Here is a 117,892-nt window from a genome sequence, read left to right as displayed (position 1 = left end):
GTTGGGATCTGGGAAAACAGTGGAACAAGCAGTTAAACACATTGTTTGTCAGCACCTAATGAAGAACACCAAAGAAAATGAGTAACAGGCAATACTAATTTGGCAAGATCCAACCGTCCCAAGCTAAGATAATTTACTTCTGCAGTGATGTTATGAGCGCTGCACTCCAAGAAGAGGCAGTAAATACAGTTTTATGGCTTTTGACGCTGTTCCACATGGTACATGAGGAAGCTAAAGAAACACAGTTCAGATAAAATCACTCCAGAGTGGATCCAAGACTGAGACCAGCTCTGTGCAAAGGAGAATTTTTGGTGGTTTCCTTGCAAAGTGGAAGGATAGAAATAAAGCAAGTTTTTAAGAGCAGGTTAAAGAAATGGGTGGGGAATGATGTAACTGGTCCTTGACTGGGCAGGAGAATATTTCTCTCTTGCATCTACTGATGGAGGGAAGCTTCTGTAGATATTTTGGAAAATAATGTAATTTTAATTGCCATGAAACTAAAAAAAAAAAATATTTTTTTTTGCAAGCAGGAAATGAAAATATAACTTGAAACAAGAAGCCATCAGCAATTTTAACTAATTAAAGATAAAAATGTAATGCAAAGTAGCTACAGACAGAAAGATGCTTCTAAAAGTGTTAATTCATAAAGAAATAGCTCAAACTGAGCCTGAATGCCTGCTGCCCCAAACAGAGATTGAACCTGGATATTTATGCAAACAGATCTCCCCCGTATTGTCTGTTCCTGAAAAGTCCCTATTTCCTCAAATGCTGTGGTTCTCTTGGGACTTCGCTCTCTGGAATGTCAGTACACCCTTGCTGAGAGGGGTTTTTACCCTTGGCCAAAGTCACAAACAAGAGATTACATGATGTGATTTCCTGTGCGACAAAACTGGGTTTGACGACCCACTGAACCTCTCGGCCTTGAAGGCTGATGCTTGTTTTCTTGGGATTTAACTTGGAACCAGTTCAGCAAAGCCTTTTTGTCCTAACTTTTATCTAAACGCACAAAAAAAGGGGGAGAATAAAAATATCCAGTGTCTTCTAGAAAAAGAAAACAAACTCCATCACTCCCTAATTCTGACTCTTCCTCCATCAGCTTTCAGGAAACCAAGTGACAGAGGTGAAATTGTTTAATGTAAACTGTAATTTCCACCCAGCGAGAAGGCAGCTCCCTGCTCACTTCTCTCTCAAGTGGAGCTGAAGGTGGCCATTTCTCACCTGGGCATGTCTAATGGCCTAATCCTGTATGAGACATCTCACCAGGACGGCAGGTTTTCCCACGTGCTTTCAGCCGCTCACAACATCATCTCCTGGAAGCTTCGCTTCTGCTTCATCTGCTTGTTCTCATCCGGGATGTATCTCAGCCAACAACTGTCACCGTGGCATGGCAAAGACATGGTGCTGTGTATATCTGCCAGTATCACCCCACCAGCTCTTTTAGCAGCTTCAAATATATGTTGAATTAGACAAGAAGAAACATGTGGTACTGGTGGTGTTTATAGCATCATTGCAGTCCACATTTGGGGACGCTACTCGGTAGCACCATGGTGGACACTGGCTTTGTATCCACGGTCTACTGCTTTGCCAAAGCCTTTGCCAGGGTCATGTGCCACCCAGGTGGCCCACGAAGACTTTCTCTTCTTGTGTTTTTTTTTTCCTTTTTCAGTTCAAAGTACCTGAAGCACTGAGAAGGCTGTCAGAGCCTTCCCGAGTAGTTTATTTTTAGCACGGCATCAAGAGCATGGTCTGTGCCCTGAGGCATGCCGTTAGGTGATGCGAAGACACTTGAAAATATAACACTCCCTCCTTTCAACAGAAGTGAGCTCTTAAACCTGCCCAGACTTTCTAGTGGCTTAATTCAGTCCTTGTGATCATATTTCATTTGACGGGATTTTATTTGATGTTTCACTTTTGAGATGTTGCTCCCCGTGTAAGTATTTATCGAGTTCCTCAGCCCCCTCTCTCTAAAGCGCTGAAGACCTGAAATCTCTTGCCCTAAAGGCTTTGAACGACTCCCATGGCGCTCAGCGGCGACTTTGGCCCCGCAATCGCTGACTGTGTGAAACGAGAACCGCTGATTATTTTCACAGACGGCGTTCCTGAGAAGCAGTCTCGCAGCAGCTCGCAGCATCTCAGCCCCTCGTTTATGAAAATCTCCGCCTGTGCAGGCAGGAGGCGTTTCATCCGGAGCTGGAACACATCAGCCAAGCAGAATTTCCTTTGAGCTGCAGATAAGCAGATTCTGGTGATAGAGGGGCCCTGCTCAAACAGACACTGGGCTTCCAGCTTTCAGAACAGCCTCCAGGGCCAAAGGGGAAGGAAGTATTTAATATTGTGAACATAGGACATATAGACAAAAACAACACTTCAAGATGCATCACCCTCAAAGCCGTACGCCCTGAGCTGTTAACCCTCTGCTGCCGAGGCTGAGCATCCCCAAAGAGGCCTCGGCGTTTGGGACACGCGCGGAAAGGCTAAAGTTTTTCTAAGCCTGTGCAGTGTTTGGTAAGAATTCCTCAGGAATTGGCAACAAAGAGTTGACTCATTGTGCAGGAAACCTTGATCAGCCGCGGAGAAAGCTGATCGCGGACTTGTGTGTATTGAAAAATGAAGTCGTCTTTGTGAACAACCTGAATGGTCAGATTACAGAAAGTAAATCCCTGCAAAAAAACAATTCCAGCCTCTTCACTGAGCGCTGCAGAGCTCAGCTGGCTTGGTGTTGAGTTGTGAAACATGTCAGGGCACGCACAAGATCCCTTCTTAGAAATCGCAGCTCTTTTCAGCATCAGCAGAATTAAAAAAAAAATATAATCATCTCCTCTTTCAGAGAGCAAACAGAAGCAGCACTCTGCACTGTCCAAATACTGTAAAATAGATATAGTGGGATAACAAAGTTGCGGTCAAAACCAGCAGCAGATATAGGCAGACTCTTAGGCAGACTGGTTCTTGAAAGGAAATCTTAGAAAAATCAATAACAAATCAATCACAGTAAAAATAAAACCAAGTATTTCTGGAAAAGCGATGGAGAAGCATTTCCTAATTTCAGGTAGACGCACCTGCGCTCCGGTGACAAACGCTAATGAAGAGGAGAGAAACTCGGGCGAAAAGTTACAACATGCTCACAGATGATGCCCAGATTAGAGTCAGCAGAGGAAAAAAGTCTGATTCGAGGGACTCCCTCCTGGTTTCTAGGGCCGCAGGAGAGACTGGCTGTGAAAAAACTTCATCCGGGGGCCACCCGCCACGTTAGCCGATGGCATGGCAGAATATCCAGTAATGGAGACTTTGTCTACGGGTACCTGGCTGAAGAGAGGAAGAATAGGATAGTGACCTGCTATTCAAAGACCTTGAATCGCAAGGTCATGCTGTATCCTGGTATTTATTGGTGGGACAGGAGCTCTTCAGCCTGGCTGGATCCAGCTGTGGTCCCGAGGCTGCACAGCGGCTCCCCGGTGGGGTGTGCGTGTCACCCCAAACACTGCTCACAGACGGACACCCGCATCTTCATCCCTCCCAGCTGGGTGAAAGGCGTTGCAAGAGATGGTCTACCCACAGCTTCCAGAAACTGCCTCAAGATGGTGCTCCAGCCAATTCTCTGGGTTTTTAAAAGAATTTGTATGCATTACAGATGGTTTCTCTGTGCAGGTCTTTGCTTAATAGTCACAGATGAGGGTGGACCGGGCTCAGTCCTTGCAGGGAGCCTTCAGCTTCCTCTGCCAAGCCATTCCTCCCTTTGAAAGGCTCATCGCTTCCAGCTCATGGACTGGAAGCCCCCGAGCGGCTGCCGGGAATGAGTCACAAACAAGGTCCCCATAGGAAAGGAGAACTATGGATTCATAACCTTGACCATTCAGGGTAGGAAAAGTTTATTTGTCCAGCTCGCTTTATAAATAACCCAGAAAGCAGCAGCTTTGTTTTCATGATCTCGCACTGGATGTGCGGCGGAACCTCAGCAGAGCGCCGTGGCAGCCCTGGCCAGAGAGAGCGGTCCCTGGGCAGGCATTTTATTTAATGACTCACAGCATGCGAAATACCCCAACAGGATAAGACCAAGGAGCAGGCTCTGTGACTCTGCGACATGGGAGTGCTGTGGGCATGGCACTGAGGATCTTCCTGCTCCCTCTGGCCCCTGGATCTTGCCAAAATATATCCTCCATCCGTACGGTGTTTTGCAGTACTGTAGAGAGAAACATCAGCAGTGCCTTAATATTTCTGTGTTGCATCCTGAGTGAGAAAAAGGGTTAAAAAGAAACTGGTGCAATTTTGTGGAGAATGGAAAGAGCGGAGGTCAAAGAGCAAAATGTTAATGGAGGGACTGATGCAGGAGACCTGTGGAGTCACCACACAGGTAACTTCAAGGAGAAACTGAAACCCCGAGAGGAAAATTAACCCTATGCAGGCAAGGTTAACCCCATGCAGGCATGGTTAACCCTTGCTTTTTAAGTCTGTCGGCAGGGACAGTCTTCTAGCAATCGTTTGCTGCTGGGATGAGGAATCGGTGACATTAAATTGGGAAAGGTACTTCTTTTTTGCTTCCAGGTTGGAGAAATGCCTGACTTCCCATAGCAGCCAACAGTGCAGGGTGCCCTCTTGGAGCTGGGCAGAGATGCCATGGCTAAGGAGGAGCCAGACCTCGTCCTGACTGCTGTCCCACAGAAGGCGCCTTGCTGGTCCCATTCCCAGCACTGGAAACATGAGGATCCCCTGTGTCCTCCGCACGAGTGGTATGGGGACAGGGAACAGCATTAATGAAGAGCTGATCCTTCCATTAATCGTGGCTTTTTTTATCAATCCCTCCATCATATGATATTTTTCTCCCTTTTGCAGGGCGGGAGCAGCTCCAGGTGTTCTTTTTATTAGAGGATCTGAACAGGTGCTGGAAAGGGGCAAATACTCTTTTTACACCAAGTAATAAGGCTGAGAAATCCTGCGATCCTACAGGAATGGTACAGGCAGACATCACCCCGGCACCTGAGCCCAGCGTCGTTTGCCAGGAGACTTTACAGAGCGGTCAGCTAACGAGCATTGAAATCCTGTAAGCCTTAGTCATGGGATCAGCATTGGACACGGAGAACTTTGCAAAGTATGTGGAAAAAGAGAAAAAGTGGAGGGCGAATAGAAACCCTGTGCTCAGCACTTGGGGATGTTTGGCCTGGTTCTCCCATTGCAAGCAGTTCTTCCCCAGGCGGCTTCGCCTCCCCTAAGTCTGATTTGCAGAATACTGAGGACTCAAACAAATCTTTAAAACTAGATACTTCCCTTACCCAACCCACTCTTCCTTTAGCCCTTATCTGCCCTTACCTGTCTCCATTAGGTCGCTTTAAAAGTCCCAGACACTTCCTTCCTTTGTTTGTCTTGGCCAGAAAGGGAAATGTCTTGTGTGTCAAAGGTTTAGTGCAAATTCCTGTCCAAGCTCTTTAGTACCTCTGGCCTCAGTAAATCAAACTTCTTCTCCCGACTAGGGATATGCACGATCAATCAGACGCTCTCTCCCCGTTCTCCCTCTCCTGCCTGCACTCAGGATCGAGATGGAAGCAACAAGGGGTTAAATCCCTACTGGCTGGTGCAAACTTGGGAGTGGGGAAGAAGTTCTGGGTTTCAAATGCATTTGCAGAGAGCCAGAGTTTCTCAAGGTCTGTGCCACTGTCCCGGCTCTCCAAGGGCCTGGCTGAGATGGATGAAGAGCAGCTGACAGAAAACGAGCCCTGAAAAAGTGGTGTTTGGTAGGGAAAATATGAGCTATTAATGGTCAGATTTCAATCTGTGAATGATCAAAATCAGTGCCTCTCAGGGAGCATCGGGTCCACCAGGACCTCATGGAGACCTCTCCTGAGAGCCTTCCCTTTCTCTGCCCTTTCACTCCCCCCGTTGTGTCCACATTCCTGTTACCACACAGGTTTTGTCCTGTATTTTCTGCATCCTGCTAGTTGCCTGTGCCCATGTGGCAGCTCTCAGGACTCAGAGGAAGCTGGAAAAAACGTCCATTACTGCAGCAGGCAGAACAAGGAGAGAAGCTCCAATGCCCCCTGTGCAAAGAGTGCATGGTACAGGACTTGAGGTTTCAAAAGAGAAATGTCCCATTACCGAGCCATCCAATCACCCTACGGGCATGAAGTTTCCCCTGTGCGTGATGAAGTTGCTCAGAAGAGTTCCCATTCTCCTGGTTTCACAAGAGGAATTGGTCATTTTCGGAGCAGGAATTTATGACGGGATTGGCACGATGGTTTGGTGAGAGCAGAGGTGGCTGGTAGAGGGAAGCTTGAGGAGCATCGTTCTCCGGCATGTTGGGCTGAGCAGCTCTGATGGGATACAGCGCTTGTCTTAAAACTGGCACAATAAAGCCATGGGCAAAACCGAGTGTGAAGGGGGTAACTTTCAGGAATTCCTGGCAGCTCTCATGCCTGAATGAACTTCTCCGGGTTGTTTTCCAATGAAGTGCTCTCTGCTGTGTCTGAGCAGCATGTTAAGGGGGACGGAGTGAACAGATCGAAGAGCATGAAATATCCTTGCTGGGGGGACGGGACTTTTCCGAGTGTTCTGCTCCTCCCTTCCTCTTTAGAGGACTTTGAGTCTCAAAGCAGGACGCTGGGGTCCTAGCTAGACGTGTGGGCAGGAGGCACAGCCTTGATGAGCTCTACCTGGACTGCAGCACCCTTTCCCCAGGGCCCACGGTGGGGACACTGGCAGTTCCTGTCATCCTGGAAGAGTGAAAATCGTGTTCTTAAGAGAGATACTGGTCTCCCATTTCCATCCCAGACCTTTGCCTGTGTTTTGCTGAAGAGAAGAAGAAGAGACGTCTCCATGGGGTGAGCAGTTCAGCGGCAGCAGGTGCAGAAGGAGAGCGTCGGGTCGAGTTTGAAGCTCGGTGAGCCTCGACAGGGAGGGGTGAGCTAGCTAGCCACAAGCCTACCGCGCAGGCAGCACTTCGGTTGGAAGCTCCTTCCTTTGCAGATGAACACCTTGATCTCAGCTCTTCTCCTTCTCACCGAATCAGCCCTGTGCGGTCGCTCGAGAGCAGCACACCTGACTGCGGGGTGCCTGGTGCCAGCAGCTGCTGAAACCACAGCTTGAATGAAGCCAGCCTCCCTCTCCCTCGCTCAAGAGAAGGCTGTGCTGCATGAAAACAAAACTGAACTGGGCTGTTCTCACCCCAAACTCTCCTGGCAAACAGGAAGCTACAAGCAAGGGTGGAAGAGCAAGTTTAGGGGGTCTTGGGTAACACCAGGAACATACCCCAGACACCACCTGCAGAGAAGTGAAAGAAATGCTTTCCAGGTAAACATGCATCTGGGTTTACCTGGCCAGCTGAGACAGACATCTGTATCCAAAACAGGGGACGAGTTGAGCACTTGCATTCTCCTCCCTGAGCTTTGTCTTCAGACGAAACGTTAAACTGATGCACCATCTGCCTGAGCAGCAGTTCAGGTGCAAGCGGCTGTTGCCAGAGCTGCCGTTGTCACCAGGGAGAAAAACTGATGAAGAGCCAAGAGATTAGTGGGCAGCGCTGAGCCTCCTCCATGCCGGTACCACACTAGCTGGTACCCGGTCTTCAGAGTAAGTCATCCGCCCTTGGAGAGGGAAGGAAGGTCTTTCCTCCCCCACAATGCTCTTTCCACCTCTGAACTTCTCCAGGAACATGGAATAAGTCCATCTAGGAGGGATGGCCACCTTGTCATGCCCCCGGCTGAGGGGGGTTCAGGCTGAAGTCCGCAAGGCTCCCTCATGGCAATTTGTTGCCACGGGAGCCAGGGATGGTCTATCTGTACATTCATAGAATCGTAGAATGGTTTAGGTTGGAAGGGACCTTAGAGATCATAGAATGGTTTAGGTTGGAAGTGACCTTGAAGATCATCAAGTTCCAATCATCTGTGTTGATGGAGGGGACAGAAGTAAGCACAGGCCCAGGGAAATGTGACCGAGTCAGATAAAGGCTGTTTTGCAGTGAGACACACTTGGCTGTGGAGATGTCTGCCCAGGGAAAGTCTAGAGGGGAAAACGATCAGTTTAAATAGATTTATATTAAATAGTACAAATGCGTAAGGAAACACCACCCAGCAAAAGCCAGGTAGGTTATACTTCTGTAAAAATGCCGGCACTGATTTAAGAGCAGGATCGATCCAAACTAAATGCAGCTCCAGCTGGTTTCTGCTGCATGTGCACACTCAGAAGCAACTTACTTACGCCCGACACTAAAAGTTCAGAGCCCTGGATGCTATTATAAGCATTTCTTTTAAATCATTAGGTATTTTTCAGTCCGGTGCAGAAGCCAAAGGGAAGCTTTTGTGTGCAGACGGCTAATGCAGCATCATTTTGCCTGACGTCTGCCTCTTTGGGAGCTCCAAAATGAATCACAATAGGGAACAGCAGCATCTTCTGCTGATCGATGCCAAGAGGCCACTGGTTTGTGAGAGTGCAGGAAGAGGACAGGGGTCTCAGCAAGGCACCGCCACGTTTCTCCACCTCTGCTTTTCCATCCTGATCTTCTCCTTCACTCCCTTGGCACTTAGGTTGCATGTTAGGTACGTGTATGTTCAGAGGTTTTCACCGCTGCTGTTCTAAGCTTTTCATTACGAGACATGCAGAGAATCGATATTGGAGCTCCCTCGATTCAGCTCCTGCCTGTTCCTGACGTTTCGCCTATCTTCTGTAGGGATTAGGGTCTGTCACGACAGCACAGCCAGAGATTGATAGTGGCAATACGAGAGCAAACAGCCATTTCTGTCCCTCTTCCTGCTGAGTCCACCCTGGAGATGCTCCTACCTCTGGCACTCACAGCCTGCCACCAGAGCCGAGGGCCGCCATGGGACACGGGTGGGATGATGGATTAGAAAGGCGGCTGTGAAATTTCTCATACATTTCCTGCAAGTTTTGAAGTCAGGCCTCCCTGTATGACATCTCATCCCTCCTCTTCACAGCTGCTTCTCATTTCCCAGCCATAGCATTCCTGTTTTGCTGGATTTTATTTATTTTTTTTTTTTAATAATTTTTCTAAAAATTTTTTTTGGAAAGGTGGGGGTCTGTGCTTAACAGCTGCACACAATTCCCCCTGGCCAGGCCTGCTCCCATCACTATATATAGCCTCAGACAGGCTAAACAAATGGAGCAGGGCTGGGGTTAATAATCACAAAATGGAGTTCAGCTGTCTCTGAACTGTGATTTACTGGGACCGAGGCCAGGCAAGTTCCTCCTCACGCCCTTGCTGTGGAGTTGTCCGCAAGGGACCAACCTTTTCAAAAGGGGAAAGATTATTTGAAATGCCTTTTCGCTAGCTGAAACCTGAGAAGATGTGAAACGATTCAAGCAGGTCTGCTGTTGGATGAGGTCTCTGGGGAGGTGCTGGTGAGATGTGGAGGAGCACCATGCATGCTGATGTGCCACCTTCTCCATCCTTAAAAGCTTGGAGCCAGGAGAATGGTTAAGTTTAACCTGGCCTGTGTTCTTCACTGTGGCTTGTGGAGGCTGAGTGGTTGCTAATGGAAACACCCCATGAGGAATACCGTCGTTGGAGTTGCTCTTGGTCAACAAGCGCATCCCAGTGGGAAGGTCTGCTCTGGGGTTAGGGGTGTGAGGGACTGTCAATCTGTCCCCTACCCATTTCATGTCAGGTGTCCAAAATGTTCTTGGTGTTGGATATCTTGCCTGTGTGTCACACAGACAGAGACTGGGTACAGCTGTCCCCTTTCCCGAGGGGTTTTAGCCTCATTGGTGTCCCCTGTGTTGGGTGCTGCGCCCGGGGAACCGAGTGCCCTGGGGAGACCTGCCGGGAAGGCGTCTCATATCTCTGCTCCCTGCACAATCACAATATTGATGTGAAGAACCTGCAGAACGTAACTGGAGCTCAAATTACTTTGTGTACTAATTATTAACAAACGGGCTGAGCCAGGCTGCGGTGTTTGCTTCGGAGCCTAAAACAAGGGCCAAAGTATGTGGTGCAGGATTCAGAGAGCATCCAGTTTGTGGGTGTAGGATACCCCAACCCTGTCCCTTGGGTGTGCTGAACATCACCCCAGGGCCTCCCCTGCAGAGGCTGTAAGGAGGCCATAGTGCCACAGACGCAGCGTTGCCACCTTCCCTCCAGACACGGGGTGCCCAGTGCCCTGTGGTGTACTCTCCCAAGTGACCTCTCTTGAACACCCTGGTCCTCAACAGCTCGGAGTATTTTTAGCCGGCGTGACTTGCAGACATAACTCTTCTCCTCCTGGAGAAACAAACCTGCGTTTCCTGCCTTCTATGGAGAGATGCGGCTCCAGGCAGCTCTCCTCCCCCTGCCTCGCACATCCACTGCCTTGCGCCCGCGCTGCTGCTGCTCCTCCAGCTTTTACACCGCTGGCGGCCTGCTTAGTGTCTAAGGGCAATTCTGGCGGTTCCCTTCTCCGCTCACCTTTCAGGCAGGGAGGTGGACCTCGGGCGATGTGGGAGCAGGCTCGTGGCTGCTGGAAGCAAAGACCCAAGCTCTTGTAAGCACACCAGGGCAGGTGGGATGGATCTGACTTAGCTTAAGACTCTGTGACCCACCAGCACAGCTCAGGTCTTTGTGCTTTGACTGGAAGAGATGAGGTCCTGAAGGCATGTTCAACACACAGAGGTGCAGGCACCGGGCAGGATTTTCAGCAAAGTTCATACTGTTTGTTACCCAAAGGATTTTCAAGATTGACCTTCCCCTTTCTACTCCTAAACACCATCTCAGACCTGCTCCAACCTCATTAGTTACAGGAATAGCCTGTAGTTTTCCAGCGTGTGAAGGGAATGCTATTCATCCTTTGAGTAGTTTCTGGCCGACAGGGCTGCCAAAATACCTGGCTGTATCTATGCAATTTAATTTCCCTCCTCCCCATCGTGCCTCAGCTTTCCCAACCCTAAATGAACTGACTGTACACACTGGTGTGACCATGCCACACTTGAGAGGACACCAGGGGAGAAGCCAGTGCTGGCAGATGTCATGGTATCTGCCAACAAATCCTCCCCCTGGAGCTGCTCGGGTCTTCTGCCACACAACCCTAAAAGGCAACGCGGTACGGCCGTGCCACCATGCCTTTCTGCTGTGTCCCCAAATCTTCCACTGATGGGGCCACTGGGACTTCTTTAGGTTAGTCCGCGCTGAGCCACCGCGTCTGGTGGGCTCGAGAAGGGGACTGTCGATGTCAGGTATACTCTGAGAGGAGACATCCAAGGCTTAACTGGGACCATCATCTGCAGAAAAGAGGGACAGCACAGAACAAGGCCAAAGTAGTCCCTCCAGAGCTATTCCATTCCTGGTCCCAATGCAATCTGCTGTGCAGATCGCAAGTTTTGCAGGCTGCCTGTGTGTATGCACAGCACCTTCTGGGAGTGCCTCAGAACATCATTCCCACATGGTGTGAGCCTTCTCCATGTATGTCCTTACATTCCTCTATGCCAGCCTACAGTTCCCCTGAAATTCCCTGAAATTTTGGAATTCCTCCTCTCCGTGTACATCCTTAAATGCAGCAGGGTGTACCCACGAGTCAGCTGTATGAATGGCAAATAAGCGCTTGTGGACTACGTGAAGATTTCCCTTTGAGAGCGCTGTGTACATAGCTAGGGATTTCAGGAGCCCACTGGAATGTGTAGAGGTTTGTTTTTCTCATGATAAAGCCCTTGAAGAAGTGCTCTTGGAAAATGCCAGCACAGATTAGAGCACTGGGGCTTAGCATTTGCACAACTGCGGAAGTTCAAAGGAGCCGGGCATATGCTTTCCTTCAGAAGATGGGTCACGGCGTGGTTTCTGAAAGCCCTGCTCAGTGCTTGCTCCATGCCTGGGTCTCTGCATTCCCACCTCAATGTCCACTGGGTGCCACTTTCCAAATCCTCCTACAGCATGAACCTACCGGGGTGTCTATATGTGCTCACAGCCCCCATGCATGCACACATACCACAGCTAGTCTACCCCGAAGCACCCCAACATGGCCTATTTCCTCCTGCTCTCCTTAACTGCCCATGTTCTTCTTTTAGGGCTGAATCACAGAATGGTTTGGTTAGGAAGGGACAGACCTTAAAGACCACCTAGTTCCAACCCCCTGCCCTGGGCAGGGACACCTCCCACCAGCCCAGGTTGCTCCAAGCCCCGTCCAACCTGGCCTTGAGCACCTCCAGGGAACGTCAGTCTCCTTCCAGGAGACTCTAACCACTCTATGCCAAAGCAGCCATGTGCGCCTCAGGTCCTCATACAAAGGTCCTTCCAACCAGCAGCTATGGGAAATGCTCCCTCTGACTGCTGGGATGCAAGCGTGCACAAAATCCTTCTGTCTCTTACACTGCTGACTGTCTGTCTGTCCTGCAGGGTAGTGTTCCGAGTTTTCCTTTGGGTTCAGGTGCCTCTGACAGAGACAGAACTTCTTTGGGACAGAACTTATTTTGGGTGGCCATCCCAAACCCTCCTGGCACACCTCCCATCATGAACACCTTCAGGAACCTCCTTAGATCCATCATCATAACCACTTCCAGTGCTCAAGCTGCCACACAACATCTTCTGGGTTCTCCAGTTGGTAGAACATGAGCTTTCCTGGCTGGTCTCCTCTGCCTTTGAAACACAAAGATTTTAATCTTTCACCCTCTTTCTTCCTCCTGGGAGACTTTGGTCAGTCTTCTTAATTAGGCAGGATTGCCTCACTTCCTTAGATATGGAAATGTCTCTTTGTTAAACAAGGAGATATCCCTTATCTCTGCCTGGCCTTTAAACAACTCTGCCTTTGGCAATTCCTTCTGTGTCCTTACACCTAAGATGCAAATGATGCAAATATCCAACTAGGTAAAAGTTTGTAACTCAGTATAACAACTTGGCTCAGACCTGGAGCAGGAGTGACCCTGTTTGGGGGCATTCAGTTCTGTGTGGCTGATTGCCAAACTCTCTCCTAAGCACAACTTTACTGTGGCAATTTCCTCTCCCCTCAGATCTTTCCCCGTGATCTTTATTTTTATTTTTCCTTTTTTTTTTTCCGTTTTTATTTTTTCTTTTTTCCTCTTTCAGGTTATCAGGTTCTTTTATCTGAGAACAGAGTCAGAAAAATCTGAAGAACAGGTTTTTAACCTGTGGGACTTCTTCAGGATAGGACTGCCTGGGACACCCCGGGATGTGACTTCTCGTTTTGAGGAGAAAGCAGCCCTCAATCACAGCTTTCTGCAGTCTGTTGGATCCCTCACAGCCCCCCGCCAGAACGACCCTGCTGTTGCCACGAATGTGAATTTTGCTGCTGCCAATTGTGAGGACAAATAAGCAATTTTCTCCCTCATCTGTGTGAGAGCAAAGCTAAACATTTGCTTCTGAGAAGACTTCAGGTCTTTCTAGTCTCAGGAATTCACATCCACCTGGTAGAGCAGGACTGGCATCGCTCAGTTTTTAGAAGTGGGAGAAGGACCACCTCTTTTCTACTGACATTGCTCCAGTTGGCATTAAAGGACAATTTGTGCTGGAAATAGCTGGGACAGGTTGACTGTGATCCTCCAATCCAGGAGCGAGGCAAGGAGCCCAAACTCCACTCTCAGGAGAGTTCATGTGCTCTCTGCACAAAGAAGGACAACTTCAGCGGAAGAGGTGGAGTCCATCCCTTTGCAAGGCTCCTGGGAGGATTCTCCTGGCTGCTGGAGATTTTCCTTCCCTCAGACAGAGGCAAAACCTGAAGCCAGGCGTCCTACGTTCGGCCAGCTGCTATTATTGAAAGGGACACTTGGAGTGGCAATGGGTGAGGCAGGAAGAGCATTACTATCTTCCTCCTGGAGCTGAACCCTGAAGAAAAGGTTCTTCACAAAGGTGAAGGCTTCAAGCCTTGGAAATGGTTTGGGACTGGGAATCCCAAGTGGAAGGAGCCACCTCCTGGAAAGACTAAGGCTTGCAAGCACTGAAGAAGGACAGGCCCTCAGCTTGTGGAAGCTGTCCCTGCCCATGGCAAGGGGGGTGGAACTAGATGATCTTTAAGGTCCCTTCCAACCTTCTGTGATTCTCCCCCACTCTCCTGCTTCCCTTCTTGCACTCATCATCCTCATGAACTCTTCTTGGACTAGGCTGTACTCCCATCATAAACGTGAGATGCTCAAAAGCTCAGAGCTGCAAAACTACTGTGCTATGGCCCAAATTCCACTACAGATCTAGTGAAAGATGCCACATCTGTGTCCCTCACTGGAGGAACACCAGTGGTTTCTCCTTAAAGAAATGCAGAGTGAAGGGCAGGTAATGGTGTGGCCAAGATCCTCGAGGCCTGGAGGAACAGCAGTGGGAATGTGTGGCTCTGGAGCCCCCAACATAGGAAAGACATGGACCTGGTGGAGCGGGGCCAGAGGAGGCCCTGGAGATGCTCCAAAGGCTGGAGGACCTCTCCCATGACAACAGGCTGAGAGAGTTGGGGCTGTTCAGCCTGGAGAAGAGAAGGCTCTGGGGAGACCTTATTGTGGACTTCCAGTCCCTAAAGGGGCTACAGGAGAGCTGGGGAGGGACTTTTTACAAGGGCGTGTAGTGATAGGACGAGGGGCTATGGCTTCAGACTGGAAGAGGGGAGATTTAAATTAGATATTAGGAAGAAATTGTTGACTGTGAGTGCGGTGAGCCCCTGGCGCAGGTTGCCCCGAGAAGCTGTGGCTGCCCCATCCCTGGAGGTGTTCAAGGCCAGGTTGGACGGGGCTGGGAGCAAGCTGGGCTGGGGGGAGGTGTCCCTGCCCAGGGCAGGGGGGTTGGAACTGGATGATCTTTAAGGCCCCTTCCTACCCAAACCATTCTGTGATTCTATGAATGGAGCCAAGAATAGGCACAGAACGAAGTCTCACCCTGGACAGTTTCTCATGAGTGACCAGAGAGGAATCCTCCTGCGTCTTCCATAATTTTTCTTGAGAGGTGCCCAGAAGTTTAGTGAAAACTACATATAGGCATCTAAATGTGTTCTGTGCTTTTGGAACTTTTACTCAGCGTTACAACAGTGTTGAGCACCGTAGAGTGCAGCTGGCTTAACCTTTCTGAACAAATTCAAAATCAAATCCTCAGACTGGACCTTTTTTCCCCTGATTGCAGCTGACTTTGTGTTTGAAATCTGCGTGTTTTTCCCTAGACAGATCCTTGAACGGAAGGACGGCTTCAGGCAGGGCAGAGATCAGCTCATCCCGCAGGAGTGGGAACAGGAGAGAGCATGACCTGCAGGGAGCTACTGAAGGAACTTGTTCTGTTCAGTGCATCAAAACCCAATGGCCTCTCAGCCCGTTATTCCACCGTGTGTTTAGTGACACTGGAAAGGACTGGATTTGACTAGATTTGAAAGTGATAAAATGCATAACAGTAATCAATTTGCAGGAGTTAAAGCCAGGTGCGGTACAAGAACAAAGGCACCGGGTTTGGTGGTGACTTAGCATCATTTAAAAAAGCGTTCCTTGTTAGGCGGTTAAATTATCGGGGAAAAATTGAGAAATTTGGTGCCTGCAAATCCAGAGCAGACGCTTCTGGAAAACACTGTAGACGTTGGGCCCAGTAAATGGTTGTCTGGGATGAAAGTTCCTATCTTGGGATGAGCCTAAGGACTGTCGGATGAGGAAATAGTGCTTTTCTGACCCCAAAATCCCAAAGCTTGTGTCTGAGAAGTCGTGTTTCAGTAGCTGAGGTCTGTCCCTAGCTGTGCCGGAGGAGGTCTGCGCAATTTAATTTCTCTCTGGCCCTCTGTTTCCCACCTGCTCTGTCAGACTGACGGTTCCCGTTGGTCTCTCGCTCAACAGGACAATTTCCCTTTTCGCTTGGGAGAGGGAGCGCTGGGTTAATGCCACCCTCGGAGGGTGTCACCATTGCACAACCAGTTAACCCTCTCCGGCTAAGGCACAGATGGGAAAAACAAAAGGAAGAAGAAGCAGCGAATTCTCGGCCGGTGACACTTTCTCCCAGCCAACAAACAAAAGTTTTATTAGCTAAACCCTCTCAGATGCTGCATTCCAGCTTGGTAACATTTCGGTAACACATTGCAAACGTTTGACTCATAGAAACTTGGAAGGCTGGAGCCGGGGGAGGGGGAAGAGCGTCACATTCCCATTCCCGGGCAGGGTTTGGTTGTTGGATTTCTTTTTTTTTTTTTTCTTTTTTTTTTTAAAAAGAACTGAAACTTCTCTCTGTTTAATGAAAAAAAAAAAAAAAAAAGCGTTTCAGCCTGACGGCTTTCACCGGCTCGCATTGTGTTTGGGAGAGAGGGGCTGGGGGAGGAGGGCTTGCGCTGCCAAGGGAGGAACCCAGGGCAGCTGAACTCGCTTTTCTTCTGCAAGTTGGGTTCTTTTTTTTTTTTTTTTCTTCTCCCTCTGTGTTCCCAGGACAGGGTTGGCTTTCTAGGTTTGATAAAGCATTTCCTTCCATTGTCATTCTATACGGCCTCTGGGCCCTTCTCTCAGTCCCTCCCCTTTCGCCGTCCCCTCTCTTTCTCTCTCTCTCTTCCTGAACTTTAGTGAATCTTGAGATATAAAGAAAGCGGCTGCCTCCCTTAAGCACAACTTGAACAATGAGACCGCATCTCCAAGGGCTTTAATTCCTCTGGATGCAAGGACAAAGCCAGGGTGAGTAGCCTGCTAATGACTCTGCCGGTCACCGCATCTGCAAACGCGGCCGTTCCCGGTGGGTGCTGGTGTCCGTCCCCGCAGCGCCGGGGGTCCTCTCGCCACTCTCGGGCTGCGGAGGAGGTATCGTATAGCACAAGAGCAGATGCTGTAAGCGTTAAAACTCTTGAAACCCAACCAGCGCTGCCTGAGAAAGCGCTGACGCTGTCCCCATCGGACGCTGTCCCCGTCGGACGCGTGTGCTGGAGAAGGCTCTGCCACCCAGTTGTGTGTCTGCACTTGGGTCACCCGCCGGTTCCCCTCCTTGTGAGACTGGGCGAAACCTGGCTCTGGGCAAGGTGGGAGGAATCCTCATCTCAAAGGCAAAGAAAAACAAATATGATGCAATCGAGCGTGACTCTGAGCAGGGCTGCGGGAGGGAGACCGTCCCCGCGGCGTTGGGGCTGTGCAACCCAGGGGTGACACTGGAAGAGGAGCTCGGAAGGGCAGCTGGTGGGAGACACCTCCGCCATCCAGGGGCGCTTGGTTTCGGAGGCGAGGGCTGCGTCGTGCGGATGCCGCAGACCTTCCTGACAGTGTCCGTGGCATTTCTGCTCTCTTGCATTCAGCAGCCTCATAGGAATTTTCCAGTCTGTATTAAATGGCGAAGGGAGAGATGGAGTTGGAGCACAGGGGAACTTCTGCTTGGCGCGGGGGATCGGTGACTCGCAGCTGCGGTGTCCCGGGCAGAGTGCGGCCGGAGGGGTTTGCTGCGGTCCGTGCTGGGGACCGCAGAAAGAGGCAGCGGCGCAGCCTGTGTTGTCATTGTAAAGAGTGTTATCTGGAGTCTCGTCTTGCCTGAGTGATCTGTTTAGATTGTTTTGCGTACAAAAAGCAGGAGGCAAAATACAGGACATCTCGGTGGCAGCAGTGCGATGTATGTTAATTAAGGGAATTTGGGACAAGTGACAAAGCTGCTGCCTAATGTGCAGCTTCCAATATGAGGTCCCAGTCTTCCCCTCCCAGGAAACTGTAACCGATTCGCATGGGAGACCGTGACGGACAAGAAAACCTACCCCAGATAAATCTTTAAGATCTTCCCAAGGGATTGCACGCCGCAAAAAAGCACGTTGTAAACCTGCCAGCTCCTCCTCCAGAGCAGCTTCCCAGAACACTTGCTCCGTTCGGTGTGCATCAACACAGCTCTCGGTTCCTGGCGCTTCCCCGCACCTCTTTCTGGCACCCCTTTGCAAACAGCTAAAATGCGCTCATCTGGGGAAATCTTCCTTTCAAGGTGTTTGCGTCCCCCGAGCTCTCGCGTGCTCTGATGCGCTCCCTGGTGTAGCAGTCCCTCTCTTTGCCTCCACCGTTAATGCAAACTTATTTTGCTTGCAGTGCCCGGGTGAAAATTGGAACAAAGGAGCAGGGACCATGGCTCTGAAGGATGTCTGAGGTCAAAAAGTCCCCCCTCGCACTTGTGTCGGCTCCTCTATTTGCTGAATAACTTGTAGCGTGTTCCCTACCTTCGTGTTACTTCAGGGAACTGGGGGGAAAACTGATGGTGATGCGTGGTACAGGTGATGCGTGTGCGCTGCACGGTGGTGCAGGAACCTGCAGTACGACATGGGCTAAGGACTTTGGCAAATGGGAAACGCTGCGTGCTTAAGAGAAATGTCGCTGTGTAATGGCACGTTCCTTGAACTGGTAACCACTGGAGTTTGAAAAAGCAGAGGAGGGAAAACGGGCGAGATGCAGCAGTAGATGCTTTGGGGAAGAAAGGTGCTCCAGCAGTTCTGCTGCTTTTCCCACTCTCAGGTGCCCCTTCACTTCTGCCATTGAACTTGCGCGATTACAGTGTGGTGAAACTGGGCCCTAAGGGTTTATTTTTAACCTCAATTGCTGGATTGCTGACGCTCAGTGATCTGGTTAACAATACAACGCCACAAGCGATAGTAGTGCTGAGAGGGGCCCTGAACTGTGACGTGCTGGTGGGATCAAATGGCCTTGGTGGGAAGTCCTTAAGGCTTCACTGCCAAAGACACCGTGAAGCGGACTGGCTGAGTCGATTGCATGCAACTAAATACAGCCCAGATGCTGTTATCTAATGACCTCCATGCTCGGTACCCCACCTTTGAGTTTCTCCTCTTCACCTTCATCTGTCTCTACTATCTGCTGTCTGCGCTGAAATATGATTCATAGGAAACTATCTTAGTCTAGGAAACTCCCTAGGTTGCCCCGAGAAGCTGTGGCTGCCCCATCCCTGGAGGTGTTCAAGGCCAGGTTAGATGGGGCTTGGAGCAACCTGGTGGGAGGTGTCCCTGCCCAGGGCAGGGGGGTGGAGCGAGGTGATCTTCAAGGTCCCTTCCAACCCAAACCGTTCTATGATTCTAGGAAATGCTGCAGGGTATCTGAGGCCCTTGGGATGGGGCATGGAAAAGCTTGGTCCCTGAAAGTCCATAGCAAGTCTCCCTGCCATAATAACTGATCCTCAGATAAATTCGCCAAAAAGTTTTATTACAGGTGAGTTTCCTAAATTTCTCTCTTCTGCCCTAGAACAGGAAAGAAAATCTGGGAGCGCTGCAATTAGGAAGGTTTCCAATGGCTTTATTGGTCTCCTTCATGCCATGTGTGGGCTTGTCAGGTGGAATTCATCCAAGTTAAGGCAGACGAGCCCAGCTGAGCTGCTCAGCCTTGGCTCCCTTTGGAGGCAGAGGGAGGAGGAGGCTCTTCTGGGGACTGTTCATCTCAGCTAAAAGTAGATATTTGATGTGCACGTCTAACCTGGATAAGTTGAATCTTCCTGGTAGGGGCTTTGGGAGAAGCAGCCGATGACTCACACGTGGAAAAGACAGTATAAACAGACAGAGGAAAGGCTGATAAAGAGAAATTCAGATTAACAGGGCAAACCTGGGCACATGCAAATGATGTGATTTTGTGTTAGAAAACGCTGGAAAACAGCTGAGAACAGAGAAAGTAGGTCAGATGCCGACTGCTGGGTCTATTCTGGGAAACAGACTCTGGACAGGATTTGGCCACCACCAATTGGGAGGACATGCCCCGCTTCTCCCATAAGGCCCAATGTGATAGCAAAGCAGGTAAAATTAACAGCGGTGTCCTTACTATGTTTTAATCTGACTGGAGTTGATTTTCCTGGGAAATAGGAATGTTGATGCTGCTCAGTGTCGATGTGGGGCATATTTGCAATGGGGAGCTGTATTTTAGGAAGCAGTGCCTTGAAGAGGCTGTAGGAGGCTTTGAAAGAGGAAACCTACTGGTACTGTTTCTGGTATAATATGGCATTTGAAAAAACAAGCGTGATCTTGGGCCTTATAAACAGGGAACGATCAAAGAAGGTATAAAGAACACTTTTACTACTCATTAAAGCATTACTGAGACCCTCTGGGGTTCTGCGTCGGTTCAGGTACCTGTTGGAGCATGGCGTGGTCTTATGCTATAACCAACCTAAAAGTTGTCCTGTATTCTGCAACATATAAACTGTTCAAAACTTGACTGGAAGCTTTCTAGGAGACCTGCAGAACGTGTGGCTTGCGCAAAAACCATCTAGAGAGCCTGTGTTATTCCGTTATGTGGAAAGTCAGAGTAGGCTAGATCAACTTTTGAGCTTTTCTCTCCTTAAAATCCCATTTCTAGTCCAACACACCACCAGGTGTTTTCCCTTCATCCCAGCGCAGCTGTGTTTGTGCCATTTGCTCTTTGCCAGAGATCTCTACTAAATCCACCAACTTTGGGCAGTGCTCTGGTGTCTCTGAAAAGGGACCAGGAGTTGTAGGTGGTGGCTCAAGAGTGGACACCAGGCCAGATGGACACGAACGGGATACTCTGCTCCAGGGGGGCTCGGAGCCTATCAGCGTAAGGGAAGCAGCCCCGTTCACCTTAAATCCCATTGACTCGGTTGAAGGAGTTGGTTAAATTGGACTATAAAGCAGCGGAATGAGGGAGGTGAATTGAGCATCTCCAGACTTGATATTGAACAGATCTCAGGTCTGCGGCAGGAGGAAACCTCCAAAGCTGTTGTGCTACTGCCCGGGACCGGCGTTTTTCCAGCAGGAGCTGACATGTGTTAATATAAATGTAGATGAAACCTTCCGATTTAATGGAGCTTTTCGGAGGCGTAATTGTGTTCCCTTGATTTTCAGGAAGGGATGAGAACTTTACTGCCGCTTCTGCCACTGAAAGTCTTCCCCACCTCTGTGCCCACAGTCCCCTCCATAGCAGCCTCCAGGAGTTCAGCTGTGCTCTTGGCACTTACACAATGAGGAAGTTGGCCAGCGTTTCCATATTAGCAATCAACTTTCCAGGGATGTTGCATGTATTTTCCAGCAAGGGATGGAACGGCATCAGCAACCCTTTTATATGCCAGGCCAGGACTGCAGTTCTGCAGTAGGAAGGACCAGACGTTGTTTAAAAAGACTCAGGCGAGAGCTTTCAGAGTGCAAACGCCCGGAGAGGCCGTTCCTTCAGCACAAGAGCTCTGTATTCAGACCATGTCCTGGCGCTTGGCCCTCGTGTATTGTCCCTGCTGGGATGTTTTGGCGAGGCAAGGTGACTGCTGCCATCACCTCTGCCAGCCCCAGTGTCACACCAGCAGGCAAGTGGGCAGACTGGGCAAAGGCGGGAGGGACTGGTGGGATGGCAGTGCCGCTCTGTAGACACTTGTCCCACTTGATGTAGCTTCTTGGCATCTTGAGGGACTATCAGGGGCTTTGGAATTCATCACCCTGGCTTTATGGCCCCGTTCCCTTGGGAGTCGCTTAGTGGGGGCTGTCACACAGGGAAGGGAAACCGGGACAAAGCGCTTCGAAACGGTCCCCTGGAACCGCTGGTAAATTGGGATTGAGGTGATATGACGCGTTTGACCGCCCTCATGGTGCACAGGGGTAGGAAGCGACAGGTACCCAGCTGTGACCTTATTTCCAGTGACACTTGTCCTGTGGTATCTCTCCTGGACAGACGCAGCCATGCATTGTGTTTGCATCGTCAGGAAGATGCACTTTAAATATGTATTAATTGGGCTTGGTTAATTCACCAGGAAGTTTACTTTAAAAGCAAATAAAACCAGTGAGCAGCTATAATGCCAGGAAACAGGTAAACTTTTTTTCCCCTGAATGAACCAGACGGATGAGGCAAAACCCCAAAAAACTTGCCTGAGCTGCAAGCATTCAGCATGTTGCGATGGCTGCACCTGGTGGCTGTAATATCACCAAACAAACCGCTAAATAATGGGGGTTTGTGTGGTGGCCACACAGGAAGACCCTGGTGGCCACACGCACTCCCCCATCCTTGAAATTTGCTGTCCGAGACCGTTGCGGGGCTATCGGTGCCTCTGGAATAATTATTCCCTCAGCCCATAGTCAGATGTAGTTTGTTGTTGCTTTGGCGTCTTTCAAATGCAAAATGCACCGAAGGATAAAAAAAACCCCAAATCGTTGTGCTCTGGCAGACGCGCGCGGGTCTGTGAAACCCATCCTGAGCTGTGCCGCGCTGGCGCGAGCCTACGGCAGAATGAGTGCGCCGGGGCTGCAGGCGCTGCCGCGCGTACCCCTGGCGTGGAGGGTGGGACAGGGGGAGATGGAGCCGCGCTCTGATGTCACCAGTCCCTCCGGCGCTGCTACCAACCATGGGCTGCCAGCCCGTGGCTTCTGCTAGTCCCCAGCAGATTGGGGGACAGTGGGGGACAGGTGACGCCACGGTTCAGCCTGCTTTAAGCTTTTCTTTTTTTGGTTTTTTTTTTTTTTTTTTTTTTCCATGCCAGCCTGCTCCTCCCTGGTAACTGCTCGCCGCCGTCTTTTGTTCTTGAACCATATTTCTCACCACGTCGTCAGCGAGACGGAGAAAAGCGCTCCCTTTCAAACACAAAGTCCCAGGACAACCCTGGCCGCCTTTTTTGGTTGTTTTTTTTTTTTTTGGTTTCTTTTTTTCTGTGCTGGCTTTCACGCTGGGAGAACAGTTTTTCCAGCCAGCCCGGCTTTGGAAAAGCTCAGAGCCTTCGACATGTGCGGAATGAGCAATGTTAGAGCTTCGGGGCTCAGCTGGGAAGACCCTGGGCTGGATGGACGGATGGAGGGACACCAGGCTGGAGGACCTGTAAGGGGGCAGATAGTCTCACAGGGGAGGAACGGGCTCATTTTGGGGACAAAGCATGGCTTTGAAGGGAATATAGGTTTCCCAGAGGTAGACTTTGAGTGGGAGACATCCTGAGGCTTCGGGTTTGGAGCAGAACTATTTCCTCCATCTCTTGCTGCCTGTGCTTTAAATCTGGTAAACAGCACGTGTCCAGCGCTGGTCATTCCTGACCCAGACCCTGTAACTCACTCGATAAATACTACAGCAGATTCCGTGTCTGCCAGGCACAGAGGCTGACCCAAGCGCTGACCGTACACACCGGGGCCGGGGGACCTGGCTGTTGAATCCTGCTGATATTTCAGATCAGTCTCTTCGCTGTGATTTGTCCAGACAAAAGGTTTTCAGCAAGCTGGAAAACCGCTGCGAGATTCCTGGGCATCTCACAGCCCTCAGCGTCCTCTGTGGCCTCTTTGCTGGAGGTGAACCCCTGAAATTATGAGAGGCTCAAGATGATGTTGCTGTGCGACTCCTAGGAATGATTTACAGCCCAGGGACTATAAATCCTGCTCTGCTCAAATGTAGTAAGAAAGGATCCCTCTTCCCATGATTCCGTGATTCCGTGATTCCCATTTCCTGAATTCATTGTATTTAAGACAAGTCAATCTGCATTAGAACAAAAAAAGAAAATCTCAGCAGCAGATCAGAAAGGAAACATTCCTATACATGAAACTAAACCTCAAACCAAAACTGAGAGGAGCAGAGTAGAGACCAGACCCAGGGACCTGACTTAAAGCCATACGAAGTCGCAGGCACCCGGGATGGGTCTCGGGCAGAAGGTGCTCTTTGCCACTTTAGTGATCTCAACAGCCCCCTGAGGCTGTGGGAGATGCGAGGTGGGTTCCCATCTCCAGCGGAGGGTCAGAAGGCACTGAGCTACTGCCGCTGTCCTCGTGCAAATGCTCCTCAAGCTTTTCTTCAGAGCCGTAAGGCTGGAGCAGAAGTTTTCTTTTTTAACGAAGTTGGGATTCCTGCCTCACCTGCGGTGCTGGGGGCGCGTGGGGCTGAGCTGGGACGCGGCTCTGGCTGTTGGCAGTGGTCCTTCACCAAACCCAAGAGTTGGGGACGTCTCTGGAGGCCACCTCATCCACTTCCCCGGGGCGGCTGGTTCCTGAGATGGCAGCACCCACCCAGCGCCGTGGCCGGGAGGTTGCCGAAAACCCTTCTGCTTTCCGCGCGAGCAGCGTCGCTGCAGGGGGAAGAGGATGAGGACCTTTTTCAAGGTTACCAGCCTCTTATTTTTGGACGCGTTTCCCTACCGCTGGAGCTGGCCCAGGCTGCGGGGCTGTTGAAGTTTTAGGCCCTTTGTTTGTTTAATTGAAGTGCTGTTTGTTTTTGATCACAGGCGTTCGATAGGCGCTTCCTCTGCAGGCAGGAAGCAGTGATTTCCTGTGCGCTCCTCGGCCAACTCTCACTGCGCAGGAAACCTCGCTCTGCTGAGTGTTCACTTTTCGTGCAACGTTTTTGGAAGGTCTTTCGTGTTGTTGTTTTGTTTTCTCTCTCTCTTTTTTTTTTTTTTTGCCTTTTTTTTTTTTTTTTCCTTCACCCCCTCCCCCGCCAGTGGTGCTGGTGGTGTTGGGTCTCCGTAGGAAGGATGTGTAGAGACAGCCCCGAGTCGACAGGCGCCGGACGATGCTATTCGCTGAAAATTGGTTCCATTTAGGCTGAAATGTCTTGGTGAGGCCCAAAACGCAAGGAAGACAGTGGCTGTGCTGTCTTCACACCACCGCCAAGCCTCCTGCTACTGAACACGGTTGGTTTTGACAGTTATTTGACAATAGCTCTGTGTTACCACAGGCAGCGCAAGCGTATCTTCCTCGGGCTTTTGTGGACCCCACTCGGTGCAGATCCGCATCCACAAGCACCTGATTTTTTTTGCAAGGCTCGCCGGTCTCCAACTCCTGTTTTGTTGATGTGTGCCTTGTAGTGATATTATTATTTTTTTTTTTATTATTATTTTATTTTACTAGACACTATTTCATTTACTGCTGAGGAAGGTGCGTTTGTAACAGGTCATTTAAACAACTTGCCCAGTATCACGTAAAGACTCAGCACACGAACAAGGAACTAAAACCCGGATCAAACCTGCCAGGTTTGCCTGTTTGCTGGCTGTGCTAGAACGACCTTTAGGCAGGTGAATCCTCTGAGGATGTGGCAGGCGAAAACTTTATTACCAATTAAATCTGTGATAGATGGCTGTTCTCAGCCTCTGCCCACCGCGGCTGAAATGGATGGTGGTTCCCCGCTGCCCTGTGAGCGCAGGCAGCTCATTCCTCATCTCGGCAAAACCCCGCAGGCTTTGATCCCTCCGTGGCTACAACTGCGTGTCCGGGTCAGTCCTGTGAGGCACCAGAGAGGAGTTGGGGATGGGGTTCGAGCCCGAGCTTCACACCCGCGTCGCTGTTTCTGGGGTGGAAGAGAGATGCTTGGGCTTTTCTGTCGTATGGCAAACAGGCGGAACAGCGGTTCCTTGGCAGCTCCGTGCAGACAGGGATGTTTTTACTCTGTGTGTTTATCCTGCTAACATCTCGGAGCTAACCCAGATAGGGCTTTAGCGCAATGCCCAGAGGTGAAGCGCTGCACTATCAGATGGTTCCAGCCACAGGAAACCCGGACAGACAGACGGACACCGCTGCGTGAGAGCTTGCAAACTGCCCCACGGCGACAGATGCCGACCGTCAGAGCCGCGCATACTTGTCTGCCCGAGTTTTTAATTATTTTGCTGTTGTAAAGGGGCTCCCCTGCAGGGAGGGAATTTGTGATGGGAAGAAGAGCGGCTGTAGGAAAAAAAAGAGGAGAGAAATGGCAGGGGATGGGGGAGCAGGGCCGCTCGGAGCCCTGGAGCGAAGGGCAGGGGGATTAATCCTGCAAATGCCCGTCCACAGGGGAGAAGATAGTCGGAGGTTTTAGCCGGAGCCGCTGCCTGGGGCCGTTCAGCCGCAGTGGGATGAGACGTCCGGGGGATGCACAGAGGGATGGGAGCTGGAGGAAGGAGAGGGCGGTATGGTCTCGGCTCCAGCCCCCAGTGCAGTTTGGCCGCAGCTCGTGCTTGGGGCCATCCAAGGAAAACGCTGCCCGGGCTGCTCTCGTGGAGCCCCGGCCTCCGTGCGAGCGTCTCCCGCCATCTCAGCCTCCTCTCCCGCCTCCTTCCTGGAGAGCTCTCCGTTCCCCAGGCCCCTTCCCATCATCGCACGTCAGTGACATCATTGCCGGTTGCCATGGAAAAGCCAGGTTGTCCAAAACACGACCCCTTGGCCTCATCCCATGTGTGTCAGGAAATGAAAGTTTTATAGCACATCTCTGCAACGGAGCAGAAACAGCCGGAGTGGGAACCGCAGCCCGGGGACGGGCAAACAACCCACCCTCGTCGCGGGCTGCCTGGCGAGCGACTCCCTGGTGGCCTCTCTGATGGGGAAATGGGGACCTATTTCTTGGGGTTGCAAGGCTGATTTATGTCTCCTGAGTTATTTCTGGGCTGCTTTGGTCTGAAACGCCCCGGAGGAGAGGCGACCTGAAGCGTTTAAGCCAGGGAGAAGGCGGAAAGTTTGCACGAGGTGCTGAGCAGAGGCAGAAAATGGGAGAAAATGGTCCACAGGGGCCGGGTGGAGCAGTTGGAGGTGATCAAATGCATCTCCCGCCCGAGCTGCATGCTGATGCCGCCTTCGGAGGGGCTGTGATGTGCAGGGAGACGAGCAACAGCGCTTGGGAGTCTTGGCCACAGAAATATTCCTAAAGTCGGAAAAAACTGTCCCAGAGCTGAAGACCTCGCAGACGCTGTGGGGGCTTTGGAAAAGCAACGTCAGGTGTCGCCCCGTGGCAGGGATGGGACGCCGCTGTTAAAGGCAGCCTTTGTTTAGGCAGGAATTACAACCAGACTCTCTTCTCTCCCGCAATGTTTGGGAGTGGAGGTGTTTCCCCGCGGGAGAGCTGGAAGCTTTACCCCTGGATCCTCCGAAACCAGGCCAGGGAAAGCACGAGGTGTCCTGCCCTGACCGCAAAGCCGGGCTGGATCCGCTCCCTCCATGCAGGAGGAGCATTAAAAAAGTCTCCCGTGAACACCTGAAGCAGCCGGTGGCTTTGCCAACCCCGGCTTCAACTTCCCTTCCAAACCTGCGGCGGGACCAGCCTTCAGATCGTCACCCGGGCTCAGACGTGCGTCACCTCGGATGCAACGGCTCTGCAGCAGCTTGGGCTTTGACACGGTTTGTCTTGCCCCTGCCCTTCCTGCTCTCAGTTTGGCCGGGAAACGAAAACGCTGCTTCTCTTGCTGTTTCCAGACAGAGCGGCTGAGCGTCCCCGGACGGACGAGCTGTAACGGGAGAGTCTGAGACCCGACGAGCCTCGAGGTCTCACCATTACGCGTCGCTGCATCCCGCAGGCATGCGTGTGTCCGCACACACGTGCGCTGCTGTGCATGCTCGCGGTAGTCCTGGCCAGCGTGTGCTTGGCATGTGCCCGTGCGCACCGCAGCCCTCAGCACCAAGGGAAGTAAATAACAAGAAGAAAATGACCCTCAAACAGCAGCGCGGCCCGAATCTGGTTCCCACTCCCTCGCGTAAGCTCATCTCGAGCGTGGAGGCTTTTTCCAGCTCTTCTGCCACCCCACCCCCTTGAACCAGTCCCCCAGAAAACAGCGGTGATGAGCCACTTAAACAGCACCCTCACTCGGGGCATGTGCTGGAAAATAAAAAGTTGGAGCCTTTCGGTTTTGCATACCCCATCCGGGGGCACGGTGCCGGCACTGAGCATGGAAAGTGCCTGCGTGACTTGTTTTGGTCTCACTTGCCTTGATGACTTGCCAACGCCACAGTCAAATTACCCCGGTAAACAACAGCACGAGCCAGCTCAGAGTCGGAAACGGGGCTGGCAGCGACGCGGTCCCAACCCGACGGTGCCGGCCGACCCGTTGCACCGGGCTGCGGGCTCCCCCCGCTTGCAGTGGGCGTTTCGGGGTTAAAAATAGACTCCAGATTTCGGTTAGTAAATGCGGAGGCCGGGAGCAAGAGAGCTGTTTATCAATGCCAGGGTTTCCCCTGAGACGCTGAAATGAATCAGATAAGAGACGGGCACAACCGTGCACATGCCCTGCTTCACCGGTGCCGGCAACGCTGCTCCGCGCATGGCACGGGCCGCTCCGGGGAACTTTTTCTACGTGCCGAGGTGCCTTGGAAGCCGCAGTCCCTGTGGATGTTCAGTATGACTCATGTTCCTACCAGATTTAGATACTTTACAGCATCCTACCCTCGGCCCCTTTTGAAAACATTGCGCTCTGCCGTCAGTCCCTCGTGCCTCAGCCGTGAAAGAGTTATTTTCTAACCTGGCTCAATTCCTACTCGTATTTTGAGCTCACCAAAGGGGCAGCAGGGGAGGAGGGAGCGGTGGGGATGGCAGCGGAGCACGGGGGTCCCGAGTGGACCTGCGTGGCCGCAAGGCACCAGCCCCCGCTGGCATCCCTCGCGGGGCCGGGACGGCGTCCCCCCAGCTTTTCTACCACGTGCAAAAAAATTGCTTCTGATATGGAGGTCGCATAACTTAAGCTCCGTAATCCTTGGATTTTAGGGAAGCGCGAGGGAGGATTCCGCTGTCCCCGAGGATTTCAGCTGTCCCCGTTCCCCACGCAGCCGGGCTCCCACGTGCAGGGGGGTTGCAGGCAGCAAAGTCCATAATCTGGAAATGCGGGGGGCGGGGAGGGGGGTGTCCCAGGTTCTTTGGGCTGAACAAGCACTGGTAAGGTCTGGTTGGATGAACAAAATGACTGTTGCACGGTTTTCTCGGGCTCCCGAACGTTAGAGGGTGGAAAATGGGGATAAACCACTGATGGGATAAACAGAGCACTTGCGACCGCCGTTATATTGGGACCTTTACAGCAGCTGTAAAGGGAGGAGAGCGGCTCTGTCCCTGGGGGGCTGCACAGTGCCATTGCTGCTGTTTGCCGACAGGGAGATCCAGTGCGACCCGTGTGCCCAACCCGGGGCTCGGACCCCATCGCCACCACGTGACGGGGAGGGCTGATGGACGCCACGGGGAACGAAGCGGCACCTTTTTGGTGCTGCTGTCAGGACCTCTGCTGATGTTCATCACCCGGTGGCGCCTGAATATAAAGCCACAGGACGCCGTGCCTTGCCTTTCCACCACCTCCTGACCGTCATCGAGGCGCTGGCCCGTGTTTTCGTGGGGTTACAGATTCGTCTTGGTGTCAACTTGTCGTCACCGACCCGGTGTTGTCCCCTGCTCGGTACCAGCTTCCCCGGGGGTGATGGAGACCGAGCTGCGGAATCTGCCCTGGCGTTGAGACACGTGGGCCATGTGTTTGAGTCGCCCCGGGCAGGTTATCGTGCGCACGGGCAGCAGCGTGCTGCCGCGTTTAGCAAAATCACTCGGTTGCAGGGTTTCGGAGGTCAGGTTGATGGAGCGCCTTGTCTCAGCCCCGCGGGGAGGGGGACGGGACTGAAACCACCCCCCGGCTCCAGCCTTTCCCCTCCTGTGCCCCGACAAGTGCTGAGTCCCATCCCAGGCACCCAGAGACTCCCGGCACCATCCAGACCCCGATGCCTTTGTGTTCCTGAAGCGACACGTCTGTGCACAAGGATGTTTCCGATGCTCCGGAGCACTTTTCCTACGGTGACAACGTTTTCAAAACCAGCAGCCGGGGCCTCAAAATTACCCAAACCTCATTTTTTTTTTCAGAGAGGATGACACAGGCAACACCGAGCTTCCAAATAAACCTTGGCGTGGAGGAGGTGCAGAGCCAACCCCCCGCCCGGGCGGCATCCCGCGGGCAGCATCCCGAACGACCCAGCCTCGCGCCAGCCGGGGAAATCGTCTCAGCCAGGGGTGGGCTGTGGGGACAGGTCCCGTGATTTAATCGAGGGCACTTTTTCATGGCTAATACCTCACTCGCCTGCGCAGCAGCGGCTTCCTGTTTGACTCACACCTGACAGCCCCGCCGCACAATTCGGGGCCTCTCGCGCTTGCGAGCAACTGAATGGGGCTGTTTACAATTAGAGAACATGGGATTCCCAGAAAGAAGCTCAGACCGGACATCCTGAAGCGAAATACCCCGGGCGTCACCGGCTAAAAATAACCGTAGCAGAACAGTCACCAAACAAACAGCGCATTAACACCGAGCTCTCACGTATCCCATGGCATGGGGGGCAGGCGGAGGGGCACCGAAAGCACCGGCGTTCCTGACTGCCGCACGGTTTTTCCGGCATAACGCGGTGCCACAAAGGCCGGTGGCTGCCACTTGCAGTAATTTCTCTTTATTTCTGGTTTATAATGTGGGAGGAGGGAGTAAGGCAAGGGTTAAAATATAAAGAAAACAGATTTCAGCCAGAACTGACTGGTGGAAATGAGTTTAGCCCGATGATAGGCTGGGGGAAGACGTGGAGGATGGGAAGCGAAGCAGGAACAGCCCCCGCGAGGATGGGGACTTTGCTGGCCGGCTCTGGACCTGGAGCTGGTTTCCAGCGTCTGGGTGGGCATGTGCCATCCCGGCCGGCGCCAGGGGATGCCGAACAGCCTCAGGGAGCAGCGCGAGCTGCTGCTTCTCATCCCGTGTCTGTACTGGGAACATGTCTCCCACTGGGACCCCCTGCTTGGGCTCACAGGGGGTTTTATAGCAAATGCTGACAATAGCAGGGGGGAACCAGCCCCGTGGCACCGTTCAGCTCTCCACGGACGGCGGAGCGGTGGCAGCCGCAGGGTGGTCTCAGTAAGGCTGCTGTGCATTTCCGAGTGGGGTCCTGCTGTGGTTTCCCAGTTGCATCCCCAGGATAAGCAAGCGCCCGACCCGAGAGCCTTTTCCCAGCCTTTCTCGGGGACAGCACCAATAAAGCGGCCGGCAGGAGCAGATTGCAGGTGACAAAGAGTCGACAGCGCTCACTAATCTCTTATGAAATTTTCCAGGACCTGAGTCGGAGCTAGGGAAAGGGAAGGTGTTGAAGTGCCCAGTCCTTGGAGCAGCGCTTAGAAAATGGGGGATGCGACGGTGGTGGGACCAACCTCAGCTTGAGCTGAGCCGCGCACTGCGGCAGCCGCAGCGTGAAGCAGAGAGCTGTTGGCTTTGCACCTCCTCCCCGCCGCTCGCCGGCTTGAGGAAGAGACAATAAGATGGATCAGAGCAAAAGGGCGCAGAAAGGATCATAAGGACTCAGCCCAACAGCCCGGTTCTCCAGTCAACGTCTCTCTAACAGAGATTTCAGAAGATAGGGGCTCCCACTAAAAGGCACTTACGCAATAGGTTGCTACGAGAGGAAGTTTCTCTTTAACCCCAGGCAGTTAGTGGTTGATTTATGTCCTACAGCTTTAGATTTTATAAGTTACAGGGGTGTTGCATAAGAAGATAATTTGACCCTATGTTTCATATAAACTTTTTCTGTTGGGGAACATCTACTCTTTTATCTGCCTCTTGCATGTCTGATACCTTGACGGTGTACAGGGAAGGAAAATTATATGGCTCACGGTATCTTACTCATGAGAGTGAATGCCCAAGTTGTCTCAGAGGCAGTGTTGGATTTGGGTCTTCCTGAGCTTTGCCGAGGGAACCGCCCACTTTTCCTTGGTAGTTGTATCCCCCCTCAAAATAATAGAGGTCACGTTGCTGCGTGTGCTCTCAATTTCTCCTGCTCCCTTCGTATACTGAGATGTAGTTGGTGGCTTTTGATCTCAAGCAATAAATACAGCAGTGGGGAATGCTCCGGGAGTGGAGACGTAAGGAGCGGGCTGCTGTGGACAATTTTGCACCACGTTGCGTAGTTCATGGTGGACTTACTGGACTTGACGGCCCTGGGGACCACTTCCAGTCTCACGGTCCTTCCTGGGTAAGAGCCATCACTTAGTGGGAGTCAATTCATTTCATGGGAGGGGAGACAGACAGAAGTCTTCTGCCTCATGGAAACTTCACTCAGGCTCTCTCCTGATTTGCCGTTTGCCTTTAACCTAAAATAAAAGTTATTTAGATTAAAAGCGCACATTAGCGATTTGTGAACAGAAGGACAATTACAGGGAGAAAACTAATTTCCACCAGCGTGGTGGGGGAAAGACGCTGCTACATTGTCTGAGCCGCGGTGTCCTTCCCAGCAGAAGAACCGGTCCAGGTTCTCTGCCTCCAGCTATTTCGAATGACGATAGTTTGTGAACTCGCCCTCTTGTTCTTGGCCTCCTTCTTGGAGTCCCGCCACGGGCTGTCTCGCTGCTACGGCAGCAGCAATACCTCCAGGCCTCCTCGTCGACAGCCGCCCGTGTAAAAAGCTTCATTTGCTGAGTGGAGGACCGGGCTGCTCCATCTGCTCTCCACCAGCGCAAAAGCAGAGCCGCATCCCAGCAGGGATGACTGCGGAAACAGCCAGCTCAGGGTAAATATTACACTGGAGGCACGGGCTGCCAAGCACGGGGAGGACAATATTGGTTCTCTGAGATGCCAAACCGAGAACTGGGGCGATTCCTGCTTTTGTTATAGACGTCCCCGGCGCCCTCGAGCAAGCCTGGACCCGCCTGGGCATCGGCTCGCCCTGCTTGCAGAATGGTGGGGGGACTGCATCGCTTTTCTCTTTTTGTCTGCCTTCTTAATTGGGACCGGCCCTTCATTTGCGTGGGTGTCTGCTGCCATTTGGAAATCTGAGCTTTAGGTCGTAAATTCTCGAAGGGAGGGATTTTTCCCTTCCTGGGTGAGTGTGGGTGGCTCCGAAGCTGCTCCAATTTTAGTCTTTCCGCACCACCCAGATATAAAACTGGGCATCTTGCTGCATCTGCTCCCGGGATATTCATTGTCCGGGAATCCCCGGGTGACCAATTATGCCAGCGGGAGCATTCATGGAAACAGGCCGTTTTCTGCGACGGCTCAAAGTGTTTGCAAAAGGTTGGTAGAGTCCCAAGAGCTTCTGGCAGCTTCATTTTATTTTGAAACCCGTTGGCCCCCAGCTGGGTGTGAGAGTAAAATGAAAGGATGCGAGATAAACCCACTTGTGCGAGAGAGTGAGCCGCTGCCCGAGGCAGCGCAGCATCAGAGGTCGTCATTCTGAAACTGAGCATGGAAACTGCACCGAGAAGAAAGCTAGAGAGCAGGGCTCGGGCTCCTCGCCACACACGGTGTAGACCACACTAAAGAGCTGCTCTGCCTGGGGACTGTCACATGCACTGGGGCAAAAGAGAGACGGAAACCTAAAGGGCAGCAGGCAGCTCTGGCCGGGCAGATGAGCACTGACAACAAAGGTACTCTCGTCCTCTCTGGGCTACTCTCATCCAACCCAATCTTTTGTGTTTAAATGTGGTTTTGGGCTTTCTTTGTCCTCTGCTCTTCGCTGAACATCTCTGTTGTGTTGCTGTGATTGCCACCGTCGCTTCATGGGTGGTGTTGGGCATCCCCTGGCCTGGGCTGCTCGGGAGGACGGGAAGATGTGGAGGTGGAGGGGAGTGAATGGCGAGGTACGGAGAAGAGGAGGCTCCGATCGGTTGTTAAAAGGTGTGTTTGCATCTTGTTTACTGCCGAGCGAGCTGCCAGCCTGCTCGAGAGCCTGGGTACCGTTTATCAGGAAATAGGGTCGGTGTGTGCTGTGTTTGTAGCTCCGGCGCCTTGTGACCCAGACCATACCCTGCCCAAGAGCACGCAGGGAGTTAGGGATTTTTCGTCAGGTTGACCCATTTTTATGTGGCGTGTACTGTATTATTCCCGACTGCTCTTGCTCGGATAGCCCCAGGTCAGCATCTCCATCCCCTCAGCTGGTGCAGCCTCTCGTGTTTTAAGTAGCTGAGAGATGCTCTGATAGCATAGCCGTAGCGAAGGGCTTTATACAGAGGATCTCCTGGTGGACATCAGCCAGGAAGGCAATGGCTGACAGGTCAGGTAGCTCTTGCTCATGTTCACCAGCAGTTGCTCACCATACAGCACGTGACGATCTCGCGGGTGGGGACAGCTCCCCTCTTCCAGGTGAGAAAGGCGTTGCGTTAGGTGTAGCGTGGCAGAAAGCGGCACTGCCTCTCGCCGGGACACCAATTTTCAGGCTAGATGCTCAGTTACAGGTTTTCACCTTCAAAGCATGAAGGTCTCGTTGCTGCTCCTCAAGACCCTCCTGTGTGCACTGCACTGCGGACACTGTGCTGCCGTGTGACCCACGGCGTGGACAGCTTTATTGGACAGGAGCTAACCTGACACTCTAGCTCTGTGGTGCTAAACCATGATGATATACAATAGCTGCAGCATTTGCTTACGTTACATGAATGACTTATTCTCCACACACCAATATTCGCCCTGCAGAGCCCTGGCCTGGACGAAGTGACGGGAGCCAGGACATGGGGAGGGTGCATCTTCATCCCAAGACAGGTATTACAGCTCTTGTCTCTTCTCTTGCCACCCCCTGGCACTTCCTTGCTCTCTTTCTGTGAATAGGTTGGAAAATTGCATCAAGATAGAAATGTGCAGGTCATGACACCACAGTTAGGAGGAGGGAAGCTGTGATGGAAGAACTTGTTGAGTTTTGTCCTACCTCAAAAGTGCTGAAACTGGTGTAACGCTCCCACACCTCAGCCTGGGAATTTCCAGCTAAAACCAACTGGTTTTAGTTCTCTGGGCTGTAGAGAAAGCTGAGCACATGCTCAGGGTGCCCTAGTAGTTTCAGAAAACAGGATGCAAATTGGAAGAGTTGGCACTTTTAAGCTATCAGGACCCTTATGGCTAAATCTCATGATCTATAGGCATCTGACATGACTTTTGGATGGTTGACCTTGGCAGCACAACTGTGTTTCAAGCACCTCGTTCCCTGGCTTTGAGGGGGACAGTGAGGAAGAAAGGAGAGGGAGAGGGCACAGCACCAAGGAAAACCGAGCCGGATACACGATGGGAGGTTGTTGAGAAGTGGGGAAGAAAGTGGAGGAACTTCGTAGACCTCGTGCAGCAGGAAGGCTTTCAATCCTAGGGCTCCTACAACCGCTTGAAGGCCAAGAAAGCACCTTCAGGGCTGTTCTCTACAGCTGGAGACAGCACCACCTGATTGTGGTCAATAATTAGTGCAAATTAGAGTCAATTAGAGTCAGTCAGCAAGGAGTAAGAGAGAAATGCAGCAGACCCTCTCCTTTTTCACCCACTCTTTCCTCTGTTGCTTTCCTCTTGTATTAAAGCTTCATCAGTTATGAGCTCTGGTTTGGGGTTGTCTTTGTTCCCCGCCTACGGCAGTGAGGCCAAATGCTTCTTTGGAGGAGAGCGGGAAGGAACTGAGTGAGAAAAGCAGCCAGAGGCGTTCGCAAGGCAAAGTGCTGCAAGCCACTGAGGATGCTCCAGGGAAATTGAAGGCTTCAAGGAAAGCTGCAGGGACAAAATAAGCAAAAATTTAAAAATCCTTAATGCTCCTTAAAAATCCTTTTGTATTAGTGGTTGTAAGCTTTTTTTTAATGCGCTGCGCTTGAGTTATCAGCCGCTGGTGCAACCCCTTGGGTAAGAGTGCGGTCCCAGAAGGACGGGAACTTTTGAAGGATACTGGATTCAGGTAAGAACTCAAAACAAGAGGCTCTCATGCGGCATTTATAACAGTTTTGATTGTGCTGAGTCGGATGGGCAATTCTGCAGGGCTTGTGAACTCTGCAGTTCATGGCCAGACCATAGTGGGGACCAGAGATAAGATCTAGCGGGGAAAAAAAAAACCCTTGGGGGCATATCAAGCAGTAAAACTCCAAGTGGGGACAAGAGAGAACCGGCTGGGTCTTGGGTTTTGGTGGGGAATCAAGGCAATGCCAGTGGGTGAGCCTGCAGAGATGAGAAAAATGAGGAAAACGTGAAAACTCCAGGGATGGAACTGTGAAAATGCAAATGGGGAGTTGATAAGGAGCGACCGGGAAGGCTTCACGCAGCAGGAGAGAGCGCAGGCGCCCACGGCGGAGCTGCTTGCCTCGCAGGGAGGAAAACTGAAAACGCCTTCAAATAATGACTGAAAATACCTAAAATAAGTGGAGTTTGCGTACTCTGCATGCTGTTGAAGGCACAGTGGCTCAGCTGTTGTACTTAGTGTTATTAAAACCACTTTACTTACAGAAGTAAAGCGAGGAAGCCCGGTGGTTAAAGCTTACATCGCACGGATGGGGTCATTCTTACCATGGGTGTTTGTGAGCTGTCTATCAAAAACCTGAAAGATCTCTCCTGGTAGGATAAAAAGGGTAAAAGGCTCTTTTTACTGTTTCTTGGCGGGCTGAGATCCTACATGTCCGAGAAAGCTTTTCTAGGGCTGAGCATGAGCTTGGAGCCTTGAGCTGACACTGGGCAAAGAAAACCTGAAAAGGTGCAGACTTGACAAATAAAAGCTCCTTTGGTGGCAATTTCAGAACTTTATGCCCAGTCCGCGTTCAAGTGGTCTTTTTCTGTTTCGCCTGGGAAATGGGGATATGATGGGTTTGGATAAATTGTTCTTGGTGTTTAGAAAAAGCCTCACTGGCGAACCTTGCCCTGCAGTCGCAGGCAGAGCCAAACCCTGTAGCAATGGCACAAAATGAGCCACTTCTCATTATTAGGAGGTTGGGGGGGGGGGGGCTTTTTTTTTAAATTTTCTTTTTAACCAAAACAGGATGATTTCCAGCCAATTACTTTGAATATGAAGGATGAGTAATCTCGCGGTCATGGGGATGGTGAGGTTACAATTGTTAAAAGGAAGCCTTAAAAATTGTTGAGTGTCGTGTTCAAAGCTCACACAAGGGCAGCACCCATGTAAAGGGGACCACAATGCACTGAAACGTTGCTCAATGTAACCTCAAACGAGACTGCTTATTGTATAAGCTTTGGTTTTCAAAAATAGCTCTATTGGAAATGTTCATGTCCATCACGGGCAATTGCAGCAGAGAAGGTCGGGAGAGAAAATCCACGGGGTGTGTTGGAAATGGGAGCATGCATGGGCAGGACTTTCTGCTCCTTGCTTTTGGGACAGCGCTGTAGGAGAGGAAAAGAGACCTTCAGCTCTTGGCGGGAGGAGGTGGAGAGGAAACGGACCCTGAATCAAAGCTGAAGAGGCTACGAAGGGCACGGGGAACAGTGGTGGGAAGGGTGGGTAGGCAGCATGGGGCTGCAGCCCAGGAGCTGCTCCCAGGGCAAGTAACTCGGAGCTGGGCTGAGACCTCCTGGTGCGTTTTGTGCCATAGCAAAAGTGGCCCTTGAAGAGGCTGGTGAGAATGATGAGGAGCTTTTTGGTGGGATCCAGCTGGTGTCTGTGCCAAGAAAAATTTATAGGCATCTGGCTGTGATGCCTCTCCCAAAGCATCCTTCCTCCGACTTTTATTTACCTCCCTCCTAAGATAAAACCCATCAGAGTTATTAGCTCCATTTCAGAGATGCCATCAACCACATCCAAAGCCATGGCTTAGCCAACAAAGCGTTAAAGTCTCTCCCGGAAACTTTATGGGAGGAAGGGAGCTGGCCAGAGGCAGGCTTGGGTCCCTGCCAGCCTCTGCAGAGCAGCCTCGGCCATCTCCTGGCCACCCTTCCCACCAGCCCCTGGCCAGGGGACACGCACGTCTTGGGTTGTCCCATCACTCTCTTGGGATTTCTGCGTTCTGTCGAGTGAGCAGTGCTGGGTTGCTCATCTCGACATCCCGGCTTGCTCCCCTTGGCTCTGTTGGCATTTGCCTCCATCCTACCCCATCATAGGGGTGGGTTTCACCAGCACCTCCACTTTGTGGGGCTGCACCCAGAATACCACCCTTCTACCTCGGCTGGCCCATGTCCCGGCTCCAGGAGGAAACCCAAGCTAAAAGGGATGTCCCCACGCTTAGAGGTTTTGCCTCTGCACCCACTGTCTACCACTGCTGGAAGCTGCTTTGAGCAACGTCATGGCGGAGAAGGTCTCCTTTGGGTTGGCAGTGATGTGGGCTTGTCCTGGAAGAAGGGACAGCTGAGCCAAGGAGACAGCCTGGAGCAGGCCGTGAGCTGGCTGGGGAGTCCCCAGCAGATCTGGCCCATCTGCCGTGGCATCCAGAGGGCTGGGAGGCCATGGAAAGGCCGCCAGCAGTGCTGCCAAGCGTGAAATGAAAACACAACCTCAGCTTGAGAGCACAACTGCCCTCTGCTTGGAGGTCTGGCCACTTCTTCAGCCAGGGCTGCTGGTGGAGCTGCTACCTTGGTCCTGCTCGTGGTGGCCCTCAGGAGCTCATGGTGCCAGGAGGCTCACTGGTGGTGCTGCGTCGGCCAGCATGAGCTCTTCTTCTCAAGTGTCCCTCACAAGGGACATCTGGATGAGTTAAAAGCAGAAGTCACCAGGACTGGCCTGGCTGTGGGTAGGATGTGGTTGCTCAGCAGCCTTTGGGCACATCCTTGCCCCAGGGATTTTAGACATCTCCATCCTAACAACTCTTGATATTCGCCTCTTTAGCTCTCTGAAAGTGCTTGTTCTGCAGTTGTCAGAGGCCAGTTTGGGCTCGTCTGTGGCTTTCAGAGGTGCTGAGGCATTGATGAAAGTTTTGTCATCAGACCTTGTGGGACTGGGGAGAGAAGAGGAGGGCTGGTGCCCCAACGGACTTCAGAAGGTGGATTGGTTGAGCGAAAGCAACCCCTGGTGTACCCAGGCTGTCAGGAGCCGCAGGGTTTATTTGCTTCACTGTTCTCATCTTGGATCAGGGACTTCTCTTCATGTTCTCTGCCATGGACCGTAAGCTCTGGATGTTTCTGAGCAAGCTGCAGGGGCATCTGTACGTGTGTCTGTGTCCACTTGGTGGCACTGTGTCTATCTGGGGTCTTGCAGGTGAGGTCCTGCTTTTTGAAGATGGTTTTGGATCCTCAGATTAGGTTATGCTACAGGGAGTGACCTGGTGTCAGTTGTAGTGGTGACGCGCTGGGTGCCCGCGCTGTGGCACCGCTCTGCAGTGACGTGCTGGGTACCTGCGCTGCCAGGCTCTTCACCGTGGTGCATGGCAGAAGGAGCAATGAGCAGGAATCGAAATAAGAGAGGTTCTGGCTGGATATGAGGAGGAACTTTTTCTGCTACGAGGACGGTCAGCCATTGGAATAGGTTTTACAGGCTCCATCTTTGAGCCCTTCAAGACCAAAGTCCCAAGCAACCTGCTCTGATCTCATAGCCATCCATGTTTCAAGCAGGAGGTTGAACTAGAGGCCTCCAGAGGTCCTTTCACACTTGAACTATCCTGTGATCCTATGACAACTCTTCTGGCCATAGTAGGAACTTTGCTGCTTATGCTTTCACATGTCAACCCATCTGCTGGCAGCTGCCGGCGTGTCCTCCTCCCACCCACCTCCTTGACCATCAGGGTGTCCAGCTCCTGCCTTTCTCAGCGTGTGTCTCTCTCAGCAAGCTCTGAGCACGATACAATCCGTTCCACATCGCCCGTTTACACTGCTGATGTGTTCGCCGGTGAATCGGCACCGAGGAGCTGAGCGTTGCCTCCAGCCTTCGCAGACGGGCTGGGAGCTGAGGTCATAGCTTGCTGGGTGGAAAGATTTACTAGCACCGTTGTTCCCGATGTGTTTTCTGAGCTTTTTTGAAAGGCAGGAATCCACCTTCCCCTGCAGACCCGCCTAGTCTGGTGGCGCGGCCGCATTGCTCAGTCTGGAGACAGCTCTCTGGCCGTTCAGGTAGACCCCGTCCAGGAAGAAGACGGTGCGGTTGCCATCACAAAGCTTTAAAACCTACTGATCTTCCCTCTCTAGCCCAATCCAATCTCACGGAGTTTCCTATCCCAGGACGAAAGTTTCCTATCCTTGGGTGAGCTCCGCATTCTTATTAATAAGAGCACAGGTATTAATTGAAGCTGTTGCCTTGATGGAGAAAGTACCTTGCCCCTGGATGGATTATAACAACCCTTAAATTCCCTCATTGAAATCTGTTTATCGCCATTTGGATCTCGCTGTGCTGTTGGACGAAAAAAGCTGCTTCTGTGCTGCGAAATATGGTCCCTTGGAAATACCTCCGATGGCGATTCATTCGCCTCGTAACCTCCCCCTGGATGCACAGAGCGCTCTTCAGCCTCTCGTTACACGGCAGCACGAACGGACTCTGAACCTTTACCGACCCGCTGTGATGTTTTACCGCCCTTCTTCTTCAAGCCAGGGTCCGTCCTTGTGCCTTCAGCGGAGTGTTAGGCTTTGGAGGAGCTCAGCGTGTAGATTTGACAGTGGGACTTTCCTGAAGGTGGCGAATTTATCTCACCTGCCTTTAGATGTCTTCACCTGAGCATCACTTTAAAGTCCACAGAGGGGAACAGCTTTTCGAAGGCGTGAGTCATCTGGGCTGTTTTGGAGATGAATTGTACCTCTTCTGCCCAGGGATTTCACGTGTGGTTTTTCACTTGTGTGACTGATACGGTGCCCGCGGAAAGTTGCCCTCCTGGGTCAGTTCGGTTGGGTTTTCTTTCAGCCAACCGAGCTGCTAGCTTCAGGTCAATATTTCCTTTTTCTGACTGGCTTGATGAGAAAATCATAACTGCCTGGGTCAGGTTAGGAAATTGCTGTTTCTCTTTCAGCCAAGTTTAAGTAAACGCGGGTGGTTCCTGTGCCCGGGCTGGTTCTGAGGAGCTTTAAGATGGGCTGCGACTGTCTCTTTTGCGCCTTCATAGTCAAAGAGCTGCCTTATTTATCAGAAAGTTTTGGAGAGGAAAAGCCACCCAAACCCTGTGTCTGCCAGGAAACCCTCTCTGGGTTTTGGGTGACAGGGGCCAGGGGAGGCGGGAAGGGCAGGACCCGCAGCGGTGGCACCCCAAACCCTTCCCAGCCGGATTTAACCCCTGAGCATGCCCGCGCTTTAACCTGCGGAGCGCAGGATGCTCGGGTGGTCCCCAGACCCACCCTGAGGGTAGAAGAAGAGCCTTTTTCTTGCTGTAGGTGCAGGACAGGCTGGCAGTGGGGACCTGGGGTGGCCTCTGGACCGGTGGCCAAGGAGGTCGTGCCATAACGGGAGGGTTACAGCCTCCGATGCCAACGTGCCCAGCAGCTCAGAGCAGCGCCCAGAGCGTGCCAGAGGCTTTTTGTTCATTCTACTTGTTTTTAGGAAAACGCAGTTTTGCCGGCTATTATTTCTTTATCTGGATACAAACCCTCTGGGCATTTTAAAGGGAAATAAACAATTTCCAGTGACTCAGGTGGTGGCATTTGTAAACTGCCATAAACTTATATGGCCCCTTTCTGTGAAACTGTTTGGCCTGAGCGTCTCTATGAAAAGGGCAAGGAAGAGCAGGTAGCAGTCAGCGTATCCATGCGATGGACTTCCACGAGATTGTCACACTGGAGTTGCTTTTAAGGGTATATTAAAAAGGCAGAAGTCTATAGAAACTGCTGGATAAGTTGGGCTGTGCCTTGCTTCGCAGGGACCGAGCAGTGAGGAACCCACCGGCTTGTCTCTGTGCTCGCAAATCCCATCGGAGAGGTTTGAACTGGGAGGTGCGGATTTGGCACTGGGCTATAAGGGAGACGACGAAGGCACTGAGTTATTGCATTCGCCGCCGGAGTCGGGAGAGGGCGTTCGGCGCGGGGCTGCGGACAGGGTTCGCTACAGAAACATTTAGTCAACTCGAAGGCTGTTTCGAAAGCTAAATTCAGAGCTGCTCCAGCTCCTTCCCCAGCCCATTGTTGTGGTTTTACAATCACATTTTCCTGTTTTTCAAACAAATGTTTTTCTCTTCCCCCGGGGCTGTACGGAAGCCCCACGAGAGCAGCAGGGGAAGGCGGCCGCAGGGCTGCGCGGCGCCCGGGGGGCTGCAGACCTGGAGCAAACCCCCCCCGCCAGCATCGCCCCTTCCCTCTAATTGCCGTTCGCTTTGCGCAACGTGCGGCAGCGCTAAAAACAACGGGAGGGTGAAACAGGCAGGCAGAAGCGTGATTATTTTTTATTTTTTAATTTTTTTTTTTTTTTTTTAAAGTCGATGGTTCCTCTTTACTGTGCTGTGGTTTCATGCTCAGCAGCAGGACGGTGAAGGTATTTTTGTAGGTCTTATTCAAGGAGTGTCTATTTAAAACAAGCTTCTGGGCTGCCAAGCAAATACCATTGTTCGGTTAAAAGCCCAGGCGGAGGATGGGGCTTGTGGGGAAAGGGGTCGGCTGGTGGCAGTCCCTTGAGGGCTTCTGCCCCTTTGGCTGGCCGATGGGTGCTGTGAGGTCCCTGAAGGTCCTCAGAGCCCAAGTCCCAGCTGAATCCGTACAGAGGGTGGACCCCCACCGTGGCATATGCAAAGGCTGTGCAAGACAGGGGCCCGTGGAGGAGAAAAACTATTTTGTTGTTGTTGGAAGGGACCTTGAAGCTCACCCAGTGCCACCCCCTGCCCTGGGCAGGGACACCTCCCACCAGCCCAGGTTGCTCCCAGCCCCGTCCAACCCGGCCTTGAGCACCTCCAGGGATGGGGCAGCCACAGCTTCTCGGGGCACCCTGCGCCAGGGGCTCACCACCCGCACAGCAAAGAATGTCTTCCCAATATCTCACCTAAATCTCCCCTCTTTCAGCGTAAAACCGTTCCCCCCTCGTCCCATCGCTCCCCTCCCTGATCAAGAGTCCCTCTATTTATTATACAAATTCCTGTATGCTGAGTGTCTGCGCGCTCCCAGCGTTTTGCATTTCAATATGAATAGTTTTACATTTTGCTGAATGGAAGTCAAGAAGTTTAAATGCTGAGCAGTAGTTCTACCAAGCTGCTCCTGTTATGCCCGGCATCTCCAGGCAGGATGCAACTGGACCCAAAATTGCACTGAGAGTGGGCCAACACTTGCCCAGTATGGCCAGGACCTGCTCTGGCCCCGTTTCCTTCACTTGCACAGCTGAGACCCTGAGATGAGAGACTCAAACCAGGGTCTTCACGCATCCCGAAGACCCGATCCATCACCTGTTTACCCAAAGCACGGCTCGGTGCCTCCTCCACTGCCCGGCCGCACATTGCCCAATGCAGGGTGTGAATTGCCGCTCTCCTATCGTACATCAGCAAATAAAAAAAAAAAAAAAAAAAAAAGGCATCCAGCACTCTTATGCCCAAGTCAGCAACTCGCCCACCTGCCTGCTGGGTCAGCCGGTCCCGCTGCTGTTGGCGGGCTCAACAGGTTGGCCTCAAACCCTACTGAGCATCCCAGCTTTGATCGCTGGCGGAGGAGTAATGGAGATTTGTGATAAAAATGTAGGAGATGGGAGGAACACTTTAATCCCTGCTTGTGCACCAAGGTTCCCCATTGCGTTTGCGGCTGCGGGTTGCTTTGGTCAAGCCATTTGCAGGGGGACATCAGGTAGTGCCAAGCAGGGCTCTCCAGTGGCACTGGCGTGAGGCTGGAGCTGAGGCCAGAAGGAGGTTTTCAGATAGGATCTGAAGAAACGGAGCAGGTTTCCTTTTCAATCGCATCTCCAAACCTGCCAGCGCCGAGACACGCTGCCTTGGGTGCCGCGTTAGCTGTGGCTCCGCTCTGGCGTGGTGGGGGGGTTGTGCGGATGCGGGGAGCAGCGGCGGCTTCATCTCCCCTGCCACGCACCCCGGTGGGGTAGGTAATGTCCCTGCCTTGGTTTGTAGGTGGAAGATAAGGGCATGCTTGGAGCAGATGCTGTGTGCCGGAGCATTAGCAGGAGATCCGCAGCTACTGAGTGAGAGCAAACAGTGATTTTCAGCATCTTATAATGAGGTTAAGCATCCTACTGCCAGTTCCTGTTGCAGCCCAGGGAGGCCAAAATATATCCCAGACAAGCACAATGCCATTTCCTCCTGGAAAACAGGAGGAACCTTCATTTTTTGTGAGGCCCACAGCTGACCTGGGAGGTCCAGACCATACATCAGCCCTGGACCAGCCCTAATGAGAGCAGAGCTTTGTGGTTGTGGGACAGGCAGGGGAAAGGAGCTATGTTTTGGGGATGGAAAGCGTGTGGATGGAGTGAGGAGGACCAAGAGCAGCACAAAGCCAGGGGAGAGGATGCTGGGCTTTCCCCGAGGCTGTGGGTCCTGCCTACAGCGGCTCCGTGTGCTCCCATCATGCTGACGCAGCCTTTGTTTTGCTTAGGTAATTACGGAGCTGTGGGGATGCAACCAGTCCTGGGCGGGAATGCCGTGTCCCTATTTTTACCAGGTTCTTCCCCATGATCAGTGGGATCCCCGTGCTTGCACGCAGCCCTCCCGATGCATTTGCCCGGTCGACACTGCGCACCATGGTGGATATACCGGGGATCTCTCTGTTCCCAGGGCTCCGGCTAGGACAGCCCCGTGCCAGGAGAAAGCTGGCTGCAGCCCAGGTTCCCAGCACGACTCCTTAAACTGGGGCGGGCCGGGGACGCTCTCCTCCGGGCAGCATCGCGCTCTGATGGAAACCGCAGTCACTCCTCACCTGCCGCAGCCACCACCTACGTGGCCTCTCGCTGTTCCTGCGGGCAGAGGCACTGCAGGCAGCAGGGGACCACGGCAGTCCTGAGCTCGGGCGGGCAGGAGGTGGTGGCTGGGGGTATCCGAGGTGCCCCTGGACGGGGGATGGAGCTGCTGAGAGTAGGGCTGCTTGTGCCCCCACGCATGGGTCTCCCCGGGGCGTACGCCTGTCCTCATGGCTCCTGCTGTTTTGGGAGGGCCAGGAGGGCACCTCTGGCTCGCAGGCTGTCCCCAACCCTGGGGACATTCCCAGCCTTATCCTTGTGTTTCGCAGCTCTCTGGCTTGCTCAGACTCAGACGCGATGGGTGAGGACTAGAAAAGCCCATCCAGCTGCTGAGCAAAGGCTTCAGTGGGCAACTGCCACCGTTGCCCACTCTCTTTCCCCATCCCAGGCAGACCAAGACCTTCTGCACCAGTACAGGTTGGGGGCTGACCTGCTGGAGTGCAGCTCTGCAGAGAGGGACCTGGGAGTCCTGGTGGACAAGTTGCCCAGGAGCCAGCAATGTGCCCTGGTGGCCAAGAAGGCCAATGGCATCCTGGGGGACATCAAGCAGTGTGGCCAGCAGGCGGAGGGAGATCATGCTCCCCCTTTGCTCTGCCCCGGTGAGGCCACATCTGGAGCGCTGTGTCCAGTTCTGAGCTCCCCAGTTCAAGAGAGACAGGGAACTGCTAGAGAGGGTCCAGCAGAGGCTACGGAGATGCTCAGGGACTGGAGCACCTCTCTGCTGAGGAAAGGCTGAGAGCCCCGGGGCTGTTCAGCCTGGAGAGGAGAAGGCTGAGAGGGGATCTCCTCAATGCTGATCAGTATCTACAGGGCGGGTGGCAAGAGGATGGGGCCAGACTCTTTCCAGTGGGGTCCAGCGACAGAACAAGGGGCAACGGGCACAAACTGGAACATCTCAACGTGAGGAGACAACTTCTTTCCTGTGAAGGTGCCGGAGCACTGGCACAGGCTGCCCGGAGAGGCTGTGGAGTCTCCTCTTGTAGAGATTCGCTCCCCGCCTGGACGTGTTCCTCTCCAACCTGCTCTGGGTGACCCTGCTCTGGCAGAGGGTTGGAGGAGATGATCTCCAGAGGTCCCTTCCAACCCCTGCCAGTCTGGGATTCTGGGATTCTTCTGGCTCTCCTCCACCCCGCGCACTGGGGCCGAGCTGCGGGAAGTCTCCCCGCTCGCTGGGAGCTGCCCGCTGCGGAGCTCGGACGAGCCCGGGCAGCCTTGAGCGTCTTTGTCTCCTTCGCCGACAGTCTGAGCGTTGCACAACGCGTGGGGGTGAAACGCATTCATCTCTGCCGATCAAAATAGCACGTTTCTTTCACAACCGGCAGCGGGTTCTGCACATGTCCCCCCACCCGGCCGCAGCAGAGCCCCAGCCTTGCTGGCAATGGTCTGTAAGGGAGGAGAGAGTTGAGAAAGGGAAGCGGTGCCTTGCTTTTCAGGCTAAAAATACTGGCTCGCGCTTCCAAAATAATCTTGGTTGAATGATCTCGATTGACCCTGGGCTGCCAGCTGGTTCCATTCCCCAATAACTTCAGTCTGAGCTTCGGCCATCTGGATGGAGGAAGGTCTCGGTGGGATCTTTTGGCTGTTGGAGGTGGGTTTTGCTCTTCGGGTGCAGGTCGTTTTTGAACGGGGTTGTAGCGGGAGAAGCCAGGCTGCTGCTGCTGCTTTTTCAAAATGTGACCGTGAAAAAATCCACAAATTTCAAAGCTGAATGCAAAGACCAGAAAAACGCTGGTTTTCCAGCCCACCCCAAATCTGACCTTTTATTTGCACTTGTAAGAGAAAAACATCAGCTTCCTCCAGGATGTGCTGGGGTAGATTCCCATGGGTTATGCCGGAATGGGGAGGAATCTGCAGGAATGAAGAGGCTGGGTGTGCTCAGGAGGACCCAGCTTGCCCTTCCCAAGGTGTCTGAGCCTTTTTGATGGGTGAATTTAGGGGAATTTAGAGCACTAAACAGGGAAAAGAGCTCGATGGGGAGGATGAAAACCTTTTTCCTGCTGCTGCCCAACGTAAACCATAGAGAACGGTCCCCACCAATCGCACCTTTGGCTGGGTCCACTGAGTAATATGCAAATTTACGTAGAGCGGGGCTTCCTGGGACTTACGTTGTGAAGTTATCGACTGTTCTCAGAATGAGCTGTTAGTCATAAAAACGTCACCATGGCAATTTTGGTGTTGTTGGGGCTCTGGGAGCACGTCAACCTCCCACTTCATGAAGCTGCCCTGAGACAAGGACAGGGTGGGCTCCAAGCGTGGCCCCCCCAGGGGGGTGGGCGATGCTCAGACGAGCCCTCGTGGCCCACTTTGTGCTCACCAGCGAGGTCAAGGCAGCTCACTCCCCCCCCCGCCCCATGTTCCTTGTGCATCTGAAGAGGCTTTGCACCCTCACCATGTCCCTCTTGTCACTGCTTTGCTTTGCGGTGGCGTCCTCCCGCCGTCCCCAAGCACAGCTCAGGCTGGCGCGTGTGTGGACCCCTTTCCCGGCGTCTTTGCCAGCCTGGGAAACCACCAGCGCTTTTGCAGCTCATGAAATAAAGAGTGTCAGTGCTCCTTCCCCCACCAGTCGGCTTCCTCCCCTCACCCCGACGCTGAGGTTTCCCTATTGTCTGATAGAATCATAGAACGGTTTGGGTTGGAAGGGATCATGAAGATCATCGAGTTGAGATCATCGAGTGTTGGGGGATATGGTGTAGGGGAGAACTTTGTAGAGTAGTGTAGATGGTTGGACTTGATGATCCCAAGGGTCTCTTCCAACCTAGACAATTCTATGATTCTATGAGATCTCACCTTGAAGATCTCACCTAGCTTCAGTTTGGGATTCATTTGCAACCATCTTAAATGACTAGCGCTTCTGTTCCGGTGTTATTTTCCAAATCAGAGAGGCTTTAAGTGTAACCTCTGTAATGATGAGTTAGTAAAAAAGCCTTTGTCTCCCCTCCTTCTGTCCTTGCTACGGACTGAGCCGCTGTCAGGGGCTGTTTGAGGGTCGTGCGTCTCCTCCGAGGAGCTTTTGCCAAGATGCAGCTGAGGATCGATGAGGTTTTGAGAGTTTGGAAATGAAAGAGAAGGAAAGGCCGGCCCAGAAGAAAACTGGCACAAATGAAAGGGAAAGAGAAAGCCCCAAAGGTGAGATTCACCATGAGCAGCTGCAGTTTGAGCCTCCCGGTTTTAAAGAGTGCCGAAAATAACCGCTTGGTAACTGGGGCTTACAACTGTGTGCCAGCCTGTGTGCACGCATGCATGCCTGATATGTAACTTCCCATATTCTGTTCTGGTGCTGTAAGAGTGAGCAAAATAGCTCAGCAAAAACACAGCCACTGCCCACCGGTGTTTCGGTGTTTATCTCGCTGCATCTGCACCGATTGACCTCCGGAGGTGCAGGATGCCACAGCTGAGCGGCGGCTCCTCCAGGTCTCCTCGCTCGGGGACCAGGCAAGGTTTTGCTCGGCATCTGAAGTGATTTTTTCTTTGGAAAAGAGAAGTGTAATTCGGTGGTCAGAGAATCCCCCGCGCTTTGGATTTCCTGGAAATGCAGCTGTCCTCTTGCAGAGGAGCTGCGGCCAAATAACCGCCGTGGCAGGCTGCTCACCCCGCGGTCAGTAAGGAAAGCTTGGGTGATATCACCCTGCCTTCAAACGGGATTTGAAACCCCTGAGCACCACCTCCTTCGCTCTGAATTTGGCTCGTTTTCTTCCTTTGCACTGCACAGGGATGCTCTTGCTGTCCTGTCCCCAGCTCGTCCCAGTGTCCCCTCCTCACCCCGCTGTGTCCCACTGCAGCAGGAACTGCCCCGTCCCATCCCGGATCCCCTCAGGAGGGTCTACGGGCGAGTGGGGAGATGGAAGAGCCCCGACAGCAGAGCGAGTCGCTGGGAAACACACGGAGAAAGGTGTGTCTTAAGCCTGCAATTTTATGCAATTTAGGATTTTTACTCGGGGCTATGCGGAAGTGCCTATCTCCAATTAGGTTTGCAAAGCTCTCCTCGAGTTAGGGCCCTCTACCAGCGCGTTTGCTGCCCCTTTTTTCAGCAGTTTGGTGGCCTGGACATGCACTCAGGATGGAGGGAGCTCAGGGTCAAGTCTGGTTTCTAGTGACAAGGATTTGAACCGTATTTCCACTCGTCTTTCTAACCCCTCGGCTGAAGGATTGCTGCTTGCGGTCCCTCCTGTTGAAGCAGGTCTGCTCTACATAATAACGTATTTATTGGGAATGAGACAACGTGGGTCCCACCTCCTGGAGATGAGGGTCGTCCCGTGAGTTTTGGGTCTTGCTCTAATAGTTACCACATTTGCAGTACGGCTGCTAAGATGGTCAGGGTTGAGAGCAAGGGGGCTACAAGGAGAGTGAGGGGAGCGGCTCTGTTTTTTGGGTGGGGAAGAGGAGATGAAGGAGAGGTCTCGCCACAGCCTACAGCAACCTGAGGGCAAGTACCAGTCAGCAGAGTCAGTCTGTTCCCAGTGGTGCCACGTGATACAGCAAAAGGCAACTGGGACAACTGGTGGTTGGCTGGTACTTGCTGGGCAAGCGGAGATGTTTTGCCAAGGTGGAAGGTCTCCGTCCTTGGAGACGACCAGCCTGAGCGAGGCAAAGCCATCACCACCCTGCTGTGGTGGTGGGGAGGGTGATGCTCTGAGGAGAAGCCCCCAGGCTCCAGAAACCCCTTCCCACCAACGCTCCAACCCCTGAGGCATCTGCCTGTCGCAGGGTGGCAGTAGGACGGGCGATTCAGGAAGAAAACATCACCCAGCCCCAATGGGATGTAGACACAGGAGGTACCGAAGCCTGATGGGAGTGTCAAACCCCTGGGATGCTACATGTGGGAGGGATAAAAGCCCACCTAAATATTCATGTGGATTTTAGAGCACCTGAAAATACTGTTCTGAAAAGGAATGTTTAGCTCAACTTCAATTAAAGAGGTGCTATGCTCCTTAAATTTAAGGCGGACTGCAATCTGTGTAATATTCTGGATTAATAGTCTTTAATTTTCAAAGAGAATACACTTAAGACTAATGTAAAGAGCAGCAGAAAAACCTGGCAAGGTTCATGGCTCCTTCCTGCTTGCACATCCCGTATCTTTCTGGAGCCACCCTTATTTTTACCAGCCGGATGCATCAAATCCAAATGATGTCGCCACTTGAAAGGACTTGTCGTCGGTGACCGAGTCCCAGGGAAACGGGCAGGAAATGGCAGCAATCTGCCAAAGACAGCCCCGGGTTTTGGGCTCCGTGTCCTCTGCGCCGCCATACAGCTCTCACTGCAAACGTCGCTGGGTGTCAGATTCTCTAAGTAAATCTGTGGGGAAAGAGTCTTTTCCAAAACTTAATTAAGTGAATAAGTCTGGGCTCAGGGTCCAGCTGCAAGAGGTTTTAAATGCGTAGTTCCTACTTTTTCCTCTTTAAATGTGTGTGTGCGTGAATGGTACACGACTCTAGCAAAGAGCAGGGCCCTGCCCGAGCCGGCAGGTTTGGGAAGCGAGATAAAAAGCTGCAGTAACGGCAGAGCTTCTTACTGAAGAGCTCTTGCTGCAAGAGGCAAGTTTCTTAAGTTCCTGCATGTAACCAACCTGACCCTTGCATTTTCTCTATCTGGGATTTACAGGCTGTAGCAAAGCTGCTCTGTGGCTCGTTGATCTCAGCGGGATCGGTTTGGTGGGAGCGAAGGCAGTACGGTTGGCGAGGAGGGGCCGTTGAACCCCGCGGAGGTTACATTCAGCAAACACCTCACTGAGTGACTTTTCTATGATGTTAAAAAAAAATAACATGTTAAGATAGAACTGAAATAGTCTCCATTTGAAGCAAGCATGTAAACCAAGGATGGCATCACGCGTCCAAGCAAAACACAGCGCGGACAGAGAGACCCTCCACAGAAGTTAAAGCTGCCACCTGTAAACGCTTTCAGGCATTTTGGCAGTGGGTTACATGTCCCGCTGGGCGATCACTGGGCTTTTTCACAGCATTCCTCATGGCACAGATGCTGTTTTGCTGTTTGCCCTGCATCAGCTTGCTCCCCTGTGCGATGCTGCCCGCCCTGTGCGTGTGTGTGCACCACGCGATGCAGGAGGAGCACTGGGGATGGCTGTGGGTGCCGGGATGGCCGTGGGTACCCGGATAGCCAGGGGTGCCAGGATGGCTGTGGGTGCGGTGATAGCCATGGGTGCCAGGATGCCTGGGAGTACCTGGATGGCTGTGGGTGCCAGGATGGCTGTGGATAGCCAGATGGCCATGAGTGCGAGGATAGCCATGGATACCTGGGTAGCCATGGGTGCCCTGATGGCCGTGGATGCCGAGATGGCTGTGGGTGCCAGGATGGCTGTGGATAGCCAGATGGCCATGAGTGCCGGGATGGCCGTGGGTGCCAGGATAGCCATGGGTGCTGGGATAGCCATGGGTGCCAGGATGGCCGTGGGTGCCGTGATAGCCATGGGTGCCAGGATGCCTGGGAGTACCTGGATGGCTGTGGGTGCTGGGATGGCTGTGGATAGCCAGATGGCCATGAGTGCGAGGATAGCCATGGATACCTGGGTAGCCATGGGTGCCCTGATGGCCGTGGATGCCGAGATGGCTGTGGGTGCCAGGATGGCTGTGGATAGCCAGATGGCCATGAGTGCCGGGATGGCTGTGGGTGCCAGGATAGCCATGGGTGCCAGGATAGCCATGGGTGCTGGGATAGCCATGGGTGCTGGGATGGCTGTGGGTGCCAGGATAGCCATGGGTGCTGGGATGGCTGTGGGTGCCAGGACGGCTGTGGGTAGCCAGATGGCCATGAGTGCCGGGATGGCTGTGGGTGCTGGGATGCCTATGGATAGCCAGGTGGCCATGGGTGCCGGGTGGCCATGGGTGCCGGGATGGCCGTGGGCGCCAGGATGGCCGTGGGAAGAGCAGTGGCCAGGCACCAGGGAGCATCCTACAGCGATGCACTGAGCGGCAGTGCCCGGACCTGGTTCACGGCCGAGGCCACGGCGATGTGGGGGCAGCGGAGGTGGTTTTCTAGCCCCGCCGTGCAACGGGACCGGCTGGGGGGCTCCGCCCGCCCCCGCCGGGCTGCAGCGGGCAGCTCGGGGAGCCCCGGGGTGCCTCGGGCAGGTGGATCCCGGCTCTGCCCGGCAGCCGCTCCCGGCCGCAGCACCCCCGGGTGCTCCCGGCCGCTTCCCCGGGGCGTGGGTCCCGGTCGGGGCCGCGGGGGGGGGGGGGCGATACCGGCGGCGGGCGCGGTTCGGGCCCAGCCCGGGGATGGGGGGGGGCGGGGGGCGGCGGCGGCGCCATTGGCCGCGGCCGCGGGGCGGCGCCGCCCGCAGACAACGCGCTGAGGGCCGGGCCGGGCCGGGCCGCTCCTCCCCGCCCGGTTCCGGTGCGGCGGCGGCGGCGGCGCAGGTGGAGCCGAGCCGCCAGCGGAGCCCCGCGCCCGCCGCCAAGCGCGGCCCGGCCGGGGGCCGCCCCGCCACCGCCTCAGCCCGCCGACCCACCGGCCATCGCCTTTGTCCCCGCCGCCGGCCCCAGCCCGGCCCCCGCCCGAGGTAGGCACCGGGGTGGCGGCGGGGATGTTTCCACCTTGGCGGGCACGGCTCTGTCACCCCCGGCGGGGAAGGGGTCTCCCCCGGGCCGGGCCCCGCTTCCCCCGAGGGGGGTTAGAGGCCTCGCCTGGGCCGGACCTCCCAACCCCGGGGGGGGGGGGGAGAAGGGGCCTCCCCCGGGCCAAACCCTCCGTCCCCGGGGGGTTTAGAGGCCTCCCCCGGGCCGGGACCCCCGTCCCTGTGCAGGAGGGGCCTCCCCTGGGTCGGACCCCCGGTTCCCGGGGGGTTAGAGGCCTCCCCCGGCCTGGGCCCCATTTCCCCCACGCTACCGGGGGGGGGGGATGCCTCTCCCCGGGGCAACCCCGGCCGAGCCTGGCTCTGCTCGCACCCCTCCCCAGGCCTGGCACCTCCCGCTCCCCAAAGCCCCCCCGGGCAGGCAGGCTGCCGAGAAGGGGTGCCCTGAAGCTCCCGGCTGATGTGGGTCGGGGGGGATGTCTGACTCCCCGGGGGTGTTGGAGCCCTGCCTCAGGGTCCGCAGCCTCCCTGGGCTGGGGCGGTGGTGCACCCCGATGCTGGCAGTGCCGTTGCCCCCGTGTGCGGAGCACGAGTTGGCGTGTGGTGTGCCAGGGAGGGAGCGTCCGATGGCCCGGCACATGGGTGGCCCCGGCAGAGAGTCCGGCACATGGATGGCTCCGGCCACAGCGGAGAGCCTGCGCTGGTGCTGGGAAAGTTATCAGGTGACAGTGGCTTCGAGAGCAGCCAATCCACCCCGGGAGGAGACGGTGTCTCCAGCCCACATGTGGCTGTGGGTGTAAGCCCAGACAAGCTGCTGCAGCCGCGGGAGACAATTCAGGCTTGTGAGTCCCCAACTCCTATGGTCTGAAAAGGTCCACCGACCTGGGGCTGCCTTGGAGAGTGTGTGTTTACGCATGGTAAACCCAAGCCTGTTTGCTGGAGCGTTTTTGTTCTAATCCTGTCGCCTTTCCCTTCTGAAGGCCAGCCGGCACTTGCAGGGAGCAAGGCTTTAAGGGCAAAGGAGCGACAGCACTAACAGCTCTGCTGGACTGCATCCTCCTCGGGTGTATTTACCGAAACAGCATCTCTCTTTTGCGCTAAATACCTTGTTGAGAAAGGATATGAGCAGCTGCGCTGGGAAAAGAGCTGTTGATACCCCGTGTAGCCCGGATCTGTCTGGAAACTGAGCATACGAGCCAAGGCAGCCCACAGATCTGTGAGTCGTCCAAGATTTGCCCTTTGCTGGCAATCCCAGGGCTCCCAAAAAGCAGATCTTCCCACACCTTTTTCCATGGTAAAGGTATTATCCGAGGTTTGGGCATGTTAGGAGGCTCTGCTGAGTAATGGGACGTCGGGAGGCTCCTGCAGAGGCGGTGTTGAGATGTGCGCCCGGGCTGGACTTGGCTCAGTGGCGGGTGTGCAGGAGAGACAAGGTGTCGCTTGTCATGGGAGAGGAAGGGAAGCGAATGGCTGGGGGATTTGAGATGCGTAGTAGTTTTTGCCCAACTGGATGATCTGCAAGCGGTTTCTGCCCCACGTTTGTTCTAGCAGACGGTTGAAGCGGCATGCTCTGGGAAGCTGGGGAGGGTGGGCCCCGCTCTCTGAGGGTCCGGATGCGATACCTCTGACCAGATGTTTGCAGAGCATTTCCAGCCTGGAAATCACAGCCTTTCTCAGGAGATCTCCAGCGCTTCCTGATTTGCAGCGAGGATCAGAGGATTTCAGCACTTCCTACTCGGCTGCCTGATGTGAGCAGGAAGTGGGAGCATGAAAATGGCAGCAAAAGAGCTTGCAGCGAGGCCGGGAGCTCAGCAGGCGTAAGTGCGTGGGATGGTAATGAGGTTAGACCTGTCCTGAACAGGGTCCTAAACCTTTTGGACGTGTCATTTGGGAACGGACAAGTCACAATGGTAGAGCAGGTCTGTGCAAGCATGTGTCTTGTCCTGGGACAGCATAGCAGGAGGACGGAGGTGAGTGTGGACGGGTGCGTGTGAGTGTGTCTTTTCCTGCAGTTGATAAAATAGCTTTGTTGCACGTGTTTCACGACTCTGACCCTGGTTTCTGCGTTCGCTCGTCACTGGGCTGTGGATCGGAGTAAAAACCAGGTTATACGTGGTGTTGGGAACGGGGGCAGGTTGCTTAACGTCTTTTGAGGTAGGTGACTCTAAATGGCAGAGTGGCAGAAATGATGGCATGGCTTCAGCCAAACAGTTGCCCCACTGTGGGGTGCTGGGGTAGAAACAGCTCTTGGGAGGCTGAAAGCCGGTGCTGCGAACCCCCGACCATTTAGAAACTGTTGAAGGGAAAATGAGGTTTGCGAATGTCAGTTACGAGGAGACACTGTGTATTTGGAGTCTTTGTGGCTTGGATTTTCAGGCCTTTTCCTGTTCAAATAGTGGGATGCAATGGTATACGTGCTTTTTTAAAAGAGTCTGTCTGGGAGATCCTGCACTCATGTATTTAACATCTGGAACCTCGGGGAGGGGAAAAAACAAACAAGTGTGTTGGCAACGCTCCGAAATGAGGCAGCTCCTTCTGCCCTGTTGCCCGACTCTTGCAGGGGAGGTGTGCGAATCTCTTCTTCCATCTCTGGTTCCGACATCGAGACCTTAGTTTTTCTGATCTGATTTATAACCTTTTGATCTCCAACCATCCCTGTAGCCGCTCTCCGCTGCAGAGGGCCGGGGCTCCCAGGCTGGGTAGGTGAGTCAGTCCTGCGAGCTGCCGAGTCCTTCCCCACGTCTGTGTCTCATTACCTTGCTATGCTCCCCGAAGGCAGGAATGCATCCTTCCCCGGTTCAGCCTTCGCCGGCTTCCCATTAGCAGCTTCTTTGCTGACTTGTGTGTCGTTGGTAAAATGGGGGAGATGACAGACGGCCAGAGAAGCGTGTCCTGGCCTTGCTGAGTTTGAACAGTCCGGTTGCAGCTGGGTGGGCTTGTGTCAGACTTGGGCAGCCCTGTGTGACCGAGGCTTTGAGCGCCCCGCGCGGTTCAGCTCTTGGCTGGCACGGCCGGTCTCTCATCTGCTGCTCAGACTGCCCTAAAAATACTGCCGAAACCCCTGCTGCTTGCAGCCTGGCAGCCTCGCTGGATGGCTCTAATGTTTTCCTGCCTTTGTTGATGCTTTAATGTATGTGGTTTGTTTCTGGCCACCCCGCTCCCTCCTCCCTGGATGTATACGGGCTGCGCTGCTGAATTGCCTTCCCCGAAGAGCGGGACTGGGCCTGGAGCGCGTTAGGGACAATTTTGTCACTCAAAGAAGGTCTGAGTCAGTACATTTGGTCTATGATGGGATGGTGTCATGAAGGTTTCGAGGGGGTGTACAGAGTTCAGGAGGCGAGCTGGTGAGTTGCTAATGCTGTTAACTTTTTAGCAGAAAAACTTGGGTCTTGCTAAGCCGAACCGAGGAAGTTTAGGAGATGAGTGCTGTCCTGCAGAATGTAGGCAAAGGATTTGTTTTCTTTCTCTTCCTTGGAGACCTCTGTCTTCCCTTGAAACTGTCTTCCAGATATAGCAGCAGTTGCTAATACTGAATGAATGCGTGCTGAATTTAGGCAGCTCTGAGGCTGCTGTGTGTTGTGTAGGATTCAGTCGTTTGGGTTTGAGTTTAGCCAGAGCAAGCGAAGCTGCTATGCTTGGGTGGCATTGTCCCAGTTGTCAAGCTATAAATAGTGACCGGAGCCCAAGCTGAACTGACTTTGGAAGTTTCCCAGACTCACCTTGGAGGAGGAATTCGTGCCAAGGCACATCGGCCCTTGGCAGAGCGGGGTTGAAGGCGATAAACGCTCAGCGTGATGCTGCAGTACCCGTAAGTGAGTTGATGAGGCGGCAGTTTGTATGAGTGCCATCTGTCTGTGTCACTGTGGTCCCTGTTGGGCAATAGCTGAGGATGCTGAGGAAGGAGCCTTGAGTCAGTGCTATGCTGTCACCCAGAGAGGTCTGCAGCAGGGAGGGAATGTCCTAAATTGAGCATCTCCACGGAGGTCCTGACCACAAGGAGCGGCTGGAGAAAGATAGCGGCTATCTGTTACGCTTCAACACCTTAGCACGTCCACCACGTATATCTGTTTGTCTTCCCTCATCCTAAAAGTTTAGTCCATCCACGTTCAAGGCTAAGTGTGGTAGATGCTGCTCTCCGTTGTCAGTGCAAGAATTGTGAAGGTGTCTGTGATGCTGGAGTCTTCCTCGGTGCCTGGCCGGCTTGCTTTTTGCACCTCAGCGCAGTAAGAAACCACATCGCTCACTCGCAGGCAGATACATTAGGCTTCTTCCCGTGAGGTGTTTTGTATCCAGGAGTAGGAACACGTGCCAGCAGGAGAATTAGCTCTTCCACGGGGTTGCATTGCACAGTTGGATCAAAATACTGCTCACATCAGTGCAAAACAAACACTGCCGCTGCTCTGGCACGCGGTCACGCTCACCCCACGGCCTCTCTGCGCCGCAGTAAATGACGGCGTGTGCTTCAGGGGGACGGAGGCTCTGTGTCGGGAAGGTGGGTGCTGAAGGTGGGGAACAGGAGGACGGGGGCACAGGAGCTGGAAACCGAGAGTACCTTGTACTGGCTTCCACAAGAGACTCATTTCTCCTGATGGAGGACTCTTTTACATGTGCAGGGTGTCCCTGTCAGCGGTGCCTGCCTGGAACATCCTCCCAGCGTTTATGTGGCGAGTGGGACAGGAGCGGGAGTCGCTGCTGGCTGTGCGTGGCTCCCAGCTTTTGGCACCGTGAGCTGATTGCTCTTCTGGGCTGTTTGTGCATCACAGTGTGTAATTAGGATCAAAAAAGCTGTACTGGTTTACTGTAGCTATCCTAAAGTAATACCTTAAAACCAAGACCCAAACCTTTTCTTATTTTAGAAATGACTCAACTGATGTGTTGCGATAGGACAAGGGGTAATGGCTTTGAACTAAAAGAGGGAAGATATAGACTAGATAGAAGGAAGAATTTTTTTATGATAAAGGTGGTGAGACGCTGGTCCAGGTTGCCAAGAGAGGTGGTAGGTGCCTCGTCCCTGAAAACCTTCAAGGTCGGGCTGGATAGGGCTCTAAGCAACCTGGGCAGGTTGAAGTTGTTGCTGCTCGTGGCAGGGGGTTGGACTAGATGGCCTTTGAAGGTCCCTCCCAAGCCAACTTGTTTTGTCTTATAAGGCAGGAAATAAGCAGGTAGGGCTTCCCGGTGTGTTTGGGCTTCTTGACAAGATTCCTTTTGCCTGTACTGATTCATTGGGTCGTGTTAGGTGATCCTGGGCTTTTCGTCCATCTGCTCTCCCACCTTCTCCCACTTTGCCTCTTTTATTCCCGTTTTCCACCTTCTGTTTTACTCAAGTACACCCGGTTCTCCCGCAGCTCCCCCTCTGCATGGAATGTGGTAGGTATTTATAGAGTACAATAGGAAGGTGTCCTGATCTGGTTTGTGTTCCAGCTGTAGCTGGAAGGGTATCAGCCTGTCACCTGGGTCTTCTGCTTCTCCAAAAGAGAGCAGCATGTCCAAGGACCCTCTTGAGCATCCTGCGGTCCTGCAAGTGCCTTGGAGTTCAATTCCACAGAGGGTGGAAGCAGGGCAGCGGGGCAGCCTCCGGGAAGGAGTGAGCTCCCTGATGCTGCAGGAAGGAGTCCAGACGTGGTGCTGGGAGCGGTTCACCGGGGGGGTGTTCTTGAGCCTTCACGGAAGGAGAATCTCTTACGCAAGGGAGGGGAAAACAGTGCTGATGCTGAGGCTGCTTTTTCAAAAGCCGCTGTTGCGTAAGAGCAAAGCCTTGGGCAGCACAGAAAATGTGGAGAACGTCACTTCCTAGCGAGCGCTCAAGACAAAGCGGGGATTGCTCGCTGAATTTCTGCCTTTATGCATATCCTAAACTTCAAGGCTTATGTAAATTCTCCAGGTTTGCTCAGGGCTTGATGCACTTACAGAGGATATGTTTCCATACATAGCCTGGGGGTGCAACTACCAAGTGAAAATAGTCTCTTCTGTTCCTGCCATAGACTCTTTTCTTCATCTAGCTGCCTTCAGCAACGCTCACGAGGCCAGTGACAGCGCCTGCTTTCCAGGATTATCTTCTAGTGGCTGTAGGGTGGGAATATTCACAGCAGAGAGCTGTCTCTGAGGTGGGAGCGTGTCCCTGCTCCCTCCCTCCCCTTGGCAGCCCGGAGCGGAGGAGAAGCCCCGTTCTCCCACTTCCCTTGCCTTGCTCAGTCACAGGTTTTGCTGTGTCCTTTTTGCCCTGCGTGGGGACTCACCCTTGGTCCTCTGGCCTCCCTATCCTTGTCCCAGGGCTGAGGTAGGGACCAGCACGTGGCTCCTTGCTGTCCCAGGGATGTCTAGGATGGAGGGTCGACTATTTCTGCAGGCACTACAGAGCACCTGGATGCCAGAGCCTCTGCTTCTCTTGGGGCTTATCTCCTGGCTCCTGCTGAGCTCAGGATCATGCCTGCCTCCTTCTTCCAAGACGGCACCAACACCTCGCTGCGGCAGCGGAGGGGTCCCCAGGTGAGGGTGCGGAGGTGCTGGTGGGCAGACTTGCAGCACAGTCCCTATGCCTTGAGAATTGCTTCTGCAGAGAATGAGCCTGAGAGCGGACGCTGTTCTCCATCACTCAGGGATCCATCGAAGCCTGATGAAACTACCCGGCACTCCTCGTGTGCCAGTGCTCAGCCCCCTTCGTGGTCTTGCTGCTCCCCTCTGTACTGGAGCTGAAGCAGGCTGGACCCTCCCTGCCCTTGTTGGTGGCACTTCTGTCCCCACAGCACAGTTGCAGAAACAGAGCTGCCACCAGCCGGAGGTGGCAGTGTCCTAGAAGAGGGGTTCCCCACGCTGGGGGACCGTCCCTGCCACAGTGCCAGGGTGGTTGGGTTTTGTCTGGGTGCCTGCCGCCGCGTGGCTGTCACCTGCTGGCATGGGGCGGGCAGAGAGGACAGCAGCGCTGGCTCACGCCACTGTAATAATTGAACTGCAGCGTTAAGCAAATCTGCGGCTTGTGATTTTTATTCAGAGTGCTCAGCCTCTTTGAAACCGTGGTTTAATACAGGCGGTCTGACAGAGGCCTTAATAAGCAGTTGCTGTCTGGATGACGACTGGAATTGGAGTTGCCGTGTTCCCTCGGATGCCCTCTGTAAGTTTTGGAGGATGTTTTTATAACAGACTAAGCTGGTGGGTTTGGGGAATTCAGTCATGTAGTGCTGTAGACTGTCAGTCCTTGCGTATGACTTACTCCCGTCCAAAATCCAGTAGAAAAAATATTTTTAGGTTTTGAGTAAGCTGGCAGAATGTACTGGCATCACGAGTATTCAAATGCACATGCTGACGAGGTGGATGCGCTGTGAACTAGCAGGGAGCTGCTGCAGGGACAGGTTTCAGGTGGTGAGTTTGATTTCCAGAAACCGTAGCTTGTATGTTTGTTTTCCCAGTATCTAAGGGTTGAAATCAAATATGCATTGCCATTTAAATTTCCCTACATTAATCTTAAAGTTGGTGGCTGACCCAGACCAGATCTTTCCTAGACGCATCTGGTGACTGGGCACGATCGCAACTCTTTCTTCTAAGGGTGTGCTGCACTGAAGAGCTGCGCTGCGAGGGTCTGCTTGAGGTTAGAAAGCAAAGAGAAGGTTTGGGGTTTGCGGGTGCTCCGTCTGGTCGCTTTGGTCATGTCGGCTCCCTTTGAGGCGAGCGCTTGGCCGTGTGCGAGCTCTCGGTCGCAGCGGGATCTCTGGCAGCCCTGCTCCACGGAGCTGCCTGGGCAGGCTGAGCCTGTGGCAACACGTTCTGCGCGATGTGGGCTGCGCGGCGGAGGAGCGGGCGGCACGGGAGGCGGTTTGCTGGGGTTTTGCTGGATCCCGGACGGGGAGAAGCAATGGCCACGCTGGGCTGGTGCCCGTTGGGGTCCAGCTGTGCAGTTCTTGGTGGGCTCAGCTGGTCCTGGGGATGCTCAGGGCACCGCGGGGCTGGTGCTGTGCCAGGGGACGACCCGCCTGGTGTCACGCTGCTGCCAACACCGACGCTGTGTCTTGGGTTGTGAGGAATGAGCTGGCACAGCGGTGTGGAGATGGCTTTGGGGATTCATCACAGCGTTTACTTTGCCTCAAAAGCACGCGCGGTGGCTGTACCTTCTGTTACCCAAATCTTTCTTGGTGAGGTGAGAGTTGTTGTGCAGAGTTTCCTCTTTATATCCTCTTATGTCACGCTGCCCTGCCGGCTGAGTGCGCTCAAAATAGCTGCCAATCCCAGTAGGTTTCACTTCAAGGTCTCTATTCTTAGCCTGCTGGTTAGCTGAGCAAGCCGCGTTACTCAGTAGTCATGAGTTCAAGGACCGTAGGGTAAAGACCAGCAAACTTATGCCATGCAGGAGTTTTGTTTGTGTTTCATGGCAGCTTTGAAGGGATGGCTTGGGCAGAGCCCTACCCAGCAGCCTCCGACTCGCCTGCTCAAAAAGAGAGCCACATGTATGTGAGTATGAAATAAGAGTTGCCGGAGCTGGTACGTAGTCTGGAGGAGGCAGACGGCTCAGGAGATGGGATGACTCAGTCTACGGGAGTCTGTTCAGTGGCCTGTTGCATCTGACCCATCTATGAGCAGCCTTATCAGATGCGTCTCACTGCTGCATGGCAGGAGTGAAGCAGAAGTGAATGTGGGATGCGGAGCGGTGGCTTCCCGGGAGCGGAACTAGCTGGATGTTCTCAGAGCGTTGCACCAAGGCTGAAGATATCTGCCACGCTGGTGATGTTCAGCCCCTCCCGTAAGTGCCTTTCCCATCCCTGGGGATTTTTAACTCCCTTGCCCGGCTGTGGGTCCTGACTAGTCAGGTGGACTGGCTAAAGGTGTACCTGGAAGCATCCCTCTGTATGGCACATGGAGAATGGTTCACACATGGCCCTGAACTAAAGCTCTAATCTGCGCCTGGTGGACACAGCCACCACTGGGGCAGGTTAAGGGCTTTGTGGTTTTGATTGCCTGTACCCAGGGTCCCAGCTCGTAGCCACAGGGACCAGCAGGTTCCAGCAAACACAGGACAGGCTCATCTGTTATCTGCTCAGCCATTTCTGTCTCTTTCATTGGGAACTCACCATTTATGCACCAGCTCTTGCTCAGATCTGATGAAGGTGCTGCCTAGATGGATGCAGAGGGACCTCTTACTAGTTCTTTAGCAGGACCTAGCTATTTTTGAGAGTGCATTTGGGGAGGGGATCTTGTTTTCCAGCCTTCATTTAAATTCCCTTGACTTTTTCAAGCCACTTTTGAAGCTGTCTGATTCCAGCTCTGCTGGGCTTAGGTGGATTTCCACCCAGGAGGGGATCAGGCCCAGTGTGCTGGGGTTAGGGCACGGGCAGGAGCAGCATCCCGCACCTGAGGGATTTATGGCACAGGAGAAACGAGCCCGTGCTGGGGGCGAAAGGTGCTGGCCGTTGCTTTTGCTGTGTGCTGCGAGGTGGTTGAGGCTCTGTACGTGGGGTTGCTGGGGAGTGAGTGTTGTGTACCGAGTTCGCATCCTGCCTACGCTGCGGGTAACGGTCACGTGCAGACGAGGCCTTTGTCCTGTGCCTGACTGCTTTTTTTAAAATTTATTTTTAGGTGCTCTCTGGCTTCCTCTTCCTCCTGCGCTGCGCTGCGCTCCCTCTTTCTAACTCCCTCTTCTAGGATTGCTTTTTGAACAATCAGTTCCCCCTTAAACCCATTTTTGCAGGCCTTTGTCTGCGCTTGGGAGCTAGCCCAGTTTAGCATTAGCAGCTGCTGGCTCCTTCTGGGTAAGCAAGAACAAATAAAGGTTTACACTGAATGAATCATTTGAGCCTTATCTGTCTTTCAAATTTGGGACAGCTGTACAACTGCTGCGTGGAGTCTGCCTGGAGGGCACAGAGCCTCCTCCTCGGCGAAGAACTTCTCCTGCCAGTGGCCGGAGCTTAATGGGTTTGTGCTGTGATCCGTGTGCTGCCTCAGTGAATTCTTCAGTGTGCCTCTGAGCTTTATCCCACGCTTGATTACGAAGCACAACTTCGTAATAACTCCCTTTCCTTGAAGACTTGCTCCACGCCGGCTTTGCTATAGGCTCCTGTGGAAATTCGGCCTTTGGGATGCTTTGGGTGGTTTGATTGCGGCTTGAAAATGCGGATGCTGGCTGCAGAGCATTGTGGTGGGAACCGCATCGTGGTGGGACCCGCGGAGTGGATGGGCTTTGAAGGCAGACAGTGCCTGGTTTGCGGCGAGCGAGCTGCTGGCATCTCCTTGGGCTCTCCACTTAGGCAAAGGGACACGGCGGAGTGTCAACACTGCAGGAACCGTGGCGTGGCTTTGCTGGTTTAAGAGGCAGGATTTGTAGATAAGTAGGTTTAGTAACAGAAATGTGGGAGAAGGGAGGGGAGGAGCAGATAAGCCTTGGGCTCGTGCCTAAAAAGTTTTAATCTGATACTAAGGTGGGGAGTTGCAGCAGAGCTGATATTTTGCTGAGATGAACGGAACAGTTTTTTTTCTCTCCTCCTCCTACTGTCCTCGTCTTTCTGGCACTCCAGATTAGACTTGGTTTATCCTCTTTCTACGCAGTGAGGCACCCTGTCTAACTGTAACGAAGGTCTTGCCAACAGATTTGATGTTGTTTGGTGGTTCAGAGGAAGTGCCGGCACACGGCGAGCCTTGCGCCCCCTCCTGCAGCCTAGTCCTTCTCCCAGCTCGTGTCCTCCAGTCGTCAGAGCTCATCATCATCAGAAGAAGCAAGCTTAGACACGTGATGCAGTGGTGGCAAACTCCTCATAGCTTCTCTCAATTTCCTTTTTTTTTTTTTCCCAATTTCTTCAGAGAATATGTGCCGCAGAGCCTGTCCGTCTCTGCACCTTCTGCAGACGCTGCAGGGAGGTTTTGGCTCGGTGACTGGATAAACCATTTACCTGTTGCGGTGATGGGAGCCACTGCGCTCTTGCAAACTGGAGGCGTTGGTGGAGCTTCCTTCGTGCATTTGTAACCTGCCTCCCCAGTTTGTCTCATCCCATGCCCAAGGCCATGTGTTGACACCAAGAGAGGGACGTGGTGGCTTCAAAACTATAAGGCATCGAGGACACATTTGCAAGACGAAAGTCCATCCTTGCCATCAGGCCCGGCCTTGGGAGGCAAAGATGGCTCTGTCCTTGGCATGGTAGCAGGGGCAAACCTTGTTGACTCAATGAGAAGAATTAGAGGATTAAAACAGACCTTGGCTCCTGAGCACAAGGGCTCTTGGCACTTTGACTCCTCTGTAGATCTTCAGGCTGTCCTGGCTGCTGGGAGCAGGGCTTGTAGCTCCTGCGGAGTGTACTGAGGTATACAGAGGATCGTGCGTTGTCAGCGAGGTCTTCTCCTGCCTTGGTGCTGACTTCCCTAGGGCTCCCTGGAGCTGGGCTCGCTCTGAAGCAGTGATAGCCAAGGCTCTTGGGATGCTTGGAAGGGGATTTTTAGGACTAAGGTGAGGAACCAAACAGGTGCTCATGACAGTGGTGGCAGAATAAGGTTGTGTCGTTGCAGAAGCTATTTTCTTAGTTCCATGTGAGCTCTTTCCTGCAAACCCCGATGGATAAACTGCCTCCCTTTCTTCTCTGGAGCTTGGAGGCACCTGGCTGTGCTTGTGACCTGGCCTGGGAGCTGCAGTAGAGTGGGGAGATGCAGCGCTGTGTATCTTGGGTTGGAGAGAATAACCCAGAGACACTTTCTACCTTAAATATGGAATTTCAGAGGGTGTCTGCAGGATGCTGAGGTGGGACAGCCAAGGTATGCATGGTGAGCTTGGCTATTATCTATATTTTCATCTGGCATGGAGGTGGCACATCAAGCTCAGTTGTTGACAGGAGGCTCTTCTTCCATACTTCGCTTTCCAGCATGGGATGGGTGGACCCAGGGACTCGGTGGGAGAGAGGTCTTGAAAGCAGGGTAGGGAGGCAAAGCTCCCTATTGCCAACACAAAGACTGGCTTCTGGGGTGCAGGGAGGTCTTGCTCTGAGCCCGAAGAGCCATGGCATGGTGGAGCAGAGCACAAAGGTGGCACAGAGCAGGTGGTGCCGGAGAAGGGAAAGCTGGGGTAGGGGGACATGGCAGCGCAGACTCCTCAGCCAACACAGTTTCTTTTTGAAACTGAATTTTTCAGTCTTTCTGAAAGCTCCCTGTGCATTAGGCTGTGTCTGTAACCCGCCTGTAGGTCCAGGCTGGGACAGTTTATGGCCGAATCCGCTGATCTGTTCACGGAGGATTTCTGAGGGATGCCCCCAGCTACCTGCCACGAGCCTGTATCGATTACCGCTTAACTTCTGGTCTCCCTGTCCGTGCTGGGCAGACTCTGAGTGCCCCAGTGCAGGGGTAAGCAAACAGGGCTTGTACAACCCTTACAAAGCCGGGGCTGGAACCTGCTTTTCTAGTATGACAGACCAGGTCTCAGCCACTCTGCCTCTTTAAAGCAAGTGTACTCAGAGAGGGTTTGGCTTTTCTGCCTATAACTAATATTTTAGCCATTAGGTAGACGGAGCAAAAGTCCCGGCTGGATTTGTCCAAGTGGCTCATTGCGGAGCTGTTGGAGGTTGTTGGTGTTGCAACACCTTGTCTCGTGCGGCAGGTCCATCCCTGGTGCACGCTGGATGCGATGGGCATGCACAGATGCTGAATCCCCTCTTCCTTATCGGCTGGATGCTCCATAAAGGGAGCAGGAATAATTCACCTGGATTAAATCACAATTCTTCTCTTTCCTTCCATCTTCAAGGCTCTGCCGTTGTAAACAGCTGGAGTAGGTAAGTGGAGGCAGCGCAGTCCTGCCAAGCCCTCGTGTCCACAAATGACTAAATCCTGCCTGAAAAGTCAAAGTATGAAAACATTATTTTTTGGTTTTGGCTCAGCCTCGTGGATTGCTGGGATCGAGCCATCTTGGCTGCCCGGCGGGATAGCAGAGCCGCCCCTCTGGATGCCGGCTGGGGCTCTGCCCACCTTGCAGCTGGTGGAGGAGGGTGGAGGAAGGCTCGTGTGGACGTGTCGGGGGGCAGGCGGGGGTCTGGGGTGCGGGGGGGTGCCGGGGGGCTGCCGCTGCCCCAGCGGCACTCAGACCAGCCTTACAGCCCGGGATCAGCGAGCAGCACTCTTGCAAAAATTGTTGTGCCCGTTGGCAAAGCGTGTTGGCAGGAGGGCTGGAGGGCGGTGCTGCGGCTGCAAGCCCTCGCAGTTCATAAATAACTGTGGGGGCTGGAGAGCTGGGCCCGTGTCCCGTCGAGGAGCTGTCGTGCCAGCCCCTGTGCGAATGCAGCACCTTGCCTACGTTTTTTTAGCTTTAAAGCTGGCTTTTCTCTCATGTGTACTTCCACGGCGGGGGCCTGCGTGCAGCTGGGTTTTCTATGTGTCACCCTCATTTGCCTGCTGCTCCGACATCCCGTGGTGGGACAGTAGCCGGTCACTGCCTGCTTGCAGCCAGCCCTGCCTTCCCGGAGCTGGGTCTGGAGCCTTGTTGAACAGTGCGGTGGGTCCGTCACCCTGTCGGAGCCTGGCTGATGGACTCCGCTGTCAGTGCGTAGGGAATAGGTGGATATGAAAAAGGAGACGTTAACGTTTAGTAGGGCACTGGTCTGGGAGGGGAGGGCTCTGAGCAGCTTCGTGCTAAAGACGCTTTGTGCATTTTGATGTCTGTTTAATATACGCTGGAGCAGGATTTTAAGAGGGTGGAGAGCCGTCTAGTAGTGCCCGGTCTAAGTAGGTGTCCTGGCATGCTCCTGGGAGCGCAGATCTTGCTGTCCGAAGCATCCGACGTGTCTCACCTCTGTGGCACAGGCTGCTGCGGGAGCAGGTGCCTCCAAACTCAGCAGTGCTGCGTTTTGCATTGCTGAAAGACCCCTGGCTCTGGGCCCTGACCCCGAAGAGACCATTTCCTTCTCCGAACAGTGCAGCATCTCTGCTTGGTCTGATTGCATCTGTGCAGGGGTGGACCAGGCAATGCATCCCTGTCCCCTGCCTTGTTTCTGCTTTCTATGCTCCCATCTCCAGCTCCCCAGGCTTTCCTGAGTGTACGCCTCTTCTTCTCCACCCAGAATAGCCCTTGCAAAACTTGGTTTCCCAGCTGGCCAGGAGAGATACCCACTTTATGTTATCTGCTGTCCTCCTCCATAAGCTCCAACCCTTAGAGGTGGTGCGTGGGTACAGCTGTCTCTGCAAGCCAGACTTTGTACCTGCAGGAACTCAAGAGGAGCCTGGACTCCTGCGCTCTGGCTGGGGCTGTAGGGTCAGAGCTGAGCAGTTTTGGGAGCTGAGGAGCCTGTGGTATGGGAGGTGAGAAGTCGTGATGGGGAGAGGAGGGTAGGGCTGCTAGGGAGGTGGCAGTGGCAAGGGGATGTCCAGCCCCTATCACCCAGAGAAGAGGTGGGTGATGTGTTATTTGCTCCAACACAACTGGCTTGCGCATAGCATGGTCTGATGTGACACAGAACTGGGAGACACTGGTGCTTTTTCAAACCTCTTTAACTCGGCCAAATTTGTAATCAAACTTTGCATCAGAAGGGTTGGGAGCTGTGCTCTGGGTTGTCCATTTGCAGCTGGAGAGGATAGGTGTACCCATGCGTCAAAAGGGCACGTTTGAAGCTGGACACTGTGCCACAGCTGCTCAGAGGTGGTGGTGGGAGGGGACCGTCCCTTTGCGTCTCATCTTCCTTGCTTGCTCCACGGGCACAGCTTGCAGGGCTCAGGCAGCGGGCTGTGGGCACTCTGGGATTGCTGCTGGGGGAGGTGGAAGTAGAACTTGGATTCAAAGGCTGTATCTGCTTGGTCTGGGTCAAGCAGAGCAGCAGCAGGCCTGTGATGCTACGCTGGATGCTTGGCTGCTCCCAGTAGCTCTCGATGTCCATTCCCTGCCTCTGCAAAAGAAGCCCTCCTCCAAGGAGCAACCTCCATCTCCGCTTGCAGGGCCTGATGCTTCTGAAAGACTCTGCAGTGTCTGCATGGAGATAAGGGTAGGGTTTAAGGTCAAAAATTAGGAGAATTTCCTGCTGCTAGAGATGGAGCCTGGATAATCCTGATTTAGAGCTTTGACTCCCATCTGCAGCCTTCCCGGCTCCCGGGGGAATCTGACCCGATTCCCAGCTTGTTGGGCTCTCCCAGTTCATGCCCATCGGCAGGGTCAGTGCCTGGCTGGACCTGTGGGCGGTTTGTGCGTATGGATCCCTGGTTCTCGGTCTTCTGCATTCATGGCAGCACGATTCTCAGGTACGCCGAGCTGCCAACACGCCGCATCCTCCTGCGGTGGGACAGAGCCTGGCAGCCGAGCCACCCCTTCTGCGTGGCCAGGCTCAGTGGTGAGACGCTGGTATGCGAGATGTAAACTCAATACCAAAGTTTAGATTACAGCCCTGTGAAAAACATCAGCTCCCCTAAATGGAGCCCAGATGGTGGCGGAAGCTGTGCAACGCATCGAAGCCGAGGGCCAGGAATTGCAGGAACCGTGTGAGCAAAGGGACCGGGGCTGTGGGGGAGGGAGAGGAAGGGAGGTAGGGTTACAGCTCATGTAGGCTGCGAGGCGGGCAGTTGGCCACCGCCGTCTGCATCGGGGGTCAATTCCTAAACCAGGCTGGTTAATCCACCTCGCCCCCTTAAAAACAACTTCGGGCAACGAATGTCTCCCCAGTTGCATCACTGTAAATGCAGCATTTCCAAAGCTGAGGTTTCCCACAGCCTATGACAGCTGAACTCGCGGGCGTAAGAGGCTGAGCGCCCGTGGGCAAATTAGAGGAGACCGGGCAGATCTGAGGCAACGAATACACGAGCTGTGCTCATTCCGGAGCTCTGCCAGAAGAGGAGTTTCCTATTTTCCTCGTTTTGGCAGGTTCAGAGCCGCTGAGCCCAGGGAGAGGGTCGAGTGTGCACGGTGGGAGCCTGGAACCGGAGCCGTGTTTTGGGTAAGACGAGCGCCGACGCGCGCCCCAGCAGCCGGGTGATTGCACGGGTGAGCGCAGGCTACTGGGAGGCTGACCGTGACTCAATATCCTGGTGTTGTGAAAAAAAGCAAACGTCCCAGGGTACTGCCGAGGGCGCTGTCTGGGAGGCTCAGAGCCATCCTTCCCCCCCCCCGCAGTGCTGCAGGAGCCTCTACCACAGCTTGTTCTGAGGGTTTTGGAAAGGTGTGGAGCAATTGAGAAGTGCTGGGGAGACCACAGAGACCGTCTGGTAGGGCTGGACCTCCTGAAGCCAAGCAGTGCCTGTGTGTGCACAGGAGATTGAGATGGAGGTCTTCAAATGATGCTGTGGTGATGTGAGAGCAAGTTTTTCCCTTCCCAGGACAGGTGATGGCCTTGGAGTGCAGCAGGCGGCCCTCTTCTCTGGGCCAGGACAGGTCCAGCGGTGAGGATGTGCCAGGAGGTTTCTCTGAAGGGTTTGGCCACATTAGATGAACATTAGGAATAGCTGAGTTAATTGTCCCCTCTGTGAACCAGAGTGGGGTGAGATGGTAAGAGATTATTCTTGAGGTTGTTCTGTCAAGAGAAGTTGTGGGGAGACCCCAAACACATCCTGATGGGATCAGTGTTCCTCTGTGAGGACACCACCATCCCTCCTTCCTCCCTGCTCTGCTCTTCCCACGTCTCCCTCCCTTCCCCTCCTTTTAAGAGCTGCTGCATTTTCCAGTGCCACCTGCTTGCGTGTTAAAAAGGGGACTGGGGCCGAGCTAGGGAGAGGGCAGGAGGGATGGAGAGGAGCAGGAGCACTCCTGTGGCCCCAGCACCGCTGCCGGCAGCCATGGAGCCGAGGCCGACGCAGGTCCCAAGCCGCAGGGCCCGCGGGTAAGCTCAACCACGCGGCGTTTGCCTCGGAGGAAGGCCCACATCCCTGGAGATAACAGTGTGTGCAGGAGCAACGCACCCCTCCCCTCGGAGATAAGTTTGTGTGCAGACACAGCCCCGAGATAAACACCCGGGAAGGCAAACATCCAAGTCGTACACCTGTACGGACATGGAGCACCTGCGAACACCCGCCACGTGGCTGTGCCCGTCCTCCCGGGGTGGCACAGCTGAGCCGTGCGGGTGTTCGGCATTCACCCGACCTGGTTTTGTGGTAGAAAATCACATGTAGGGCTGTGCTGTACCCCAAAATCTGGGGGTGCTCAGGGAGAGAGAAAAGGCGGAGTTTGGTGTATTCCGCGGCTTGAGTTGGCTGCGGCTTTCGAAGATGCTCAGAGCATCTTTCTGCTCAGACCCCGAAGTGCCGTTACACCGCGGGGTTCTGCGTGCCTGGAGGACGCTGTCATCTTTAGGCTATGCATTCGGTTTTCCAGTAGCTCTCAGGGAACCTCCGTGCGCAACGCTGAGCCTTAAAAAGTTCCTTTAAATTACAGGAAAGGGTTTTGTTAAACTCCTCGTGCCTCGGAGAAGTTGTGAAATTGCCGCAAATGAAATGGTCACTGGCACAGCCTCACTGCAGTGGGAATCCTTCAGGGGGGGGATTTCGACACGCATTTTGGGCACTCTGCTTTCTGACCCCTGTCGAGGGAGCTGCGGTGGTTGTCTGGGCTCCACTTCATTTGAGGGAGAGCAGATCCGTGCAGCCGACAGGGCCACCGCTCACTTCTTGGGAGCGAAGTGCATCGGGTTTAACTCCCCGAGTTTCAGGTGTCTGCAGTGATGGCATTTACATCTGAGCCTGAACCACGTGTTGCCGCGCTCCGGGCAGGCGGAAGAGCTGCTGGGGCAGACAAACCGCACCGTTTTAGGACGTCCACGACGGAATTATTGCGGGTGTCTCTGCAGCCAGCTCAGACATCTGCACCGAAATGTCGACCCTGGCAGACGAATCGCAGCTGTAGCCGGTGGATTTGGATCTTACCCTCAAGTCCGACTCCAGAGTTCTATTTTTCAGGACTTGACTGGGAAATAGTTATGGCACCATCACATATATCCCAGATGAGATAAGGGGGGCTGGGGAGTTCTGGTGATGGTCAGCCCTGCGTGTGCTGTCTGCAGACACCTCCCGGCATGTACTGCAGAGGCCATTTCGCCCCCCCCCTCCCCCCCAGCTCCCCATGCTGATTGTAGGGGCTCTTGAGATACACTTTGGCACTTTGGTCCCACCGTGCAGTTACTCTGATTAAAATAAATACCAATAGTGGGTTGTAACCAAGCAGGGGGTGGGGGCTCTGCGGCTCATCGGTCACTGAGGGGGCTTGGTGCAAGGCATCCCCAGTTTTGGGGTGAGCAGCAACCTGAGGAACCCTGTACTGGGAGGTGGGAGCCTTGCAGAGAGTCAGGGAGCTAGACGTCAGCTCTGTGCTGCTTGTTAGCTTTGTTTGCGACTACTGCAGGTGAATGTTAACCTTTTTCCTTGGGAGGATAAGCTGGTCTTTAGGCTTGGCAGATGAGGAGCAACATATTGGTGGTCTGTAGCTGCAAAGCGCTCCCGATGTGGATGCAGCCGAGCAGTAAAGCTGTGCCTGCAGCTTGTCTCTACTGGGCATCCTTTGCCCTCCGTCTCCCTATGCGTGTGGGGCTGTGTATACTTCTGGCCGGTTTTGCTAGTAGAGGTTTATTTGTCATGGATCAACAGCGTCCGTATCCGTGAGCAGGAACTGAGCTGTCAGGAGAGGGATGATGCTGGTCCCACTCAGGCGATGCCATGGTGGCTGTGCTCCGAGTCCTCGAAAATAACTAAACAGGGTTGAAGGCTCCACTGAGCCTGTGCTTCTTGAGCGATGCCAAGAAGCATCAAGTGAGGAGTAAGGAAACGTCATCGCCTCTGTAGCTCATGACTCTTTGAGTGGTGAGACCCCACCTGGAGTACTGTGTCCAGCTCTGGAGCCCACAACATAGGAAAGACACAGAGCTGTTGGAGCAGGGCCAGAGGAGGCCTCGGAGATGCTGCAAGGGCTGGAGCCCCTCTGCTGGGAGGACAGGCTGAGAGAGTTGGGGTTGTTCAGCCTGGAGAAGAGAAAGCTCTGGGGAGACCTACAGGAGAGCTGGGGAAGGACTTTTTCCAAGGGCATGTAGTGATAGGACAAGGCAGAACAGCTTCAAACTGGAAGAGGGGAGATTTAGATGAGATATTAGGAAGAAATTTTTCACTTTGAGGGTGGTGAGGCACTGGAACAGGTTGCACGGAGGAGTTGTGGAAGTTCCATCCCTGGAGGTGTTCAAAGCCAAGCTGAACGGGGCTTTGAGTAACCTGGTCTAGTGGGAGGTGTCCCTGCCCATGGCAGGGGGGGTGGACTAGATGATCTTCAAGGTCCTTTTTAACCTAAACCATTCTATGGTTCTGTGGTGTTAGTGCTGCAGCAGCATGGTACTGACTGCTTCAGAAAGGGCAATGACTCAGTGGAAAAGACTCAGAACTTCAAAAATGTGCGATCTGCCTTGCAGGGAGAGATGCTGATGAAGTTCAGGCGGGTTATCTCAGCGAAGGAGACTCAAGGCATCAGCTCCTTTGGCTGATGGACCAAAACAATGATGTGTTGGAGGCAGAGGTTAGCTTGTGGTTTCTGTGTTGGCCCTGTCCATCTTATGTGAACAATCCCAGCAATGCCACATTTGATCTCTTCTTGTGTCAAATCACAGCAGAAGGGAGTCCCCGGAGAATGTCTGGAGTCTACTCCTTCCCTGGCCAAAGAACTACAAGTCTCGTTTGCAGTTCCTGTCAGTTTTATTGGCTGCCTTTTTTGTTTGTGTTTTGAGGTGTGGATTTGTAACAGTGATGATGACGAACCCTTGAAAGATTTGTCAAGATCAAGGAACTGGGAGGATATTTATTTTTTTTTTTTCCTTGGTGGGACCTCGCCGTCAGGGTTGGATGTCTTGTTGGGTTTAGCTTACTTGTGAGTAACTGTGCTGGTTGGGTGGAGGTTCACTCTCTCTTCTGCAGGAGCCCGGTCTGGATGATACCCTGTGATGGCCATGGGAACAAGTGATAGTGCTTGGCTGCTTCCCTGCTGGAGAGGTTGGGATGCTGGCACGGAGAGGCCGTTTCACACCACACGGCCGTGTCTGGGACAATGTGCCAAGCGAGCGAAGAAGGTGGAGGGTGTGTCTGAGGAGAAGCCTGGGAGGGGTGCAGGGTGTAGGATGGGGTGCTGGCACATCTGGAGGTGGGACAGAGAAACTTGCAGAAGGATTTGTGGGCTAGGCCTGGTTCGAGCTTGGGTGTGTGCTGTATCTGCACAAATCTGCATGTCCTCCCTTCTGCCGTCTTATCTTCTGGCTCGGTGGGAGAGGCCTCCCAACAGTGCTGCCTGCCGGAGGAGATCCTTGCAAAACCCCACGGCTTTCCCCTCTGTCCATGTTCACCTCCTTGCAGCAGCTCTTGCCTGTTCCTCACCCTGGGAATGAGAGATGAGACTTTGCCAGAGCTCACCTACCTACCGACCAGTCTGATACCCACAGCCCAGTTCAGAAGAGGTTCCTGATTACATGCCGCTGGTTGCTTTTCTGCTGTATGTGGCATTAGCGTACAGATCTCCCAGTCGGAAAGAGAGGGATACCACTAATAACGATCTCACAGCAGGCTCTGGGATGAACAAAGCTCCAGAAGTGGCATCTCATTACAAAACCTGGTGGTTTTATTTTGTCAGAATATCTAAATTAATGGCAGAAGGGCTATGACTTACGTGACCGGGGTTTGGTCAGGGGTGAATAGTTTCCAGCAGATTTGTTTATTAGGAAGTTTATTTGACACGTTGTCTTCAAGGGTCTCGGTTGAAGAGTGGGCTGAAATTGCTGTGGCTGATGGGGGAAGCAGAAGACCTGGGTGAGAGCGGTGAGCACCACTGCACGGTGTGTATGGTCACGAGCAGGGGATGGTGGTGTCTTAGTGAGAGGTGGCGTTTGCAGCTCCTCTGTCTCCAGAAATTCTTATTTCACTGAATGAGAAAGGGGTTAGGAACTTTATGGCAGGGAATAGAAATTGCAACTTAAAGGTCTCGCTCGGAGTCGTGGCTTTCACGCAGGGTGAAAAAGAGCTCTACGAGGCAGAGCCTAAGACGGGAATTGGCTTTGGGGCTGGGGGCGGTGGATGTAAGCCTGGAGCGGGGCAGGGGGGTTGCAGGAAGGGTTTGTGCCGCTCAGGGCTGTCTGCGCCGCTGGATGCACCCGCTCCTGGGTCAGGCTCCAGCTCTGGCAGGGCTTTGCCAAAAGGAGAGGCCAAACAGCTGGGAGAGGAGGTGAAGCTGGCAGAAATCGGGCCTGCAGGAGCTGATTTATCTGGGAAGATTAAAATACTTTTTATCTAGCTGAAATCATGGCCTCCATCATGGCTGCGCAAGGCAGAGGCTGTGCTTGCTCGCTGTTAGCTCCAGATCCCTGCCGCTCGCTGCAGGAGAGTCTCCCGCTGCACCTCTTGCCAAGTGGGGAATTCACCCAGGCGTCGCTCCGTGTCTGTCTGCAGCGGAGATGGGGATCGGTAAAAGCAGCCGCGGCACCTCCGCAGCCAGTCCCTCCTTCCCTTTTGGGTGCTCTCCGGAGCCAAACGAGCTGGGGGCTCCCTGAGTCTGTCCGTGGGCTCCCAGCTCGCCGGTGCCACATGGCCTTTCCACAGCCCACACGCTTTTTCTTGGGTTGCGGGAGCCCTGGCAGCAGGATATCAGAGCAGACTTCCCTGCCAGGGCTCTGAAGGTGGACAGACCAGCTTTTCTCCTTCCCTTATCACCTTAAGCTTCAGGAGCGGGGAAGCCGCTGCCAAGCTGCAGAAGAGCTTTTTGGTTTTGGCAGCAAGGGGAGAACATCAAGAGTTGCGATGGCTGGAGAGGGACCACCGAAGAGAGCACGGGAGGTTGGCAGCAAACGGGGCCGAGCAAAGAAACGGCAAACTGATGTTGAAACTCCTGGAAGGGGGAGAGTTGTTGCTGTAGGGGGGGGGGGAAATAATATGGAAGCAGGGGAATGGCTTGCCACTAGATGGAGTGAATGGTCTTATGGGGATTAATCTTCAGCCTCTGGCAAGTTCAGTTCAGGACCTTCGCTGGGGGAATAGGTCCTTTCTTCCTTGAACTCCTGGGCTTGACTTTGATGGCCAGCTCAACTCAGCTCCCCAGTGTCCCCTCCAGCACTGCTGAGGTGTGCGTGGTGTGGTGGTCCAGGTTGTCATCACTTGGACATAGAGCAGAAGAGTCACCTCCAGCCATCGTGGACACAGAAGTTGAATCCTTGAGCTCTCAAAGCCTGTGTCCTTCAGCAGAAGCAGAGTTTGGAACTCTTCAGGGTGAGAGTTTCCATGTGTGAATATGGAAGATACAAGAGTTGTGCAGTAAAGGGACATCTTTTCCAGCCTTGATGGAGGGAGCAGCAGAGCTGGTGTTCCTCAGGTTTGGGGCAGGGGCAGAGGCCTTTTGGGAAACCAGCAGTGCAAGAGCTGGAAACATTGCCCTGGTGATGTGTGCGGAGTCATGGCAGGACGTTGCGGAAGAGCTGGCTGCCGGTCTGTAGAGCTGCGGTGCTGGCCCCACTCACCCCACGGCCATCCCTGGGGAGCAGATCACTTGCAACAGGGGACTGTCACATCCCTCCTTGTTCTCCCACGTCTTGCTGTTGGCAGAGGAAGCTGCAGACCCCATCAGGAACAAAGCAGTGCTGCAAAAGGAGATGGACGTAGGAAAACCTTGGGCTGTCCCTCTCCGGTGCCGGCTGGGAGCGTGAGGAATCCCTGCAGCCGCAGCAGCTCCCCGGTGATGCAAGTGCCGGCGCAGCAGCCCCGTCAGGGTGAGATGCAGAGCTCTTCCCACCACCGGCGCACCAGGGGAGGGGTGAGCTACAGCAACAAAAATGCGCCCTTCCACTTGGGTGACTGCTCCCAGTTAGAGATGAAAACATTTGTTCCTGAAATTGGAGTCATTCCTGGGATTGCAACACCCAGGCTGTGTTTCCAATTAATCTGCTGAAGTCGTCATGCATTTCCAAGTGCATTGGCTCAGCAGAGAGAAATCTGGCACTGCCTTCGCGCTGAAATGCCAGCTGAGATGCGCACGGTGTTAAATGAGGAGAGAACGGGTCCCGCAGGCTGGTCCACCGGCACCTGGCACCCGTCACGACGGGGCACCGGGCAGGTCCGGGATGGTGGGGGGGATGTGGCAGAGCAGCCGCCTCCTGGGAATGAAAACACTTGAAATAGTTGTTGAATTACGGTTGGGTTTTTCCTGACTGGTTTCCTTCTGTTTCTGGGTGTGTGTTTTGTTTTGGGGAGAAGGGGAGGGGGGTGAAGTGAGTTATGCTCGGTCTATTCGCTGCGTCCGCAGGAGCGTATTTACAGCCTCGCTGCCTCAGCGGTGACGAGTGGGAGACGGTTGCCGTGCGTTGGGGATGACGGTGTGACCTCTCAACCCCAGCCTCCTCCCAGGCCCTCCCGCGGGGTGCTCCTGCCCCCGGCGAGGCAGGCGAAGGCTGGAAGCCGGAGGCTGTTTTGTTTGGGAGTCGAGCGATCCCTTAAGCAATGCCCGCGGTGCTGCGTGTGGGTCCGTGTCCGGGCACCCGCGGGGCGAGCGTTGCCGAGCCAGCGTGGTGTTGGATGGTGCGGTGGTGGGTCCTCGTGGTGCGTCTCCACATTAGGCACCTCTCCGGGGAGGCGCTGGAGGGACAGACATCCCCTTGCTGATGGGTTTGGTGTGGTGTTTTTTTTTGTTTTTTTTTTTTTTTTTCTCTCCTAGGGCTGCTTTTGCAGAAGCCAGGGTTCCCGCCTGGAGCTGGAAGTGACCCGACGCATTCCTCTCATCTCCCGTGTGATTTTCTGAGCAAAGAAATTGGTTCTAAAGCCCGGTCCCAGCTGGGTGGGAGTGGTCCAGTGTGTTAGCACAAACACTCATGGAAAGGCCGAGCTTGCGTAGAAATCTTCCCTTTCCAAGAATGAGGTTCAGGCTGAGGCCCCCCTCCCTCCCTCCGGAGTCAGCAGGGATGACGGACGGGAGCGGGGAAGGAGGGACGGGGAAGCTCAGCAGGTCTCCTGCCACCAAGGTCACCGGTGGCTTTTCCCTTTAGGGGGGAAGCACGCAAACTGCTTTTGCGAAAGGAGCGTGCAAACTGCTTTTATCTGTTGGGAAGCGGAGCGGGGATGGAGAGTCCAGCTGCCTCCGGCTCCCCGCTCCGCTCGTGCCGCGGCGACGGTGTTACCCACTTTCCTGCAGCAACGCTTCGTTTGGAGCTGGAAAGTGTTAAGTGAGGACGGTGACAAGACCACTCCCAAATTGGATCAGGCTTTCCCATCTGCGAGGGCAGCACCGGGGCAGTATGTTCTTTGGTGGGAGTGTCGTGCGAGCCTCTGCACCCTGCTCGGAGGCCAGCGCAGGCAGGCGGCTTGCGGCAGATGTGTAAAAGCCTGAAAAAAAAAAACCCCAGGGAAGTGAGGAGAGGAGGGGGAAGGCAAGTTTACCGCTGGTGTTTAATGCTGCAGTGCGTCAATTTAACGAATACTCTTTAAGGATGTTGCGCTAACTTCCCAAGTTCCTTGCTCCAGAAATAGAGCTTTCCTATGTGTGTCTGTTAGAATAAGTCTCTGTTGCATAGATTTTTAGCAGTGAGGATGTAATCTTTCTATATTTGCTCGGAGGACAATAATACTGATGCTTTCTATTTTTAACACATCAGCAGGGCAAAAAAATGCGCTTGGGAACCTTCAGGGAGCAGAGCAGCTCTGCTCGTAGCGCTGCCTGCGCGGCCGGGCTTCGGGAGCGACGCCAGCAGCTCAGCAAGCAGCTTTGAGAGCGCCCGGCCCCGCTTTTCGGCAGGTAAAGAGGAGCCAGTCTGCACCGGGCTTGTCTCCCTGCTCCGGTGGGCTCAGCGGAGCCCGTGCTTCGGGGTCACAGGGCTGGGCGACGGTGGGGAGGAGCAGGGACGTTGTGGCGTCGTCCGTCCTTCTCTTCCTCCTGTTTCTCTCCCTGCTGTGGCCCTCTGAGGCTGCAGAGGCAGTGGGGAGCGCTGAAGGGTTTGTGGGTCCGGCTGTGTTGCTGATTCCGTGATGCTTGTTTGGGTGGTGCCGGTCCTGAAATCCCAGCTCAGGTCCTAAAAGCATCTCAAGCCTTTTATGTATTTTTTTTTCTTTTTTAAAGAAAACCAGTTTCTGTCACCACCTTGATCATAAAAAAGAGCTGCAAGCAATAACCTGCAAAGCCCTCTAAAACGGGAGGTGAATAACAAAACTGGCACCGACTTGAGTCGCAATCCCGAGTTTGGGGGCTGATTCATAACTTTGGTTCTGCCCTGGCCAGGTCCTTCTGCCACCCTCATCTGCTCAAGCTGCCGTCAGCAGCCCTCCTCCGGCAGGACAGGCTTGCGTTGGTCCTTGCAGGGTTTTCCGGCTGCTGACGTGCGCGCTGGAGGAGCCCGAACGCCTGCACCTCCCATTTGGAGGAGAAAACAGGAATTTAGGGTGGAACTTTCTCCCTAGAGGCTTTGTTTCACCCTCCAGGCTGGGTCCAGAGAAAGTGTCTTCTGCCGTCTTGGTTTTTTTTCCCCTGCAGTGGAAAATCCCACCGGTCTCAGGAGTGGATTTTATCATGGTGTTTGTGCCTGTTGCAAAGACTCTGGTTTCCAGCCCCTCTGTGGGACCACGCACAGTGATTGCCATGTTTCCACGGCAGCTGGTGGCTGCCAGCGGATTTCGGGTTAAATCCGAGCCTTGGCCATTGCGCCAGGGCATCCCAGGTGAAGGTGGTGTTTGTGCCAGTGGCCATCCCTCCTGGATGGGGCAGCATGTTTACGTTTTGGGGCTGGTCCTTTGGGGCAAAGAGGTAATTTTGGTTTTGCCGTCCCGGCTGTGCAGCTGCGTGGGGCTCGGCCCCCGACGGGGACAATGGCAGGAAGCCGGGAGCTGCGCGCAGCTCCTTGCCGCTGGCCAGGCACCGCATCCTCGCGGAGCCGAGGCTGCCTCCGCCGCCACTCCTCCCTTGCTATTTCCATCGCATTGTCCGGAGGAGAGGAAGGATGTTTCCAGCCTTCTTCCTTTTTGCCTCAAAGGGATGTAGGGTGGGCGGGGAGAGAAGGGGAGAGGTTTTTTCTTGCTGGCAGTTGTGCAACAGGCAAAATTACTGCTTTTTGAAGCACCATCCCGCTCCGCCCAGGTCAAGGGGCTGATGCATCTTGGCCTGAGACACCCTCGAGGTCTCCCCTCCTCTGCATAGTCTTGGCAGTGGAGATGCATCTTGTCCCGTGTCCCCGCTGGCAGCCAGTGGGCTCAGGCGTGTCCTCCTGTGCAAGACGAGGGCTCGGAGCTCCGTCGGAGAAGATGCTTCTGCAACGTGGCTTTTAGTGGACACGCAGATGTGACCGGGCTCGTGGTGCTCAGCAATGCCGGGGGAGATGCTGCTGCCTCTGCATCCCTTATTCCCAGTGGTGGGGTCAGGCTGTCGTGGGGCTGCTGGCGCCCAATGGAAGGTACTTCGGGAAGACAGAGTGGGACCCCGTGGCCCTGAGCGCCGTGTCACGGTGGGGACGTGTGCGTGGAGGTGTCGTGGTGGGGCTGCAGAGGGTGGGAAGATGATCCCGGTTGTCCCTGGTGCCTCGGTGGGGATGGTTTCAGGTGCCTCTGAAAGCATTAGAAGTGTGTGGTGGGGAAAGGGAATGGTGGAGGTCACCTCTTGCTTTGTGATGGAGAAATAACAGCTGTGAAGGGGGATTCTGGCTCTTTTTGGGATGTTTTTACTTCTTCATCATGTGGACAGGGCTCTGACGGTGACCAAGAAATGCTACAAAGTCCTTCCTGCATTTTTTGCACAGTTCCAACTGCTGTGGCCATGCAAAGTCGAGGTTCCTCACTGCCCCAGAGGAGGCTGGGCTCCCACGTGCCAGGAAGTGAAAGCAGAGTTAATTAAGATGGGAAATGATCTTAATTTGCTCTGGCTAAATCCCTTTAGCACCAGTAAACCCCAAACATTTGAAGCAGAGATCTTGGTCAGAGTGCGGCCACACCTCTGCTCTTGTTCAGAGGTGGAGAAATGGCCCATGACACATCTCTGAGAGTTTCACTGTATGGGAGAGTTTTACCAGTTTTACTGGGGTGATTGTTGCTTCCTGGTAGCAGCCAAACTGGGAAAAGCCCATCTCTAACTGAACTGGGTCCCAGCTCAGCTGAGATCACCCCAGGACAGCCAGAAGAGTCCAAGTTCAAATCTCACGTGTGCTCGCGTTGAGTCTATCCTGGGACAGCCCCAGGACTTAGCAGCACTGCTGATTTTTTCCATAGGGGAGCAGAAAGCTTTAAGGATCCCTTGTGGCTTTTTTTTCTTTGCTTGTCCCAAAGTCGATCGGGACACAGCGCGGCTGTTTTGTCCTCCGCGAACAGCATCCGCCGTGCGTGGTACCCACCATGTGCCATTCTCGGGGACACCCTCTGTACCCCGCTTTGGAGCTGCGGAACATTTCTGACAAAGCCCAGGGTTGGGGCCAGCCCATGTAACCTGCCAGGAATACCGGGAGCTCCCGGATTTCGCTGCTGACAGGAGGTGTCCGGCAGTGCCAGGGCGATGGAGCAATTACTTGGCGGCCGTCGGAGCCAGCTCTTTGCATTAGCGAAAAATGCGAATGATCTGCAGGGTTGTGAAAGTACTGTTCATCCCCAGGGGGGTCGGGGTAACGACCTCGCCTGCGTGTCCTCGGTGGTTTAAGCCTTCTTAACACAATTGCCGTGCGTGTCCCGTTGTGTGTGTTGGCGTTGGGGTGGGGTACGCGAGGGAGGAGAGGTTGCGTGGAAGGAGGAGGAGATGCGCGGTTCAGTTGTCTCCTTCCTCCTCCATGGTTTTGTGGTCGTAGGGAGGCTCAGAGTATGGAGCAGAATAGCAATTCTGTAAACCAGCATAGAAGTGATGCTGAAGGAGCTGATGCAATAAAATACCACTTTAGTTTGGGGCAGAAGTTTTCCCCCATTTTCTTAAAATATGAGCAAGCTGGGGTGTAAGCTTTGTTGTGGTCTATCTTATTGCATGTTCCCATTTGCAAAGCAGAGAGGGTCTTGTGTTCATCTCCGGCAGCTGCCACGGCAAAGGGCGTTGGATTGGGCACGCGTGGGAGCAGGAGGAGGGCTGGCACGGACAGACCTCTCTGTTCCGCCGTGGCTTTTGCTTCCCCGACAAAGACCTCGGCATTTCCACCTGCTGCTGCGTGGGACCTGGGTGCCAGCCACCTGCCCGAGCCCACGCAAAGCCTCCCTGTTTATTTTGTCTAAAAGCAATATCCCCCAAAGCAGCGGGGAGGAGGGGGGAATACCCACTCTGGCTTAATTGCATTTAATGAGTCTGATGGGGCTGGCTGCCAGCAAGCCGAGGGCTTTGCCAAGGTTCGTACTTGCCCGTGAGAACTGCAAGGGTGTGGTGTGTGGCCGCGCCTGGCTTCGCAACCGCTGGGAGAAAAGATCTGAGAGCTCCCGCCACCCTCTGCCGCAGTCCTTGTGCCGCTCGCCCCATGCCATCAGCCCAGCCGGCATTGCCAGGCTCAGCTCTACGGGCGCGTTGACCCCCAGGGACTCGGAGGAACACGATGACATCTATAGGTGAGCGCGCCAAACGGGTGGGAAATATCCCTTGCGGACGTTACAGGGGTCTTATAAAGATGGGTTTGTATTAGATGCGCCTTGAGCATCCTTTCGTCTGGAGCTGGTCCAGTTCAGCTCCGCAGTGCGCGCCCAGCCAGGCGCCGTTGTTTGTTGGATGGTCAAGTGAGTTTTAGGGTCATGGATGGGGACGTGAGTTTGCTGAGTTGACATCAGGTCTGATCCTGAGAGGTGCTGAGGGCTCAAATCCCAACACGTGCACTGATTACTCAGTGTCTGAGGTTAACGCTGCTGCGCTGGACTTACCGGGGGTTGGTTGGTTTGTTTATTTTCCTTTTTTCCCCCATGCTTGAGCGACTCAGCGGCAGGATTAACCCTGCTTTCTGGGTTAAACACCCTGGGCAGTGTTGCTACATGAATGCGGAGCGCATACACCCCACCGCACCCTCCGTCCCCGCCAGGCACTTTGGCTGCCTCGGGGCACCCGCGTTCTGCAGCCGTCAGCTGGGAGCCAGCCTGCATCCTCCTCCGAGGATTCTCCCTGCCGACTGCTGTTTGCTCCCGCTTTTCCCTGGGCAGGCTCCGGCTGCGGGTAGGACACCGAGTCCTCCTTGTATTTCTTCACCCCCAGCTCTCGCGGAGACCAAGAAATCCTTGCATGATGACTTGTCCCTCCCGTTTCTTGTAGCTTTTCCAGGCTGGGAGGCATTCCCTGTCTTTGGTGTCGTGGATCTCTTCCCAGCATCTCCCTCGGCTGCTTGCACGTGGCGGTGCTAACCCGGATTTACCCCCCAGGGCCACTGTCACTGGTGTCCCCGTGGCGTGGCAGAAGGGCTTGTTGAATCCAGGCAGGTTTCAGCCTCCTCTGCATTAAGGATTTGCCGCCTGCACCTTGCCCAGCTGCACAGATGCTGACTTTGAGCCACCGGCAGTGCTCTCCTGGCTTCTTCCTGAGCACCCAGGTATGGGAGGCAGTGCCAGACAGCCCCACGGTGAAGGATACCAGAAGTGTATTTGTGCAGGAAACTGAAAATGTTGCGGCTTCCTTCCTCTGACATAAATAGCTCTCGCCCTGAAAGCCGAGTCTCCGCTCCGTGTGCTGGTGGGGACGTTGAGGCAGTGGTCAGGGACCACCACGTGCGGGGCAAAGCTTGGTCTCAGTTTGAAAGTCTCCTTGCCCAGACACCTGATGGTCCGCGCCGGAGCAAGGTTTGGGGCGAGCTCCAGTTGTGCCCCTGCTGACGGCAGTTGGGCCGTCTGTAGATCCGCACAGGGAATTTCATTTGTGCCTCTTTCCCTGAAGATGCATCTTATTCCCACAGAGCCGGGGCTGCTGGTGTTTCACCCTTGTTTCAGCTCCTTGTTCATTTTCTTTTCATGACCGAATCTGCCTTCCAGCCCAGCCTTGGACCTCGGCCAGCGTTTGCCAAAGGGATTTCCTTCTCTGCAGCAAGCAGAGAGGCTCCAATTAATGGGCAGGTCCCCTTGAGTAGTCACTCGCTGAGAGTGGGTATTGTGGGAGTCCAGGCTTTTTGTCTCAGCACTTCCAGATCAAGCAAGACACCGCTTCAGAGCCCTGAGCTCTTCCCCAGGGCCTCATGAGTCAAGCTGGGTTCTTGCTGTGTTGCACGCAGCAATTAAAAAATAAAAGCCTGCGCTGAGCTGTAGCGCTGGTGACAGCAGCCCCCGCGCAGCCCTGACCCTCCGCCGGCGGCACGAGGCGAAGCGGGTTGTAGGTTTGAGCCAAGCGGATGGAGGCTTCGCTCCGTGCCATGCCCGCGAGGCGCTCCGTGCCATGGCGGGATGCTCCGAGCAGCGGCTTCGTGCGTGCGGGGAGGGGGACGGCAGCGAGGATCCCTCTGCAGCGGCCCCCAGCCGGGCTGCGGGCAACGGCGTGGCGCGGGGCAGAGGTGCTGCAGAGCGCGTCGGCGTGCTGTCCAAACCGGTTGGGAACATTCTCCTCTGCTTATGCAAAGGGTTGGTAATTGAGGAGAGGTTCGTATAATCGTTTGATCTCTCCTCTGCTTCCCTTGGCACGGAGGCCGCATCCTCTCGTGCTGATGTAATCAAACCCGGCGCAGGAAGACGAGGCGTCCTGCACCGAGAGGGTGCTCGCTCGCTTCCCGGCAGCGCTTGGCTGCGTCCGCGGGGCTGCCAGGCTGCTCTGCCTCTGTTGGCATCTACCTACTTGGAGAACAGGGACCCAGAGGAGCTTATCTTGCCAGGACCCGTGCCAAAGCCTCTCTCCAAGGAACATCTGTGTTGGCTGTAGGCAGGGAGATGATGCTGAGGCTATAGACTGGACTGTTGCCTCTTGCCAGAAGCCTGGTCCAGGGAGAAGATGGGGCTGTTAGAAGACACTGGACTGTTCCAGCAGAGCGGGGGCACTTGCTTGCCGGGAGCTGCTGCCTATCATCCGCATTCGTCTTTGCCTGTGGGCCTTGGCAGTAGTTAAGGTTTTGGGAGCGCACCGCAAACCCTCGCCCCTTCTCCGGCTGCTCCTGTAGCCGTGTCCGCAAGGAGAGGACATGGGCGGTGAGGATGTGTAGCAGCCCTCCGCGGGGTGCGTTTGCAGGGCTGGTGGGGCAGGAGGAGCAGTGGAGCTCAGCGTCAGCCCGCTGCAGAAAAAGGCTTTGAGGGAGGACCAGGGAGAATGGCACTGCTTCTCCATCACCTGGCTGGGGACAGCACGATGTGGGGGGCTACGCTGAGCCGCTGCTGGTGGCTCTGGAGCAGGGAGTAGCCGGCAGACCCTGTCCAGGCTGTGCGACCGGGTGAGGGTGGTTGGAGGGGAAGGAGTCCAACAGGGACGTGGTTTAGTGGTGGTTTTGGCAGTATTAAGTTGATGGTTGGACTTGATGATCTTCAAGGTCCCTTCCAACCTAGACAATTGTATGATTCTGTGATTCTAGGGAGGGCCGTGCTATGGGGGATGTTTCCCTTCTGGGAGGGGAGGACTTTTCCTGAATCTTGGGAGTTTTCATGAGCCTACGCTGTTCTGGGGAGCACGAGGCGCCGCCAGGCAACCTTGGCTTTCCTTCAACAAAGCCCTTTGGTCACGAATTTCCCTCTGTTTTGGAGGAAATGGCAGTTGTTGCGAGGTTTCCTGGGGATACCTTGCACTCCTCCGCACAGCATCCTCCCCCGGGGGCCTTCTGCTGCTATTTGGGATGGGGTTTATGACCGGTGGGGGTGGGAGGATGTGACTGCTGGCAGGAAATGACTGCCAGAGGTTTCCAGCTGTGCCAGAGCCGTGGTGGGGATGGAGCCCACTTGCTGTCCCTCCGGTCCCATGTCCCGACTGTGGTTGCAGGAGATGAGCTCTGCGGTCCCACCTTGGACCGTTGTGCTGCCCACGCTGAAACCGTGTGGTGCGGGGACCTGATTCTTCTGCAAAGAAACTGGTAAAACCACTATTTATTTACTTACTTGCTTTAGACGTAGAGAAGCACACGGATACCTGCCTGCGTAGGCACTGCTGATGGTGCCGTATATCTGGGCACGACCGAGGAACCGCCGACAGGGACGGGGTTGCCTTACACCGGGATCGTAAGCAGCTATTTGTGAAACCACAGGCGCTGTGTTGCCCGCCTGGGGCGCGATTCAATCCTGCCTGTGCCCTGCTCTTCCTGGGGTTTAGTACCTGTGTGTCCCTGTGACTGAACCATCTCAAATTTAGACACGAAACCTCTCGCCAGGTTTTGCTGTGCAGGTTTTGCCTCCGCACGTTCGTGGTTTGGGTGCTTTGAAGGCTTTGAAAACTCATCCCTGGGAGAGGGGCAGCATCCTGGGAGCTCAGCCTCTGGCACGTTTGCAAGTTGTTCCAGCTCTTCTGGGAGCTGTACGTGAGCACAAAGGAAGTTGTTTGGTGGTTTAAGTACTGCCTGCGGTGAAATTTGGGTCTGGTTCGGGGCTTTGGGGTAATTTAGCGTGATGCAGGGTTACCTTGGGATCCTCTTGAGCAGCTTCGCCCTGCAGGCAAAACGCTTTCAAGGCCAATCTGCACACGTGGATTTAAGGGCACGTGGAAAACCTGCCCTGAAACAGGCACCTAAACACACCTGCGTGGATCTGCTCGCCCCACTGACCGCATCTGTGGGGCAGACCTGGGCCAGCGAGGAGGGGGCTGGCTGGTCAGGGAGCTGTATTCCCACTGCGGGTGCAGGCGGACCACCTCCATCCATGTTCTGTTTAGTCTTGAATGGGTCACTCTACCTCTTCCTTTGGCAGTGGGGTCCTGCCTTCAGCTCCATATGGATGCTGTGGGAACGTATAGCCTGGTCCCATGTCTCTGAGTCTGGATGGGAACACCGATACTGGGGTGTGGGTTGAAACCCAGAGCATTAAAAATAGCGGCAGATGCAGGTACAAAGCTTTTTGCGCCGTGTTCCCGTGGCACAGGCTGGCCTCAGTGCACCGTGAGATTTTTGGGTCCCGGAGTCATGAGTTTCAAAATGTAACTACGCGCATTTGTGGGGAGAAAATTCCAGGGAGGGCTATTAACTGTCTGACTCAAAGGTCACGAGCCACAAATAACCAGCGAGAGTAATCAGGGGAAGTATCTCGCCCTGATCTGCTTCCCGAGGCCTGATGTGAATCTCGTTTACAGGCTCAAACAGAGTATTTTCTGATTTATGTGCCTAAAATACCTAAATAATGTGCTTTGCTCACAGGTGTATGTGCGTAGTCTGGGTGGTTTCAGGTGTGTTGCTTATGTTCATGGCTTTGGTTGCGGAAAGGGTTTTGTGATACACGTGCGACTTCGCCAAACTTTAATCATAGTCTGTCCCATTTTTATTTTTTTTTTTTCCTGGAAACTTTTAGCAGAAGAACGTTTGCAAGAATCGGAGTAGAAAAATACGGTTTTACCCTTGTGGAAAAACTCTCAGGGGGCTTTTCATAGAGAAGCATCAGCCTCTTCTTGTTTTGGAGCAGGAATTTGATGTCTGGTAGGGAGGAGAGGGACCCACCCACATCTGGCCAATTCATAAAGTCCTTGAAACTCCCAGTTAACATGCTCCATAAAGAGTTATCAGAATTTGGCAACCGACCGCTCCAAACATTACATCTTCTCTGAGCATCATCTGTTCTCTTATGGCTCATGCGGGACGCTGCGTACTGCCTCTCGGCTCGGGGACAGCTGTGGCGGCGCAGGGCTTTCCCCGGAGCTGCCTTCCCCGGAGCTGCGCGGTGGCTGCCCTGCGCTCCCCCGGCAGCCGCCCGGCAAGGCGAGGAAGGAGGAAAATGCCCCAAACGCTCAGATTTCACGGGGTCCTGGGAGGAAGCCCCTCGGGAACGCACGAGCAGATGGAGGTAGGGGGAGCAGAGGGGTGCGTGGAGCACTGGTTTGGGGTTCCTTCTGTCCCCCCAAGGGCTGCGAGACCTGATGGCAGTGCCTGAGTCCCTGCTGCTGGTGTAGCTGGGCAGAGATACTGGGGTGACGCTGGTTTTGTCATTTTTTGCTTGTCTTTGAGGGGAGCATAGTGTTTGGTCCCGTAATTAAAACCAGCATCCACCCCAGGGGCCAGGGTGAGGTTATGCGAGGTACCCCGACTCCGGGATTTCCTATTTCTCGAGTCCTGGCTTTGTGATCTTAATGTTATTTCAACATAGTCCTTTTCGTGCGGTTTCTTATTTAAGTGTTTTTAATTTGAACAAATTCCCTCCAGCTAATTTTTGTTACTTGTGCATGGCTCTGGAGAAGACCTTTTCCTTTTATTGAAGAGGAATGTTTTTAATCACACGCATTCTTCAACCTGGCTGAACTCTGAACCTTTCACAGCTAATCAACATAAGATGGGAAACGGTTTTCAAAAAAAAAAAACAACAAAAACCAACCAACCCCCAAACCAACTGCCTTTAACTGCTGCTCAGCCTCAGACAAAGCTCTTCGCTGTGTGCGATCTCCTCGCGGGCAGCGCTGGCACACAGCACGGCTGCACCGCGCCGCGAAACCCACGGCAGGCAGGGCTGCCGGTGGGGCCGCGCACAACGGCGTAGCTCTGGTGCCTCTGGTTCGCTCCGTAATCATCTGCCCGCCCGGGTTTGTTTGCTTCTCGCTTTATTTCCCTCTTATATAAAGCGCAGCTCTCTGCTGGTGGCTGATCTTGCCTCTTTAAAAAAAAAAAAAAAAAATAATCAGGAAATGCCGAAGCAAAGATTTCTGCGCTGTTGTTGTGGTTTTTTTTGTTTTGTTTTGTTTTGTTTTGTTTTTCTGGGGGGGTGACTGTCTGTCTGAGAGCAGCAGCGTGACCAGTGATTTCCCCTTTCGGGGAGCGAGCGACATAAGCACCGGATTACCACCGCCAGCCTGGGAAACTCGCCGCCACCAGCTCTCGCCGTGGCCAAACGCTCGGCAGGAGGCCGAGAGAGGCGCTTGACGTTTTGCAAAGCGGGGAGCCCGTCGCCGGCTGCACGCGTGCTCCGTGTCTCTCCCCACCTCGCTGGCGAGCGCGCGGGACCTCGGAGCGCTTGGGCTGTTTTCCCCACTGTGTGCCATGCCGGCAGCCTGGAAAATGCTGGTAACCCATGCCGGCTCGGTGAGCACAGAGCTTGCATTCACGCTCCTACCGCCGAAGGCTTTCCCAGGGCTCGCCGGGGAGAGACTCTGCGCCGAAGCTTCTCTTGGCTGTGTTGCAATCTCCCCTTCCCGCGGAGGAAGGGTGGAGCCGCAGCGGCTGCTACCTGCCCAGGTGCGGAGCGGTTTGTGCAATGGGCTCGGCACCCCCGGGGCGCTCGCCTCCGCGCGCCGGCACCGCGGCGCGGTTCGCTTCGGCTTCCTCCCGCCGCGCTGGCGTAGCGGCGTGTTTTCCTCCCGGTGACCTGGCTGCGCAAGGTGACCCAGAAAAACAACCGCTTGGTGCCACAGTGGTGTGACGGTGCTTCTGCTTTAGTGTCAGGCTACAGGGTGCGAGCGGGGACAAGGCAGCGAGCGATGCCCATGGCCACCTTCCCCTCCCGTCCAGGAGACTGATGCTGCCTTCCCTCCCACCCCGAATACCCGCTGGGTTAGTTGAGCTGAGCAGATAAGTTTTAAATTATTGATTATTCAGCAGAAGCAGGGAGGAGAGGGAGAAGGCACCGCGTCTTTGCAAAGAGGTTGAGTTTTGCTGTGTTTTAGGGGTAGGGTTATTCACAAAGGCTTTTGCCCTGCGAGCGCTGCCCCGGTCCCACCGCACTGCTGCTGGTGACATGGTGGCTGCTGAGCCCCTGCCAGCCCCGGCGCTCGTGTGAAGATGAGCTTGCCACCAGCGCCGGCCTTCCCATGCGAACGTTCATGCGAACTAAAAATAATTCGCAAAAATGTTGGCAGTTGGACATCCAGCCGGGAGAGGAGCCTGTCCCAGAAACCTCCTGCCTCTTCCCATGGTGGGTGCTCCCAAGCGCGCTTCTCCCTGCCCCAGCACTCGGCCCCGCTCCTGGCCAGGCGGGTGAGGAGGAGAAGGATGGATTTGGCCCCCTGAGGCTGCACGGGGCCAGCGGAGCATCCCAGTCCCAGCCCATGCATCCCAGTCCCAGCCCCTCCGTGGCCACAGTGCTGGTGGCTTACGGTGTCCACTAGGAACAGGCAGGACCGGGCTGGGTTGGGGAAAGGGACAGACCCCCCAGGAGCTGTGGGGGGACCGTGCATTTGGCCTTCTTTGGGTGAGGGGAAGAGGAGGAGCTGCTCATCTGGCTGCCTGCCCCCTGAATCATGTGTGAGCATCGGAGGCTGCCGGGGAGGGGAGTTGTTTACTGTAACTCTTGGCGGAGGTCCCGGCATGAAACCCCAAATGAATTCAAGCTGCAGCAGGAGGTCACGGCTGAAACAAACAGCTCCCAGGGCAGGAAGGGCTTTGCAAAGGGGTCCAGAGCTGCTGGAGCCCAGGCTGGAGCAGGAGGGCTGGGGGGCATCCCAGGGAACTGCCACGCGCCGGTGCCACGCGCCGGAGGGGTCCCAGCACGGTGAAGGTGGCCGAGGCTCCTGCCCAGGGGCTGGGCTGCGCTCCCCGTGCGGCTGCCCCCGGCCGGTCCTTGTCCCTTGCCACCCTGGCACTGGGAACGCAAAGCATCATGTTTCTAAGCTCTGGAAAACCGCCCTGAGTTCTGTGGCTTCAGCCTGCGCTGGCCGAGTGCGAAGCTGTAACGTTGGGGTTTTGTGCGGGCTGGGACGCCCGCGTCACGTTGGGCCACTTCGGGCCGGTCTGTGCTCCCGTGGTGCCTTGTTTTCATCCCATCCTCCCTCTTTTCTACCTCCTAAAAACGTTGCCAAAACGTCCCCAGCTGAGCAGGGCCCGGCGTAGCGGGGTGCTCCCCGCGCCATCGATGTGCGGAGCTGGGGGGCCGTGGCAGGAGGAGGGTCTGCGCAGCCTCTGCCGGCGGCTCTTCCCTGGCTCTGGTGCCTCTTGGCCGTGGGGATGCTCGACAGCCTTTTTCCTGGCGCTGGGCGAGCGGCGAGGAGTTGTTTTTCTGGCTGCTGGCCGCTGGCCTGCCCGTCCTCCCTCTCCCCCAGCACACGCGTTCCCTCCCACTTCTTCTCTTCCGCTGCTTCGGAGTTTGTTTTTAAAAAGACTCAAACAAATGAGGTAGAGAGATTCCCAGAGACCCCGCCAGTGCCTTCCCCCTCGGCTCTGTGCTGCCGTCTGCATCTCCCTCTCCATCCCCAGAGGTGCCTGTAATAGCCCCTCCTGCCCCGGTGCTTGCCCCCGAGACCTTCTCGCCCCATTTTGCCCTGGGGAGGGGCTGTGCTGAGCCTGAGGCTGCTGCTGATGGGCAGCTGAGAACAAGACTGCTGCTGCTGAGCATTGGCTGGTGGGAGCTCCCCAGGGGCATTTTTGGGGCATTTTTAGCATCTCAAGCAGAGGAAGGCTGTGACAGCTCTTCTCTGGATGAGAGATAGTGATCTCTCTTCCGAGGATGGAGGCTGTGGCTTGGTGGGCTGGTCCCTTCCTCCTCGTACCCGCACTTTCCCCTCCAAATGATGCTTCTGCGTGTAAGCAGCCCTTTTCAGCGTCTCAGAGCTGAGCCCGACGGCTGCGGTCCCCCGGCAGCCCTACCGTGTTTCCCAGCTCCTGCCCCTTCGTGGTATACAGCAGGACAGTGACATTTGGCTGGAGGGGACCGAGAGATGGCTGAGCTTCAGCAAGTTCCTGCAGATAGACAGCGTCACGTGGCGGGGATTTGGCTCGGCTGGGAGCTGTCAGAAGTCCCCGTTTCCCATCCTGAAATTTGCTCGTTACAGTCTGTCCTTGTCTGGTTGCCAGCAGCCCGGCACGTTGGGTAGCACTACGTACACCGTGCCGCTGCCTCCCTCCAGTCTTCCTCCCACCGAGCATCCCCGAGGGGCTTCGCCGGTGCCCATCGCTCCTCCTCCTCCTCACTGGGAGGTGGGAACACATGTGAGCTGAGAAGCAGGAGGTGACAGCCCGGCTTATCGCTTGCATCCTTCAAAATCACTGATGTTTAGCAAGAATCCGAGGCCCTTCGGGGCTTGCTGAAGCTGGGAGGTTTCTGGAGCACCAGGCAGGTATGGCCTCCCAGGGTGCTGGTGCTGGCACTGTGCTGCGAGGAGACGGGACCCAGCGCTGAAGCATCTCAGGTAGCACTGGGATGAATTGTCAGTCCCGTGGAGGACATCAGGCTTTTTGGGACCACTGGCTTCTTGCAGGTGTTGAAGGGCACATAGAGAGAAGACTTGGGATCTTGCTTAGTGTAGTTTCACTTGGACTCTTGTTTGCTCATAAAAATGCAGCCGAAATGTACTCATCTGCTTTTGCCGTGCCCGACCCTCAAAGGGGGCTGTGGGGCTCCTCCTGCCCATCTCTTGGCATCGCGCCGTGTCCAGCCCCGAGGCCTCGGTGGTAACGGGGCAGAGGAGCTCAGCGGCTTTCAGGCTGCGGCTGTTAATCTTCCTCAACCTCCATATCACACCGGTTATGGTGGGGCAGGCTGCGTGTAGCAATTAGACCCAATTAGCCAGAGGCAAATTAAATCCCAGGCAGTTATCAGCGAGATGGAGAGAGAACGGGATAAACCCAGCGATGGGGTTCCCTGGGAACATCAGGTCCTTCTCTGACATGGCCTGAGGTCGGGGACATTTCTGTCCTGGAGAATTGAACCCGTGCCGAGAAGTGTTTGCCCTCGACCAGAGGGAATTTTCTTGGCTTGGGCCACGCAGGAGCGCTGGAGCTGGCCCCGTTTCAGCAGGGCCGTGCACCCCGTCGTCTGCACGGATGTGCGCCTGCCGTTATTAATAGTCCCTGTGCCCTCCTTGGGCGAACACGCTCGTGCTCCTGCCCATTGCAGGGAGCTGCAGGTCCGGGCGGGAGTTTGCCGGGTTTCCCCCTGGCAGAGCTGTCAGTGCTGCGTTACGGGGCAGGAGCCTGCAGAGATTTCTCCTGCAATATCGCAGCCATCAGCACAAGCACACTGATGCCGTTGAGGCTGAGGTTTGAACAGCGCAGGGTGTGGTTCTCTGTCTATAAAATAACATTGGCTTTTTTTTTTTTTTTTTTTTTTTTTTTTTAATTGAAACAGCTTTTGAAAAACAGTCAGCTCTCGGGCTGCAGTGGCCTTGGCCCTGCGTCCTGCAAGAGCATCCCCCTTGCAGCATCTTTTCACGCGGAATTTCCTGCCCACTTACCTGTTTCCAGCTTCCCCTGTGCTGCAATGCCCGTGGCGAAGCGCGAAGCTGCAGTGGCCGCGGCCGCCTCGCGCCCGGCTGCGTTTGGTTCGTGAGACGCCCCGGGGCTTGTCCGTGCGTCCTTCAGTTGCTGTCGTGCTCGCTCATCCCCTTTCTGTCTTCTCGCTGCGTTGTTCGGAGCATCCTGCTGCAGAGATGCAGGAGGAGCGCTGCAGCTGCGGACATCCCGTGGCTGGGTGGCTCTTCTGCAGGTTTGTCTTCTGGTTCTTGCAGCTGGAGGTGACCAGCTCGCCTTCGCACTGGCCCGTGGCACGTGCGGAGTAAATTAAACAAGGCTTTGGAAGCTGCTTGGTGAAAATCCCCTGCTGCAGTGGGTGCTCCGACGCGTTGTGGAATTGGGACTATCGTAGGTGTTCCCACGAGGATGAGGGGTTCAGCGCACGGGGAGGTTGTGCGTCCAGGCAGGGCGGGAGCGTCTTAACTTTGCAAAGCAATTCTCAGCCGTGGTGTCAGGGAGAGACGCCCGCAGCACCTTGGAGACTCTCCAAGGCTGTATGGTTTACAGGATTTTTTTTTGCCCAGATGATGGAAGAGGCTTTTGCAGGCGGTAGATGGTGTGTGGCAAGCCCTTCTCAAGGGCAGGGCACGTTCCTCGCAGTGCCCTCCTGCGCATCGGGATATACCCGGGCCCTATCCTGATGCTTTCCCTACCTACCAAACAGGGTGGTCTGAGCCGGACGGGGGCTGAGCAGCGCTCTGCTTTGTGTCTCCACAGCTGCTGTGAACCCGTGCACCTCCCCGCGGGTGCCCCAGACCGCTCCCATGGACCTGCGGATCGGGCAGCGCGTCGTCAAGCCCGGCTCTGACACCACCTTGCTGGCCCTGAAGCACACGCAGCAGCTGCAGCACCAGCTCTTCCTCGCCAGCCTGCACCAGCAGCAAGTGGAGCAGCTCGCCCACCAGCACGTGAGGGTACGGGCAGCCTGAGGTTCTGGGGGGGACCAGCACCCGCTTTTGGCAGCGGCTGGGTGGGGACTGGGCACTTGAAAAAATTAATTTTGCCCACAAAGCACATAGCTCGTGGTGCCGTGTCTGTCTGCCAGCAGTGCCCTGCGTCGGGGCTGACTTTGCCCGAGCTCCCGGCTCTGGCAGGGGTTAAGAAGAAGAGGCTGGAAATCCTAATGCCAAAATAACCTTCCCAGGTGAATTCCTTCTTTCCCCTGATCTGGAGAGCCCGTAGTGCTTTTTAGCCAGCCCGGAGACCTCTCTGACGCAAGGAGGCTGGTTAGGGAGTCAGGTGGGGGGATTTCGTGTCTTATTTTCAGGCCAAATCTCCGTCCTGCCAAGGCCAGCAGGAGGGCTGGGGCCTCCTGGGATGTGCGAAGCGGGGAAATGTTTTCAGCCGCATACCATGTGTGCTGAGCGAGGAGCCAGAGCGACTGGACAGGATGCCTGGTGTCTGTGATCTGCCACTCCGCTTGGCCACCGCTGTTTCTCTGCCCTGAAGGCACGGCTTACTCACTTTACAAGCTAATTTGCTTTTCTGGGAAGTCTTCACTGAAATTCTCTGGTGTCACTCGGAATAGCACCCCTGCCCCGCGCAGCCTCCGCTGCCAGACTCTGCATTGTCCCAAAATTACAGTGAGATTTAGTTTGGATAGTCCCTCTGGAGGCCCTCGCTGACAGCAGGGCCAACTGCAGAGGTAGGGCAGGTTGTGGAGGGTGACGTCCAGGCGAGCTGTGACCGTCACTAAGCACGGAGATCACCCCCTGCCTGTCCCAGTTGCAGGGCTTCACCATGCTCATGGCAGGAATTGGTTCCTGGTATCCAGGTGGGATTTCCCTCCTGGCACGTCTGTCCCGTCGTCGCTCGTCCTTTTGCTGTGCTCCTCGGAGGAGCCTGGCTCCATCTGCTCCATGACCCCCTTTGGGTGGTGGATGATGCAGTGGTGTCCCCTTGCCTCTGGAGTAAACAAGCCCAGCCTCATCCGCTTCTCTCACGTCCCATGTGCTCTGCTCCCAAGCACCAGCCCCGCTCTCGGTGGCTGGCATGGGCTCACTGGTCCCAGTAACCTTGTCTGGAAGCCCTGGTGGAATCACACTGACTTTCTGGGAGAGGCTGACCATCGACTTGGTCCACACAAGGAGAATTTGAGATGCTGCTGCTGCTGCCACAGCTGGGGGGTGCTTACAGGCATTTGTGCGGACGTGATGCTTTCTGACCACCCTGTAAGATGGGATTGTCTCTGAAAACCTCAGCTCTGGAAAACACCAAGATCCAAACTTTTAAGACCAGTAGAATAGTTTTTTTTTTTTTTTCTTTTTTCCTCTTTTATAGTCAACTACGATTTTTATTTTTTGCTGTATTACAACAATACCCTAGCTACAGATATGTCAAAACACCGTGAAAGGCAGCAAGTTGAAACAGACTGGTTTGAGTTTTACAGTGTCCCTGGGGAGAGAGTCTCTGGAGACAAAGATGCGTCCGGTTTGCTGTGATGAAACCACTTGACACGTTCTTGTCGGCCAGGGCTGCCCATCAGGTTTCCAAAAATGACATAACGGACCGTTTCAGACATGCTCCATCACCGTGGTGTTGTGCCTTGGGCTCGGGGAGGGTGGTAAGAGCATTTCAGGCTGCGTGGGGCGAGGCTGGCGTCTCCTGGTGCTGATGTTGTGCCTCTACTCTCGCAGGTGACCATGGAGTCCCCGCACCGCGAAGCTGAGCCTGGGCAACAGGAGCAGGAGCTGCGGCAGATCCTCAACAAGGACAAGAGCAAGCGAAGTAAGAGCCTCCATGTGTCTGAGGGTGTGTGGCACCGGGCGCCGCATCTCTGCCCGAGGAGCCGTGTCCCCAAAACCAGGGGACTCGGCTCACAGAGGGAGTGAGATCAGAGTGGCTTCAGAAGGGGGCTCAGCAGGCGGTTCTGCCCTTATCCAGCCCAAACTCTGCCTTCTCTTGGTCTAAAGGCGTGTGAGAGCATCCATGCCAAGAGATTTTTTTGGCCCTGGCTGATGTTTCTCCTTCGTGTCCTTCCAAGTGGTGCCAACCAGGTGGTGGCAATAAATCTCTGTGCTAACGTTGTGTCGTGTCCTACGGCCACCGCAGTGGTGCTACCCGAGCTGACGGGGCTTGTGACTGCCGGGTGCACTGGACAGGGCGTGAATTTGCCCCTTGAACTTGCCAACCCCAGGCTGGAGCATCCGTGGTGGTGGGGAGAGGTTAGTGGGTCCCCTCATGCTGGGCAGAAATGTTTGCAAACCCCGTCCGGCTGCGATCTCCCTGCGCCATCTAGTGCCAGTGGCTGCAGGGAGCTCACTCCGAGCTTTGGGATGTGCAGAGTCCTGCATCACCACCCAAAGATGCAGCTGCAGCATGCAGCGGATGCACTGCGCCCGTCCCAGTGTCCGTGAGCCTGCTGCCCACCCACCCGTCCAGTCTGAGCTCTGTCGGGATGCTGTTATTTTCTCTTAGCTCCCAAATAGCTGTGGAGCAGCGGCTGCTCTGCCGCGGTTCGCAGCGTTGATGGGGCTAATTGCAATGCTGAAAAGACGGTGCCTGCCCTTTGCCTGCCATTCCTCAGCAAACAGCTCCTGCGAAGGCAGTCAGCTCAGTCCGGCTGAGCGTGACAGCCTACACATGGCCCCTTTATGCAATCTGGGAGTTAATCATACCAATTAATTAAGTAACTTGTGCTCGGAGGTGCTGAATGCTGACCCAGAGGCGTGAAGCATGCCGGTTGTACCCACAGAGCGTTCCTGCTGGAACGGACGGATGGGGATATGGCCTGGCAGGGGTGGGAGCGCGGGAACGGGCCCCAGTCCGAGGTGGGAAAGCACACGGGAGGCTCGGGGCAGCCGGGGGCTGGCGGTGGCAGCACCCTGCAGCAGTCGGACCTCTGCGTGGGGGTGTTTCACCACCGCGGTGGAGCCAGGTGTTGAATGTGGGTCACTGCTGTTTGTTTGCCAGTGGGTTGTGGTAAGTCTCATGCTCTTCTGGAAGAGCACAGCTCCATCAAGAGATTCAGTAGCCTCAAAGCTGTCTCCTGAACTGTTTGGAGGTGCTTTCTTTTTCCTGCTCTCTCTCATGTAAGCGGTCCCCAACTGGGGGCAGAGCCTGGCTGCGTGGGGAGCTGAGGTACAGGACAGGCAGAGCTGTGTGCCCTCAACTGGAAATTATCAGCGTGTAACACAGGCTCGAAGAGCCCCAGGGCACAGTGTCTCTGGAGAGGCTTCAGAAGGTTCCCAAGCACCCGTGGGAGTTTTGTCCCTGCTGTACGAGCCACGTTGTGCTTTCATGCCCTCTTTATTCTGTGGCTGTCAGCTTATACCTGCTCTCTCTGGCTCGGATGAAGGAGGCAGATCTGCAGCCGAGACTCGCCTCTGGCCGTGCTCCTCCTCTCACCAGCCGCTCAGCGAAGCGCACATGAAAAGATCGGGCTCCTGAGATGTTGTGGGATGAGGGTGGGACAGGGATGCTCCCCTGACCATCTGGGAAACTCCGGTTGTCCCAGCTGGCCTTTCTCTCCCTGAGCCAACCTTGCCCTGAGAACTGCACCAAACACCTCCACAGGGTTTTGTCAGCATCTGTGTGCTTGTAGGGCGTCTCCAGCCATCCTGGCATTACTCGTGCAGCCATGGGGAAGCTCTAGGGCCGTGCTCATGTCTGCAGGGATCCTTTAAAGTGCTCTGTGTCGGCTCTCAGCCCTGTGTGGTCACTGCTGGTCTTTCTGCAGGTGCTGTGGCCAGCACAGTGGTGAAGCAGAAGCTGGCGGAGGTCATCCTGAAGAAGCAGCAGGCAGCTTTGGAGAGGACCAGCAACCCCAACCCTTCAGCCATGCCATACAGGTAAAATAAGGGCATCCTCTGGCCTGCCCCAAGCCAAACACATGCTCAGGACCCAGAAAAGGTGGCTATTTATCTTGGGCAAGATCTTGCCGTTATCTTCTGCTTCCTGGTCTTCAGAAATACTGTTTAGTTAATGCCTGTGGATGAAGCTCCCATGTTGTTTTCCCTGACCTTGCTGGACTTTGATGGCTTGTCCAACTCCAGACCTAAAAAGTACTGTTAGGCTTCTTGTCTTCTGTTCTAAGACAAGGCAGACCCAGCAGCTGGATCCCTTCTATAGGTGCTTGTGGTAGTGGACAGGACAAGCCTTTCTGGCCACTAGCAGAGCAGCTATCACGTGCCTGGCAAAGGCAATGCCCCATGGGCCACCCCTGTGTTGGAGAGTGTCGCGTGGGTGGCCCGTGGCCACCAGCTGGGAAAGGTCTCTGACAAGGTGGCTTCTCCCTGTAGGTCTCTGGAGCCTCTGGATCCGGAGGGCCCTTCCCCTCCTGTGCTCAGCACCTTCCTGCCTCCTGTCCCCAGCACTTCTCTTGACCCCCCAGAGCATTTTCCGCTGCGGAAGACGGGTAAGGCCTTGGGGATAATGCCGTCTCCCTCCTGCCACGATGCCCTCTCAGCCTGCTCGCAGGGCATGGCTGGAGCTGAGAAGCAGGGTGACCTGTCCCCACAAAACCAGTCCAGCTTTGCCCCCATCGTCAGTGGGGCCGGGACTAACTAACTGCCTTGTCCACTCACAGCGTCTGAGCCCAACCTGAAGGTGCGTTGCAAGCCCAGGAAGTGCCTTGACCGACGCAAGAACCCTCTGATGCGCAAGGAGAGCGCTCCCCCCTCGCTGAAGAGACGGCCGCCCGAGGCGATCGGTGAGAGTTTCACCTGGACGATACCTCGGGGGTTTGGAGAGACCTTGGGGCCAGGCTGGAGCTGTTATAGTCTGCCCAGATTCCTGCACCACGACTGCCTGGGGGCCGTGACTCCAAGGCTTGGCACATTATCGGTGCCCTCCTCAGGGCACAGCCCATGGAGGGAGCTGTGCTGTGATGGTGCAGGGATGGTGAATGAGGGAAGGACAATGCTGCATCTGTACCATGCTGCTTTTCTGGCCTGTAATGGACCTGTAATGGACCTACATGGCTGGAAGGGTCTAAGGTCCTGAGCAAACGCAGCTGGTCAGGCTTGCTCACTGGGGTGTGGTGCCTCCCATGCTGGCAGGACGGCTCCATCTCCACTGTCCACGTGGCCGAAGGGAGGTTTGACCCGAGGAGGGAGGTGGGCAGCTGTCAGAGAGAGGGAGGGCTGTGAAGGGCTGGGGCAGGAGCTGTGCAGCCCTTCTCTGGGTGCTTGTGCCCATCACCCCCGTTTCTTTTCCTTATGCAGACTCCTCCCCGAGCAGTAGCAGTACCCCGGTGTCCGGCTGCAGTTCTCCCAACGACAGCCTCCCCGCCGAGCACGGAGCCCTCCCCGCCGCCTCCGGCATGGCCCATGAGGTGAGCTCTGACGGCCTCGCAGCCAGAGGTCTTGCGGCTTGGGGCTTCCTGACCCCAGGGTTGGGTGCCCTGATCTCCCACTCCCATCCTAGGCTCAGGCGAAGGTAGCGTCTGCCCCCAGGGACCCCAGCCCTGAACCCCACTGCCCAGGAACTGCCCTTAGCCCTGCTCTCCCTGCACGGTGGGATGCTCTGCCCGGCCCAGCGCTGCTCCTGACATGCTGCCCTCCTTTGCAGTGTGCATTTCTTGTCTCCTAGTGTATGTGCTGTTGCCACGGGTCCCCGATGCCCTGGCCCCAAGTGTCCCCTTGGGCAGCTGGGGCTCAGCCACCCTCTTCTGCTGCCTGGCCCGTGCCCGAGCTCCTTGTCCCATGCTGAGCTCTGCTGCTGCTGGAGTAGGAGACTAATGAATTGTGTTTGGTGCAGACACCCCTGGCTCAGCGCCTGATGATGCAGGAGAGCTCACTGGCCCAGTTTGCCCTGCAGAGTGCAACCTCCCTTCCGGCCATCACACTGGGATTGCCGGCTACCACTAGCGCCAGGGTAGGTAGCCAGGTTGTAGATAGCCCCACAACTGGGCAGAGGGTCCCCGCCGGGCAGGGGAAGCCCTTTCGTTTGGGTCTGGGGGTCCTGGGGTAATGCCAGGCGTGCGCTGGCTCTGAGTATTCACAGGCACTGCCCGTGGGCAGGGTGAGGATGTGGCATCCCCTCCCCGTGCTGTGTCCCAGCAGGTTGCTAACCCACTCCTCCTCCTCTCTGCAGGGAGAGGCAGATCGCCGCCCCCTCTCCAGCCTGGCACACCGGGTGCCTGTGCTGAATGGACCTGTCCTCACGGGCACGCACTCACCCATGTTCATACCAGCTGGCTTGGAGCAGCACGAGGCTGGGAGTCCTTTATCCCCTCGGCTCCAGCCCGTCATCATCCTCGAGCCCTCGGTCACCCACACTCCGCTGGTGGCGGGTAAGTGTTGACCTTGGTGACAGGTATGGAGGCTGTGTCAGCGCTGGCAGGGCTCAGCGTGGAGCTTCACTTGGGGCAGGCAGGTTTTTTGGGTGCCAGGAAAGCCCAGTGGCCTTGATTTTCCCATTACTCTCCCATGAGCTGGGGCTGAGGGAATGGAAGATGTTGACCCTGGTTCTGGCTAGCCAGCGTGTCCTTGCCATGGGTGAGTTCTGCAGGCACCACAGCCTCGACAATGCAGAGAGAGCCATAGCTTTGGCTCTTCCCTCCAGCTGCCCCTTGCCCTTCCTGAGCTGGGCTGGTGTGGAGCCATTCACCTTCCCTGCAGCCCAGAAGCCCCCCTCCAAGGTGTCGTTCCTGCCCCTCCCTTGGGTCTTGTGCCAACAGATTTCACTACGGACCCTGTGTTGAGCAGCACAGCATCTGGCTGGTGCATCTGGCTGCCTTATTCCCCCAGCCCCTCTGGGGAATCCACTCTAACTGTAGCAGAAGGAGAACTGGCTCCTTTGGGCTGGTTCCTGGCTCCATCTCTACCTACCCTGTGTTACCTGCAGTGAAGGAAGCTTCTCCCATTGAGGAGGAAGCTGAGGGGGTGACTGAGATGATTGAGGTCTGCCAGATTGTGTCCCCAGACCCCTGTGGGTTGTGTGATGCCAAAGTGATGGGGACAAAAGGAGGGGAGCCAAAAAGGCATAGTGCATCCATCCTACCAGGTGCTGGGCTCCAGGGCTGGGCACTGTCATTTTTAGGGCTGCCTGGAGATAGTCTGCATGGGCGCAGACAGCACTGCTGCTCTGTGCTGGGGTGTGGACTGACTGCTCTGCAGGCTGTCACGTCTGCCCAGTGGACAATGCCACCCCTCACCTCTCCTTTTTCTCCCTTCCAGTGCCAGGTCTGGGAACGGTCCCCTTTTCCTTTGCCCCCTCGCTCATCTCTGCGGAGCGCCTGTCGCTCCCAGGCCACCATAAACCGCTGGGCAGGACCCGCTCAGAGCCTCTGCCCCAGAATCCCAAGGCCATCCAGCAGCAACTGGTGTATCAGCAGCATCACACCCAGTTCCTGGAGAGACTCAAGCAGCAGACGCATCTGGGCAAGGTAAGTCGTGGAAAGCCCAGCCTGGGCACGTAGGAGGCAATGGGAGACACATGCTAGAAGGGTGCAAGATGGCATCCCTACCTGCTGGGCAGGGAGTACCAGATGTCCAGGGCCAAGCCCTCACCGGGCACGCGAGATGCTGCCTTGCCCAGACTCGTAGCAGCAAGCTGAGGGTCCCTGCTCAGCTTCCTTGGCACCCGCATCCATTGTGCTCCTGCCCCGAGATGCCCTGCCGGCCCCCATGACCTTCTTGGCCTAGCCTGTCCCCTGCCACCTCTCTGTGCTCATTTGTGACCCCTCCGGCTGCAGCGTATGGCTAAATCCAGCGAGAAGCCCCGTCTGCGGCAGATCCCCTCCTCAGAGGACATGGAGGCTGAGGGGACACTCCCAGAGGCCGGAGCTGAGAGCAGCGACCCAGCGAGGGCACGTGTGGAGCCCACACGGCCGGGGAGCAGCGTGAAGGAGCCCGAGAGGACGCAGAAGATGATGCAGCCTCAAGAGGAGCTTGTCCTACAGCAGGTACACAAGGGCTGGCAGGGATGGGAGAGCCCTGGAGAAGGGTCCAGGTTGCCAACCTGAAGCAGCCCTTTCCCTGCTGGGCACAAGGAGCCCATGGGCAAAAGGGACAGGGCCTTCCCTGGCTGCCCCAAGGTGCGTGGAGCCCTTGAGGTGGTTTGAAGCCTTCATAACAGGCTCAGGAGTGGGTTGTTAAGAGGTGGAGTTCCTAGCTTTGTCCCTCTCTCCAGTTGTGGCTTAATTGCTTTGAGCGTTAGTCCTGAACAGGCAGCATGCAGAGATCCCTGCCCTGCAATTTGGAACAATTATTCTCCATCCCTTGGTGTCTCCCGTTAGAGGCTTTGCACAAACCCAGCAAAGCTGGTAGGATCCTGAGCCTGGGAAGAGTCAGATCAGACCGAGAGCCACCTCCGTAAAGGGGTGCTGTGGGGGTAAGGACACAGGCACCATGTCTGTGCCTTCCTCCAGCCTGGGGCAGTTCGCTAGGACAGGGACGAGAGCTGCAGCAAGGCTGGGAGAGCATCGTCTCCAGATTGCTGGGCATCGTCCTCCAAATTGCTGCGCCTTGCAGCCGGGCTGCCCAGCGCTGCGGGGCTGAGCCAGCAGAGAGCAGCAGATGCTGCGTGACATGTCCCAGCTCCTGCAAACTGGCTCCGAGCCCCCCAGCGTGGAGGGGGCTGTCGTATCCAGACCCTGGGAGGGTGCACAGTGCCGGGCTCCCTTCCCTGTGCCGGGTGATGCTGTTCTCACCGCCCTGGTGCCTTGTTCTGGATGCCGTGCTCACCGCCGCCTCTCTCCATCAGGCCTATATCTGGGATTCCTATCAGCGCGTGCAGCAGCAGCTCCTCAAGCGGCAGCCCTTGGCCGACTCCCCCATGGTCCCCACCATCCATGCCGGGCACAGACCCCTCTCCAGGGCCCAGTCATCTCCTGCCACCGCGACTGTCTCCCTTCCTGCCCAGGACACGGCCTCCAAGACGCTCTCCCTGTCTGTGCAGGAGCAGCCAGCCAAGCCGCACTTCACAACAGGTACGGCCTGGCCCCTGTGCGGGGCTGTCGCCGCTGGAGCAGCAGCAGGGGCTGGGGACAAGAGCTGGAAGGGAGGTGGGGATGCCCAGGGGCAGCTTAGCATCAGTCCCGGTCACTCCCATACTCATAAATGCTTGGGAGTGCGCTGGCTGGCTGCAAAAAGAGCAGAGCAAGCCATGACAGTCCCCCTCTCCGTATCTAAGGTGGCTTTTCCAAGCAGGACTTGCCCATCTGGCCCCTCGACTGCCATCCTGGTCCAGTGATGCTGGCAAGGTTCAGCTCTCTTATATATCCAAGGCAGGATTTGCTTCAAGGATGTTGGGACAGAGGCTCCCGTGGTTTGAGGGAGGTGTTTCAGTCAAACTGAATAGTTACGGGTGTTCGGGGTCTCGGCCAGCCCCTGAAAAGGAGTGGAATTAGCGTCTGCACCATCAAGGCCTGAATGTCTAGCCCAGTCTCGGGACAGCAGCTCTCCTTGTGCGTTGCAGGGCTGGTTTACGACTCGGTCATGCTCAAACACCAGTGCTCCTGTGGTGACAACAGCAACCACCCGGAGCACGCGGGCAGGATCCAGAGCATCTGGTCCCGTCTGCAGGAGAGAGGGCTGCGCAGTCAGTGCGAGGTGAGCGCGAGCGGCAGGGTGGGAGCCGGACGCCTGTCTGGGAGGGGGATGCTGGTACGAGCAGATCTCATGCTAATGGTGTGATGGGGTATCCTGCTCCCACTTCCATCTCTTTTTGCTCCCGGATCTTCTCAGCCTGTTTACCACCATTAACCAGAGGGACTTGCCCATTGCTGGCAGAGCCAAGTTGGAGCGTGCTGGTCTGACCATCTCCAGCTTTGAATGGCAGCAACAGTCTGCTCTGCTGGAAGATGGGTGCAGGGAGAGGCGTGATTCTTACTGAAACGGAGTGTTTTGCCAACTCTGGGAACACCAGTGTCAATTCCAGTCTGTTAGAAACCTTGCCCTGGTCTTGCTGGGCTGACTGGTCCATACAAAGCTCTGAAGTTGTAGGAAGGTGGTGCTGGCATACCCTGCCTGATCCCTGCCTGCAAATGAGGGGGGTTGCTCCGGTTCAAATCCAATGCAAGAAGCACCGTGCTCAGCCTTGCAGCTGCCTCCCCGGCTGCGGTGACACGAGGTGTGGCTGTACTCGGCCAGCGGGATGTGTCCCCTCCACCCTCAGAGGATGGCGCGCTTGGGTGGGAGAGGCTGCGTCTCCCACCTGGAGCGGCTTGGTCACAACCTCCATCTGCCGCAGTGCCTGCGGGGACGGAAGGCCACCCTGGAGGAGCTGCAGTGTGTCCATACCGAGCGCCACGTCTTCCTCTACGGCACCAATCCCCTCAACCGCCTGAAACTGGACAACGGGAAGCTGGCAGGTGAGAATCCACATCCACACTGCTCCCTCGGGCAGCCGTGCCCTCGCCTTCTGCCCGTCCCTGCCCACACATCCACTCCGGGTCTCAGAGCACCCTTGGGGACCACGCCAAGCAGCTCCTCTGGGGGCTGGTCCTAGTTCTGGCTAAGCAGCCAGGCCAAACCTCGCTCCTTGGTACTCCTGTGCCGTGCACCCTTTCTCCCAGCCATCCCCAGTTTCTCAGCTCTGAAGTCCTCGCTGTCCCCTCTCTCTGCAGGGATCCTGTCGCAGCGGATGTTTGTCATGCTGCCCTGCGGAGGGGTGGGGGTAAGTGCTTGATGTCTGCTCTGGGCGGTTTTGGACGGGGTTGTTCTCTTCATCTGTCCCCAGCAAGGGCCTCCTTGTGGAGAGGGAGCTCCCGAAGTCTTTGGGCTGCCAAGGTTGGGTAGCCGCAGGTGGGAGCAATCCATCTGTGGGCAAGATGTCATTGTATCAGAGCTTCGCCCTGTCCTCAGGATGGTCCTAAGCATCCCACCTTTGAAAGGGGATCCTTCATGCCTTCTTACTCTAGGGGGCCCAGGAACCAAAAGCCCCTCACAGCCATTTCTAAGAGCCTGGGCTGTTAGAAGGGAGCGAGCCGGTGGGACGGCTGGGGGAAGCCGCAAGCCATGGTCTGCTTTGCGGGTGGGGAGCGGTGTTGTGGGGACAGCAGCTTGCCACTTCCCTCCAGACACTTCTGTGGCCTCTCCTTTCACAGCTTGCCGCCCTGGTTTCTCTCCATTCATTGCGTTCTCCTCTCTTCCTCTCTCCCCCCCGTCTCTGTCCTTCTCTCTCTCTTTCAGGAAGGGTCTCACTCCATGCCTTCCTGCTGCCTCTTCTGGTTCTTCTCCTCTCCTTGCCCCCGCTGCTGGGCACCAGCTCTTCTCAGCCCTGTTTGCATCTACTTTCCCCGCTCTGCCTCCCCCTCCCTGCCCTCCTCTCGCCCGTGCCCCGACAGCGGGGGGGCTGGAGCTGCCCCTCTCCGTGGGCAGAGGGGAGCCTTTGAGTTGCACACATGGAGTTGATCAGAAGAGACTTGAGTTTTCCGGCTCTGGCTCGGCCCTTGACGTGATCCTGATCAAACCAAGATGTTTGGTTAAACAATAAAATAAGATAAAGAAGGTAACGAGCGTTTTCTCAGTCACTCCTTCCAGCCCCCGGGTGCAGGGTGAGATGGTCTGTGTGGAGCTCAGCTGGGGGCTGGGGCTGACGGCAGGCGGAGGAGCTGCCATCCTGACCGGCAGCACCGGGGAGCTGCTGTGGAGCCGGGGAGCTTGCCCCATTGCGTGCGAGGTGGTCCGGCTCCACAGTGCCCGGCCCTTCAGCCTGCATGGGACTTCAACCCCTGGCCCCAAGCAGGGTGGCTGGTGGAGAGCGTGGGTCCCGCACGGCCGAGATCTCCTCCACCGGTGCCTTGTCCCCGTCTGACCGATCCCCTTGCTTCCAGGTGGACAGCGATACCATCTGGAACGAGCTGCATTCCTCCAACGCTGCCCGCTGGGCTGCGGGCAGTGTCACTGAGCTGGCCTTCAAGGTGGCCACCAGGGAGCTGAAGGTAGGGTGGCCTCATGTGGATGTCCCAGAGCTGTGCATCGCCCTGTGGCTGGGCAAGAGGGGGGCTGGGGGATCTCGCCAGCCGGCACCGGGTGCTCCTAGCCCTATGCTGCTGTGGGCTCCGTCTCCGGCTGTCCCCATGTGGCAGAAAACACTAGCCCAGGGGGTGGGGGGGGTGCGTGATGCTGGGGGCAGCAGCTCTGATTACTCGCCTTTGTTTTGTCCCCAGAACGGCTTTGCTGTGGTGCGGCCACCTGGACACCATGCGGATCCTTCCACTGCCATGTAAGGGCCCCTTCCCAAGCGGTAGGGCTTTCGGCTGGCACCCGGGGAGCCCCAAAAACCAGCTCCTTGGCTCAGAATCACTCCAGACTAACCTCCCCCAGGATCCATCCGTATCCCGGCCAGGGGAGAAGGGAGGATGCGGGCCAGGAGGGACGGGTGCTCAGGGAGGGCCCCAGAGCATTAACTGGCTCCGACTCCGTCTTTGCAGGGGATTCTGCTTCTTTAACTCGGTGGCCATTGCCGCCAGGCAGCTGCAGCAGAAAGGGAAACTCAGCAAGATCCTCATTGTGGACTGGGTAAGTCCCCCGGGTCCCCCAGCGCGTCCCTACTCCTCCCCAGGACATCCCCGGGAGTGGGTGTCTGCACCTTCTCCCAGCTCTGAGATGGAGCTAGACTGGAGAGCAGCGAAACCTCCTCCTTCGGGGACCAGCTGCGTGGCTGGGACCCCTCCGGCGTGTCAGGATGGGGGAGCAGGAGCAGATCCTGGGGATGGGGGATGCAGCCCTGGAGCAGGGGAGGGATCCAGTTGCTTTTAGCTCCGTTAAGCTATCGGGCCACCCTCAAGGCTGAAAAAAAAGAGCACTTTCCCAATCTCTCTCTCACTCTAGGATGTTCACCACGGCAATGGGACTCAGCAGATCTTCTACAGAGACCCCGATGTTCTCTACATCTCTTTGCATCGTCACGATGATGGCAACTTCTTCCCCGGTAGCGGGGCTGCCGACGAGGTAAAAAGCACCGACGGGCTGTGAGGTCTGTGCAGCTCTACCCGGGAATGGCAGCGCTGGTGGCGAAGGTGACAGCCAGGAGAACGGGGCAGTGCCGGGTTTGAGCGAGAATAGTTTGGTGCCAGTGCCTTACGAGCTCGTTTCCCGTTGATGCCCGATCCTGCTTGGCTCACCCCACCGGCTGCAGAGCCGAGGCTTTGTCCGAGCCTGCAGCCAGCGGCACAGGGACGGTGACTGATGGCTGCAAGGCTCTGGAAAATGCCCGGAAAATGCTGTGGCTTCTGCTGTTCTTCAACGAGCTTTGCAAACCCAGCCGGCTCCTGTGACACGGGGCAGGGGGTCCGGGACAACCAGCCCTGCCTCCCCGGAGCCCGGCAGCGATGGAGCCCGCTCAGGGCACTGCCCCAGCATCTCTGCAGGCCACATCCAGCCCTTCACTGCTGTCCTTGCTCTCTCCCAGGTTGGTGCTGGCCCTGGTGAGGGATTTAATGTCAACGTAGCCTGGACTGGAGGTCTTGACCCCCCCATGGGTGACCCTGAGTATCTGGCTGCTTTCAGGTACCGTTCCTTGCGTTTCTGCTCATCTCCTCTTTGCCTCGGTGTCAGGCTGAGCCAGCACTTAACACCTCTTATTTGTTTTTTACCCACACAGGACGGTGGTGATGCCAATTGCACACGAATTCGCCCCCGATGTGGTGCTGGTGTCGGCCGGCTTCGATGCAGCTGATGGCCACCCGCCACCCCTGGGTGGCTACAAAGTCTCAGCTAAATGTAAGGAGGTGGAAGCAGCGCCGCTGGCGCGGGGCGGGTTGTTCCCACTGCCCACCCAGGCTGGCACCATGGCGTAGGGGTGGCAGCTCTCCAGGGAGCCAGGGGAGAACTTTGGGGTTGGTACCGGCCTCACGTGGAGGGCCGGGGCCCCAGCGTTTTGGGCAGGGAGGCTGACAACCACCCCTCGGGCTTCTCCTCCAGGTTTTGGCTACATGACGAAGCAGCTGATGAGCCTGGCTGGCGGAGCCATCGTCCTCGCGCTAGAAGGTGGCCATGACCTTACGGCCATCTGCGATGCGTCTGAGGCCTGCGTGTCAGCCTTGCTGGGCAACGAGGTGAGAGCTGGGGGTCAGTGGCTTGTGTGGGCCATGGATGTGGGACTGAACTGATGCTGTGAGCCGAGCCCTGGGCACAGCTCCCTCCTCTTGACCCGCCGTGTCCTCCTTTGGCAGCTGGACCCTCTCCCAGAAGAAAGCATGAGGCAGAAACCAAACCCCAACGCTGTGCGCTCCTTGGAAACAGTGATCCAGGTCCAGAGTGAGTGTCCCAGGGGCTCGGTTCACATGGAAGAGTCAAGTGTGACCATTTCCTCCCCTCTCCCGTAAACCCCATGACCTCCAAGGGGACATATGGCATGAAAGACCCCAGTGAAGCTCTCCATCATTCTCCTCCTCATGGGAGGGTGATGCCCCACTAACTGCAAGGACAGCCTGGAGACCTGGGGCACCCCTAATCCTGGCACCTCCTGATTTTTGCTTCTTCTGCAGGTAAATACTGGGTGGCTGTACAGCGCTTTGCCTCCAAGTTGGGCTGCTCCTTCCTGGAGGCACAACACCACGAGGCAGAAGAGGTGGAGACAGTCACAGCCTTGGCTTCCCTCTCAGTGGCCGTGATGGTGGAGAAGAGGTGATGCTCTTAGTTGATCCTGGGAGATGTGGCTGCCCCTCGTTCCCTGTGTGCCTGGCTCCAAGCCTTGCTGTCACGGGGGTGGCAGCAGAAAAGGGCCTGATGAGCTTCGGGGAGGTCAGGACAGTGCCGGCTTTAAGCAGGTCTTGGGCTGTGGGAGACAAATTACAACCGTCCTCTCCACTGAGAGCTCCGATACCCAACCCTCACATCCTGGCAGATTCAGCCTCAGCGTTCAGCGTCGGTGGGTGGTGGAGTGAGGTCCTGCATCCACCTGGTCAGGACCTGGACTGGCTTCTGGGAGACTCAGTGCTGGGCTTTTTCCCAAACAGGAAGGAAATGAGACCAAATCCTCTTTCCCTCTTTGGAGACTGGAGGTGTGGAGGTTCGTCACCTCCTTTCAGCGGGGTCCCCACCTGCCCACCACCTTTTCTCATCCTCACCAGGACTCAGCCAGAGTCTACAAAGGTCTTGGTGGAGCAGGAAGCACTGGGAGGCTTGTTGTGTAGATGCTGGACTTGCCAGAAGGCCCCTTGATGCTGAGAGGGATGTGTTGTGTCACACAGGTCTCCTCCTTGTCTCATGTGTCATATTTCTCCATTTCAGGCCACAAGACGAGCCGATGGAGGAAGAGGAGCCCATGAACCAGTGATGAGCAGTGACGTTCTCTGCTCCCCTGCTTCCAGGATGTGGCTGGACTCTCCCGAGCCCAGCGCTCGCTCTTCACTCCTGGCTTTCTGTTTGCCACATCATCCTCACTCCCCGAGTCATGGTCCTGAAATGGCATGGACCTTTGGCTGCCGCCTCAGCAGGTCTTCCACAAAGGATGTCCTCCTGCTCGGGACCGATGGAAAACCATAAACTCCCTCTGCACGGTGTGGCCTTGCAAACCTAGACCGTGCCTGCAATCAGTCCCCAACCTTTGGGACCTGAAACCCCTCTGGGGACATGTGTGAGAGGCCTCCACCCCCCCTGGCTGTGGTGGCAGCCAGGCTCAGACCTGCCCTTCTCCTGGGATCTTCCTCACCCTTGGGGAAGGGGGTGGGTGTTGGGATGGATGTTGTGGCCATGCTGTGGGTGGTCAGAGCCGCCTTCGGGACTGCACCCAGAGCTCCTCTCCGGACAGGCAGCGACACCTTTGAGAAGCAGCCCTGTGTTTTGCTCGGGAGGGACGGGCTCTCTGTGTCTTCTCGTGAAGGCTTCCTGGCTGCCCTTCCTCTGGTGGGGCACAGGGCGGGAGCGAGCGTGACAGTGACGTGGGGTGTGACCTCGTTGTGCACGAGAAGGGTTTGGACAGCTGCGGATGATGCGCCCATCGCCTTGCAGTTGGGGAAGAGCAAGGGCTGGAGTGGCTGCAGTGCCCAGGATTGCACCCGTGGGACATCCTAACCACTAACCAGAGCGGGATCCCTCTGGTGCCGGGGCTCTGATTTGCACTATGTACAATTGACGTGTGCTAATGTGAACCTGACGTACTCTTCTTTCCATGGGAATTTCGGGAACAAACACCTCTTCGTGTGGACGTTACCAAGGTGCCTCGAGCCCTTTTTAGAACCCACTGACCTGAGGATCTGTACCGACGTAGACCCCTGTGATCCCTAAAGCAGGGGCAGCCCCGCTGTCTTCCAGTCGTCCCATGTCCCCCCCCCGAGCCCACCCTCCCTGCAGCAGCACCCCCAGCCCAGCACCCCGATGGGCTCCTCTTCTCCAGCTCAGATCAAGTCCTATCACCCTCTGCTTGGGCTCAGCACCCCCAAGGATCCCCAAAGCCCCAGCAGTACATTCCCTGTCCCTCTGCTATCTCAGGGTGACAGAGGCAGGGTCGGGCCTCCCCAAAATGAGGTGTCCATCTAGATTTGACTTCTTCCCATCTCATACTGCAACAGGGCGTCATGCAGCTCGTCACCCCGAGAGCCTTCCCCATGTCTTCCCTGTGTCTCATCACGGGTTGCCCCACAAGGACAGGTCCCCGCTTGAGTGTCACGGTGCTGGGCTGCAGCGGGGTTTGGGGACGGAGGGGATGGATGGGGTGCTGAGACCTGGCTGAGCTCGGGAGGTGGCCCGGCTCCATCTGCAGGCACAGGGAGGAGATTTTGTAAAAAAGAAAAAAAAAAAAAGAAAAAAAAAAAGGTTACAAAGAAGGAGGAAAAAAAAAAAAAAAAAGGACGTTGGAAGAATAAAACATTTCTGTGTCTCCGACTGCCCAGAGGTGGGGTGCAGCAGCGCCGGCCGAGGGCACAGAGGTGGGGAGGGGGTGAGATCCATACAGCTGAGTGACACGCAGGGAAGTCGTCACGGCCACGCTGTGGCACTGCCCGTACCCCCTGATGGTGTGGCTGCCTCCGTGCTGCCGGAACTCGGGTACCTGCGCTCACCCGGCACAGTGGTCTGGTGATGGGCACCCTCTTGCTGGACAGGAGGGAGGGCGTCACATTGCAACGGGGCAGTTTGGGCAGGAAGGGGTTAAAAAGCACCCCAGAACCTCTCTGGCTTCACCAGAGCCTGGCGGTGGTAGACGCTGTCCTACCATCCTGTGGGTCTTTCCCCCCGCCCCTGGTGGGCTCTAGGGTGGTGGGAAGCTGCGTCTCCAGCCTTGGGGCACTTGAGCGCTTCTGGTGTCCCCGAGCTGGGGCTGGTGCTGCCACCCCTTCCCCCAGTGCCAACCACTGCAGCTCCTTCCCTCCGCTCCATCCCCTCAGCTGAGGCAGGCACCCTGCAGCCCCCCACCCCGGGGCTCCTCCAATGCCACCACCTCTCCCTCCGTTGGCCTCAGTTTCCCTTCCCCGCTCGGTCCCAACCTCATCCCCGTTTCTCCCCGTGGGTCCCAGCTGGACTCATGCCACGCAGGAGCAGTCCTGATGCGATGTGGCTCTCGGCCGCTCCTCGCCTCTGAGGAAGCCCAAAGTTAAACGTCGAGGGAGAGTTCGTGCCCCAGTTTCCTCCAGGAGAAAGCTGTGGGTGCAACTGGGTGAGCGGTGGAAGCCATTACGGAGGGATGTGCCCCAAGCAAACGGCCGCTTTCCTCATGTCTTAACTTCTTTAGCATTTAACATTTTTCAGGTTTCCTCTGGGTCTATCAGGGCAAGATACCAAAGGAAAAAAAGCTGTGATTAATTAAGCTCATGCATTCAAGGATGGGCCTGTCCCAGCCTCCAGCCTGGCAGGTCTGGCGAGGAGCACCCAGCGAGACCTTTGTGAGCGTCACCCAGCCCGCGCTGGCGTGGGTGGCCCAGAAATCCTTCATCCCTTGCACCCCCTGCGGTAGGTCACCCCAAACCGGAGCTGAGAACCTGAGCAGCCCCTCTGCGTTCACTCCTCTGCTGTGTCACCCCGGCCAATGTGCCGAACGGCTCACGGGAAGCACCGGCCCCATCTGCCAACTGGTCGCTTGTGGTTTCAACCCCGAAGACGGGGCCAAATGACGCGGCAGTGAGGCGTGGGCGTTCGGGCGAGCGCTTTTTTTTTTTTTTTTCCTAGCAGAGTTACGTGCTTGCTTGGGAGGGTCCCCCCTCCCCATGGTGTGGCACCACCTTGTCCCTAAGCCCCCCCTAAGCACTCCTCTCTGCTGAGCACGGAAGCTGGAGGAGGTGGTGGGATGGTGAAGGTCCTGCCCAGGTCTGGGTGGGTGCGTCGCTGCCTGGGTGCTCCCGCCGCTTCTCAGTTGGGATGGAGGGAGGGACCTCACCAAGCTCCCGTTTGCCCAATTTTAACAGCTGAACATCAGGCAGAGGTGTCCCACCATGAAGCTGATGGTGGACACCTCCTCCAGCTCCAGGGGGGGAACTCCCCTCTGCAGCCATCCCTTGGCCCTGCCTGTGTCCGCCCAACGAGCACATTCCACCCCACTGTAAATGGAGAACGGGACCTTCAAAACAGGCACCAGAACCCTCAAAAGTCACTCGCCCTTTCCAGTCCGTGGGGAGGTTTGTTGGTGGGACCAGAAAAGCCACGTGGCATCATGGCCACCCAACGCCAAGGATGCTGTGGGACGCCCAACGCCATGCTGGGGTGGCCATCCCTCAGGAATGGGGTTTACTGGGGGTTTTCTCCAAAACTCGTGATGATGATGCCAGGGGCCAGAACATCTCCGGATCCATCCTTCCTCGCCCCAAACAGCTTTTCCCCCCACAACTTTGGTAACAGCAATGATGCTCATGACTATGAGCACTTAAAAAACACCCAAGACCTTGGTTCAAATTATTGGTCTTTCCTTAGGACTGATGTTTTGCTCATTTTAAAATAAGTCAATATAAGGATTTTTTTAAAAAAAAGACTCAACAAAATGTTACTTTAAAAATCATTTTTTAAAAGATACTTTACCCCCTCCTTTTTTTTTTTTTTTTTTTAAATTGGGGTCAGAAGACTGAGTCTCCACAAAGTGCTTTATTTTTAAAGCATTTTTTAACAGTTTTGAAAGAAAGTTATATGTCTAAAGGTGGTTTCATTTTTCATGTGTAAAATATTTCCTCTGATGCAGTCAATGAAGCCATCCACAACCCTCTTTTTTAATGGGATTTTTATTTTTTTAAGCACATTCAGATCTTTTTAAAGGCTGCCGTCAGCTCCCCGGAGCAGGGAATCCACTCACGGTGTACATAAAAATTGAGGATTATAGAGAAAAAAAGGTAGTCTGAGCCTTGCTGTCGCTTCTCGTCGGATTCTCTGGTGTTTAATAAAGTGTGATCACTAATTGAAACTGCTGTTGAGTCATTTGTAACACTTCTCTCCCACGCGGATTATTTCGGGTCGCGCGCCTGCTGCAGCTTCACTTACAGGGACGTTTCCCCCCCCCCCCCTCCCCCCCCATATTTTCCTGCTATAATGAGCAAAAATATCTGATTCTCTTTTGCCCCAATTTAAATAAAACCGGCTGAGCACCAGCGCTGAGGGAGGGTGCGGGGTGGGCGTGTGGCCGCCTCGTGCTTACGACAGCACCATTTCCTTAGGAAACAAAAGGATTGAACCCTGGAAAATTCCCCCTGGACTTTATTGGGATTGTCCGGAAACCCCAACGCCCCCCCCCCAGCCCCCCCCGTCCTCCCCCCACCATCTCTGCATCCCCCGAAAGAGCCTGATCCCCCCTACCCCGGAGCAGCACCGCTCCAAAAATGTCCCCAAACAATCCCGAGATGTCCCCAAATGCTCCTGAGATGTCCCCAAATGCTCCCACTCCCGGAGGGAAGGGCTGTGTGTAACGTCTCCAGCCTTCTTTTCCAATAATTTCAAAGAAATTGGGTTGTTCCAATGGAGCGGGTGATTTTGAGGCAGGTCCGTGGGACAGGAATGAGTGGAGGGTTCGTTGAGGGCTTCAGCAGCCCCCCCCCCCCCAAAATCCGCTCTGCGTGCCCGGCGGCATCTCAGACCGTGGCATCGTTGGGGTGCAGACCTCCAGAGCAGGAGAAAAGCGGAGCCGTGCCGGGTTCCGCGCTGGGTCCGTGGCCAAACCCTTGGAGGCAGAGTTTTCCCATCCCTGGTGGGGCTCCAGGAAGCAGCGAGGACCGGACCAGCGGGGGTCCCATCGTCCCGGGGGGAGTTGTCCTGCCTGGCCCTGGCCGAAGGCAGCTGCCTGCGTGTCCTGGCTGCAGGCAGCAGGGGAAAGTGGAGGGGCCCGAGCCCTCGGGAAGCAGGAGGCTGGCGACAACTCAACTCTTTCTTACCTGCCAGTCAAAAATAAATTACACCCTGAAGAGTTTCATACACAGCATCGTTCCAAGCAAAACCAGCCGGGTGCTCGTTGGGGTCCCTCTGCCCCAGTCCCGGGGTCTTGGAGGGGTCAGAGCAGCCCCGGGCGCGGAGGCTGATGGGGTGGGACGGGGCTGGTGCCCTCCTGCTCCCCGCGGAGGCTGCTGGCCTTTTTTTTTTTCGGGAGCTGGAGGAGAGCGGGGTGGCTGGGTCCGGGTGCCTGGGCGCTGGCTGCTTGTTTCCATCGAGGCGGAGGCGTAAGACCTAAGGGGAGACAGGCAGGGTCAGCCTGGCTGCCAAGTCACCGAGGTTTTTGGCTCGGCACGGCCAGCCCGGGCTTCCCAAAATCGCGCAAAATCCGGCGCTGAGCTGGGAAGAGCCACGTTGGGTGGCTGGCTCCCGAGCCTTCGTGCTTCGCATTCGCAGACTTCCCCGTAGCCGCAAGGGACGCGCCGGGAAACGTCCCCACACCTGAGCCCGGGACTGTGAGCGTTCCAAAAAAAATCACAGCTTTCACCCCGAATATGCTTCTCTGGGAGGATAGAGAAGGAAAGCGGCCCAACCACTCATCTCTCCTTCCCTCCGTGGGGAGGACCGGCATTATCCCGTGATGAGCTGTTCCCTCTCCAGCCCGGAGGATGACAGGCTGTCCCCAGGGTGGGTGACGCCAGAGGGGACCCTGCGGAGCCGCCGGGTGCCTCCAGCCGCCGCCGGACGCCAGCCGGGAGCCGGACGCCGTGGTGCGGTTGAACCGAGGCCGGGAGCAGGGCAAGCCAAGCTGGTGGCCCGATCCGGACCACGGGCTGGGGGAAACAAGCACCGGAGGAGATCGGAAATGGCTCCAGCAGGTCTTGAGGGACCTGGAAAGGGGGGAGTTGAGCCCCTGCGGGGCACCGGCTCCGTTCTGCTGGCCCTGGCGCTCTCTGGGCCTCCTTCCCCATCACCCCCAGGTCTCTGGTTTTATTTCATCCCCTCCTCCGGCTTTGCCTCCCGCTTTTCTAGTGCCTCCTCGCGCAAGAGCTGAGACCTTTAACTCTCTGGCGAGGAGCCTGGAGAGGAATAAATCAAACCCGGCAGTAATTCAGCCCTGGGCACTGCTGAGGTAATGCAGCCGGGGGCCGGCGGGCTGCTGGGGGCAGCCACTGCCCACCCTCTCCGCAGCGCCGGGGCTCACAGAGCCCGGTAGGCAGAGAGAGAGAAAAATCCCCGAATCCCCGTGCGTCCCATTACCGAGCCTTTGGGACCGTGGTCCGAAAGGTCTGTGGTGGGCGCCGTGCACATCCCCGGTGCTCAAGGCCTACGGTGTCCGGCACAACGGGTGACCAGAAAGGCTGGCGCCCATCTGGCACGGCACAGGGATGCCCTGGGGTGTGGGAAGCACAGGCACGAGCATCTCAACCCAGCCCATATAAAACTTAATAATCTCCCCCGGCTTCACGGCACGGCCATGTCGCAAGCCGGGAAGGTCTAACACCAACGAACGCACTCACGGTGTGCTTTTGAAGGTCACGGAAGGGCTGGAGGAACCTCCAGAGGAGACCAGCCCCACTCCGAGCATGCAGGGCCTGGGGACGGACGCTCATGGGGACGGCGTGGACCGGACCACGGAGCCGGGGCGACGCAGCGCTCTGCGAGCCCGTCCTCGACGCCCCGGCTGACGCCCGCCCTTCCCTCCCTCCGCTGCGTTAACACCCTCGTCTCTGCTCAGGTACAGCCCTATAAAAGGAAATGAAATGCAAAGCCCGTCTCGTTAACGCATCTCCTTCGTTCCCCCTCACATCCCAGGTGCATTCCCGTGACATTCGGCGATGAAATACGGGCTCGTTTCAAAGGCATTCCTCCGGGCTAAGCGAACGCAGCTGAGATGTAGCGAGCCCGTCTCCTCGCGGGGATCGTAAACCGGCAGACATTTTAATGCTCGTGAGGGCCGGCTCTGTAATTTTATCTCTGTTTTAATTTTAACTAATCCTGAGTAGTGCTGAGAACCTGCGGTGGAGAGGAGCCTGGTCCCCCCCCCCCCCCCGGGGCAGGTTCGCTGTTGAGTTCTTGGGTCTGTAATAGAAAGGTGGAAGTTTTTGCCGGAAAAAGGTTTTTCTGACGGTGAAATTTAACCGCAGCCCCAGGTCACCCTTTGACATGTCCTTGTGCCGGGTGCTGGCATGCCGAGGGACCTGGAAAGGGATGGCTGGAACTCCTGGGGCTCTCCCTGCTCCGGGCTGGGAGATGGGAAGTGAGTCAGAGCAGCTCTGGGACATGAGGGTGATGCCACCCCTTGCTCGGAGTGTCCCTGGACAACCCCGGCTCGGTGGGGATGGGGGGTGGTCGGACTGAGCATCCCCAGCCCTGTCTGGTCCTGCATCCTTACCCGGAGCTGGTGCGTGAGATCAGCCCTGGGATTTTGGGGAGATGTCCCGCATCCCTTACCTAGGGCAGCTCCTCCTGCCCCCGAGACACCAAAGCTGGAGCCTTCAAGGCACCAAACATCTCTCCTTCTACCTGTCCATCCCACAGACGCGGTGAGAAACGCTCTGCGCTTGTGGGAAGAATCCTTCGGAGGAAACTTTTGGCCTCTAAACCTGCTCCGCGCCAGAGAAAGGGAGCAAATCCCAGAAGCATCCTGCCAGAGCGCGTGGACGGGAGCACGGAGCACGGCTGGCACTCCACACGGGAAAAAGAAAAATCGCCCAGGCAGAGATTTCAAAGCGTTTGGGCAACTCCTCGTTTCTTCTGGGAGCTCAAACCAAAAGTGAAAGCGAGGTGGTTCCTCACCCCGCTGGACCTGCCCGAGGAGGAACCCAGCGCCGGGGCTCGCTCTAACCCAGCCCGGGCGTCCTGGGCCACCTCGGCCAGTTTAACCAGCAGTGAACGAATGGACCCGCTTCTCACGGCTGTTAGAGGACGGGGCCAGGGCGGCTCAGCCGGACGGGACTGCGCTGTTTCGCCAGGCTGCAGAGGGATCTCCGCTTTTTGGAGCAGATGCTGCTTTAAATGTGTTTTCTGAGCAGATCTGAATAGGGAAAGGAGCTCTCCCCACGCTCCTTTAATGCCCCGGTGCTTTAATACTGTGCAACGAGACGTATTTATAAATAAAAGAAAATGAAACATCCACCCGACAAAGCAGACTCCAAGCAAGAGCAACAGTCCCCAAAGGGAAGATTTATCCAAGGTCTTTCAGGATAGACAATTAAGTGAGGGCAACGCGAGAAAGACAATAAATCCAGGGAGACAAATGAAGGGCAAGGAATATCACCCCTTACGACTCCGCCAGTCTTTCCCCCCCCCCCCCCCCCCCCACCCCAGTTTCAGCTTCCAGCCTCGTTTTCTCCTCCAGCAGGAAAAGAAACCGTTTTAATGTGCTCAAGACTCTGCTGAAAAACCGTGAGCTTGGGGGACTTCAAACATTATTTTTCTTGCCTGAGGGCTCAATCCCTCTTTCCCCGGATGATGTCTCCTGGTTAACAAGGGCATATCCACATCCAGCTATTCCAGCGCCCTTTGATATTTAATAGGCTGAGTTCTAGTGGAGACCGGTACGCCGGCGCTCGCAGCAGCCCTTGGCTGCTTTACATTATAAAATTACGGTCCCATCGCAAACGCTGGGTTAATTCACTTACGGGAGAGAGCCGCAGCCTTGCCAACTCCGGCATCGCTTCCCCCCGGGGGCTCTTCCCCCTTTTTTGGTCTTTGCTTAGCAAATCCTCCTCCCGTTACTTCCCTGCCCAACTGGGAGTTGCTAATTGGTACCCGAATACCGCTGCAGGTTGGCACAAAGCAGATTATTATCTATTCGGCTGAAGGATGCTTGGCTTCGAGGCAAGAACCGGAGCCGCTTGGGATGAATATTAACCGGCGATGATCAGCACGCTGAGAGTACCGCGCTCGCGGGACATGAGGGATTTTACACGGGGGCTTTTTCGTTTGGCAGAGAGGTCTTTAAGATCACTCGGGGTCTTTAATTCCTCTGTTTATCATGGGAACACAGTTCCTGCCAAGCACTCAGCTTAAACAAACAGGTCTCCGAGTCAATGACCGGCCGCAGAGCTGCACCTCAGCCCACACACGCAACCGGGAGCAGACACGCGTGCGCCGGGAGCCACGGCCCCGAGTCTGGGGGCGACGGGGAGGGGGCTCAAAACCCCCACACCTCCCCAAGGCGAAAATCCCTTTACCCTGAGCTGTAACGAAGTTCACAGCTCGTCAGCGCGGAGCCGAAGCTTTTAAAAACCATTCACCGAAGAAACCCACACTCCCACTGAGCTGTTTCCACCTCCCTTGAGAATCCCGGAGAGGGGCAGAGCCCTGCACGGAGCCCCCCGTGTCCCCCGAAACCGTCCGGAAACTACAAAACTCACCGGGCTGAAAAAATGTGATGCCCAGAAGAGGGTGAGGGAGGCCCTGGGGGGGGGGGGGGGGGGGGGGGGGGATGCGGGCTCACTCTTCTCGGGGCGGGGGGTGGTGGTGCTCAGCATCCCGACTGTCCCTGGCAGCTTTTTGGCTTCTCAAAGTGAGAAGAAGTCACCCCACGCTTCGCTGTCCCCAAGGGGAGGGTGACCCAGCCAGAGCTGAGGGGTAGCAATCCCGCTTCCAGCCAGGACAGTCTTTCCCATCAGTTTTTAAACAACCGGGTCTGCCCCAAATAATTAAAATCTATATTCGGATTTAGAAAACTGGCAGGTTTTCTGTTGGTTAGACAAGATCTTAGCCAGGTTTGCAGGAAAACAACAGTTTAAACGTGGCACATCCTTAAATGAATTCCCCATGGGAGCTGGTCAACATCTTTAGGTGGCGGCTGCCCCTATATCTGCAGATCTGGCCTGAAATTCAGGGCTGTGCAGTGGCAAAACCCAAAGGCAGGAGGGTCAGCGGTGCTCGCGGGGAGGACGCGAGCCACGGCAGAAGGTCCCTCACCACCTGGGCATCACTTGGGCCACTTTGCAGGAATTTGCTGTGATTTATTCCGTCTCAGAAGGGCCATTTTCCTCCTTTTCCCGCTCCCTCTGGCCTTTCAAAATGTGAGACCAGGGAGGAGAGCAGGGTTTGGTGTTTTTTTGCACTATGGCTTCCCCCAGACATACCCTAAAGGTGAAGGTGCTGGGACCCCATCATCCTCGCCAGGCTGCGCCTGTGACAAGGTGGGGACCGATGCTCTCGTGTCGGGCTGCAGCATCGCGCCAGCTCCCTGCTCCAGCCGCTTGGCTTTAATTCGGGTCTTGCAACCGCTCAGCACTTCCCATCACATGCTCTGGACCGTCTCGTGTTATTAATACACCGCTTCTGCCCGCAGGGACCCAGGCTGGGCACGGGCACCCGCGTCCCTGCACTGAACGGGGACCGCAGTAAGACCGGCCAGGAGGAGGACTGGCACGCGAGGAGGGTGCGCGGGGCTGACCCCGTTTGCCGGCAGAAAATAAGAATAAAAGGGTTTTCCACGTTGCAGCCCTGAGTGGTGGGTGCGAGAAAAATAAGAGCCCCTTTGCTGTTGGCGTCCCCAGAGGCCCCGGTGGTCGCTCCCCCCCAGCGCCAGGGCCGACACAAGGCAGTGCCCAAGGAAAGCCACAAGCCCTGGTCCCGTTTAGGAGACGATGGGGACTCTCAGGAGCTGGGTTGGGCTCCCATGAAGTGTTCCCGATGTCCACAGCTTGGGAATGTCCTCCAGGGCTTTCTGCTCCTGCTCATGGGCTGCAGGAAACATTAGCATGGAGCTGACCCGTCTCCCCCCGCTCCCCCTTGCTCCCAGCCCAAGGACATCTAAAGCACTGAAAATCAGATTATTCCCCTCTGCTCTCAGCAGCTTTGCCAGCAATTGAAAGGATGCTGAGGTGGAGGCTGGATGGTGCTGGGTACATCAAAAAAGGGGGGTGAATGGGCAAACCGCGCTGCCCCGGCACCCCCGCTCGGTATTTTATGCCCCGCGGCGTGCGATGCCCACAGATCCGAAGGGATTATGGATCCCGTCTTATCTGCAGCGCTTTGGGAGAGGGACGGGAGACAGCCTGGGGGCTCCAGGGCCACCCAGGGGCTTTGGGGAAGGGCTGCCGAGGTTCGCCCCGGCCGGCGAGGACAAAGCTGGCCGCTTCTCACGGTGGGAGCAACGGCAGCCGTCGGCCGATGGCTGCGGGGCTGCCGCCCGTCTCG

General features: G+C 55.3%; 1 protein-coding gene and 1 pseudogene across 2 annotated transcripts in view; one reads left to right on the top strand and one right to left on the bottom strand.

The window, feature by feature from the left end:
* Positions 1-5,311, bottom strand: part of LOC309682396 (interferon-induced protein with tetratricopeptide repeats 2-like) — a 14,283-nt pseudogene extending 8,972 nt beyond the window's left edge. Inside the window, exon 1 of the transcript in view lies at positions 5,302-5,311. The product of the transcript in view is annotated as an interferon-induced protein with tetratricopeptide repeats 2-like (transcript). The remainder of the gene's footprint in view (positions 1-5,301) is intronic.
* An 11,128-nt stretch (positions 5,312-16,439) lies between these two features.
* On the top strand, positions 16,440-107,541 carry HDAC7 (histone deacetylase 7). Its single transcript, XM_082496390.1, has 25 exons — positions 16,440-16,524; positions 91,275-91,471; positions 93,194-93,284; positions 95,236-95,347; positions 95,798-95,913; positions 96,085-96,207; positions 96,722-96,831; positions 97,257-97,373; positions 97,593-97,791; positions 98,678-98,886; positions 99,196-99,405; positions 100,206-100,431; positions 100,920-101,053; positions 101,694-101,814; positions 102,070-102,119; positions 103,279-103,386; positions 103,615-103,670; positions 103,879-103,966; positions 104,279-104,398; positions 104,859-104,956; positions 105,051-105,169; positions 105,371-105,504; positions 105,622-105,706; positions 105,937-106,075; positions 106,682-107,541. The coding sequence occupies exons 1-25, from the start codon at positions 16,506-16,508 to the stop codon at positions 106,725-106,727; spliced, it is 3,027 nt and encodes a 1,008-aa protein (XP_082352516.1). The 5' UTR covers positions 16,440-16,505; the 3' UTR covers positions 106,728-107,541.
* The last annotated feature ends 10,351 nt before the right edge of the window (positions 107,542-117,892 follow it).

This window comes from Vanellus vanellus (genome assembly GCF_965231255.1).
Source record: "Vanellus vanellus genome assembly, chromosome: 28".
Taxonomy (NCBI): domain Eukaryota; kingdom Metazoa; phylum Chordata; class Aves; order Charadriiformes; family Charadriidae; genus Vanellus; species Vanellus vanellus.
This window is presented reverse-complemented; position numbering and strand designations above follow the sequence as displayed.

What these genes read in the sequence shown, in the direction of transcription:
- HDAC7 (XM_082496390.1), top strand. An exon ending in AGCAGACGCATCTGGGCAAG is followed by an intron (nt 98,887 to 99,195) that starts GTAAGTCGTGGA and finishes CTCCGGCTGCAG; the next exon opens with CGTATGGCTAAATCCAGCGA. An exon ending in GGCTGCGCAGTCAGTGCGAG is followed by an intron (nt 101,054 to 101,693) that starts GTGAGCGCGAGC and finishes CATCTGCCGCAG; the next exon opens with TGCCTGCGGGGACGGAAGGC.